The 121,896-nt window shown below is 42.5% G+C and overlaps 2 protein-coding genes across 3 annotated transcripts; one reads left to right on the forward strand and one right to left on the reverse strand.

Moving 5' to 3' along the window:
• Positions 1–15,721: 15,721 nt before the first annotated feature.
• Positions 15,722–29,718, forward strand: SIGLEC15 (sialic acid binding Ig like lectin 15). The gene is made up of 6 exons (XM_087819311.1): positions 15,722–15,773; positions 24,308–24,367; positions 24,795–25,178; positions 26,324–26,701; positions 27,871–27,901; positions 29,607–29,718. The coding sequence occupies exons 1-6, from the start codon at positions 15,722–15,724 to the stop codon at positions 29,716–29,718; spliced, it is 1,017 nt and encodes a 338-aa protein (XP_087675437.1).
• Positions 29,719–37,855: 8,137 nt separating this feature from the next.
• EPG5 (ectopic P-granules 5 autophagy tethering factor) lies at positions 37,856–119,499 on the reverse strand. 2 transcript variants are annotated; one of them, XM_016225042.2, is made up of 44 exons: positions 119,401–119,499; positions 110,661–111,602; positions 109,158–109,401; positions 108,144–108,280; positions 106,953–107,060; positions 105,766–105,839; positions 103,759–103,864; positions 102,799–102,913; positions 102,222–102,372; positions 99,110–99,259; positions 95,583–95,737; positions 94,123–94,277; positions 92,306–92,446; positions 88,256–88,420; positions 85,939–86,058; positions 85,068–85,327; positions 82,415–82,555; positions 81,454–81,598; positions 81,054–81,251; positions 80,590–80,700; positions 79,299–79,421; positions 78,280–78,446; positions 77,208–77,429; positions 75,240–75,363; positions 71,510–71,654; positions 67,940–68,111; positions 66,631–66,793; positions 63,033–63,175; positions 61,670–61,826; positions 58,785–58,979; positions 57,852–58,065; positions 55,740–55,888; positions 54,542–54,743; positions 53,895–53,967; positions 52,739–52,839; positions 50,161–50,336; positions 47,846–48,031; positions 47,148–47,357; positions 46,340–46,484; positions 44,465–44,707; positions 43,071–43,287; positions 42,342–42,557; positions 40,669–40,783; positions 37,856–38,226 (listed from the first exon to the last, which is right to left on the reverse strand). In XM_016225042.2, exons 1-44 carry the CDS (start codon positions 119,461–119,463, stop codon positions 38,044–38,046), a joined length of 7,722 nt encoding a protein of 2,573 aa, XP_016080528.2. In that variant the 5' UTR covers positions 119,464–119,499; the 3' UTR covers positions 37,856–38,043. The 2 variants fall into 2 exon arrangements, with proteins under 2 accessions (XP_016080528.2, XP_016080529.2); XM_016225043.2 differs by lacking the exon at positions 47,148–47,357.
• Positions 119,500–121,896: the final 2,397 nt, after the last annotated feature.

The raw sequence follows: 121,896 nt of genomic DNA on the forward strand, positions 1-121,896 counted from the left end.
ACCTGCAACCCAGGTACCTGCCCTTGACTGGGAATCAAACCTGTGACCCTTCAGTGTGTGGGCCAATGCTCTAACCATGGAGCAACACCAGCCAGGGCTGGGCATACACGTTTGACAGGATGTAATGTGGCCATTTAAAATGATGCTTACAATGATTCAATGACATGGAAGCATGGATCAGACTGAAGAATCTCAGAGGGATGGGGGGAGGGGGGTGAAGGGGAAGAGATTAACCAAAGAAGTTATATGCCTATATGCACAACCCAAGGACACAGACAATGGCGTGGTGAGAGGCTGGGAGGGCCGTGGGGCTGGGTGGAATGGGTCAATGGGGAGAAAAAGGGACATCTGTAATATTACGAACAAAAATAAAAATTAAAAAAAGATTGAAACATAAAAAAAATTTTAAAATAAAAATAATAAAATGATGCTTACAGAGTTTTAATGTCATAGGAAAATCCTCTTGGTACACAGTTAGGTTTTTAAAGCAGTATAGAAAAAAGCATACACTATTTGATCTCAACTATATCAGGAAAATTTGGATGTGAAAAGAAAAGATGAAAAGAAAATGTGCCAAACTTACCAGTGGGTAGTTAGTTTATGGACGACTTCCTTCCATCACTTTATCATTTTATCTATTTTCCAAAATTTCTACAATGGCCATGCAGCACCATAATGACTGGGGAGAAAGAGCAGAAAAAATTGAACACTTTTTTAAAAGCTAGTAAAACATTTCATGGAGCAGCTGCGCATTGTCGTTCGGGGTCCTGTCCTATCTCTGGGCAAACGTGAAGCCCTCTCACCCTCTGATCTGGGAGCACCACCTTCCTGCACTGCCTTTCCTGCCTGGAGGAAGGAGCATCCCTCATGCCAGGACATCCAGGAGTCAGGTGGGGACCTTGATATCCCAGAACAGGGAGCTCGGGGCTGCGGACAGGAGCAGCTTTGAGCTGAGGCCAAACACCTTCAGAGAACCCTCTCCACTTCTCTGGTCAGAGAAAGCCTCTTAGAAAGGGAGAATGTTGGTAGCTTTTTGGAAGGAAGGGTAATTTGTTGGGGGTAGGGTGGAATTAGATAGGTATTTTTTAAAAAGAGAGTGAATCGACTCCAATGCATCCCTCTCCTGTGTTTTAAAGTTTGATGGGAGGTGCTGGTGAGCAAAAACTTGACAGTTAATAAATAGGACACCACAAGCAGACGACCTCCCCAAATGTGGGGGGCTGGTGCTGCTGGGGAAAGGGGTCACTGCTGAGCTGAGCAAATTCTGCAACATGGGACTGGTGACATGTAGTGTACACACACTCCACCATCCCTTTCAGTTTTATTCCCTCCCTGTCTCCCACTGTTTTAATCCACCCCGAGTCCCACCCCTAGAAGAGAAGAGGTGGTGAGAAAGAAACTGTTTCTCCCCCCAAGGCTGCTATTGGCAGCCCAGGCTGGGCTCAGCCCAGTGAAAGGAAACCCAGTTGGTGGTTTTTCGGGTATGGGCACCTGGGAAGGACTTTAACACCCAACCGTTTTCAAGCTCTCCAAGAGGTGAGGGCAGTGCCCTCCGCAGAGAGAGCTGAGCTCTCTCACCCTTACTTTGGGATTCTGGGTCCTGCCCTCTCCCACCCTCAGCTCTGTGGTGGAGCTGGTAGAAGGGTTCACAGGAGAGTGAGGACGCCTTTGGCCTCTGGGACCTCACCCTCCAGTGTTCACTCTCCAGTGCCCCCAGCCTCTCCTGTCCTGACTTTCATTCCCATAATCCTTCCTCTGGTGAATGCCGATAAGGTGGAGATTCATGGAACCAGAAGGGTCCTTCAAGTGCATCTCATCCATGGCCGCAGTTTCATAGAGGAGAAAGGGAAGGTTATTTTATGGAGCCCTCCCAACTGTCCCCAAAGCTCTTAAGTCACAGAGGACCAAAGCTGTTGGCACTGATCTTTGAGATCAGCTACCCCCAAACATCCAACAGCACCCCAGTGCCCATGGGAGGGAGGAGGAAGGGGGTGACTACGCAGGGCCCAGTAGTTCCTGATGCCTCTAACCGTCCCCCACGTGTCCTAGCACCTTCCCTCACCTTCCACCCTAACCCTAGTCTTCGTGACTGAGTGATGTCATACACATTGCATTTATTTGCTCATTTCTAATCACATCCTAGGATCTCATGCCCTCTTGATTATAAATAAAGGGAAACAGAAGATGCCTCCTAATGACCTGGGAAATCAGGTTTTTACCTTTCCCAGATCAGAGCCAATTTGCTCTAAATCTAGTCATGTCAGAACCCAGCATTAGCCGACAGCCTGCCCACTTGGCCATTTCCCCCAGTCTCTTCAGGCACAGTGAGTCACTCTCAGGGGCCGGATTAGCCCATGGTGAGTCAGTATCTTCTGTTTGCATACATAGTCATTACTTTTTATTTCTTTTTTTTGTTAATCTTCACCCAAGGACATTTTTTCCATTGAATTTTAGAGAGAGTGGAAGGGAGGGAGGGAGGCGGAGGAGGAGAGGAGAGAGAGAAACCCTGATGTGAGAGAGACGCATCTATCGATTGGCTGCCTCCCGCACGTGCCCTGACTGGGGCCAGGGATGGAACCTGCAACCCAGGTACATGCCCTTGACCAGGAATCAAACCCATGGCCCTTTGGTGCACCGGTTGATGCTCCAACCACTGAGCCACACCAGCCAAAGCATCATTATTTTTCTTCAGGGGGAAAAAAAGCCCCTATCTATAAAGGGACTTGACATTGCAATTTGAAAAGCATTGACAAAAATTCTCCAAAAGACATCACCAGCCTCGCATAGCATCTGAAAACCCACCATTTTAGATATTTCTCAGAGCAATGACCCTTTATAGAGCATTTGATGAGGGCAGAACAGCATTTTACTAAGTGACAGTACATCTCAGTGGTTAAGCATCCAGCTTCTGGATTGAGTTCTACTTCTGGTAAGATGAGTGAACTCTTATAGTCCTGACCTTCCTAAAGAAAACAACTGAAAAAAAAAGCCTACGTGAAGGCCCTGGAGAGTATACCAAAAGCAGGCAGGTTCTAGAGGGAAGGCAATACTTGGAAAAGGGGAATAGTATGAGGTGAGTCTCTTGGTTTTTATGACTTTTAGCCTGAGGGCAAGCTGCAGTAAATGTGCTGAGGGGTAGCTAAAACTGATAGAAAACCCACTATCTTTATTTTTTTTATTTAATTTTTCAATTACAGTTTACATTCAATATTATTTTGCATTAGTTTCAGGTACACAGCATAGTGGTTAGACAATCATATATATACTTTACAAAATGTTCATCTCCAATATTTTCAGTACCCACCTGGCACCATACATAGTTATTACAATATTATTGACTATGTTCCCTCTGCTGTGCTTTACATCCCCGTGACTATTTCATAAGTACCAGTTCGTACTTCTGAATCCCTTCACTTTCTCATCTAGTCCCCTAACCCCACTCCCTTCTAGCAGCCTCAGTCTGTTCTCCGTATCTGTGAGTCTGTTACAGTTTTGTTTGCTTGTTTATTTTGTTCTTTCTATTCTACATATAAGTGAAATCATATGGTATTTGTCTTTCACCTGCAGCTACAATGTCACCCAGAGCCACAGCCACCTGAAGGCATGAGGGAGCCTGGAGGATCCACTTCCAAGACGCTTTGCTCACGGGGTGATTGGCAGGAGCCTCGGGTTGCCGAGGACTGTCAGCAAGAGGGCTCAGTTCTTTCACGTGGATCTTGCCCTGGTGATGCTTGAGTGTCCTCACACGAGGCAGCTGGTTTCCTCCTCGGCGATCCATAAGGGAGAGAAGGGAGGAGGCAACACACTGTCACCTTTGCCACATTCTGTTCACTAGAACTGGGTCAGCAAAGGCAGCCACAAAGGGACTAGGCTCCACCTTTGGAAGGCAGGAGTACATCTGTGGCGATACATCAAAATCATCACAACTCCCCAGAAGCAAACACCGTTAATAGTTCCTTCTGCATCTTTCCAGAAGTTATATATGTATACACAAGCTGGCAGCCTTTTTGCTTTTAACACAGGTAAGATCCTAGTCTGTGTAGTATTCTACACTTACTTTTCCATTCAATAATGTATCGAGACCTTCCTAAATCAGCACCTATAGGCCTAGCCTACTCCGTTTAATGGATTCAAGCATCCAGTCGTGCAGATGTCTAAAATACCTAACCAGCCCATTAATGGTCATATAGGTTGTTTACTACAACAAAATAGTGCTGCAAGGAAGATTCTACTATGCATATTTTTGCAAACTTATATAAGAACATCTAGAGAATAAAGTCCTTGGACTAGAATTGCTGGATGAGAGAATATACACATTCATAATCTTGACTGATTAATGTCAAATTGTCCTCCAAAAGGATGACTGGTTGGTACATCCCCTGTATTACTGACAGCCCATTGCCCTACCATCAGCAATACAGGTTTTAATCTAGCTTTAAAATGTTAGCCAATCCGATAGGGAAACATGGTAGTATTCCTTGTTGATTTAATTTGCACTTCTTTAACTAACATTAAGTAAGTTTATCAGCCATTTTTATTTATTTTCTATGAATTATCCTACATCTTATTAATGTGTGGAGGAAACAAGTCTTTAATCATATGTGCTACAAATGTTTTTCCTCACTTTGTCATTTGCCTTTTGACTTTAGCTGCAAGTATTTTTTCATAAAAAAATTTAAAATTTTTAAATAGTCAAGTTTAAAGTAAAATTTTTAAGAGATCAAATTTATCAAAATTTTCTTTTATGGCTTCCGGGGATTTTCCCAGACTTACAAAGATCTCCATGGTTCATTGTAAAAGTCACCCATGTTTTCTTCTAGCATTTTTATGATTTCAATTTTTACCTTTAAGTAATTGCACCATCTGAAAAAATGATTCCTATTAAGGATGATATCTAGCTATATTCTTTTATCCAAGCGAATAGCTGGTTTTGCCAGCATCCATTATTAAAGAATCAATTTCTCTCCAGCAATTTGAAATGCCATTTATTCTATGTGCTATGTTCCCTCTGCCTCGTGTCACGGATCGGCCGCTTCTCTCTGAGGAAGCGCAATGTCTGAAGCACAGAGCGCCGAAGAGAGGTCTGGAGCTTCGGAGTTCAAGGCCAGGGGGAAGCACAGCTGTGGGGCTCAGAGGGGCCCGAACAGCTCAGAAGGGAGAGCAGGAGGATGGGTGAGGCCTGGGAAACGCTGGGAGTGGGGAAAAGAGAGAGATGTCGAAATTACACAATGGTGTGTCTAAAGCCATTGTGTTGCTTCCCGAAACAACTAAACTTAATCATGCACGCTTGTCCAGGTCCTCAGAGGGCCTGCTTTGATGAACAGAGGACAGGTTTGTTAATTAGCTTTGCCAAATGTTTCTAAAGTGCTCGAAATCATTTGACCTCTCCAAAATATGTTTTCCACTATGATCTTTCATCTAACTCTTGAACTCAAACTAGTTTTTTTTTAAATCAGAATCAAAATCTGAATGTATCCACACAAGTGGGACCCAAAAAGATGATAGCACATCTTTCTGAAGATCAGTTTTATTCTTATCAGGAGCCAGGCACTGGCCATTGTCTCCTATAAGCCTCGCCCTGTTGTCCTCGAAGCAGCCGCACGAAGAGGCCATTATTATCCACATTTTATGAAGAAAATAAGTAGTCGCCCGAAGTCACGCTATGGTTTGGGACAAAGCTGGGACTGCAGAAGCTGTGCCCTTGCCAGGATACCACACCACCTTTCCCGTGTGGTCTCTGGGTAGAGGGGGGAAATGACACAGAAAGCTGAAAATAACTGGGTTTTCCAGAGAAGAGGAAATGGAAAGAAGACGTGGAAAGGAACGTCTCCCTCACCTTCATTCAAACTAGCAAGAGGACATGACCCATTGACCCTGACAGAATGACTTAGGAAACCCGAGCTTTCTGTCCCTCTTCCCAGCCTAAGTGCGGTGTCAGCTGGTGTCCCCACTGACCCACACCCATGCTCTAGCTTGTCATGTCCTTGGGTCAGGAATGCCCTCCTCCCTGGAAGTCTCTAGGCAGAGACATGAGTTGACCTTCCCTTCTTCCCGGTCACACAAACCATGCAGCTGGCCTTGCTCCTGGGCCCCCTGAATTGGGACATCAGCCAGCTGGGAGTAGGCAGGGAATCAGCAGGGGCTAAGGAGAAAATCATGTCGGCCTGTAATCCTGAAACTGGAGATTCCCCCGGGTCCCGCTGCCGTTTCTCCTGGCTGCTACATTTCCACCCACTGCTGCTCTGAAGGTTTACACCCTGGTTCCACTGGCTTAGGCCAGCTGGAGGGGGGCCACTTTCACCCGATTAAACCAGACTATGAGTGTCAGGTGGCAGAGAGGGACCCTAAAGCTCCCCCAAAACAATCCCGGTTTCATGTTCCAACCTCACCTTACCTTCCCCCAGGCAGTCGCACAAAGTGACTGCATACAATTGTACAGGGGGATAGGGCACAAACTTACAGAGTATAAAAGCACAGTGTCCGATTATTCACGCACGCTCACTTGTCCTCAATCATGAGGATGCCAGAATCAACTTATGCTCACCCTCAGAGACCCATGCACAACACATGCTAATTCTCTTAGGAGCTCCTAAGAAAACAGAGGTAAAGTAACGCCTATGGAAAGGGCAAAATTCTGCCTTCAATAACTGAGAGTACCAGCGCCTTCCCCCTCCCTCCACTGCCCCCAGTAATCACATGTAGATCCATAAAGGCTTTGAGACTTTCTGCCAAGAAGCTGATAGCGCAGGATGTGTCTAGAAGAGTGACCACTTGTCTGCTTTGCCCAGGACAGTCCCAGTTTATGACAATTGTACTGGTGGTCCCAACAGGTTAACATTTATTTGTCCTAGACAAAAGCATCCCCGTTTGGAGAGTAAATTATGCAGTCACTCTTCTTATAAGCCACAAATGGGTCAGCCCAGAGAGACTGGGAAAAGGCAACATCAGCCTATCATCCAATAACACAGACAAACATTAAGAACCATTTAATTGAGCGGCTACTATGTACATATGCATATATTTTTTATATGTGTATGCATATATATAACAAGTGTATATATGTGTATATGTGTATTATAGTTATATATGCATCCATACACATATATAGCTACCATTGATTATTAGACACTCCTCAACCTGCCAATCTCTGGCCTGGAAGCTCTAAAGCCTTACCTCTTTTACTCATTAAATCCACTGGTTCTCATACATAAGCTTATATCAGAATCACCCAGAGTTCTGGTTAAAATACAGATTTCTGGGAGGACTATCTGACTCCCAAACTTGGTTTCTCTAGTGAGCATGGTGGTTCCCAGATTACAGGCTTAAAAAGAGGACCACAGCCCTAGCTGGTTTGGCTCAATGGTTAGAGTGTCAGCCTGAAGACTGAAGGGTCTCAGGTTTGATTCCAGTCAGGGGCAAGTGCCTCGGTTGCAGGCTCGATCCCTGGCCCCGGTCGGGACCCATGCAGGAGGCAACCAATCCATGTGGCTCTCACATCGGTGTTTCTCTCTCTGTCTATCTCCCACTCTCTCTGAAAAGCAATGCAAAAAATATCCTCAGGTGAGGGTTTTTAAAAAAGTAATAATGAATAAATAAATAAAAAGAAGACCACAGTCATGATACCCAACTTCAGCCATGAAGGCATTAACAATGCCCTGGGAGGAGAGGGGCGGCAGAGTCACAATATGAAGGAATCTGGATCCTGAGTGAGGAGACACAAGGCCACCTGCCAACTTAACAGCTCATCTTGGGGCTGATAAAAGAGAGAAATCACGCTCTATTTTTTTAATCCATTGTATTTGGGGGTTTCTCTCTCTCTCACTTTTATGTTTCAATAGATTAGCCTTTATCCTAAAATACCTCCCTCCACCCAAGGATTGACTCATCCTTGCCAGCCCCTTACCTGACTGCTTTTCTGTCCAGCTTTCTGACAATCTCCTTGCAACAGATACCAAGATAGCAGGATATTTGTAGCAGGATATTTTAATTAGGCATTTTTAATGTTCTGAGCATTTTGTTTGCCCACATTGATTTGCTTTATAATTTTACCATTTCTCATTTATGCTCCTTGGAAGTGTAACCATGTTGATGATGACTACATTTTGGAGACAACTGTTCTTTCATCAATAGTCACCATTTCAAAATCTGTATGGCCACAGTAAAATAGCTTCATCAAAATGACCCGACTTAAATAGCTTGCTCCCACTCACTGGAGAAACTGTAAACCACTGTGAATGAAAAAGGGGCCACAGACTAAACCTGGGGAGGCCTGCATGGTGGCCTTACAAATTCAGAGGTCAAAAGTAACCACACAGGATGGTCTGAAATTAAAACTTTCTAACTAAAAGCAAGTTATGGCAGGTAGTCCTGTCCTAAGCTGGTGTCTTTCTTGACAAAAGTCAATCTTTACCTTAACTGAGCCTGTCTATTGTCTTTTTGCATGTACAGTAACATACCTTTGGAATGTCAGGATAATTTCCTTTTTCCAGACCTTTCAGGGCACACTCTCCCACCAGAGCAGAAGATCAGAGAACACCTCACTGTTACTGTTATCGTGTTAATTGTTAATCGTTAACTATCCCGTACCCACCTATGTAAAAGAAGTGTGTGTCTATTTGTTTTGCTTTTTACCCAAACCCAGAGATTCCCCTGCTTTGCTTTCTCCCACCTCCCTAATCTATTATCACTGGCTTTCATGTAGCACCCTTATGCCTCCTCCTTTGATTGTAATGTATAAAATAAGGTGCAAACCGGCCATTTTCTGGAGCATTTTCTCAACTGTTGAGATTTTGCTTCCTGACAGTTGCGGTCAGTTTGACTCAAATAAACTCATAAAAATTCTCTAGAGGTTTGGACATTTCTTACAACATTATTTACTTGGCATAATGTGGCAGGATTCTAAAGAAGCCCACCCAGGACGACCTTATGGATCCAGACCCGTGCTAGGTACCAGCAGGGGCCCACTGTGCCCCACTGGCTCTTTGCTTTGCATCGGGTGAACTTGGGTAAGTTTCACTTGGAATTCCAGACCTCCCTGGGTTTTTTTAATTAATATTATTTTAGAGAGAGAAAGGGAGAGGAATATATACAGAGAAACATCAATGTGAGAGAGAAACATCAATCAGTTGCCTCCCAATCAGTTGCCCTCCTGTACACACCCCAACCAGGGATTGAACCCACAACCTGGGTGTGTGCCCTGACCGAGAATTGAACTGGCAACCTTTCAGTGCATTGGGACAATGCCCAACCAATTGAGCCATACTGGCCAGGGCAGGATCTCCCTGATTTAAGGTAAGAGGCCCTGACTTTATTTGAGCTGTTTAAACAAAAAATCCACAAGGTAGAACTAAATGTTAAGGGTTGAGATAACACAAGCTAAGGATAAACGTTAACTGAGAACCGGAAAAAAAAATGGGTGACTGGTTTTTAATTTGGCTGTACAGTTGGAATTGCTCACTGAGAGTCTGAACAAAACTTTTTGCTGGATAAATGAGAGTCTGATTTACTCCCTCCAGCTTGAATTTTGGGTATTCTTAGGTGACTAAGAATCTATGTGGAGGTGTCAGAGGGTAGCCCTCATGACATGCAGGATCCCCATAGGGAATTCCAACTCAAGCGTAATTAAATAATTGGCCATCGGAGATGCACGCATAGCAGTGGGTTACCTAGTGCTCCAGCTGTATTAGGCAGCCAGGGAGAGAAACCAACATACCTAAGAGGGTTGAGATGGCTCAGGAGGTGACAGACCCTTGAACCTCAACCAATTTGCAAAAAACTTCAACCCACTACACAATATCTTTAGAAATGTTGTTCGGACTCTGTAGATCTCAAAATAAAACTAAAATTAACATGGAAAAATTGTGTCTCTATAGCTGAAAACTCCCAGCCCCCAGCCTCCGGGCCCCATTAATATTTTTGCATGAAAAATTAGAAAAAGCTGGCTCTAAAATTAAACTGACTGAATGGGAAGCACATCTTAATTGGAAATTAGAAGCTTCTGGGAGAGACCCCGATAAATTATTTTCTCTACAAAAAGTTAATAAGAAATTTTATAGACTGTCTCAGAACTAAAGGCGGCTTCTGAAGCTAATAAATGCCCACCCCCAACTCCTCCCTTCCTACAGCTCTTCCAGGAGACCCTTCCCTCCCGAGCTTCCTTGCCTGACTTGCCCTCCCCCTCCCTTCTTCCTTCCCCTTTTATCTTCTCTATATCTCCTCCACTACTCCTCCCTGCTGATCTAGGGCAAATGAGAATAGAAAATCAGACGGAAACGCCAATCTCAGGCAGAGGGGAACACTCTTGTCAGTCAACTGGCTCTTGCTTTCTTGCCTAATATTACTTGAACTTGATGTAAGTCTTCTGTTTGTTTGTTTTAATATATCTTTATTGATTTCAGAGAGAGGAAGAGAGAGAGTTGATACATCAGTGATGAGAGAGTCATTATTGATCGGCTGGTGGTCGAGCCTGCAACCGGGGCATGTGCCCTGACCAGGAATCAAACTTCGATTTCCTGGATCCTAGGTCAACGCTCAGCTGCTGAGCCACAGCTGGCAGGGCGAACTTGTAAGTCTTAACCCAGCAAATTTGCTACCTTCTTTGCAGGATAAAGATATTCACAATTGCATTTTGCTTACTGATCACCTTCTTCCTAAGAATGGTTACAGGAAACTCCTATTGGTAATGCTGACTTAATTTGGCTTACAGATGCACCTTTGAGAGATGATCAGGCATGTTACCAAGCTGGATATGCGATAACTTCCATGGCAAACATAACTGAAAGTTCTTATTTACCCAAATAAGATGTGCCCAATAAGCTGAATTAATTGTTCTAACTTGGGCTTGTCAATTGGCCAAAGATCAAATAATCAATATTTACACCGATAGTAGCTATGTCGTTGGTGTAGCTCATAGCTAGAATGTTATAAAAGCAGCGAGGCTTCTTAACTTTCTCAGGACAGCCCACAAAGAATAGAAAATAAGTTGCAGAATTATTAGATGTCATACAAAATTGAAACAACGGGCAGTTATCAAAATTCCAGGACATTCTAAAGCTGCCACCGTGAAAGCAAAGGGGAATCCTTTAGCTGATGCTGCAGCCAGACAAGCCGCGTCAAAGAGCCAAGTTATCCAGACCTGAGAATGCTCCTTGCTTCCTCTTAAATCAATAAAAGGCTCTCTTTTACAGTCCAATGGATGGCTGCAGAAGAAGACAAGAGGATATGGCAATACAAGCAGGGAATCTTTGACCCAGACAGACAGATATGGTTGGACCCAATCAGAAACCAGTCTTATCTGTAGTGACCCAATTACCCAGACTTAACATGTACGTGAACTAACACATTGGGGTCCTGAAAAGATGATTTCATGAAGTAACAATATCACTGGAAACCTTCTCCAGCTGTAGCTCATAAAGGGAATGGCAGATGTTCTGTCTATCCAAATATAATCCTGGGAAACAATGCCATGCGTCCCAAGGACATTCCCACTTCCTTTAGATCCATTTGAGGTATGGTAATTGGATTTTATCCAAATGCCACCATCTCAAGAATACAAATGTGTGTTAGTTATGATTTGTATGTTTTCTCACTGGGCTGAGGCATTCCATTGCAGGAGAGCAACAGCCTTAACGACAGGTAAATTATTATTGGGAAAAATTAATTCCAGATTGGGGAATTCCCTCTGAGTTACGGTGACTGAGGGACTCATTTCACTGGGCAAATAATACAATCCATGTGTAATAACTGGCATATTCTGCAGTATTTTCATTGTGCCTATCACCCCACTTCTCTGGGTTGGCAGAACATACAAATGGTACAATTAAAACTCAACTAAGAAAATTTTCAAAAGCTTTTAATTTCCCTTGGCCAAAAGCTCTCCTTATAGTGCTCCTCCGCCTGAAATCTACTTCTTTTAGTAAACACATAGCTTTTCTCCTCAGTAAATAGTCACTGGTCACCCTACACTTCTAGATGAAGGGACATATGAATCAACCTTACTAAAAAGTTATTATCAAGAACTTATTAACCAACTTATAGGGACTGATAAATTAGTAACCAATTCATTTCACAGTGTTCTCCCAAAAGACAAAGACTTCAAGGACAACAAATTACAACCAGGAAATTTTGTCCGTTATAAAAGACATCAATTAAAGACTCCAACGTCATTGGAAGGGACCTTATCAGGTACTTAACCATGAGTGGCACTTGGCTCCACCTACAGCAGAGATCAAAGACTTCTCAAGCATCAGAAGCCACAGACACCAGAGATAGACAGCTTTCCCAAGACACTGACAAGGCCCGTATACTTACAAATTGATGTTGAACTTTTTTTGATTGTCTTTACCTGTCTTCTAATGTTAGTCATAATAATAATTATACTTGTTCTTTGGGCTTTTTTCAAACCCTGTATATATATGTGTGTGTGTGTGTGTGTGTGTATACATATGTGTGTGTGTGTGTGTGTGTGTATACGTATATATATGTGTGTGTGTATATATATATATATATATATATATAGTCTGTTAGTAATTGCTGAAGGTATATAAAATAACTTGTATTATCAATAATACTATTTATGGTTTCTCTTTAAATTTAGAAGAAATGTTAGTGCGGAGGGAAGGAAAGGAATGTGTATGTTTTTAAGAGAAGTTAAAAGGAAGTTGTTTGTCCTAATACGCTGCTTTTTTCTGAGTAAAAAGAGACAAACTAAGAAGAACAAAGGCAATTGTTGAAGGTTAGTAGAAAAGAAATACTGAGAAAGGAATTTTATGTATAAATGCTAGAATCTAATTATGGGAAAATGCTCATCCCCTAACCCAACAAGGACTAACTATATTAATTCAAATGGAAGCTGAAGTGGCTATTAAAACACGTCCCTCTATAACTGCTACTGAGCACAGGAAATTTACTTTTGAAACTTTTACTGTACTCTTGGCCTCTGGAATTTTTAGATGGTAATTGTAATTTACACCATTGTGTTCTTACAGCCTTGGCCTTGATAAACCTTAACGTTCAGCTTCCAATTGCACAACGAGTGGGAATCAGATTAATAATTAACAGCACTTGAGTGTTTCCAATGGGAAGTAGATGGGCCATAGTAAATGGGAACCCATCTCATGGTCAGATTGTGAAAACTAAAGAGGTGTATGGTGTTCCCTGAAACTATAAATAAATGTTATACGAGGTGCAAAATACAGAGAAGTGAGACAGACAGCCAAACTTGGTTCATAACAGCTTATAGGTTAGAAATGATCCAGAGTGTTTTTCTTAATGAAGGCCCATAAGATCTGACTGCCTCCCATATACCTGCTTTTCACTTTTGAGAAAAATTTGGCCTTGACTTCCATCCAAGGTTATGTTCTTGCCCCATTGCCAGTGGTCCATTATCCAGCAAGACAAACACTAACATGAAGTCTTTCTAGGAATGAGCTTTCCTAGCACTGTGGGACCACATTATCCAACCAAAAGGTTGGTTACCAATGCATCCTTTGGATTGACTTATGACCAAAAGGGGGAAGTGTGGAGGAAAAAGTGGCCATACTAAACCTGACAAGCTCAGGGGAGGCCTTCCTGGCGGGCCTTCCAAACTCAGGCCAAAAGTAGCCACACTGGATGTCCTGAAATTAAAACTTTCTAACTAAAAGAGAGTCATGAGGGGGTAATCATGTTCCAGGCTGGTGTCTTCCCTGACAAAGGTCAGTCTTTACCTTAACTGAGTCTGTCTATTGCCTTTTTGCATCTACAGTAACATATCTTTGGAATGTCAGGGTAATTTCCTTTTTCCAGACCCCTCAGGGCACACTCTCCCACCAGAGCTGGAGAGCACAGAACTCCTCACTCCTTTTTGTATCCTGTTAATTGTTAACTGTTAACTATCTTGCACCCACCTATGTAAAAGAAGTATGTCTATTCATTTTACTTTTTATCCTATCCAAGAGATCCTTCGTCCCAACCCGTTTGCTTCCTCCCACCTCCCTAATCTATTACCAATAGATTTCATGAAACCCCCTTAAGCCTCCCCCTTTTATTGTAATGTATAAAATAAGATTCAAAACACCACAACAACTGCAAACTCTTAGGAGCATAATCTGAGCGTAATAATTAAAATGCCTAATGTGCATACCCTATGACCCAGAGATCCCACTTTTGGGATTATTGATGAAATATAAGCACTAGCATGTAAAGATGCATGCGAATTCCTCCTGCAGCTTTGCTTGTCATTTCAACACCTATTTTAACAAGGAGTGATTAAATAAATTATGCTACATCAGATATATGCTGTGGGATCCTATGGAGTTATTTGAAAGAATGGGATAGGTCCACATCTCCTGCAAGGATGACCCTGGTTCACTAGTTAGAAGAAATAAGCAAGTTGGAGTTGAATGGAGCTCAGGGAAAAGGAAGGAGTTCCAGGCAGTTGGAGCCAAGCTGGCACCCTGCTCTGCCAGGAGCTGGGAAGTAGTCCAACCAAGAATAGATCCTTCCTCATTCTCTGAGGACTCTGGGACCCCTAGGGCCTGACTCTCCTCTTCTCCAATGTGGCCAGACCACCAGAGAGAACTCACCTTGGGGCAGGAACCTCCTGAGTGGGGCGGGGCTGGCTCTCCCACCTGAGAGAGTGAGAGATTTCAAGGGGGGAGAGCAGGGGATGGGTAGGGCACAAAATGGACTTGGCCGACAGCATTTCACCTGAACAGGAAGAGTGACAGTTAATGTTACCTTTGTGCGGGGCACTCGAGTCCAGTGCATTAGCCGAAAAGAGATCCTACCATCCGACGGCCAAAATCCAATGCAGTCCATTAGATGGAGCAAAGAGCCCTCTAGTTCCCATAGAGTCCCACTGTCAGTCCCACAAAAGTCCATTAGATAAGCTTCCAAGAGCTTCCCTTCTCCCCCAGCGTCCTGACTTCCACCTGATATTCTACCCAGCGGCTCTGGGATTAGGGGTGGGTGGAGGTGGGGGTCTTAGCTCTCCATACTGGAAGTATAGCTCATGGACCAACAGCAGCACCAGGAACTCCTTAGACATCCCAGGTTAGAACCTGCATTTTTAACAAGATCCCCAGGGGATTCTTATGAGCATCAGAGTCTGGGGTGCGGTTCTAGGATCCCAGGCCCTCTGAAGGCTCTCTGGTCATGGAAGGGATCATCTTTGAAGTCTTTTCCTTACAAGTACTGACAGCTTTCTAGCTGCACTTGGATGCTCCTCCCCTCGGTCTCTTTCATCATCTTGTGAAAACCCCTCTCCAAAAGGAGGTGGGGAAGGGAAGAAAAGAAGAGGGTGGAGGGAGAGAAAACCCATCCTGGCACACTAAAAATGTAGGAAGGGAAAGGGGGAAGGAAGGGAAAAAAGAGGGCGGGAAGGAAGGAGAGGGGGAGGCAGAAGCACAGCCCTTTGTTCCAAGGGGCCAGGCTACAGGAAAGGGCCCTGCACCTTCCCCATCCACTTCTCTGTTTCCTGTTCTGAAAAATCATCCGAGTGGTTCCCGTCTTCGTTTTCCACATGACTAAACCCCACGGGTCTCATCTAATCATACCTCGGGCTGCCTGGATGCCTCTCCCCAGTTCCTCCAGCACCCGCAGAGCCCAGCACGGGCGCAGACCTGGGCACACTGCCACCCCTGCCCACCCCTTTCTTCCCCCGCACCCACGCCAAGGAGGGTTCTCACTAGTGGCCCGGCTGAATGCGGGGGCTGGCTTGGGGTCTCCAGGCGCTCGCGACATGGAAGGGTCCGTCCGACTCCTGGCCTGCTTGATGTGCGTCCTCCCGATGGGTGAGTTTCCCAGCTTTCTCTCTGGCCCGTGCTAGGAACAGGACGGTGCTCACAGAATCCTCGGTGCAGTCCTCTCTCCTCCAACGCGATGCAGCTGGGCCTACCCAGGCCTCCAGGCCTGGGGCGGAGGAAGAGCTGCGCTTTGGGACGCTGTGGTGACAGAAGCCAGAAGTCCAAGTCTGGGCTTTGCCTTGGGTTCCAAGTGACTAAGGCAGGCCCCTGACTTCTCTGGGCCCCAGTGTCCCCACCTGTAGAAAGGACACCTGGCCCACCCATTGCTGTGAGGAACCAGGGAGATAATGGGAAGGTATGGGGAGGACAGTCTAGGCTCTGAACAGATTTTGGGTGTTGTCGCCACCCAAGTCTTTTATGTCTTGATGGGCAGACATGGCCCTGAGGAGAGGGGAGGAGGGCACACTGAGGTTTGGGGTAATGATGGGGATGATTTCATGTAGGAAATAGACCAAGTGACAGAGGGCACCCTGACCTCCCAGCAGGAACTCCAACGGGTGAGTGGGAACTCTCTGTGGCAGGCTTAAGTAACAAGGACATCTGGGTCATTGAGCTCAGCGAGTTAGTGTCCCTGGTTACAAGGGGTCTCCAGGGTTGATCACTGACAGTCTGCATCACAATCCCAGAAGAGAGGGGCATTTGCTAAAATGTAGATACTTCAGCTCCACCCCAGACCTGTGGAATCACATTATCAGGTGGCAGGGCCCAGGAACCTGCATTTTCAACCATCATCTTGAGTGATGCTGATGGGCGGTTCCATTGAGGGAGCTGGGATAAATGACAGAGGCCATCCTCTGAGTCCCTCTGTCCAGGCCCCCAGTCTTTCTTCTAGCCCAGCCTGAGATGTCCTTCTGGTGACCCCTGGACTCAGCATCAGTGCCTCCAGGTACACGGCCACTGCTGTCACGAGCTGTGTGGTGACATTGCTGACATCATGATGTTCTAAGCTGTTATCAACATTCTTTGTGTGGGGTCCTGTCTCCAGGACTGGATGATAAACTCCCACTCTTTCGGCTCCTTTCCTTCGTCTCTAGCAGAGTTCAGTCAGGTCTGGACTCTGGCACTTTCATAATCACATGATCCTCAGAACCCTATGAGAAAAGAACTATGCTATTCCCTTCCCACAGATGAGAAAACTGAGGCACAGAGAGCTTTGGTGAGTGACTGAGGGTGACGCTGAGGTTAGAGCCTGAGTGCGTGTGGCCCTAGACTGGACCTCCACCACTGCCCACTGTCCCCTGCACAGAGCCCTGTGGCAGGGGCTCATGGGGAAGGGGCTTTTATCTCCCAAGTTGACAACTCAGCCAACTTTCTGGGGTGCTTTACGGTTGGGCCTCACATAGAGGATAGGGGTTGGATGAGGTGATCCCGTCAGGACCTGGGGAAGATAGGACAGCAGCAGTTCAGGACCTCAGTGTTAACATCAGACATGGCTTTGAATCCTGGCTCTGCTATTTACTGGCTGTGTGGCCCTGGGCAGGTTTTCTAACTTTTCTGAGCCCCCATAAAGTGGGGCCCCTGCCAGCTCATTGGACCCTACGGATAATCAGATCATGGATGAAGGCCCTCAGCATAGTTCCTAGCCCTTGGGGGTTGTGCAGTGAATGGCAGCGAAATGTTACTGAAGTCACACAGCTTCCTGAGGAGCCAGGTATGGGGGTATTTTTGTTTTGGTTTGTTTTTTTTTCCCTCCTGCTGTGGGTCAGCTGCTATGAGTCAGTTAAACACAAGATTTAGAGGAAGCATGTGCAGTCACATGTTCAAGAACAAAACCAAACCGCACAGTGCTCCAGCTAAATGTCAGGATCACCCGGAAAGCTGAGCCACACATGTAGCCACATGGGGAGGAGACCCTTTTGTTTGCATAATGGCAGCTGCCTCCCTGCTAAAACCCAGAGGTCCGCAACTAAGGTGAGTGGGGTCCCACTTTCTGAAACCCCTCTGGTGACAGTCACCTGTGAGCCCCTCCAGGCTGCTGCAACACCGGGCAGGAGGCCCCTGGACCAGGCTGGGCTTGGCTGCAATGTGGAAACCCAAGGGGCTGCAAGATTGGGGTCACAGTCACATCCCTGCCCACATCCCTGAGTGTGGGGGCCAGGGCAAGCTGGAGGCAAAAATGAAGTGGGATGAAGCTGTCCCAGGAAAACTCCCTCCACTTTCCACGCCCTTCCTCCTCCCCATGTCACCCACACTCAGCACCCAGTGCTTTGGGCAGGCCCTCATCTCCCAGGCATCCCCACACACTCGCCCTTGTCTTTCCCCTCTCTCTCCCTACAAATCTGCTCTTAGAGAGTGGGAGATGCCAGGGAATGTAGGGAGGGGGAAACAGTGGTCGGGAGCTCTGACCACTTGGGTGACCTTGTAAAAGTCTTCAATCGGTCCACAATCTCTGATAAGCAAGGTTAGCAATCACAGTAGCTGTCATCCTCCAGGACGTCCGTGCCGGACCTTTGAAGAGCAGCTCCTTTACTCCTCACCACAACCCTGCAAAGTGAGGACCCTGTCCCTGTTTCAGGGAAGTCGGGTGACTTTCTGGGATGTCACAGCCTGGATGTGAACTGGAGTCCTCTGTGTGCAGCCTGCCCTTTACACCACCTGTGTGCAGCGGCGGTGAGCCTGGGGCAAAGCTTGGTGCTCAGAAAAACAAACTGAAAAGGCCAGACCAACCGCGGCACTCACCCAGGCTGTGGGTGCTTACGAGGGGCCTAGGTAAAGGTCAGGGAGCAGGTTACACTGCATCACAGGTCCAGGAGGAAATGGGAAGGTTTAATGAGCCAGGATGCTTCTGCTCCTGGCGGCTACTCTGGCCAGTAGCGTGGATGGAGAACAGGACCCCTGAGGAGGCAGGGGTGGGGGAGCACGGGCAGGGACAGGCTGAATCAGGACTCTGAAGAGCAGTGTCCCGTGGTGAACACTGGCCCCAGGACAGTAGCTCTGCATCTCAGTCGGCTCAGACAAGCGACCAGAGGCAAAGGGGAAGCCAGGATAACCCTGAGGGCCGAAGGAGACCAGAGCCCTGTACATCACTGCACCTCACCCCTTCCTTGGGACCTCCTGGGTCTGGTTCTCACTGAAGGATGGAATTCCTGTTTCTGGGCCCTCCTCTCCCCTCTGACTCCACCCCTTTCTCATCTTTTCTCTACTGATCACCTATCTGGACAACGTGCAGGCTCAGAAAGAACTGAGGGTCAGGAGGGAATTGGAAGAAAGGCAACGTTCCCCAGCTTAACCCACACACCTAACTGGTGAGGTTTGGTGGCCAAGATGAACATCTCTCCCTACCCCCAAAATGCCCTCTCCTGACCCTCCAGGTGTCACCATGCCTGAGAGGCTACCATTGGAGTTATTCCCTAAGAACACCCTTGTTCACATGCCCAGATGTCCCCACGGAGGGCAGCTCCCATACAGATAGCTGGACTCATCAGATTAGCTGCCTGTCAATGTAGCATCAGCCATCCTGGGAGCATCACAGCAGACCGAGGAGGGTCCCCAGCTCTGAGTGCCACCAGGCTATCCCTCTGGAGGCCCACGTTGACTACCCACCTTGCATCATTCTTCCTCCCTCCCAAGTCCATAACTTGTTTCCTCCAAAAATGTCACATAAAACCCAGCCAGCAGACCTAATTCTTGTTAAAGCACCATTCTGTGAGGGCAATCACCCTCACTGGCCATTGTTCCACCACAACCACGTCCGGATCACTTTCCTATGTGTGGTCCAAGGACAACAACTAACCCACATTCTGTGATGAAACCGACAAGCAGTTTTCTCTATAGTTACATGAGCACAATAGCACAGAACCCACTGCAAATGACCTCCAGAGGGGCTCCTGGGCACGTCTCTGCTTCCCTCCTCACCAAAGAACTGATAGAATTCTTGGTCAGTGGCAGCCAAAATTAAGGTTTCTACTTCTGATCCACCCAGATATCCCTTCTGCCCATCCAGGTTCTGAAAATATGCATGGGGCTTTGGGGTAATAAGTCTAGGGTGAGTCAACATGATTATGATGACCCAGGAGCTGGCACCCAGTGTTGCAGCCCAGACCTTCCCTGCTTAGCACTAGTGACCATGTCAGAGTGACATAGAGAATTTGGTAAATGACGGTGTGGGAACATCAAGGCACAGATGCATCTGTCAGTAGCTGAGTGTTTTGGATACCTAATGGCTTATTTTTAAGTACCTAATAGTCTTCTAATTTAAATAGACATATTTCTAAAATACTTAACTTCCTTAACATTTTTATCCAAACGTCATTTTCAGAATAAACTTTTAGACTGAAAAGTTACCTTAGTTAAACGTCGAGGCATTATTTCATGAATGAGCCCACTGAGGCCAGAGAGCTAGGGAGACTTGCCTAAAGTCACAAAGTCAGGGTCGGTCTGGCCAGGGCTAAAGCCCCAATGGACTCCTGACCCCCCTCCCCCCGGGAGCACACCTCTCATGGCAATGAGCCTCCCCAAGGTGACTTGGGTCACAGCAGTGAGCATCTCTTACACAGCCTGCTGCAGCATCACGATGCTGGAAGACCCTCTGCCCTTACCCCTTTAGATGGTCCCTTCTGTGCTGTACTTTTAGCATCTCTGTCCTGAGCCATCTTTTCGCCTTTTTTACTGGCTCCTTCCTCCCTGAATGTCAGCTGTCTTTTCTGGCTGCTTTCAGTGGGCCTACAAACAGAATCCACTTACCAGTTTTTCACTATGTATTTCCCTAGGCTGGGATGCTAACCAAACAAACTTGTTAGACTTGTGTATAAATGAAAACAAAGGGTAGCTGAGCAATGGCCAGACTATAAACATACCACTGAGGAGGGTCACTAATTGTCAATGTAATTGCATTCCTAACACCTTGACAAGGTCTGGCACACAATAAACCCTCAATGAGTAGCTATTGATAGAATAAATACACGAATAAATGACTAGCTATCAGGTGAGTTAAGGGCAAGGACTAAGCCATTGTATTTCCCATGGTCTAAGATGCCAAATTGAGCTGCAAATGGTGCAATGTCAGGGTATCAGTGCCTTAACCCCCTGCTGCATCGCCCTGGGTTATATGCCCGAGGCACTCCTCCACCACTGGTAAGCACTCTCCACCCTACCCCCTTCCAGTCTCATTTCCTTTGCAGGGCTAGTGAACGAAGGGAGCTATAACAGGCACTGAGTCTTTACTGAGTGTCAGGCACTGGGATCTACATATGAGATTTCATTCAATCCTCAATCCTATGAGGAAGGTATTATGTTCCCCTTTCTGCCACAGAGGAGCCTGAGACCTGGGACATTAAGTAAGAAACTTTCCCAAACATTTCCTACTAGGTGAATGAGCCTAGAGAAGGGACAGGCACAGATTGGGGGCTTGATACAAGTCTGATGAAAGAATGACCACAAGCAAGATTGTCCCCCAAGCCTCTGCAAAAGCTGAAATGCTTCCGCTAGGCCCCGTGGCCCCCACTGAGGGGAGGTACTTTGGACAATGGGAAGAATGTGGGCCTCCTGTGGACCCCAAAGGTTGACAGACCTGAGAAAGGAGATTAGAGGCCCTACAAGAAGGGAAGGGTGGTTCCAGTTCAGGTGTCTTCCTTCCCCTGTCCTAAGAGACAAGAGGCTTGCGTGAGCTGCCAGAGGGAATGGTAAATGTCACAGGATGCTGAGAGCTTGGATTCCTGCCAAAGCAAATGCATTTGTTCCTGGGCAATTCCTGCCAGCCTTGGGTCCCCTGGGGGGATTCATTCAAAGGTCTCTGTGTGAAAGGGAGTCCATGCTGCAGGTAAACAGGAAACACAGGTTCCGGCAACCCAACCCTGCAAGGAGCCAAGATGGTAACACTCTGGTGAGAGGGCCTCTGTGTGCCCTCTCTGCTCCTTCAGTGTCACACTTCAGGATGATTCCAACCTGGGCTGTCATCCTCAAGCAGCACAGTGTACGGGACAAGGTAAGAATCCGAACCACTGAGGGTGAAGCCTCAGCTCTGCCTCCGGTTAGTCAGATGACCTGGCCAAGTCACTTGCGCTTTCTGAGCCCCAATTCCCCCTTCTCTAAAAAGGAGCTAATGACAGTCCCTATTGGGTTGTTGTGCGTATGAAATGAGATGAAGTATATTCCCCTAAGGAGCTCCCAAAGCACTGTGAACTCTGGCCCCCTTTTCCCCATGTGCTCTGCAACCTCTCTGCTAATGGCACTGCTTCCCGGTGTTGCCCTGCTGTCCCCTTCACCAAGACTGCCTTCAATCCACCTCAAGGCTTAGTAGCATCCCACTCCATTCTCAAGGCTCTGCTGAAATGGTGTCTCCTCCCATGTGTCCTCCACTCCCTGCTTGCCTAATATCTGCACAACTCCTCTCACCCCACACCCAGCTGCTCCTGCCAGCAGGATCACCCTCCCTTCCACTCTGTCATAGCAATTTCATTACTTACTATGTAGCATGGCATCGTGCTGGGCAGTAACACACAAGTATGACCACATGCACGTGGTCCTTGCCCTCCCAGAGCTTCTGTGTACTTGGGCGAGACAGTGCACAGGCAATGCCCATGCAGAGGAAGTACCTCTGCCAGCCCTGGGACACAGGGTAGGGGTGTCACACCCAGGCTTGGGGCTCAGGAAAGGCCTCCCATTGTAGGCAGACTCAGAGGAAACCTGGGATGGTGAAGAGGGAGCTGGTGAGTGAAAGGGCCCGGAACCACATTCAGACAAAGGGAACACTGTGTCTCTCATTAGAGCACCTGGCAGGCAGTGGTGTAATTATGTGTTCCCAGATCCACCTCCCTTTCTGAGCTGTGAGCTCCAGCAGGCTGGTAAATTATTCTGTTGATCTTTGTAACTCGCTCTCCTATCCCAGTGCCTGGCTTTGAGTGGGGATGTGTCCAATAAATGTTTGCTAATTGATGAGTGCACAACAGCAAACAATACCTAGGGAATCTGGGATGCCTGTGAGATGCAGGGTGTCAGAGGAGGCTGAAGTTACAGAGAGTAGAAAATGCAGGGAAACTGAGGCAGGGGCTGAGTCCCAAGCATGAGGAGATGCTTCCTGCAGCTGGGAATACTGACTGAACCAGCAAAACCTTCAGAAAGGGTTTCTCAAATTTGATTATTAACAACTAAGCAAACAAGCTCTTACTCAGGATAACTGTCAAGTCCTCCATTTGGATTCAAAAGCGTAACTCCACTTGTCCGGAAGAAAAGAGATTTGGCTTAGAAGCAGATTGTGTGAAAAAAAGAACTTGTGGTTTTATTTGATTGCAAGCTCAGTACAAGGGCAAAGTGAGGTTGTATACAAAGCACAGTTCACACAACCGGATTCGGACCCCACTCAGCTGGTGCAACAGGCCTGGGGCACACACCTGGAGCCCTGGGTCAGGACACTACACTGCAGGGAATTACTGAGTGGGGACAGCTGGGGGACTGGGACTTCCACCAGAAAAGAGAAGGCTTAATGGGTCCCAGATAGCCATGATGAGATCCTGGAAAGCCTATCCAGGGGAGGGGATGTGCAATGTTCTATAGAGCTTGTGGCAGTCATGTGGGTGGTGTAGAACATGGATTCTGTGCAGGAGGAATGTTCTAACCTGTAGATTATTCATAGATATGATGAACTCCTTGGAGGATGGTCTGCCAGCTGTGGGCTGAGAGGATTCTTGCCAGGGCATGTGTCAGGCTACCCCAAAGAGCAAAGAGAATTGCACTTGGAGTCAGTAAAGCTGGGTTTCTTCCACCTTTTGCCTGTGTGACTCAGCCTTCATTTTCTCACTGTAACAATATCTGCCCTGCTTTTCTCCCCTGGGCGTTTTGAAGGTCATGTGACACGAAGTACATGAAAGAACTATGTAAGCTGCAAAACCCTTTGGAAATACAAGGGCTGCTATATTATTCCCTCTAAATATTCTTTTTCATGAACTGCACCTGGGCACTAACTGCTAATCCTGCCCTCCCTCCTTGGGGAGGCACAACCCCTGGCCTGATCCTCCAAGGACCAGTACCCACAGCCACCCACCCAGCTCACCCCTCTCTCAAAGCAGCACAGACCCAATGACACAGGCAGTAACTCACCAGTCCTCCGTGAAGTGGGGTTAGAGTGAAGACCCTGGACCTTTGCTTGGCCATACTTTAGAGGCTCACAGTGCAGGAGGTGAGGGAACAGTCCAGACAGAGGTGCTTGCACAGAGCAAGGAGGTGGCATAACTGCCCACCATGCTTGGCCTCTCAGCTCCCTGTCGGGGCACCAGCCTCTTGGGAAGCCCACTTGGGTTGACCGGGTTCCTAGAGGAATCTCATCCACCAACTTAACATGTTAACTTCAAAACATATCCCCTCCCAGACCTCCATTCCCCCTCTGTGAATGGGAGTGTTGGTCTCCTCGGATGAGATCCAAGGTCCCCAGCCTCTAGTGCAATAGTGTGGCTGTGGAGTCAGGCAGTACTGAGTTTGGATGCTGGTTTGCCTCATCCTAGCTGTGTGACCTCAGGCAATTGCTTCACCTTTCTCTGCCTCAGTTTCTTAACATGTATGTAACCGGTGATAACTATGTTTACCTCCAGGATCATTTGTGAGAACTAAAAGAGATACTACAGGGAACTTGCTCAACACAGAGGTGCACAGTAAGTGCTTTTATTATGCTCACCATCTCGGAGGTCTTGGGACTCTCTTGTAACCACAGAATCCCAGCACTTTGCTGCAGCAGGGCAGGTGATGGGGTCACTGGGCCTGTCAGTGAGAGAGAGGCAAACAGTCCCAGGAAAGTGGGGGAGGGCCCAGGAACCTGCCAGTCCTGGGAGTCAAGGTGCCAGGAGATGCCTCTCCAGTCATTCTGTGGGTTTCCAGATCCCCCTTTCCCTGGGGGAGGGGTGTTTCCTGAGTCATGGGGTTTCCAGAGGGGGGTGAGCTTCTAGAGTCCTGGGGTTTTCAGGCCGGGGGGGGGGGTGCTCCTGAATCCTGGGTGTCCACCGGGTCCCTCCGGGGTCCTGGGGATGGAGGCCCGCGGCGGGCCCGGGGCGGGTGACGCTGACGCTCGCGGGCCGCCCGCAGGTGCCCCGGCGCAGCGCTGGTCCATGCAGGTGCCGGCCGAGGTGAGCGCGGCGGCGGGCGAGGCGGCGGTGCTGTCCTGCACCTTCACGCACCCGCACCGCCACTACGACGGGCCGCTGACCGCCATCTGGCGCGCGGGCGAGCCCTTCGCGGGCCCGCAGGTGTTCCGGTGCGCGGCGGCGCGGGGCAGCGAGCTGTGCCAGACGGCGCTCAGCCTGCACGGCCGCTTCCGCCTGCTGGGCAACCCGCGGCGCAACGACCTCTCGCTGCGGGTCGAGCGCCTCGCCCTGGCCGACCAGGGCCGCTACTTCTGCCGAGTCGAGTTCGCCGGCGACATCCACGACCGCTACGAGAGCCGCCACGGCGTCCGGCTCCACGTGACCGGTGAGCGCGCGGGCGCGGCCGCCGGGGCGAGGAGGCCTTTTCCCTCCCCCGGCCCTCCGGCCCCCCGGGGGCCTTACTGGGTGCAGGGCTCGGTGCCCGCCGCGAGTATCGGAGGGGGATCAATACACACTCTTTTCTCTAGAGCCGGGGTCTCACTCGGCCATGGCTACGGGCCACGTGGGGCTTTGTAAAAAATGCAGAATCCTGGCCCCAGGAAGGGCTGGTTGGGGCCCGGGAATGGGCATTGTAAAGAAGCTCTTACAGAGCGACGATGCCCAGTAGCTCGCGGTTCAGGGGAGAGAAGAGTTAGTGAGCAATAACCCTAAACATGGCACGGGCTGCAAGGAGGTGAGTGCTGTGCGCGCTGGGGAGCACCCGCCTCCCCGGGGAAGTGCACAGGGAGCCGCCCTTCGCTAAACGTCGAGGTATAAAGCCGTGGGAACCAGAGTCCCCACCCCTAGACCAGTGGTTCTCAACCCTCCATGTGCGTTGGAATTACCTGTAGAGCTTTAAAAGTCCTGGGCTGCCAGCTATGAGGGGGGAAGGGAGGGCAGGAGTTCTGGGCTAGGGTCTGGCTCTCCCGAGAGCTTTTCCTGTGCCCTTGGGGGGCTGGGCGCGGCTCTGAGTGCGTTTCAGTTTCTTCCAGGGTGGGCACCTACCTAGCACAGGCCCACGGATTCAGGGAATCAGTCTCAACTCTAGTTCTTGGTGAGGTTGTCTGGCTTGGGGGAGGTGCCCCTGAAATCACACTAGCAGCCTGCCCCCAACCTTGTGCTACCACAACAATAACCACCATTTAGTGAGCACTTACTATGGGCCAGGCCCTAGTCCAAGCACCCCACCAGTATTAATTGCCAGATCTTCTCACCAACCCCGTAAGGTAAGCGATCCCCATTTTACACGTGGAGAAACTGACGCACAGAGCGGGAAATAGTTTGTCCAAGGCCACTCACTCCTGTCCTGGGACCCAGGCAAGCTGGTGCCCAAGTTCCCAATCCCTCCTTTACGAGTTGCTCCCACCTCTTCTAACTTTCTGGGCGACTAAAGGGGACGGAGAAAGGTCCCCCTTCTCTTTCCCGGCCCCCCTCTGACCGCGGTTCGCCCCCTCTCTTCCCCCACCCGGCCTCCGTGATTGCCGCCCGCAGCCGCCCCGCGGATCGTCAACATCTCGGTGCTGCCGGGCCCCGCGCACGCCTTCCGCGCGCTCTGCACCGCCGAAGGGGAGCCGCCGCCCGCCCTCGCCTGGTCCGGCCCGGCCCTGGGCAACCGCTCCACCGCCGTGCGGGGCCCGGGTCAGGGTTACGGCCACCAAGTGACCGCCGAGCTCCCCGCTCTGGCCCACGACGGCCGCTACACGTGCACGGCCTCCAACAGCCTGGGCCACGCGGAGGCCAGCGTCTTCTTGTTCCGTTTCCACGGCGCCTCCCGGACCTCGGCGATCGCCCCTCTGCTCGGTGCGCTCGGCCTCAAGGTGCTGCTGCTGCTCGGCCTGCTGGCCGCCTGCGCCACCCGCCGCCGCCTAGGTGGGTGCACCGGGGGGTGTGCAAGGGGAGCGGCGGGCGGGGGCTCTCCTTTTAGGTAAAACCATCTGGCTGACCACCTGGCATGGCGCAACCAAAACATCCTTTTTGCGCCTATGCATCATCTCTGTTTCCTCTACCTACATCAAGCCCAGGAGGTAGGAACCAGCGTGAGCCCATTTTACAGTCAGCAAGGTTAAGGAACTTACCTCTAGGCTAGAGTCACAGAGATACAGACCAGACAATATAGCTCTGGAGGAGGCCCCTTTACCCCCACCTCATAAAGGACTCCTCCCCGAGATCTCTGACCACACATAGGCTTTGCCAGTAGCACCATCCCATTAGTTGCAACAGCATCTTGAGGACCTATTAGTGCTGTGTAGGTGCTAAGAATATAGAAATGAATAAAACATGGCTCCCCGACCTTGAATGGGGTGCTGAGATTAGGCAGACAATGGCAATCTGTGAAGTGTAACCTAGAGTCCGGGTGCTGCGGAAGCCCAGAGTGTATGCATCGCTCTGGTGGGTGTCTGGACAGGGGCCAGGAAGGAAGGCTTTATGCAAGGTGAGAGTGAGAATGAAATAAAAAGCTATAAAGATGCACGAGCTGGGAAAACAAGGAGCTAGTAGTATTCCCAGCAGAGGGAACAGCATGACAAAAGTGTGGAAGGGTAAATTAGCAGAGTGTCTTTGGAGAGCTTCAGTTCTCCCCACATTGCTCTCTCTGGGCTAGAGGGGAAATTTGCTTCTGCGCCCCAAGGGGGGACTTCCCAGAGCCACTCAGATGAGCCAGGTCAATAGCACCAGCCTCAGACTCTCCTAGGATAAAATCCAGAACTTGGCATAGTTGCCTGGCCTCCATCTTTGCTGTGGCCACCCCAGTTCTCTCCCTGGTTCTTCAAAGTCACCAAGCACTCTGTGCTTGGGGTCCTCAGAAAGGCAGGTTTTTCTGTTGGGCAGCTCCTCGCTCCACCCTTCCCCCCAGTAACTCCCACTCATCTTTCCTGTTACTTCTATGCCCTGCTGGCTTACTGTTTGCTACAAGTTCCCTTCAGACCACTGTCCACTGTGGGGTGGGGTGGGATGGGGTGGGGTGGATAGCCTGGCCTATAGTCTGGAGGCTACCATGTAGATTCACGCCCTCTTTCTCTTTCACCCTATCTCTCACACAGAGGATCCAGTCACCCAGGACACCCCACCACGGTAAGTGAGCTACCCCACCCCCAACTCACCGGGCTCTAGTCCCCACTGGCCAAAGGGTGCAGGCTTCTCAAAGCTGGCAGCATGAGGAGAAAGGATAGGCAAAGGGCCGGGGTCTGGGTCCTCCCTGAGACTGTTAAGCCTCCCCCCTCTTCAGTCCACCATGCCTTCTCAAGCCAGACCAGGCCACCTGGCTGACCTGCTCTCCCCACCCCCACCCCACTCCCAGCATTTCCTGTCCGGGCTTCACGCTGGCCTCTCTCCCAGATCTCCCTGGTGACCCGGGGCTAAAGGGCCATTTTTCTGTGTGTCTATATTATCTCCGCACCTAGATGTGATTCCTCAAGGCTGTATTTCTTCCTGTAGTGACCAGCCTTGTGGGACAGGCAGACCCATGTAAAAGCCACCTCAAGGCACACATCCTGCCAGACACCCTGCTGAAGGCTTTGCAAACTAATGTCATTAGAGGCCCTGAGAGCTTAAGGTCAGGGGCCCAGGACACAGCTAGGAAATGATGACCCTCCTATCCATGTTCCTCTATTCTCAGTGTTTGTCCAAGTAAAGGTTCACCTTAACGAAGAAAGAATTCAATTCCGAGACCCTGGCTGGTCTGCCTGGGATGCTGGGTTGGGGTTGGGGTTGGGGTTGGGGAGAAGAGGAACACAGTCTTCCAGGACCCATTAGAAAAGCCCAGGCTCAGCTCCCAAAGCTCCACTCCACCTGTGCCCCAAGGGTTAGAAAAACCACATTGCCAGCCCAAGCCCCTCTTTCCAGCTGCCTGTTCAGCCACTCCCCACATTCTCGAATGCCTATGCAATGTCCCTTTTCATTGCTAATTTACTACTGCAGCGAGGTACCTAAATCAGAAAGCTGACTATTGGTCAAATATTTATTGAGCACCTACTATGTGCGTATGTTTTGGATGCTAAAGATATAGCAAAAATTTCCGACCTCAGAGAACTCAAATTTTGCTGTGGAGAGTTTTAATAAAACATAAAGTCATCTTAGATCTTAAAATAAGAGCTGTGACAGAAATGGACAAGGCAGTGAAGCAGAGCTCCAGGGTAGCGAGATGGCCACTGGGCTGTGGCTGCTTTAGATCAGGACTTCCTCTCTGAGGACTCGACATTGAAGAGACCTGAGCCCAGAGGGTGGCATGGCTGCTCAGATGAAGGTGACAGTAGTGGAGGCGGGGAGATGGGCAGATGGAAGACAGGCTGGCTAGGGGGCTGGGTGGGTAGCATGAGCAAGGGAGGGAGCCAGAATGCCCAGGTTTGGAGCTGGAACCCTGGGTGCCACATACTGAGATAAAGCTGAGGAGAGAAGAGAGGGATGGTGGTGAGGATCACGTGAGCACTGCCGACAGTTAGGTTTGAGATGCCCATTCAGACATCCCAGAAGCCAGGAAAGCAGTTGGAGCTGAGGAAGCCAGGCCTGGAGGTCAGGGGCATGGAGGTGGTTTTTAAAGCCACACAGGAGATCCCTTCGAGACGACAGAGACTCTATGGCAGGGACACTGTCGTCACCCATGTGTCCACAAGTTATGCACCGCCCTGCCTCCAACCTTCAGTTAGTGTCCAGGCCCTGTTGGATCAGGGCCCCAGTGCCCACCTTATCTCTCCTTCCCGCCCCTTGCTAGGCTGTGGTTTGGGAAGTCAGGGACCCCCCTCCTGTACTGGGTGATCAGCTAACTTTCTCTTGTCCACAGGCCTCAGGCTCAGGAGTCCAATTATGAGAATTTGGGCCAGCAGAGCCCACCGGTGGCCATGTGTTCAGCACGAGGAGCCCCTCAGCCACAAGCATCCACTTGTGCACCATGAGTTGCAAAGGCCGATATGTTTGCTGGGGCGACCCTTCTTGCCTCTCAGGTACCTTGGCACCCCAAACACCTGGGGGTCAGGACCCCACTCACAGGGGCTCGGTGATCTCCTACATGGACATCTGTCTCGGAGCCCCAGTAATATTATGTCAGTGGGGCCAGCATTTTGAAAGAGTGTATATGTCTGTGCATGTGTGAGCTCCAGTGTGAAACTTCCAGAAAAGGTCCTCTTGCCTTTTCTTACCTAGAACACCATAGTAGAGCAGGCAGGACACTGGTCATAGGGCCTTGAGACTCCACCCTGACTCTGTCACTGACTCGCTGTGTGGACTGAGGCACTTTTTTCACTGGATGAACTGGGTCTCACAGTTCATTTACTGTTGAACGTGGACAATAATATTTTCCCTCCTGGCTGGTAGGACTATCAAGATCTGAGGATGTGAAGGGACTTGGGGGAAAACAAAGATGTCTACAGATGTGAGGGCTGTTACAGGCTCCCCTTGCAGAGCAACCTTGGGACAGGCAGTGAGTTCTAGGACAAGTGTGGCACCCACACCAGCCTCGCTGAGAATGAGAGTTTCAGAGAGCAAGCCCGAGGCTGGGGCTTTGGGGCTGGGGCTGTGCAAAGCTGTGGTCCCAGGAAGAGCAAATCAGCTGTGAGGAGGCTCTTGCTGCCCCTGTCCCCGGGTGCCTGGTGTCTCCTCTGGATTGCCCCACCCTCTTTGCCCACCTCTTACCCCATCAGCTGCCCTGCACTGCTGTGAGCTACTACTCCTGGGAAAAGGAAACAACACCCATCATCTCAAAGCATCTGGAACCCACTGTCGTCAAGGCTGGGAAACCTCAGGGGACATCTGGGCTACAGGATCCCCGTGGATATAGCAGCTGTAGCTCTGACCTCTCTATGACCTGCATCCTTCCAGGATGTACAAGAGCACCAGCAGCTTCACCCCATTTGCCAGGCTGCCTGCCAGGCTGACTGCAGGGCTCTGCCTCCCACACTCACACTTCAGTGTGAACTTCTTGATCACTGTAACTCCTGCCATGCTTGGAGTCAGGCACAGGGGGAGGAGGCATGCTTGGGACCTGGGTGAGCTGGCAAGAGGAAAGGGCCACAGAGATTCTCCTCACAGGGGACTGAAGAAGCAATGGGAACAAAGTTCCTTTCTTCAGAACTTTCCCAAAAGCTAGAATGGTCACCCAGAGTAAGCACAGGGTCCTCTCTCATGCTTTTCTGGGGAGATGGCCTGAATGTTGAGGGATCTTTACAAGTTAATAAGCAGGGCAGTGGGTATGAGGTTCCCTTCCTCATCAGAGCCTTCACCAGGGTAAATGAGTGATGGCAGCTCATGGTTAACTGGGGATCCATCCAGGAGTTGGCATTTGTACCTCGTTGCATGGGAATCCTTTTGGGCACCTCAAGGGAGAATCGTGTATCACCAGGGAAGTGAAGGACACAGGATGCTGTGTCTTGGAACCTCTGCCTGGTCTTTGAGGCATTTCACAGCCAAGAACAATACAACAGTGATAGGAATTATTTCTTATGTATCTGTTTTGTGCTAGGAGTTAGGGCACATGTTTGGGGGACACAAAAATGAATAAGGCAAGGCCATGGCCAGTATGCTTAGTGGTTAGATCATCAGCCCACGCACCAAAGGATCTCAGGTTTGATTCCTCCTCAAGGGCAGGTATCTGGATTACTGGTTCAATCCCCAGCCCCGGGGGTGCATGTAGGAGGCAACCAATCAATGTGTCTCTCTCGCATCAGTGTCTCTCCCTCCCTTCCACTCTCTCTAAAAAAATCAGTGGGGAAAAAATAACCTTGGGTGGGGATTAACAACAACAAAAAAGAATAAGGCATGTGTATCAGTCAGGCTGCGGTAACAAACCAGCCCCAAAATCACAATGGCTGAAAACAAGTCTGGTTTATTCTCACCAAAGCTACACGCCCATCACAGATTGGCAGGGGAGCTTTGCTTATTGTACTTACTTAGGGATCCTACCCCCGGCCATTTTGGTTCAGTGGTTAGAGCGTTGGCCCATGGACCAAAGTGTCGTGGGTTCGGTTCCCAGTTAAGGGCACATACCTGGGTTGCAAGTTCGACCCTCAATGGAAAAAAAATATCCTCAGGTGAGGATTAACAAAAAAAAGAGAAAGCTCTAGAGGGCCTCCCATTTGTCATCACAGTCCATTGACCACAAATAGCCACATGTTCCATTCACTCTCAAGGGGCTGGGCAGTGCATTGGGAATAGTTCTGAGGACTCCACAGTTAGTGGAAAACCATGTAAGAGCAACAGTATGCTAGGGTTGCTATGTGGGCACATAAAAAAAGAACTGCCCTAATCTTGGGAAGGCTTCCTAGAGGAGGGGACATGAAGAGGTTACACGTTAGCCATGCAAACGGGGGAGAATGGAGGTTGGAAGGTAGGAAAGAAGGGCATTCTATGCAGAAGGAACAGCCTGAGCAAAGGCCAGGAGGTCAGACACAGCATGATGTTTAAGCAGTTGAAAGTTCTGGAACATGGGGGAAGGGGTGTGACTGGAGCTGAGGCTGCAGTGGGAGGCTCTAGCCCCAGTGATGGGAGTAGCGGGAGTCAGGGCACCCAAGTGGCTGAGCACAGGGCTGGTTCCCTATACTGCTTAGTATGGCTGCTCTCACCTGTCTGATCATCGCACCTGCTCCAGCCCCACAATGCTCTGGGGCTGGGTTTCAACATTGAAACCCTGGGCCCTCAGACCAGTGTTTCCCCAGCAGGTTCCAAGGGTGCCCAAATCAGGGGGGAGGGGGCTGAATTTTCACATATATCCCCCGCCCAGACTGGACGAGAGACAAGTGTCTACCTTCAGGCCAGAGGGACCTTAGAAACCAAGAGTTAGGGATCCTGGACTTGTCCCCCCTCCATCCCTGGCCACATAGGCTCAGCTCCACCCACCCCCCCGCCCCACAATAACAGCTCTTATATTTTTGGGGCCCCTGTGATCCTCAAAGACCCTTGCCCTCTGTGATCTCAGGTAGTTCTCACTAAAAACCCAGGAGACAGGTAAGGCTTCAGTTATCCTCACTTTAAAGTGAAGGAAAAGTCCTGGGCAGGAAAGCGATCTGGTCAGCATCACACGTGTTTTGCCCTCCCACCATACTCCGCCCATTCAGGACTTCTGACAAATGTGATTGAAAATGAAAACCAAGGAAGAACTCCCTGGTATTCCAACGCTGAAGTGATTTCCAGAACCATGACCAAGCTCAGCTACACTGGCCTCCCCTGGCAGCTCTGCCCTCCCAGACACATCCCCACCCCCACCCAGTAACTCAGGCAGTGGGAGCCTTTGTGCAGCTTCATGTCCTTCCTACCAAGGTCACAACCATGTGATGGACCCTCAGGGCTCTCCTGAGCTCTCTGGAATCACCAGGTAGCCTCCCATCTATGCCAATTCTTAAACCCTCAAAGTTTAAATTATCTTTGAAACCAGAGGCCTCATCCACTGTAGTGAAATGTTACAGAACATAGATTCTACCCATTTACAAGCTTTCTAATTTCCCAATTTTTCTTAGTGTGATTTCTGGATGAAAAGACCTGCCAACCAACTTGCCAAAAATGAGACATGTCCACCACATTAAGTTAAACTTGAATGTAGTTTATTTGCAGTTTACTTAACCAATTCTCATGTCTTCCTGTTTCTCATTATATAAAAACTTGTCCTTTGTACAAGTATGTTAAATGCTGAACAGTAAAGAAGTGAATGTTGCACATTTAATGACCAAAATAAATTGTGGTTTTTAAAGGCCACACTAAACATGTCGGAAGTAAAAAGAGTTGAACACAGGTGATTTTAACAACATTGCTTAGTGACTTTATTATCCCCAAGTAGGGTCAGCAGTTCATTTTTTTCAAGTTATTGTCATCAGAAATCAGGAGCCCAGTCAGACTGAAGGAAACTTCAACTCTAGCTCCTATAGGACACAGGATGCCTTTATAATGTGTGAGGATCATCAGGGACCAGAAAAAGGTCAGGGCTGGTTGTAAGCCAAGAACATCACCCAGCTTGGCCAGGATGTACATGGAAGATACAGCAGAGGATACTTTTATTTTTAAAAGCAAAACACTAATTCCCAACATTTTACTTAATAAGTCAAAGTTAACTGAGCAGAAAAAAATCAGCCACTACGTCAAAATCAGCTGTCATGCTGGTCCAAAATAAAGAGTCAGGGGTTTTAAGAGAAGCACAAAGTGCCTTATTGTTGGACCCGTGCGGACAGCTGAGGAGGCCAGTCTTTGGCAGCAACTGATGTGAACCTGAGGCCTGGAGTTTGCACTCACCACTGGACTGTACCAACCCCAGGGCACAGACGTCGCCAGAGAGTCCAGGAGAGTGAACTTCGCTGCTTGGCCCACACTAGTCTGACCAACCCGCAGGGCAGGGACCAGGCTAGGGCACAGAATGTAAGCAGGTACACGCTTGGCATCCGCAGGCAAATGACAGATTTGTGCTCTGAGTGCCTCATTTGCCTCATCCGAATCATGGGCCTGCTAATCATGGGTGCAGCCCCTTTAGAGTAACTTGGGCTACTTGGAGCACTTTTCCCGAAGTGCAGCTGTTAGACATTGTGGGGGACCAGGACAACGAAAGGCGCTGGGCATTTAGTATGAAGAGCACTGAGTGGGGGCAGGCAGGTAGGGTCAAGGTGTGATAAGGTAAGACACTGTCTGGAGGTCTGTCAGGAGGGGTAGGAGATCAGCCCCAGCCTGGCCTGCTCCAGCAGAACCCATAACCAATGTTTCCAGGCGGCCAGTTTGGGCTTAATATAAAGCAGAACTACACAGAGTTGGACAATGGCCTCAAGGGCTGCCCACCAGAGGCAGAACAATCTGCCACAAGAAAGGGTGAAGGAGAGGCCGGAGAGGTGGGTCTGGGGACCCCTGCTGAGTGAGAGGTGAGACTAGATGAGCTTTAATGTCCTGCCAACCTGTGCTTCCATGATATCTGCTTCCTGCAGAAGAAATCATTAATTTTAGGAGTAAAAATCCAGTGAAGCCCTAGCTGGTTTGGCTTAGTGGTAGGAACGTAAGCCCATGGACTGAAGGGTCTCGGGTTCAGTTCTGGTTAGGGGCACATACCTCAGTTGTGGGCCCGATCCTTGCCCCAGTCAGGGTGCATGCGGGAGGCAGCCAATCATTGTCTCTCTCACATTGATGTTTCTCTCTCTCCCTCCTCCCCCCCTCCCACTCTTTCTGAAAAGCAATGGGAAAAATGTCCTCTGGTGAGGATTTAAAAAAAAAAAAGAAACCAGTGGCACCCAGCCACTGTGCTCAGTGGTTGAGCACTGACCCATGAACCAAGAGGTCACAGGTTCAATTCCCGGTCAGGGCACATGCCCAGGTTTCAGGCTCAATCCCCAGTAGGGGCTGTGTAGGAGGCAGCCAATCAATGACTCTTTCATCATTGATGTTTCTCTCTCTCTCCCCCTCTCCCTTCCTCTCTCTGAAATCGATAAAGATATATTTAAATATATATATACTCATTTTTAAAAATCCAGTGGAAAGCTGCATCACCTTCATTCAAAAGGAAGAAAGGGCATGAACACTCTACCTTGTACGATGTGGACACACTGATTTTGGTGACTGATTGGGAGGAATGGGGTTGGCACTTGGTTAAAGTGAGGTTAGGTTGCTCTGGGATTTCATTTTCTGGACTAGGTTCCCCCAACCTCAAAGAACAGAGACTCAGGTACAACCCCGGGAAGGCAGACGTGAGAGCAGAGTCATGCCAGGGGCTGAGGTAGAGTGCCCAGGAGCTTTGGGAACATGGACGGGTGGGTCCTGGCCCCATCAGGCAGAGCAGACACATAGGCAAGACCTCCCTCCCTTAGCCTCTGTGCCTCCCAGCTCACCATCCTCTGTGTACTGCCAAGTGAGGAGACGAGTGGAGAAAAGGAGGTGCTTTTAACGAGACCAGAAAGCTGCTAGATACCCTCATCTGCACCCGATGCCACTGATGGCCACGTGCAGGGAGAAGTCTGTGCTAGGTCACCTTCAACACTGCTGGACATGGATGGGCCTTAGTCTTGCCTGGTCCAGGTATCCACATGCAGCACTGCGACTGTCTCCAAGACTGGCCCTAAGACTGTTTCTGCCAGTAATGGCTCGTTATTCCTGAAAGCCGAAGGCCACGCTGAGTCTCTTCGCTCCCAGGAGGCTACAGCAGCACTGCCACCTCCTGAACTATCTCAGAGTCTTTAAAGCACCTTCATAGCCCAGAGCATCTCAGAAGACCCTGTGCACTGAGTAAACTTCTGTTAAGCACGAGGGAGTTAAAGGGGAAGCACTCTGACCAACCATCTCTGATAGTCAAGTTATGCTGTCAAATAAATTAGATGACATCAGGCATAAAACTCTGCATCAGCCTTACAACTGAAAACTTTACAAGAGAGTGCAATAGCCCCAAAAATCAGATTCTTACCAGCTACAATCAAAGAATGATTTTATTTTTTATAATTTTTAGAGATCAAATACATTATAAATATTATAAACCTTCAAAAATTAACAGATAAATCATAATTTTCTTTAAAGCGTACACACTGTCGCACAGAAGTGTCACAGTCCGGGATGTCAGTACTTACATCCCCTTCAAAGGAAGCACAAAAAATACCCAGAGCCCAGAGTCTCCATGCCAAATCTGCCCCGAAACGGTCCCTAGCTTCTGAAAGTTTTTTATCTGCAGCATAGGGATGGATTTTGAAAATGGAGAGAAGCAGAAACCAGGACAGCTCTGAGATGTGCCTGTCTGAGATGGACACGTGTGGCCTGTAAACCTGGAGGCTGCACAGGGATAACTTTATCAGACCATGTCCGTGAGGCAGAATGGTTCTGTCCACCTAAAGAACAGCTAGCTATACACTTTCAAATGTTTGGGGAAGCACTGAGGCGGATGTCTGAACAGAAAGTATCTGTTAACCTATCTCCCCACCCCCTGGTAAAGCTCTCAGTGACTGGTCAGACATTTTTAGGTAAATTTCCTTGGCTACAGAAAACCCATAAAATAAAATAAAAATACACATTGTGCAAGTGGACAAACAAAATCAATTTGGAGCCAACAGAATTATGACTATGATGACAGAAGTCAAACTGCTAATTCCTGGGAGAAACGACAAGAGCAAGAAGACAACAGAATAAGCCAATGTTGTTACAGACAAGCTTCGGTAATGAATGAACTGTTAACAACAGAAGGCACATGGCTATTGGAAAAAAGCCAATTTTCAGTTGTCTCCTGACCTGACCTAGTTTCCACGAAGCAGTGTTTCAACAGGTTTGCTAGCTTCATTTCCATTTCAAAATGAAGAAATAAGCAGGGAGCAGAGAACCAAGTTCTCTCTCCCCTTCGCTCTTTCTCTCCAACAGGGCCCTCAGATATCTAACCTAGCGTCTATAAAGAGTTGCAAACTTAATGTCTACAGAGGCCAAGTAAGTGATGTGAATGAGGGAATAGGCTGGGATAGGATGAAAGGGAATGTATGCCTATTCTGAACTGCAGAGAGCAAGCCCCGTTTATATTCTCCACATGTGTACCAAAACCCATGTGTGCCCAGCAGGCTCACCACAGACTGCCAGCATGCCACCCCCGGTTTACACGGCTGGCTCCTTCTCCATGTGGACACTCGGCTGAACGGAAGTGCCCTGGTCACCATCTCTGCTGTCCACTAGAATCAGCATCAAGTGGTCACATTTTAGACAATGACTTTCTTTAATTCAGCATCTTATCTCCCTTCTGAGAGAAATAACACAATACTTTTAAGCTGATATATTTCCCCACATTTGAGAAATGCAGAAATTTTCAGTCTGTTTTACTTAAAAAACAACAACAAATGGGGGTCAAAAGTAAGGGTTCTACATGATTCCCAAAGTAGTTAGATCTGGCACAGGATCCTTGACACTTAAAAAAAAAAAGAAAAGAAAACAAGAGAGGGTAGAGGTGGAGACATACAAAGAACCCCGTCCTGAGGTCTTCTGAGATGACTAGGATATTGGGCAACTATGAGTAGCTCTGTGCCCAAGTGGAACTTAGTAAGTTTATCTCATTGGATGAACATAAAAACTGAAAAGTCCACGTAAAGTTTTAAGATCTCACACACACACACACACACACACACACACACACACACACGTGCACATGCATAAGAGAATTACCTAGTGCCTCTGACTTGCATCTCAGTCAACTACTTCATTGGCCGAACTGAGCTCCACAGTGAAACTGAGCAAAGTTACTTGTGCAACAGCAAAGTCAAATGTAAACATAAATAGCAGCGGGTATTCCAAGAGCCTCAGTGTTACTATCGTATATTGTCCAAATAATGCACTTCTGGGTAGAGACTGTTAACAAGAAGAGCCAGGAAGCTTTTCCCATCTTGGAGGCAATGGCCAGGATGCTTTATAAACTGTGCAGCTTGCGATATCTGATCCTGGTATTCGACATACTGCTTACTTGATGTCAAGGATTCCAGTGCACTGAGAGCCTAAAAGACAGGGAAGGCAAGAGGATTAACCGCCTGGGTGCATGTAACAGGATTCCAGCAGGTGTGGCACACCTATCGTGACCATCCGGTACAACCATGAGCCTCTGGGGAAGCTATGGAAGTGGAATTAGAAGTGCCAACAACAGGCACTTATTAACCAAACACAAAAGGAGGCCAGCAACCCAAGCTTCTGGGCTTTTGCCACCTTCTACACACAACCTTCCCTCTTCCTGGCCTGTGCTGCTTCCGAGCCCTTCCCCACAGAGAGCCACAGCTGCAGCCACACTGGCCTTACTGCCTGTCCCCTTCCCCCACCCCCCAGTGCCAGCAGCCGAGCCCTCCCCACCAGCTCATCGGCTGCCGCTCTTCCTGGAGCCCCAGCTGGAAATCACAGGCACTAGCTGCCTGTGAGCCCTATTTAATTTGCTGTTGGGTGTGTTCTTACATAATAATGTTGTATTAAACTGTTTAACTGAATGAAATGCGGAAGAAACCAGCGTCCAAGCGCTGCTGAGGGTAAGCAAAGAGATCACTCTATTAGTCAACAAGCATGAAATGGAGACCGAGTTCCTCCAGCTTCTGCCCACAGAAGCGACAAAAATGTATCTATGCCTTTCTTCAGGAATAAAGAAAACACTTTTAATTCCATAATTTTAATTTTTCCTTCCTTCATAGAGGGAGAAGAGAAGAAGAAAAAAGATGCATTTGAAGAAAACAAACAAAAATCAGAAAAATGGTTCTTCGGTGTGAGGAATTTTATTTTTCAACTATACAAACCCACCCCCAGGATCCTGAATGTGAGCTGTGAAGTCCCCCCTCCTCCCCTCTCATTTATGGAGACCACTGCACTAGGGAATATAGACTAGAAGATGACATTTGCTTGGCTCAGTAAACATGGAGGGAGATATTTTTGAGGATAATAAATGACCTGGCAGCTTAGAAGTACATTACCAGGGGGCTGAAGACAGAATCCTAGGGTTGAAAATAAACCACCGAAGGAATTTTGGTACCATGCTAACTGCTGTGTGAATAGTCAATCTAAGAACGGGAATCAATGGGGACAAGCACTCCCAACCATAGTGTCCACGTGTCTTTCTCTCCCACTTTTTTTTTTTTAAATTTAGCCCCCAAAGTGGTCTACTGTGAGAGTTTGCCTAAAAGTAGTCATTTTATAAAAAGATGACTTTTTCCAAGTCTGAAAATCCTGATGACAAGTGTGCAAGGTGCTGAGTGTAAAGAAATGCAGGTGGAGAGGCAGGACCTGGGAGGCGTGGTGGCCACAGTTAAGGCAGAAGCCATGCTCCAGGTCCTGGTGGCCACAGAAGAGCAGACTCCTCAAATACACCCTGAAAGCATCACACTGATTTCACAACCAGCCCTCGGGAGACTCATCTATCGACTTGTGATGGTTCACATGTGACACAGGGGTTCAAACAGCAATTGTCTAGTCAGTTCGTGACAAGTCTCGGTCATTGTACAAACAGATGCTGATGAAAAACCTGCTGCTTGTACCGCTTGATCTTTGCTCTTAATAACCAAGATACCTTCCTGAATGTGGCTGCTGGAGACATCACAAAACTGTAGAAGAAGAGCTAAGGGGCAGTGTGTTTACCATGCAGAGACAGTACTGCAGAGCGGCAAGTGTGGGCCTGGAAGACAGCCTGGCCGGTGAATCCCGAATCCCAGCCCCAGCTCATCAGCTGTGAGATTTGGGACAAATTACTTAGCCTCTTGCTGTCTCCATTTCCTCATCCACAAAAACCAGGATAATAAAAGCTCCTATGTTATAAGGTGGTTATGAGGATTAAATGAATTAAAGCTAACTCATCAGCATTCAGGGAGTTAAAACAGAACAGTGCCTGGCGTGGAGTAAGCACTGAAGATGAGGCCATCCTTTTCTACTGCGTACCTCTGCACCTGGCCAGCCTGACGACAGGGGACAATAGTTACAGGAATGGGACCACTGCCATGTGGCCTTCCACATTTTTAGAACAAACTATAATTTCTCACAGGTGCCATTCTGTCCCTGTTAGGTTTTTCCAACACTGGCCAACAGTGGTCAACCTCAGGACTCACAAAACAGGAACCAACTCCTTGGTTCCAAGTAACAGCTCAGCCCACCTCCATCATTCTCAGCTGCGGCCACTCCTCTGTGCCAGTCCCCAGCCCCCTGCATGTGGCAGGTTAGCACACATCATATTCGTCAAACCAAATTCTATCCCAGACTGGCTTGCCCATGGCCTTGCTTCTTCCACAATGGTAGTAACAGTGCTCCTGGCAAGAACCTTTACAAAATGTGATTTAAGATCTGAGGCAGGCACACGTGGTACCTATTTTCCAATAAGGAGCGTGCATTAAGGGCATGCTGTGTCATTGTAAAGGCCGCAGCGGCCACCCCCACCACCTCACTGGCCTGTTCATTGTAAAACTGTTTTTACTGACCTGCTGAGCTTTCAAGGTGAGATATAATTCAGAGCCAGGCTTCAAACGGATCTGATCCTCGGCAGGAACCTGAACTGAAAGGAAGGCCGCCATGCCTCGGGCAACCACTCGGAACCTTGGGCGTCAGGGAGAGGTCAGAAGTAAACGACTATTAACATAAGCATATTCAAACAAATAACATATTTTCTATTTAAAAATAAGACTAACACATTTCCAGACCTACTGCTGTTTTTAACCTCTTCAGGAAATTCTTAAATATGATCAAGAAGGAGCCTTAATCTTCCCTTCTATTATCACTGCCCAAACAATTTAAGCATAATTCAGACCCATGAATGAAAGTGTTGGCAAGATGTAAATTAACTGGAACTCTCCGACACTGCTGGTGGGAATGTAAAAAATGGTACAGGTGCTATGTAAAAGTTTTTAGTTCCTCAATAACTTAAACATAGAGCAATTCCACTCTTGGGTATATACACCCAAAAGAACTGAGAACAAGTGTTCTAACAAAAACATGTAAACAAATTTCACAGCAGCACTAATCACGATAGCCAAAAGATAGAAAAAAACCCAAATGCCTATCAACTGCTGCATGCATAAACAAAATGTGGTAGAGTAAATCCATATAATGGAATATTATTCTGTCATGAAAAAGAATGAAGCATCGATTCATGCTAAAATATGGATAAGCCTTGAAATTTTATGCTAAAGGAGAGAAGCTAGACATAAGAGGCCAGATACTATATGATTCCGTGGATGAGATGTCCAGAGTAGGCTATACACAGTCAGTGGTTGCCAGAGACTTGCGGGAGAGGAGAATAGGGAGTGACTGCTTAATGGGTATAGGATTTCCATTTGGGGTGATGAAAATATTCTGAAACTAGAATAGTGGTGATGGTTGCAACAACATTGTGAATACACTAAATCATATGTTTTAAAATGGTTACCATGATAAATTTTGTTATGTGTATTTTCCCAGAATTTAAGTGAATCAGAATCACATAGTCCTGATAAATTCTACCATAAACAAAGAAACATGATGTTAACTGGTTTGGATTAAGTGGTTCCCAAAGTTGCAACAACAGGATGAGCTATTCCACAGGAATGCTGACGTCAGAATGGTATTAGAACTCTTTCCAACACTGATAAGGGCTTTACACAAAACCAGCATGAAATACGTATTAGGAGATAAAATGGGAGGCTAACGGCAAATTCTTTCATACTTTGGACTTTTTAGCAACAAAAGTCTAGATCTGTTTCTCACTGCTTATCCTTTTTATCAGTTAATTTTAACTCATCTTGACTTAACAGCTTTAGCAGACTGAGTCCCTGCTGGGACCGGGATTACCCTGAGAGAGTGCCTTCAGTGAGGCAGCTGACAGGAGTATTTTAACCTAATCCTACACACCATCACTGGCTCCAAGGCAGGTGGTCAGGTTACAAGGTCAAAACACAACAAGAGATACTACTAAAAAAAATTTTTTGAACACAAAACCAAAATTGGTTTAAAAATGGGAAAAATATAAACATGATTTTTAGAAGGAGGACATGTAATTAGGCTTTGATCATTTTTTCCTTAGTCCTTAAAGGAAACCTGGCCCCTAAAGTATCACAACCCCTAGGTAGGTGCGGATGCCGAGGCCCACTTAGAAAAGCAGTGGCAGGTGCTTTCTTACCTATTAGACAGGGGTGATTTCCGGCCAAATCCAATTGCCCCCAGAATCCCGGAGCTGAGCCTTTCTTCGGCCAGCAGGCTCTGCCTGCTCTGAAGCAGGAGCAGAATTCGAATGACCGATTCTGTCAAGACCGAGTCATTCTGTTCTGTCTGAATCAGGGACAGCTGTAGGACTTGGTGCCACCACAAAAACAGCTTTGCCTCTTCCTGCATAGACCTGGAGGAAGGCCCAGGAGGAAAATGAAATTAGAAGTGGATTTTCTTCTACTCCTATTTAACCAAAAGTCCACATTTGAGTTTTAACTTTAAGGGGCATTTAGTACTTTTAAAGCTTAGGCTACTGGGTAACAGTGTTAATAAAGTAAGGAGACTGTAACAGCTACCATTTACTGAATATTTATCACATGTCAGACATTGTGTGCGAGCTTTATGTTCTTTCATTTAATCCTATAACAACCCTATTAGGTAAACACTGTTACTACTACTGAACTGGTAAGGAAGCTAAAGGTTGGTGCTTCAAAATGCCTGTTTAGAACATTAAAAAAAAACCTGCTCAGAAAATTAGCCCATGCAAATAAAAGTCTTTCTAAAACAAGTGTCCCTGTACTGCATAGCCTTGTTTGTTTGTTTCACTTGGTTCTGTGAACTTAAATGAGCACTGATGTCAACCCTACATTGCAAGTTATCTAAACCTAGTGAGTCCAACTCAGCAGCCAGAGGGCCAACCCACCTTGGATACACCTGTTCCAACCACTTGCTTAATGTGAGGAGCACCTTCATTTCATTCCTCAGCGTCTGTTCGCTATTTAAACATTGTAGCAAGTAGACATAGAGAGTCAAGTAACTGCCCAGGGATAGGCACTCCTGAAGAAACTCTTCTATGGTGAGCTCAGGAACTTGAAGGGACACCAGAATGGGGCCCCATCCTAAAATCTGATTGAGGGAACCTAGGAAAGAACACCAAGAGGAGACAGTAAGATAAAAGCCAGGTTCAAATTATGGAAGTACTCTAGTGAGTCTCTTCACTTTAAGCTTCACATCAAGAAGACATTGCCCACCATGGCCCTAGAGGCCACAAAAGTGAAACACACCTTGAGCTTAGACTGGAAAGCATCCTGCTAAATGCCCGTGCCCTGGCTAGCCACCAGAGAGGGCTAAGAAATCAGGATTCAGTACTGTATTTTCATAAATCAAATTTCTCATCTTATTATGATCATTAAAATCCCCTGTAGACAGTGCCTGGCCCAGTCATCTAAAAGTCCTAACTTTAACATCATTTATATTATGAAAACGTACGCTTTTCCAAGGGAAATTATTATTACTCTATCCGTCGTATTTTTACTCATGCTTAGTTTGACTCATATCTCAACAGAAATCCCTGAAAATGTTTCACAAATTAAACAATTTTGATTTTAGTAATACAAACAATTTGGAGCAGGAGTGTCATCCTAATGGTTCTCAATTCTTTGGGGGGAATTAGTGTGGGGTGGCCTGGTGACATGAACAGCACCTCCCATGGGGAGTCATGGCTCAAAAAAGGGCAGAATACAGGTGCTTAATGGCATTCTCTCTCCAGTACCCTTCCTTCTTGCCTACTATGCACGCCATGATGTGTACCTGGATGTGAGCTGAGAAGTGCTCTTCTGAGTAACTCTTCTTAACCAGATCAGGTTGTTTCCAGAATGTGAGAGTTTAGAGATGGAGAATGAGAGAGATACAAGGAAAGTGGTGGTGGTAGTGTGTGGGGAGGGAGGAGGTGACCTCTTCATAATAATTTAAAAGACGTGAAAAAAAAACACACAGTAAAAGGAGTCCTAGGAAAATTCATTTTAACAAGTGAAAATTAGTACAGTGGGTCATTATTATATAGATTCTGGTTTATAGCATTTTCTTTGAGGACTATGAATGGGCCTGTGACACACACAATTTGTCTATCAAGAAAAGGTTGACCCGATACTCCAAAACCAGTAAAATGAATTAGAGGTTCCCTCCCCTGAAACGTGACTGCACCAACAGACATGGGTCAGAGGTTCTCATGCTAAGTGCAGATCTTTACGAAAAAGACAAAATATACCTGAAGCATCGACAACATTTACAGAGAGCATGAGATGATGGTCTCCTTACCTTCTTTGAAGTAGGCAGTGATACAGGCTTCCGTGGTCTCGGCCATGTGGCGGACAGAAGCCAGGCTCTGGCAGGCCGCAGTTAAAAGGGGCAGGACCACCAACCCGTGCACTTTTTGCCCAATCCAGGTCCGGATACTGCCCCGGAGGAACTCTGCCGTTGGAATAGTCGCGTTGTTCATCATCATCAGGACTTCCATGAAGAGACTGCTGAGGGCCATGTGGCGGGTCTGGCTGTCTACGTCTAAGGGGACACAGATACACACTCGTGAAAGGTTGGAGGAAAGGTGATGTGACTGTGATCAGGAGAAAATGGTGCTTCCATCTATGTTGCTCTCAGGCACATTTTACAATTCTGTGGCTGATCTCAGAGACCAGAAAAGAGACTCTGGATGGTATTTAGCCTTTAAGGATAGGATATGGCACATAAGAGCAAAGCAGGAACTACTGCCAGACCCTTGGTTATAGCAGCATGGCTGAGCAATACTTTTAATAAACAGATATAGCAAGCTGGTGTGAAAGATCATGCTCATGCTCAGTTAGCCATTATTCCCCAAACTCGGCTCATTGGAAAACCAAATACATAGATCTCAGCAGTCATTTGGTAAACTAATTAGAAATAGTACCTCCACCAACACGGTCAATTCTAGAGGGGTTTACACAGAGCAGCTACTGTTTAAAATGAAATATAAAAGGTGGGAAAACCTTTTTAAAGACTCCTAATAGCAGCTCTTTTATTTATTTGCTTTTTTAAATAAGAAAAACAGACAGACTGGTAATGTAAACAGTTCTTTCAAAAACAAAAATAAGATATGAAAGATAATAATAGACAAGAAAAAGAGCAAATTCATTTTATTTGATAACTGCAAATGAGTCGGTTACTAAGGTGGATTTCTTCTTAACGTTAAAAAATAATCTTCACTGAGAGAGTGTGGAGAAACTATTCAACAGGTATAGTTTTTGCCATTTCTAGCTCTCCTTGAGTTGGGTACACATTTTTTAATGGAATAGGGCTGTGGCTTTCTCACACCAGCGCTTCAGTATTTATGTCAATGGGAGTAGAGAGGTCTTACTCATCACACCCATCAGAACAAATTCACCAGCTTGTCCAAGATTAAATAAACCCTAATTTAAAGTCACTATAAGACCTACTTATTATCAAACAAGGACTTTAAAGGCTTATCTCTGAGTATCAACTGAATAGCAATTTGAATTTTAATTTATCTTTTAGTTATTACTCATGGAAATAAAAATGACTGCAATAAGCCTCCTAACAGATCTCACCTCTTCCCTTCCTATTAATCCACAGAGCCAATACATGTTTTCTTAAAAATCAGATCTGATCCCATCATTCTTCTAAGATCTTTCTAGAACATCCTTCTTTCCTTTGCCTGGTGAGCTGTATTCAAACTTCATGGCTCAATCACATGATCAACTCTAAAAGTTTCTCCAGTACTGTTCTCTAATTTTTCTTTCCTTTTTTCCTTTTAACATTCTCTGAATGTTGTGACTTGCTGAGCTGGTGGTAACCTCTGGGTGATTATCTTTTTCCATACCTACAGTGTGTACTTGAAACAGGTACCTCCCTCTCTACATGCCCAGCACATCCAGCTGAGCCATTCAGACTTCCTACAGTCTTACTGATTCTCTGTCTACTGGATCTATCAATTAAGTGTGAGACGTGTCAAAAGCTCTCACTGTGAGTAAATTTGACATTTCTCTTCCTAGTTCTGTCACTTTTCACTTTATGCATTTGCCACTGCTTCTCTGGAAACAGAAATGACTGTATCTTGACCATCTTCCTGATGTCACAGTGCCAACGGACAACGGGAATTCTTTCACTAAATAAATACATGGCCTCCCAGTGGTGACTTACCAGGTGGGTTAAAGACAATGATATCATCTAAGAGCTTAGACATTTCCTGTTCTAGGATGGCTAAGGTGATTTTTCCATTTTGTTCCAAGGAGCTGAGGAACTGAACCATCTGATGAATGAAAGCTCGGCACTTTGGAACTGCATCCTGACAATAAAAAAAGAATCATTTGAGCAAACCCACACAAATAGTGTTAACGGAGTATTCCCTGGGAGCCTGGCTCTGCACTGACTGCTTTGGCAGGGAGTGCAGAGGAGAGAGCAGGAAGTCACGCAGCAGAGTTGTCTAAGGGCCTTGTGTCTAGGGATATGCAAATCTGTGGCAACACTTAGACTACATTCCCCCAAATTCTGGTAGAACACTCTTCCTTTTTTACTACATTAAAACATTAACTACACACTAATTACTTGCCAGGCACATTTCCAAAAACTTTTATGTTCATTATCTAATTTAATCCTCACAACAACACTTTGAAATAATGCAATTATTTCCAATTCGGAAGTGAAAACCAAGATCAGAATGGCAGTGAGTAGGAGACCAAACTCATCACTTCCCTGCCATGCTGCTGCTAATGACATTCTGATCACTAAACCACAATCTTTTTGGCCTCTTGTTAGCATGTGACACTGCTAGTAAGTAAAGGCTTACCAAAAGAGATAAATAAAACTAAAAGATCCAAGAGGCCAAAATAGGAGCACACATGATAGACACCTCCCACTTTCTCTGATGGGCTGTCACAGCACTCATAGCACTCATGCTATCACCAGCCCTGAAGAACACTCTGCCTTTTAAAGCACCCACTCAACTTACAAGATGTTTCTGGCTGTCAGTAGGAATGGAAAGGCCTGCAGCCACTTTTAGGAGCTTCACAATTAATTCAGCAGAAGATTCCTTAGCCAGGAGGATGGCAGGCTGGTAATGGCTGCTAAAATAACCTAGTACACTCTGATACGACACAATATCCACAAGGTGCCACGAAAGGGAGCTCGTCTGCCCAAGGAGACTAAGTAGAGGCGAATCCTAAAAATGAAATACAGTTCTTTAGTTCCAGAGCTCCCATTTTCCAGAAACATGTATCTCTAATTAGTCTCTGAAGTATCCACTAAGATGGTCTATTTGATTAGCATAGAACAGTTAAGACATCAAACACGTGTCTACTCAAGTTAGGAATACAAGTAACCACCAAAGTCTTAGCAAAAACACATTAAGATTTGTAAGTATTCAGAACCTAATTTTCAAAGGGGCTTTCTGATCTGGTTTTAGAACTAGAAATTAATACGATGTAAAATAAAATTGTTATATTCTGTGTCAGTGTGGTTCCCTTCATAAACTAGAGTTAGATTATATAAACTATCCAAGAAAATCAGGTACCTAGTTAAAGGCACATCCCATGTGCCGACGAGTCACACTGATAGAGACATCAGGAGAACAACTGAAAAATGACAGCTCCATAGAGAGTGTGGATCCAGGGGTCCTTGCCAAGCTTTATCATAGGTCTCCAAACTTACCGGTTGGTCAACCAGTTGATCTTCTTTTGCTAATAAAATCATCATGAAAAGGAGGCAGACAACCATGCTCCGGGTCTCAGGGAGGGGACTGGGACTCCAGGCATCAGAGAGCACACTGATCCAATTGACTTCACAGAGTACAGATCCCAAAAATAAGAAGCAGCTCTTGGGGCTTCCACGTTCCACCTGAAAGAAAACAAATCAAAACCAATGTTTTGCTTTAAGCTATCTTGGAAATGTATATAAATCAATGTTTACTAAATTATGTTTTTAAAAAATAACATTTTTTCCAGATTATAAAAGTCACCCATAATCCTGCCCCCAGGGATTTGGAATTAACCATCTTCCTTTCATGGACAGTATGTGCCCATTTTGCAGCTTGTTTGGAGCTCACTGTTTATTCTTCTACTTCTTAGCAGGAGAGGAATGAGCTTCCCCAGCTCTAACCAAATGGCAACTCCCTGCCAGAGTCACTGGTGCTGAGGGGGGCTATCGCAGTCCTCAGATGTGCTGGGACAGGACAAGGCTGAGATCTACTAGTCAATAGTTCCCACAGCACAGTGTGAATCACCATCTGGAGGACCTGTTAAAACACAGACTGTGGGTTCCCACCCCTGGAATTGTTCATTTCCTACGTCTGGGGCGGGTGCAGAAATCTGCATTTCTAACAACTTCCCAGGTGGTACTGATGCTGCTGGTCCTAGAACCATACTTTGAGACCCACTATACTTGTATATATACATCAATTGCCTTTTTAGTGTAATGTTAAGTTACAAAAATGTCTCCATATCATTAGTCTTTATAATTTTTGATGATGGTATAATATTTAATTAAATCCTATTTTAAATTATTAGGGATTGGGGGTGTGGCAAATATATTATAAAGTATATTGCCAATGTCAAAGTTCTCTTATAAGCCTATTTCAAGTCTGTTTAAAATAAAACATGGCTAGCTATAAACTTTTCCTCTCCAAATGAAGATTAAGAAGCTCCACTCCATTTATAAAATCACAATCGATGGACTTTGGTGATGATTCCTATCCTCCCGTGACCACCATCATTACACCATACTAACTGCTTATTCTTTTCCTTCTAGAGAATGACTCTTAATCCCCCTCTATAACCTGCTCTCTATCCTCACCCTCAATCCCCTCAAAAAATGTACTTATGCCAACAGGGCACGCAGAACTAAAGGATGCCCAGTTTCTGGGCAGGTCAGGGTCATCTATCACTAGACTAAAACTCCTAGAGACAGAGACAGTCTACAGCATCATCCCTTTACAGACCATCCTACTGTTTAGCCTGTCATACGGCTAAGGCTGCTCTCTTCCCTAAATGCCATCTTACAGCACTCCCTTCCACATTCATAATGGTAATGAATATCCACTTAGTGCCTCTCTCCCATACTCAGCTTCGCTATAAAATCATTCTGAACCCTGTATTTCTCTAGGATGGACCCACAGAGGGGGCAGAAGCAGCTCTGGGTGGAGTCTCCATTTAGAGCACTGAAAGACTGTAGTACATTTTATTAACCGTCACAAATAACTGGGCCTGTAGTAATTAAAGCACGTAAACTGTTTCAATATAAATGTGACACTGAGTTAAGAGTTAACACAAATGACGTGATGACCATGAACAAACAGACTGAAACAATCGTATAAAGCGAAGATTATAAACGGTTTTTAAAAATGGAAACTTAATAAGAACAACAGCGCTGCCCGAGTGGTATGTGAGTGACACTGCTGTGCCTGTTTTCTGTAACTATTGCTCCTACCGCAGAGACTTTCCCACACTCAGTGGCACTCTTCCAGGTCACCTGAGGCTTTATATAATTATGATGCATCACTAGTGTTACAATGCACTTCTCTCTCCTACAACTTAATTATTCCCTTGCATAACTGCTTAAAAAAACTAATGGCTTTTACCAATTTCCATTTTGCTTTAATATACCATTTACAAGTAGTAATGATACTATTGTAGAAAACCACACATACCCAGAAAACATCAAGTAGAGCATGACACAGTCATTAAACTATTACTCACAAGACAATATTACTAAAGTCTGCTGACTACCATATTGTAGACAGGCTCTCTTTGGGTTTAAAAATGGTCCCATAAATGTTTTCCAGTCATCTACCAACACCATAAAGGGTTTCCACGGGAGGATGCTTTGCACAAATACCATGCAGGCCCACAGAATGCAGGCACAGCCCACTTTGGCACACACAGCAACTATGCCTAAAATCCATAGTGAAGGGGAGCACAGGCTGCTCCCTATAAGCCAATCTCTCCAGCTGTGGAGAGGGAGGGGCTTACTTTGAAGAAGGCCTCCATGAGCACCTGGTCGGGGTGCAGGTCCCTCCACGGGAGTTTCCCGTAGGCACTATGGAGAGCATACAGGATGAACTCGGGCATTTTGGGCGCTGTACATGCTTCACAATAATGCATCAGGTGTAACCGAAGGGCTCCTGTGTCACCTGGCAACAGCTTATCTAAAACAGAAAAAGAAAATACAGCTCAAGACTTTTTGATTTATCTTTTTAAATAATAGTAATACAAAATATGATTTTGAACTAGAAGTCTAAAACCTAAGGTTCTCGATAACTACACAATTTCAAAGATTTTCGCATGTTGGGGGGGTACTGGTGGCAGGTTAATAATAAAGAATGGTACTTGAATCACTTACTGGGGTAACTGGAATGAACAGCTGGTATGTGGGAGGTAGCTGGGGTGATCAGTTTTCCTTCAGAACTTCTAAATAGATGGCTTTTAAACTCAAATACATGTCCACAACCCTAACTACTTCTAGATATATCCCCTTAGTTGGTGGCCCTCAGCATGTATTTGGTCTCTTGCATTTAGCACTTTGTTCATTTGGCACCTTGAAGGAATCCAATATTCCTTGAAGGGAAATGTTCCAAATAACTAAAGCATAACCCTTGGTGCAGTAAAAGGAGACTGTTAACTGTCATTCAGGTGCATCATTCTAAAAGAAATCTCACACTCTTCTGTGACCTGGGCCACTCGGTATTATCCTCACAAGAATCAATTGCTTTAGTGCCTGAGGAGCTAATGTCAATATAAGGGCCATTTAGCCTAAAACAAATGGTTTCAGCCTTTCTGGTTCTATGCAAAGGAATGCAGCATAGTCAGAGAGAGAGCCACACACAATGAGGAGAAACCTGATGGTGTTTCTCAATACTCACCTTGGGAAAAAGTGAGCATCCACACATGGTACCAGTTGATTTATCATTCCTAACATTCCTGTGTCCTAGATGCCCAGTCCTTACTCAACTCTACAGCATGAAACATTAATGCATGTTTTTAACCTTTTAAGATAGGGTGAAGGGTAGCATTGTTAAATATGGATAAAGACAGTTTTGTTTTAGGTAAGGATGGATACATAGGTACAAGATGTCTTAGGAGGTAATACCTTAGGACAAAAGTAAGCTGGTCCCAGCCCAGACACAAATAGGTTCTGTGACCTCACAACTGAGGGGCAGAGGGAAGGTCCAAGGTTTTAGGGAACAACAGGCAGAGCAGCATGGCTGGAGTAGAGAGAATGTTTTCATTAAGAAGCCATGACACAATGTTGAGATGGCACTGGCCAGACATATTTGAATGCTGAGCTATAACATTACACTTAAAAGTTTCTGAATAAGAATAGGACATAAATAGTATTTTGGGAAAGTTAATCTAGTAAATAGACAGGAACAGAAACTGGATATACGAAAACAGGTGACTATGGCAAGAATCTGAGTTGGGTGGACCTAATATCCTCATAAACCTCCTAATATAAAATATTTCCATACACTAAGTAAAATATTAACATCTTTGAAAATGCATAGTACACTCAGTGGAAGAAAACACCAGGAGCCAAAGCAAAGAGAGACTAGGAAACCAGAGTAGTAAACTGATACTGAAGCCACAACTGCCCTGGGACTGTTTGCTTATGCTGGGTTTTAACAGCACAAGGAGACAGAAGGCAAGATCTTCTGAGGAACAGACTCTCATTTGAAAGGATAGACCGGGGGCAGGGCACCTTCTCTACCTTAGCCTTACTGTGATAACTGAGGACTGCCTGCAAGTTTAGTTTGGACTTAGATTTCATAAGTGTGTGATGTGAGAAACCCCAAACCAAGAAATTACATAATTACAATTGGCAACAAATGCAGACTTTCTCTGGAGGCCTGCACCCTCATCCTAGTCCTTACAGAATCTCCCTAGATAGTCTCTCTAAAGGTGGGCTTAGGATACAAAATTACAAAATACACAGAAAACAAGCCTCTAAGAATAAAGAATCCAAAGGCACATCCAACAGCAGCATAAGCCGCCCCACAAAGGGAATTTCAGATAATGCAATTGTTGCAAGCAGATCATAAAGGAAAGAAGCATGTTTAAACATTTTAAAGAAGTAAAAACTGGAATTTTAAACGAAAGAAATCCGGGTGGATTTGAAAAATAAATAAAATTTCTAGAAATTGAAATGAGAAATTCAATACATATTTTTAAAAGTTGATTAGATATAGCTATAGTTAGAGACACTAAGAAAATTGGAAAAGAAACATTTGCCCAAAATGAAATACAAAAACAAAAAACCATGAAAAAGAAGTCAAAGTCATAGAAGACAGAATGAGGTTAACAAGGGGGACTGACAATATTTGAAAGAGAAAGACTGCGTATTTTCCGTAACTGTTGAAACTGAGATACTCACAAACAAGACAAGAGGTTACAAACTTTACACAAAATACTGTATGAGTGATTTCCTTTGGTTAAAGAAGACTGCCTACTAATTAAAACAAAATTAAATAAAGTAGGAAAGCAGGGGCAAAAAGATTAACTGAATGATTTAGGGACAAAGTGAAAACCAATCAGAGATATAACATCGTCCTACCTTTGAAACCCTCGTGCAATGAGCCGATGCAGTCAGTGAACAGCTGCACGATGCTTGAGGCCACCACAGTATCACTCTCTAGCCAGGGGTAATGTCGTTGGCTGTTTTAGATCAATGAAATGCGCTTAGAAATGAAATACCATGATTACACTACTCCAGGTCCCAGAGCCTAGGGCCTTGCCCAAGTCACAGAAAACAGTTATGTAGCCCTAAAACACATTTAGGTCACTTCCAAGGCTGTAAATTCCTGGAGGTGAATTATAGCTTGTAATTTTCAACCACATAGTTTTATATACTTTCCTTCTTAACCTTTATTCCAACATAATTAAGTTTCAGAAGTGTGTTTTATATCCAATTAAAATTAACAAGGTTTTATATCCAATTTATACCCTTGCTAATCCTTTGCACATCTTGGTTAAATTTCAAATGCCTTAGAAATACACTGTCGGGGGAAAAGGAAGGGAAGGAAAAGAAAGAAGGAGAGGAGAGGGGAAGAGAGGCGGTGGGAAGAAAGGAAGGGGGGAAAAAGGAAGGGAAGGAAAAGAAAGAAGGAGAGGAGAAGGGAAGAGAGGCGGTGGGAAGAAAGTTTCATGTAACAAAAAGATGCCCCAAAATAAATGGATGGGAAATAACCAAACAAAAAACTCTTCATATGAAAATTTTATTTTCTGAACCTGGTCCAGAAAGTTTAATATTAAAATAAATTCCATTAATTCTTCCTGGAAATAAACAGGCAGCCTGCATTATGGTCAGCAAATAGTCACTACAAAATCCTGAAGCAAAGATCCAGGCTCTTTTCTATTTCCTTCAAGGTATTAAATAACATTTAGTCTCATCTTTTTAGTGTTATGTTATCTAAACCTAATTAATGAGAGCATCATCTGTTTTTTTGAAATTAAGTACCAAAATTCACTCAACTTCTTTACCATGGAAAACAGAAACCGAGTGTACAGTTTTGCTTCAAAATTAATATCAAGATAATAGCTCTAATCAACTAGACTAACAACTCCACAAAAGAAAATGTCCTAAGTTTCTTTCATAAAGAAGCATTTTCTAAATTTAAATATGGCCTTAACTTAAAAAAATCTGTGAAACACCATCAGAACCTTAAGTCTATAAATTTCAAGGGAACTTGAATATCTGAAAAACAATGTACCTTTCATTGTCCTGTAAAACCAGGATCCATGGCTTAAAGAGCTGGATGATCACTGAATGCAGGGATCGCAGCACTAAAACAAAGAAAAATTTTTAGACACAAGAAACAAGGGTACCCTGTGTCAATATCATTAACAACATTATATAAAAGAATCTACTTATTATCTGTATACTCATAAACTTATGTTGATATAAACTTATGTTTGTTTGTACATTAAACAAAATGTTTAATGTACCTAAGTATGTTTTCATTTGCTATAGTGGAATTCCCTGAATTGAATTTTTATTACAAAATGTCATAGATAATTTTATAACAATACATTTTTCAAAGATAAATGCTTAAATATTCAGGACCCTTTTCTTAGCAAGATAACTAATAGGAAAAAAGAGTTGGAGATTGAACTCTATCTCTTTGTACCCCGCCCTACAAAGGAGAGGCAGAGACAAGCTGAAGCAAGTGCCTACTGTCTAAGTGAATAAAGGTATGACACACATATGGGTTCACACCTAAGCTATATTTTTCCCATTTCCTCTGCTTGACGCTCAGATAGTTTTATCAAAAGATCCAAATCTCTTAATGTGTCTATTCAAGTCTCTTCTAATGGAAAGTCAAACCACCCACCTCCATATTGCACTCAAACATATTACCTGTTTTGCTGCTAGCAGATGGGCCTTGGGCCAAGCAAGCCATTTCTGAGTCAAGCAGCCTTTTCACAAGATAGCCCAAGAATGTCTTCATATCACCCATGTAAGGACTCCATTTTGAGAACAACCCAAAACTTTTAAAGTCCAATGTGGATAGCCGAAGCTTATAAAAAAAGTTTGAGAGCCACTGTATAGTCTCCATTACCTGGAAGAGAATGGTTACAAGCTGTTCACTGGATGTCTACTTGCAGCAGAGTATTACAGTAGGCTGTGATAGAAGGCTTTGACTTTGCAAAGTTATATATCACAGGAAAAGTAAATCATATTTCAAACTTTTTCTAAAGTAGAGGAACCATTCTTACAAATAAATTTCCAGGTGGAGCCAGATCATAAAAATGTATGAAACTGAGAGCTCTGTGGGACATTGCCTGAAACCCTGGCTGAAGGAGCCAGTGGTACAAGGTTAAGAAGTAGGTGGGGTAAGGTGGGGAGGGGGTAGGCCTGGGCTACTCTTGAACAGATGGGCAAGAATCACACTACAGTGTGAGAGAAAGGTGATCCAGACAAAGAGGGAATGGGGGAAGCAAGTAACTGACAAAGAAAAGGTGAGGGCTCTTAAAGATAATGCACAAACCATCAGTAGATGAGTGGATAGAAAATCTGTGGGACATATACACCATGGAATACTACGCAGCTGTAAAGAAGGATCTCATACCCTTTGGGACAGTATGGATGGACCTGGAGAAAATTATGCTAAGTTAAGCCAGGCAGAGAAAGACAAATATCACATGATCTCGCTTAGATGTAGAATCTAATGAACTTAATAAACTGATGAACAGAATAGATTCAATGACATGGAAGCATAGATCAGACTGACCAATGTCAGAGGGATGGAGGAGGGTGGGTGGGTGGAGGGGGAGAGAGTAACCAAAGAATTTACATGCATATATGCACAACCCAAGGACACAGACAATGGTGGGGGAGAGGCACTGGGGAGGGGGATGGGAGGGGGTAGAATGGGTCATTGGGGAGAAAAATGGACATCTGTAATATTTTAAACAAAAATTAAAAAAATAATAATTAAAAAAAAGATAAACAGCTTTTTAGATACAAATTTTAATTGTGTTCCAATTGTTTAAATAGCAAAGGAAATGGATAAGAAATGCACAGACAAAAACATCACACACTAAAAGCTACACACCTGCTTATCTGACAAGAGAACATCAGGAGAGCTTTGAAGCACGGTGCTTTCGGCAGAAGCTGCCCCCTGCTGGCAGTTTGGGGCAGAGCAGCCCAGGGCTCTCAGAGTGGATTTCCAACACTCGGGACTCAGCAGCTGCTCAGCAGAGCCTTATGGGGCAAGGACAGAGGACAGCAAGTCAGCATCTTTAACAAATTAAATTTTTCAACTTGAATCAAAGAACACATGAATTTTACAAAGGAATGAATATTAAATACAAATCCAACACAATTCATAAAGATCTATGGTGAAGAGACCGAAGCAAAGAGAACCTATTGAAAGATCTACCTGAACACTTGACTTTCTCTGTTACTGATAACCCTGCTGGGAGTAAGTAAGCACAGCTGGAGCCATCTGAGCTGGAATCTGGGAGGAGAATCCTACCAATCGGACCCCAACTGGGTGTAAGGTGCATTTTCTTGGTGGGATAATGTGCGACAAATAATGGTGACAGGACAGGAGAGATTGGGTGCAGATGCAACAGCAGTCTAGGCTTTCTTCAGAATGTGTCATATTTAGCCCTAAAACTCCACTCGTACAATGGGCAAAACCTAAAGCAACACAGAGAGCATGCAAAAGTAGGGGCTACCAACCAGCAGTCTGCTATTTGCAAAGCTCACATCCCAGAGAACAGGAATAATACCCCCTCAGGGCCTTCCCACCCAGAGAGGGCATGAGGATCAAACAGAACAACAGAGGCTCATAGGTGCAGGTCTGAGGGGAAGGATGATGGGTCAGCTGCAGTATACTGAGTAGGAGGAGTCCAGGGGACAGGAAAGGGTTTGTATCCAACTGCTGCCCGTGGTCTGGGTCTTAGGGCAGAGGCCAAGAGTCAAGCTGTAAGTGTGGAAGTCATGCACATCTAGAACGGAGAAGAAAAAACAATAGGCTCACCCAGGGCAAATGAAGAGAGCAGATGAGCAAAGAATGGAATGCCAGGAACCGACATGGTGGCCAGGGAGGGATGGGAAACCAGGAGGCTGGAGGTCATGGAGCCTGACAGGGGTGGTACTTTATTCCTAAACCTTTAATTGAATCACTTTCCCTGGGAAGTAGAAATTTTCTGCTATATGCAAGTCTATGTTTGTCTACATAAACAGTGTACAGTCTCTTAAAAAGGTTTTGGGGGGGAAACATATACTTGATCAAATTTTGAAAATTTAGAATAAAAATTAGCTATGCAAATATGCATCAAAAATTGTACAAATACATTTCCCTATCAGTATTCTCCACCTGCCATGCAACTTCCCTCTGCAGGAAACAATGGAAGCTTGAAGTGATTTGAAAATGAGGCCACACACTTCAGTATTCTTCAGGTAGTCCACTTCATGAGATCATTAACTTACTCCTTAAATAATTTGTTAAGTAACACAAAGATTTGGCATAAAGCAAAATTTAGTTTTCCATTACATCTATAAATAGTATAAAGTCTGAATGAAAAAGTAAATACTACCTCATTTTTGAAATAAAATTCCTGTGTAGTGAAATTCTAAAAATAAAAAAGCCTGCATTCTTTATTTCTCCTCTAATCTCCAATACTCCAATGGGAAACTACTGAAGGGGGACAGAAGCAGTGGGAATGTGGAAATTTTAATACTGCCCTTTCCCTTGGCAAACACAAATACAGTCTATCATTATATAGAGATAAAGTTCATTTGCAAAAATTAGGGGGGAAAATCCCTAAAATGTATTCACTGTTTTGAACTACAGAGAAATCAACTGTCACATAAAGAGCAGCTTCCTTTTCTCACCAAATCTGTATCAGCAGAGTAATCAAGCTCACTTCTACCCCATTCTAGACACCTGGAAAGTCAAGGGAGAGAGACGGGTGCACAACTATGGCCTCCAACACCAAAGGCTAAGTGCTGCCTTGCCCAATCAGGCCCCTTTCTAACATTTCGGACAATAAATGACCATTTTTACAGGTAGCAACCTTTGAGGCACTGCTCATCGAGTACTTGAGGTAAAAATCAGTCCCTCTAAACTCCTGTACACTTGTATCATCCTTATATTTTCGGATGCAACCTATGGAATGGTGTCCTATTATTCCCCACAATCTAATCAGTCACTTACTTTGCATCAGCAGCCTGAGAATGTCACTGTACTGGTCAGGGAACTGGTAGAGAAGGAGGTAAGTCCAGTGCTTACAAAAAAGGTTAAATGGCATCAAAATGTCTTCATCTGGCTCTAGGCCCCAGGCAGTAAGTGCCAAATGAATGGACTCCAGAAGCCTGGTACGATCAGACAGAGGGGGTTTAGTGGCGTTTAACCATTGCTTAAGATCGAACTAAAAAGAAAAAGAACAAGAAGCAATTTTATTGACACTTGAAAATTAACTGAAGTAGAGCAGAGTCTGTGCAATTTAGTTTAAAAGTCAAAGATTGCCCAGTGCTGAGATCACCTTCCAAGATTCCCAAACTATACATGTTCTCCCCATTACAGATTGAGATCAGTCCTAAGCTCTAAAAAAATTACTAAGTTTTATGACTCACAGATGTCAGAGAAATACAACTGAAGACAAAATAGCTAAGGCTCTAAAATTCCCAACTTGTAAAGTAAATTCATCGCCTTGGTCTGAGTTAATTAACATTCTACTTAGAATAAAGATAAAGGCAATATGCTTAGATGTGGTTTTTCTAAATGTGAGACTTGGACATAGTACAACTCATTTATTGAACACAATTTAGGCATCAATTCAGGATCATGCAAAAGGACAAGTCCGCACCAAATGACTATGGTGAGGATCAACCCCAAACTGCTGCTGAGGAGGGTTTGGGAGCTCGGACTTCTTTAGAGTAAAGGTAGGCTGTCCCGCACAACACGACCGACACCCCAAAAGGGCAGCTGTGGCACTGGGCTGCTTAAAGACCATGTACAGTGTGAAAAGGGCCTGTGAGCCTAAGGTCTGCCTACAGTCCGCTCCAGAGGGACTTCCATGTCTACGAGCGGGAAGCCAGCATAGTTTCTACATTTCAACAATAACGTAGGGATTGGATCACATCTCACCTTGGTCAGCAGCATGAAAATCATGTCACTATTGTCCTCACTAAGAAACTTCACCACTTTCTCATACAGATGTATGAACTCCGCAGGTGCAGCATTGGGAGTAAAGAAAGGAGACAAAAGAGAGCAGAGTCTTCTGTTCTTCAGAATGGTCTCAAGTACTTTTTTACATTCTGATTTGGTACCACTGATGAACACCTTGAAAGAATAAAAGAGGAAAATGTCATCAATTCTCCATTCCCCAGCTTTTATTTAAGCAACCAAGTTTTAAGGGGTAATGTGTAAGGTGAATAGAATTTTCTCTAAATGAAAATATAAAACAACCAAATCTAAAAATCAGCATAGGTAAACCTATCACTTCCAAGGTAGGTAATATTAAAAATCTGCAATGTATCTACCATGATTACTAAGTCCCAAAGTGATCCTGCATTTGTCAAGAAAACAAAACTTCTAGGTTATAGATTTTAATACTTTTAAAAAGCTAACTTTATGTAATTAATGTATAATCAGGATAACTTCACATTGTTTTAACTTGGTTCTAATGTTGAAAAGTACTAGAACATATGTGAATATTTAAATAATCTTAGTCTCGAAGGCTCTGATAAACTGATCAAACACAGAAATAATAAAGGACAAGGTTGAGAAATTTGAATTGATAAAAATTTTAACTTCTGTAAGGCAAAAAGTATATAAAATTAAAGAAAAATGACAAAGTAGAAAAATTAATTTATAACAAATTCCAGATAGCAGGTTAATAGTCTGAGTTGCTCTTTGAAAAGCAATCAAAAGACAAGAAACTCTCCAACAGAAAATGTGCAAAGGACAATAATCAGAAAATCACCAAAAAGACATAAATGGCCAAAACATATGAAAAGTCATGCAACTTAACAAATACTTAAAGAAATATGACTTAAAGTAATTAACAAAGTATCACTTTCCTTATTAGATTAACAAGACTTAGAAAGAACAATCATTCCTACTGTAGGCATGATATGGAGAATAAATTCAAGCCCTGCAACGACAGTGTAAGTAGGCACGAGCTTCCATGGCGGGCAGTGTGACGATATACATCAAATGCTAGTCCCTTTGACAGAGTAATCATACTTCTAAGAAATTATCCTAAGAAAAAAGTCCAACGAATTCACAAAGATGTGTAAGATTATTTATCTCAGATCTATGGTAGCAAAGCAAACAAACTACCTAAATATCCATTCAGAGGGAACTGTCTCAATTCATTATATTACGCCACTACATATTAAATACCCTGTTAAAAAAAGACTCATAGGGAACAAACTGAGGGTTTCCAGATGGGAGGGGGTTGGGGTGAAAAAAATGAAGGGATTAAGAAGTATAAATTGGTAGTTACAGAATAGTCATGGAGATGTAAAGTACAGCATAGGGAATATAGTCAATAATATTGTAATAACTATATATGGTGCCAGGTGGGGTACCTAAATCATCAGGGGGATCACTTCATAAATTATGTAATTGTCTAACCCATATGCTGTACACCTGAAACTAATATAAAATAATATTAAATGTCAACTGTAATTGAAAAATAAAATTAAAAAATAAATTAAAAATAAATACCATGTTATAGGTCTGTATTTATTAACATAGAATAACATCTGAAAAGATGTGTCTGAATGAAAAAAAACAGGTTACAAAATAGCACTAGTGTTTTTGAGTGTGTTATATGTACCTATCCATCTATGTATCTGTATGTAGGGATAATACATCATTTTCACATATACACACACATACATAAGACAAACAACAAAATGTTAGCTGTGTAGTTAGGATTCCAAAAAATTAGCTCCATAGAGTTAGGATTCTGAAAAATTTTTCTTCTTTATACTTTCTGCACTGTCTGCATTGCTTATAATAAGCAGACATCAATTTTATAATCAGGGAAAAAAATTTTAATCTATTTTAATATTTTCTCAGCATCACGTCCTTATAAGTATCTAAGTAGTCATCAGTTGAATTTGGGTGAGAGTACTTGGTTCATCAGTGTTTACATATTTTCCAACAAGTGCCTTTTTTATTACAACACATTTCATAAATCTACATGGCTACATTGCCTTTGCTCTTGTTAAATATCCATATTTTAGCCCAGCCAGGCGTGGCTCAGCGGTTGAGCATTGACCTAGGATCCAGGAGACTGAGGTTCGATTCCCAGTCAGGGCACATGGCTGGGTTGTGGGCTCGATCCCCAGTCGGGAGCCTGCAGGAGGCAGCTGATCAATGATGACTCTCTCAGCACTGATGTTTCTCTCTCTCTCCCTCTCCCTTCCTCTCTCTGAAATCAATAAGGATATATTTAAAATTTTTTTAAAATCCATATTTTAACAGTAAGTCAAGTAAATAAATAAATGGCGACCAAGAATAGCAACTGGGAGGCAGCAGAGCTTCAAATGTTGAGACAGACAACCCAGGATCCAGGTCTCAGCTCCAGCATCACCAACTGTATTCTTTAGGCAAGTCACTAATCTTTTAGAGCCCAGTTTTCTCATCTTTAAAATGGGAATGATATCAATCATAGAAAGTCACTGTGAGGATGAAATAAAATAATGAATCAGAAAGCATTTTATAAACAATCAAGAGTTTCAGTGACGTTATTGGTAACAACACCAACAACAGCATAGGATAGAATCTGATGTCTCCCCAGAGGCCTTCAAGTATAAAAAATTAAATATTTCTTGTATGAGAAGCAAAATTCTATACCAACAATTCTAATCACATCTTGAGAAGCCAACAATTGAAAGGGGCTTCTGACTTAGGTAAGACTCTGAACCTACAAAACAAGTCTGAAGTCACATATCTAATGAGAATACTACAGGGACTCATTATACCTGAAAAAGGCTAACAGCACAGATTAACGTTACCTGTCCCAAAATCTCAATGCATGAAGTAAAGAACTGCCTTGTGGGAGGATGACGCTGGGTCTCATCACTGACGTAATCCACAACAGTAAAGAAGAGGCCAATGCCAACCTTCTGAACCCCTGGGGTAGGCTGCAGCTTGTAGGTATTCACTAAGGCACTGTGGGAAAACAGGTAAGAGGTGGTATACAGTATGAGAATCCAAACTCACTAGTGTTTCTCTGATACTCTACATTTCTTAGGCAATATTCTTAAGAGTGCTTAGAGTCCCATACAAATGTCACTTTAGAAATATTTCATGGGTTATCTTCAAACTTGACCCAACACCTTACTTTCAATACATAAAAATGATTTTATGCCCTCCAGGAGGAAAAAAAATCAGCTATAACATTCTTACCCTTATTAAAATTTTTCACATTTCATATGTAATTCATAATTTATTATTTAACTTCAGTATTTTTATACAATGCATATTTTTAAAAACAGGAACCCTGACTTCTCTAAATTTTAAAATCCAAAACAGTGACATAGATTGAGGATAAAGATTTTTATATCAAATAAGGTCCTAGAATAAAGAAATCTCTTCTAATTCTCACTTTTTAAGTTCCTTTACTAGTAAAAGAAACATCAACCTCTTGTTCACCTTCTCTACTCCCTCCTTCCCAGACCCCCAATCCAAACCATAGAAAGACTCAGTGCCCCCCTCCACAGCACCATCCCAATCTACCTGGCGATTCATTGCTGGTACTAGAATGTGGAGTCACCTTAAAGTAAAAGGCAGGGTAAACCTCCCCTCTCCCAAGTTATGTCCAGATAGCGTGGGGAAAAGAGAGGATGGCGAGAGTAAGCCAGGAGCTCCAAAAGACAACTGCAATCGCCAAATGCAAGTTGGCAACTATACTCAAGAGCACTAATTCCCCTGAGCAAATCCACTGCAAACTGTGCTCAATAATCTGAGCTGACAATGATGACTTCCTTGGTAAATGTGACTGATATAAAACGTCAGCACTAACTCTCTCCATGACTGAATTTCAATGTGCTGTATCATCTCACATTTCAGGGGTCTACAAACTTACTTTACAAAGGGCCAGGTAATAATTATTTTAAGCTTTATAGGCCATAAACTGTTACAACAACTCAATTCTGCTCTTACAGCATAAAAACCATAGATATTAATAGATGGGCATGGTTGTATTCTAATAAAACTTTATGTAAAAAAATAGGCGGCAGGACAGATTTCATCCAAAGGCCAGTTTGCCAATCCCTGTGCTAATTTAATTAGTGGGTGTCTGGGGGGGTGTAGGAGCATGATTACTACCGATAATAACAAAAGAGTATTTTAAAGTAGAATGCCCTCAAAACTCACGTAATCAAGTTTTCTGCATGCACAGCAGCCTCCACAATACTAAGTGGTGGTGGTTTAGTGGCTTCTGCTTGCAGCTGCTTCGCATCTTTCCACAAACCGTGGAGCTGTTGGCTCACTGCTTCATTCTTATGCATACCTTCAAACTAACAAAAATTAAAGTGGTCAACAGATTTTTTTTTGCCCCTACATGTTTCTAGAGCAGATATTTTATTACATATATACTGGGCATATGATGAAAAGATTATTATTACAATTAATATAATTCAAAACTCTTCGTTGAACCTGACAGGGATGAGAAAACATTGTCAAACAACTATTTTCAAGAATCTCAGGTTTTTTCATGGACTCAAACTTGAATTAGTTTATTGCTGGTTCAAAGTCTTCTGTAGGATATGTCCTATGTCACTTATGTTTTGACTCCCCAATCTTCATAAAAAATGACTCAATGTCTTCTACCACTGAGTCCCTTCCTGAAGCCCAAGACCCTCCTCTGTTGATCATCTGTCCCCACAGCCTTAACCCCTCTGTTCTCCCAACCCAATAGCACATATAAACTCAGTCTTCAGCCGCCACTACAATGATTATAAGCATCCTTTCTCTGTGAGTAATGTGAACACTGAATTCACAAATTTATTTAATTGGGACTCTATGCCCCTATCAGCGGACATAAATTCCAAATCAAAAGCTCCTGAAGGGCAATGGTCATTTGTTCAGTTTTACACAGCACAGCTCTGACAATGCAACCAACACCTATTTTTTATGATCATAATGATAACTTCCTTCTATAAAATGCACACTGTTGTGGTAAAAATCTTTACAAAACTTCTTGTTTTAAAGAAAAAAAATAGGCTGTTAGTATGAATCAAAAGCCAGGAAAGTGACTATCCAAGAATATATAATGTTAACAATAATTACTTTAGTTTTTACTACTAGAGAAATGAAAGATAAAAAAATTTATTTCCACTAAACCACTTACTGAATCAATACAAATATTAAATTTCAAATCTTTGAAGCTACAGGCCAATGTTTAATAGCTTAAAATGTGATTAGGAATATGTGCAGTCAGCTCTTTTGCCCAATGTCACCAACTACAATGAGACTGGGTCTTTGAGGTCCAGAGCCCTTGGCTGGCCTGGAGAGAAAAAGCCAAACAGAGAGCGAGAGAGAGAACCTGAGAGAAGGAAGGAAGATAGTGAGGATAAAGGAGAGTGGAACGACTAAGGACAAGAGAAAGAACAGAGGTTCACATGACTGGGAAATGTAGAGACAAAACCAAATCCACTTCATAACCCAAACTTTAAAAGCCCCATCCCATGTCATAGAAACTAATGCTGAGGCAAAGAAAATTAACTAGGGTAGGAAAGTTCAGACAGTCTCCCCAAATGTTCATTATTTCCTAGTCTACTTATTTTGTTCATTGTTCCCACCACTGTTGGAAGTTGTCTTTTCTTCCTAGACAGGGCTGAGAGAGATTGAATGACTACCAGCTCATAATTACAAGAAGTCGTAGACAATAGAACAAAGCAGCATGGTGGAAGCCCCTCCTTTTGAGTCATTTTAAGTAGACAAAGAAATTTAAAAGTAGGACATAGCCAGTCCTTTAGCAAGTTTTCACAATAATGTGAGGCCCTCAGTGGGTCTTTTCCATCTTCCATTTCTAGGAATGAACAAATTTTTCACATGACAATAAATCAATTCTGGGTCCCGCAAACAAACCCCACAATACGAAAGTACAACACAAGAAACCCTATTATAAATCACCCCATTTCCTCAGGGAATATCACTGAATTATTAGAGAGGCAACCACAGAAGAAGCACGTCTCAATTCCCATAAAATATATTTGGCTTTTGGGTACCCCAAACAAGCTATACATAGTTCAAACACTTGAAGATGGCTGGAAATTTCCAGGGCGTTTCCTCCCAGAAAAATTCTATCAAGCAATAAAATATTTTCATGATATAATTTGAAATCTTCATAAATGACCCATTAAAATTATTTTAAAACACATTTATATATTTTAATTTTAAAATTTATATTTCAAATATAAAATCATTTCCCATGAAGCTGATTTTAAAAGTGATCCAATCCATGAATTCTCTAATCACTGATAACATTCCGGATTGAATTTCCTAATTTTAGATTCATACAAATGTTACGTTGCCAGAAATAAAGGTAATGAAAAATACAAATATAAAAGTTACTTCTGAGAAGACATTTTAGAGTAAACAGTCACTCAAGGAGATTGATGAAGAATACATTAGAGCCCTGGCCAGTGTGGCTCAGCTGGCTGGGTGTCATCCCGTGCACTAAAAGGTTGCCGACTGATTCCCAGTCAGGGCACATGCCCAGGTTGCAGGATCAATCCTTGGGAGGGGGCATGCAGGAGGCAGTCAACTGATGTTTCCCTCTCACATTGATGTTTCTCTCTCCCTCTCCTTTCCTCTCTCTCTAAAATCAACAAAAATATGTATTTTTTAAAGAATACATTAAAACTGTTAAAATGGAGATGAGCATACACAAAAAACGAAATTTTTGAAAGACAACCAAAAGTCAGTAAAATAAAACTTCCCCAGTTTCTAAAAGCTAACCAACATAGGAGCTATTTTTGTGCAAATGTAGTCAGGCAACAGGTAGGCCTCCGTCTAAGCATTTCTTTCCCAGCTCAGGGAATCTTGAATTCAGGTGTGGACAGAGTGAGGTATGGTGATTAAGGGGCATGTGTTCTAACCAGACTGCCTAGGCCTTCCTGGCTTTGCCACTCACTGGTTGTGTCACCTTAGGTGTGTAACAGGCTCTCTATGCCTCTATTTCTTCACCTGGAAAATGCAGATAATAAAAGTACTCTCTTAGAGGGTTGTGGTAAAGATAAAAATAAGATCTGTAAAGTGTTCAGACAGTGCCTGGCATGAAGCAAGTGCTATGATATGCTGGCTAAAGCTTAACTTCCATTTTGAAGTCCTTCTGAAGTTACAGATCCAAATTAATTTTATTTTTTCAAACTCAAGAAGGTGACTCTAGAGGCAGTTGAATTTGTAATCATATTGTTGCACATCCCTCCATTTGCCTGTTGGCAGGCTCCACCCAGCTGATCTGCTTTCCACAGGTCCTTCCAATGTTTGTCTTCAGTGCCCCCCACCAACTGTCTGCAGCACACAGCCAGAGCTCCCAAGTGATCATCCTTTCCAATGTGAATTCCAACCTTCCCAATGTGGATTCCTACCACCGCTTCTAAAACAACTTGATATAGCCAGCCACTGACCCCTAGATGAAGTCATGTCCACTCCATTTTCACACTCCTTCTTACTAAGTCCAAACTATCATTATCAAAATCTTTTAAGGATCAGTTTAAGGCTTCTCTCTCAAAATCTTCTCAATGATCTGCTTTTCTTTGGATTTCTATCTGTTTTATAGGACTCATCAGCACTTATGGGAACAGGTGATTAGCTGTGTGTGTCTTCTTTCCCCTAAAAACTGTTATATGCTTTGAGACATGGATCACCTGCTATATACTTCTTTCAGTTTTTCTCAATGATATGCCAATTATTAGGGACTCAAATAAAATTCCCTGAATTTTCAAAATAATTTAAGCAATCTTACCTGAACTGTTATAACTGCTGCTCCTTGGCATTTCTTACCACTACTGCCTCTACACTCCAAATGTAGTGTGATCTGTTCTTCTCGATTAACATACTGTTTGGGCATTGTGTCCAACAGCTCACTATCCAGAGCAACCTGCTGAGATTCCCGAAGAGCAGCCGTTCTGAAAAACATCATCCAGAGGTAAAAGAAAGTCTTGGAAAAGGTTTCATGATAAGTGATTAAAGGCTACCAGTTACCCCAGCCTGAATTAGAGCACAGCAAGATAGAAGTATCCCATAGCAAGAAGACCAAAGGTGTGTGCGCCAAGACTTACCCAAATCCTCTCCCTGGCAGTCATGCTCACCAGAAAGTGAAGAAATGAAGAAAAAGTGGGAAAACTTTTTAGCCATAAATAAAGCTCCATTTAGAATTTGTGTTATATCAGTAATGCTTTTTAAGTGGACCCTTAAATATACAAGAACAAATGAGAATTTCATCCTAATTTAACTATCCTAAAGGGGTGACCTTACTTGTAAGTACCACTGATTTCTTAGGTATTAGCAACTCAAATTGAATTGCTAGAAAGTTAATTGGAGAAAGGTAATTGTTTACATGGATGTCAATACTGTTCTAAGCGTAATTATTATTACTTTGTCATGCAGGCCAGTTCATGTATGCATATGTATATGAGCTGAGTGCACACACAATAAATACCTGGACCAAAACAGGTCCAATAAGAGAAAAGAGCCAGTAAGAGATTAGTTCCCAAGGGATTTGCCAAATAGACTCTTTTACTTCATAAAACAAACCTACTATACACACGCTCCTTCTCACAAGATGGCAAACAAGAATCAAAACCCTGAACAGCTGATCATTCTGTATCTCCCATGAACTCAGAACACTAAATGGCTTTCCCGTGCTTCAGTCAATGCCTGTGCCGATTTTTAAAAAACTATGGAGAGTGAAAGAACAAAGCAGTGGCAAACAAAAGTAAACCTCATTTCATACCCTTTAAACACTATCTTTCCATTATCAGAAGGTCTCCTCAGGAGAAGCATAAGAAACACTTAGCTGGCACTGCTGAAGCTCAGAAATGCCACCACAGGAAACAAGTAAAAATTTATAGTCCATGAAAGCACCACATAATTTCAAAGGGATATGAAAAGACTTGTCACAACTTGGTTAACTAAAGTAACTGTCTGGGCCAGTCTCATCCAATTACCCTCATGGCGAGAATGCCAATGAGGATGCTCTTCCAGGTGCTAAATCACACAGGCTGCCAAGGCAGCAGCGCCGAGGCATAATCCGGGAGGTCTCATTGTCTTACCTGGCCTGCTGCTGCAACAGATTCAGGTCTGTGCGCACTAGCTGGGTGGTGTCCTTCTGACTCAGGAGCACAGCAGATGAAATAACTGGCACAGGAGGCCTCACTGGGTGCAGAACAAGGGGAGGTTGGGGAGCATCGTGCTTCCGCAAGTTACTTAAAACCCTCTTTTTAGCTGAAAGAAAATGAAGTCATATTTACTGAGTAATGGTCACTACTAGGTAGTAACGTACTAATTAGGGGCAAAGCCCTGCCTATTACCTTCATAAAAAATACTGGAGATCTACAGAATACATAATAAAGGCCTAAATAAATAAAATCATTTTATTTCTTACAACCTTTGAGGAAGCACCTACAAGCCTACTAATATTCTACCAGGAACTGGGAGATCAGGAGCATGAGGTGTGATGAAATAGAATTCCTACCCTCAAAAAATCTTAATGATAGTTAAAGAGTTAAAGCTCACCATCTTAAATTACCCTAGATAGCCTTGCATGATGCGCTGAGGTGTTGGGACTTATGCTAGTACAAAAGGGATCTAGTGAAAAGCTCTAAGTAAGCTTGAGAAAGATGGTAGCTACCACCAGACAATGGATTAGGGGGATGGGGCAGGTAGTCCAGTTAAACTTTTAATGCAATCACCCGGATAAACTTCATAGGAGTGGGAGAACAAGGATTGAGCATTATGGAATGCAGCTAAGCAAAAAATCTTAAATTAGGACAAGATTTAGACAAAAGGGCTGAAAGTAGTAGAGTTAAAATGAATAAAGACATGGGCACTAACTCCCAAAGAACTTATGTTTATGTCATCATATAGTCATTCATTCATTCATTCATTCATTTACTTATTCATTCACTCAATAAACGATTTATGGAGCCCAAATAAGAAATCAGGTGTCCCATAAGAAAAATAAAGGTAAATCTGTACCATCCAACTTTGCACCAGATTACACATTATCTCATACTGGTGGGTCCAAGTTAAATGTTTATATTTCTACATCTACTACAGAGCTGAACACACAGTAGGTGTCCAATATATCCTGTCTTCCCTCCCTCTCTCTTTACTGCACTATACACATACCACACCACAGGTGGGAACCTAAGAGCATGAAGAAAAGCTGCCACATACCTGACTCTTTTCAATAGTAAAATAACAGGGAAAAGAGAGGTCAAGGGAGTTTCAAGTCAATAAGTCAAGTCAACAAGTACTTAAGGTACTACTTAAGGAATTTCTTATTCCATTCCAAATGTAGCGTTCAATTTTCTATACTTGTTAAGGAAAATTTTAAAAAATTTAATAGCCATCACTTTACTTGGCATAAGAAGACTTCTATTGTTTGTACCCCAAACAGATGGAATTTAACATTCCAAACAGGTCAAGTACAGGATCATCCCTTATAGCTGGGGTTTTTCCACTAGAACTACCACTCTGCACAGAATGTAACAAAGCTGGATATTCATCACTGGATAAGACTCCTGATTATGTTCAGGTTTCTTTCAAGCAACATTTTAGGCCATGATTTTAAAGGAAAACTGGAGGCTCTTTTTCTAAATCAATATTATTTATCATGAGAAAAAAAAAATCAAGGATATTTTAAATGTAAAATAAAAGACAGGAAAAAAATTCAGAACATTTTTAACTATAGTCACCACTCCGGACCAAAAAAAATTATGAAGCCAACAAAACAAATTTAATTCAAGAAAAAGAAGCTGGTGTCACAGTGTGTAATAAGCTGTGAAGTACTGCTAAAATTAATTCTACCATCACAACCACAAGTTCCATCATTTGATGTAATCATCATTTAACCTGCTATTATCTGCAAAAAACTTAAAGCTTATTATTTTAAAATCTAGGACTTAATTTAATTTAGAACTGTAACCTATATTGATCACCAGAAACAAGAGACAGGATAGTAAGTGATGAAGAACAGGGTCCCGGGAGCAAGATGGCTCTACCACTTACCAGCTTTGTGACTCAGGCAAGCTACCTAACCCCTTTGCCTCCCAGGGCCATTATCTGCTCAACGAGGATGAAACTCACAGGGTTGTTGGGAGGGCTAAATCAATTCATATGAAGTACTGGGACAGAGTCTGGAACAAGCTAAAGGCTTAATAAATTACTAGTTTTACTGCAGAGAGACAAATCAGCCTTCTAGGGCAGTGTTAAGGCAATGTGAAAGCACTACAGATGGGAGGACATGAACAGAGAAGTATTCACCAGCTTCCAGATTTACAAACATATTTCTTCTTCTTATTTAACAAACTTTCAGGAATAGAAAATGAGACTCGATACGGCTGGGTTGAGGGCAACTTTTACACCTTCCTCTATAGACTTCTCCATATTGTTTAATTGTTTTTCAATGAACACATATAACTTTTATGATTGGAGGGAAAAAACTATTACTACTTCAGGAGGAAAAAGTGGGGAGAAAGATGTTGGAGGGAAAAATTTTAAAGCCTCAGATGAGACTGTCCAGCACCTTCATTTTACAGATGAGTGGACTAAAGCCAAGAGAGGTTCCTCTTTTTCTCTGATCACACAGCTAATTAGATGGTTAGTGGCAGAGCTGGAACAGGAAGATATTTTTACCTTTCTCTGAATCACTTCAGTGCTCTACGACATTATATATTATTATATTTTGTTCAATTAATTAAATTTACAATTTTGTTGTATGTCCTACATTTTAAACATATATTCAGTAATTAAAATCAGTAAATAACCCCAAATATTGCTTTATGTTATTTTTGTTATAAGATACATCATCAACTTTCCAGACTGAGTTTTTGTGACCTAGCATAGAAAACTAGCAGGTAAGTTATAAAATTGTTTCTCTAGAAAAATGCACTGTGAGAAACAACCAACTTAAACTTAGACACTTTGGGAACATGATCCATGTGTATTGTATGGTAAAAGTTCCAGACACAGAGAAAAAGTTTATAAAAGAAAAGACTTCTGAATTTTAAAACTGCAAATCCAAATTAATAAAATTTAAAGCTGCACTTTACACACTGATGTGAATTAAAATGTCTTTTCAAAGCATCAAAGAGAAAATGAACCACAAACATACTTAATCACTTTCCAGTCTCAGGTAAAACCATATGTCTCAGTTTGGGCCAATGCAATGTAACTGGATAGTCTGTAAGCAGGTTCTTAAAAGATTTTTCTTCCTGCTGAGTGAACTGTGAATGTGACCATAATCTTAAGCGACCTTGGACCATAAGTAGATGTCATATGTGAAAACACTGGGGCAACCGGATAGAAGGAGCAGGGGTCCTTGAAGGCTTGTAGGTAATGAAGCTACTGCTCTGAAATGCCTGCTTCCAGACTCCTTTTACATGAGAAAAATTAAATTAAATCTCTATCTTATTTAAGCCATTACTATTTTGGAATTTTCTTTTACTCATAGCCTAACCTAATACTAAGTGGTAGACAAGTTAACTATGAACTCCTAAAAAAGCAATTCTTACTGAAGGAATACACTGTGTACACCTTAACCTTCAATGGCTCTGAGTCAGTCACTCATTCATTCATTCATTCATTCATTCAGAGGGGCTGATGCTCATATGACTCACCCAGAAAAGGATCAGTGAAGTCTAGCTGAACTGACAAAGTGCAGGATGTGGAATGGGACTCAACTTTGGTCTGAGTCCACAGACCAACAGTTTCCTGAAACTCGTAATGTATGCGTTCCATGTTCAAATATTCCATCCACAGATCCTAGAATGAAACCACAGGACTTTAACTTTCACAGATATATTCACATATAAATCCATACGTTTAACTATAAAGTGAACCAGGAAGTTTGAACACAAAGTGGTCCATTCCAAGTTCTCCGGCATTAGGATGAATCGCATTTAAAATTGATACTCTAACAATCTTAGCAAGAATCTCAAAACTTTTTTGATAAGTACCATGATCAGAAAAAATAATTTTAACAGCCCCACTAAGTGTATAGTTATAAATTATACACATATATTACTGAGCTAAGAAATTAGAAGACACAGGTAAATAACAGAAATTTTACAGAGATAAAAATAAATATAGTGAAAATAATTAAATCTGGATTAGATCAAACTTTACGTCCCATTAACAATTTATAGGAAATTTAGGCAATAGAAAAGCATATTAAAGTTCACCACACAGTAAGCAAAATCTAGACTGTGGGGAAACTATGGACAAACTACCCAGTTTCTTCAACAAAAAATTGCAAGGGGGGAAAAGGACTATGGGGAGAACCTTCAAATGAAATGGGCTTATAAAAGCCATGAACCAATCACAAAATGCAGATCCTGATTCAAACAAGCTGTAAAAATAAATAAACAAAATTTTTATGACATTGATGAGGCAATAAGAAACTGAAACACTCACTAAATGTTTGATTTTAATAGCCTATTACTGTTCTTCAGATGTAGACGCTATTGGGTGATGTTCTTTTTTAATCGTCTTTTTCTCTCTCATCATCAAAAGGGATTCAGGGACAAAGGAAGTGCCTGCAAACAGGGCAGGCGCATGCACGCTCTCAATCCTCACCTTTTAACGTCCCAAATGCTCTCCAGGGTTAGCTCCCAGATAATATGGTGGAGGGTGTGGGAGAACTACGGATGAAACTGGACACACGGTACATGGGAGGGAGGGGAGAAAGGGCATGTCCATTATACTATTCTATTTTCTGCATGACTGAATTTTTTCATGGTAAAAGGTGAAATAAATAAGTAAATAAAATGAGAAGAAACAGGACTTCTGGTATTTTCTTCCCACAATCCTTTGAGCTGTCTTGCATATTTTGACTGCATACTTCACTTGGGTGATCACTATATGTTAGAATGGTGACTCACTTTAATGAGAAAGAGCCAACCACCAATGAACACTAAAAACTACTTCAAATAGTAATAGCAGGTGATCAGTTACAGACTTCAGTTTTGTGCACCATGATTTTCTTTTTTTAAAGTGTTCTAAAGGATTCCTCTGAACCTAAAAATGTCCCTGGCTTCATATTAGCACATTGCCATGAAGTCCCAAATCATTATTTCCAAACTAACCATGGCATAGGGCATACCAGACTCACAGAAGGAACTCCAAAGTCATCCTGATCACAAGACTGGGTCCTAGATGCACCCAACTGTTCAAGGCACTACTTCTCCTTTAAGTGGAGTCACTGTGTCACCTCGTCTGCCTCTGTGCCAAGTAAATGCTGACAGAGGCTAACAATTAGAGAAGAATCCTGAGAATCAGTGATAGGTTAAGCAGAGATGCCTCAGAAAACACAAAAAGACAGAAAAATTCTGAACTTGAATTACAGATCAAAAATAGAAGATATAAAATCAAATGGCAAGTAAAGACAAGAAAGACAAAGCAATTAATTCTGTGGATGCTGGGGAGTCAAGATAAATATCAAAGAATCAAAAGAGCTATGATTAATGTTTTAAAACACCAAGTACCTACACGCACAAAACCTTGGATAAGGCCTTGGTGTATGGAGTATAAAGAAATGGGTATGGAACCTCACTCAGGATTTCAAGACACCAAGGTCACTTAGTTATTTCTCCTATTTCTCTGGTTCTACACTCTCAGTCTTATTTTTCTGTGCCTTAAATGTTCCTAGTCCTCAGGTATTCATCTTAATCTAAATGCTCTATTACCATTAAACCCCCATCTCCTACACTGCCTCATTCCTGAATTCTATACCTGTATATCCCCTCCCCTCTCACGCTTTGATGGAGGGCTCTCTTTGCAGCCCCTCCAGCACTTCCTTTTCCAGTGTTTCCTATCTTTGTAAACAGTATCTCTAGCTGCCCAACCTGGAAATTTGGAAGTACTTGTGTATCTAATCAGTCCTACTACCACATCAATCCTACTGTGTATCTAAAAATCCTACTGATCCTAATTCTTCCTAAATATATTTTTAACTCATTCATTTATTTAATTACTCCCATTATTTCAATAGCTCTCCAAACAGACTTCAGGAGGAAAAATCCAAATTTTTTAGAAAAGCATATATGGCCCTTAGAGAGTTGTCCCTATTCACCTCTCTGGTTTCATCTGTTGTTCCCAACTGCTCTGCCCCAAGCTCTACCTTTCTGAACATGCCATGCTCTCTCACCTGCCATGTCTTTGCATGTACTGGTCTTCCTGCTGGCAACATCCTCTCTGCCTCTCCTCATCACCATGCCTTTCCTTTCAATCTGACCAATTCTCCTTATCCTTCAGGGCTCAACTCGAAGATCACCCCAGCCCCAGTCTGAATCAGGTGCTATTCCTCTGTGTTCCCACAGCACCCTGTACATTCTACTCCCATAGTCTTTATCATTAGATGTAATAATTGTTTAGTCCCCCATTTGACAGTAAGCTCCTTGAAGGCAGGGACTGTGTCAGGTTTCTTTTTGTATCTTTGACATTTGATACCTGACACCTTAAAAGCGCTAAATAAATACTCGTGGAAGGAAGAGAAGGAAAGAAGAAAGAAATGACGGGAGTAAAGAGAGAGAGATAGGGAGGGAGGGAAGAAGGAAAGGAGGGAGGGAGGGAGGGAGGGAGGGACTCGAAGATACCTACTGGAGATGAAATACTACATATAATATAGAAGCAGATAAGTTTAAAGATCCAAATTAAAGTCTTAGAGGTTCCTAAATCCCATCCCAGTGCTGAAGTCAATGCCCAGTAGAGTTCAGCCCCTAGAAAAAAGGAACTGGAATAAGAGAGAGGTGTAAACACACACACACACACCCCTATAGAAGCTTAGAGAAAACTTAGAAGTTGGGCCTAAAAAAGGACCACAAACATCTCTGGGTACTAGGGAAAGAACAGCTTAGAATATGTGAAGACTAGAATTGAGTACTTCCAGAAGGGCAACCAAAACTGTGACACCTACAAGTCAGTCATCTCCAAAGCAACATAAAGGTGAGCTCCTATCTATTCCATGCAATGAATTTCATATATAATGTATGAATCCTAATAAATTCTTACATCATGCTTTTTATAGGAGTGGAGATGACAGCTTAAAAGTGTTCAGCTTCTAACAATTTAAAATAAGAAAGAGGACAAACAGTCCAAGGAAGGCTATGTTTATGAGATTGTACAAAGTTCTAGACTGAGTTTCAAGCCTTCAATTGAGATCACGGTGGGTCCAGAGATTCAAAAGGGAATATCCCTTTAATACAATTACTCATATACTGACAAAATCCACAAAAACAATGACCATTTGAGCAAGCCATTTCCATATTGACAACTGGTTTTACTATTCGATTATGTGACCAATTCAAATTACAGTCAGAGATGCTAAAAGAGACGCTGTCCTAGTTTCACCTGCTGATTCTGCATCACTTTGGCCAGCCTGTGAGTGTCATAATGCTTTGGTAGAGAAGGGATATAGGTATCTCCCTTCTGAAAATTCTCATCTTCTAGCCATAATATATATACGTTGAAGAGCCTAAAAGAAAAAAACATAATTATATAAAATATAAAAAGATGTGCAGACAGATGTGAAGTTTCTTACATCTCTAGAAACAATGGCACTACAACATAAAAGTAAAGAAAGCACGCGATACAGAAAATGTTTGCAACCACCATCCTCCCAAAAAGCTCACGAGCCGGATGGGGAGAAACAGGTTAGGGATAAATAAAATATGACGCAATAGTTGCTACAACAAAATGTGTGAAGAAAGGGCGCTGTGAACTGTATTATTAAAGTAGGGTTAATACTTCCAACAATAAAGAAAAAAAAAAGAAAAAAAGGTAGGGTTAAGTAAACAGAAAAAAATCCTGGAAAGATGATTTTATCACAAACCTAGGGCTTGAATTTGGAGCTGTTCTTTCCTAAGCAATCTAGTCAGTAAGCCTCAGTGTTTTGAAGTTTAAATAGCATTCAAATAAATATACCTCCTGTCTTTCTGAGAAAACAGTAAAAACCATTTTCAACTTATGCGTTGGCAGAATCTGCCAGCTTTAGGCTCAATGACATCTCCTGCCACACAGAGTCACAAAGAGAACTCACAGCATGTGTGCACCCTGTTCCCAATAAGAAGAAATAAAACAAAGCCAGGCTATAAAAAAAAAGAAAAACAATTTCAATTTTCCAGTAAAAACTTTTTCAAAAATTTAATGACATTTCCTTTGTTTTTTTATTTTGTTTTGTTTTTAAGGGAACACGGTGCATCTAGCCAAAATCACTGGTATTTTAAGCAGCTGTTTGCAGTAAATGGTACTAGTGTAGTCTCCAGCACACGAGTGACTGGGTGGGGAACTGGGCAGAGGCAGCGTGACTTGGCTTTGCTCAGTGAAGTGGAAAATTACCTCCTTTACCTGCGGGGTGGTCTGTGAAGGACGAGAGCTGGAGATAGGGGTTTGAGGCTTTTACAGGGAAGAGGATGGTATGCATCTCTCTTCCAGCTTCTGATTTGATTAGATGGACACTTGACCAACACACCAAAGGAAAGGGATTTAAGAAAGGCAGAAGGGAACAGCAAAGACTTTCTTGACTGGTCTAAGTGTTCAAAGATAAAGTCTTCCCATTGGCTTAGCCTGATTAAACATCAGTTTCCTTCAAGCAAGTAAGACAAGGGGAGCAATCATCTGGAGGCTGAGATGCCCCAAGGGCTCTGAGGTCAAGCCTGAAGCCTCATTGCTGGCTCAAACACTCGGGTCCACACCAAGACATTTTGTACCTAAGGTTAACTATGAAGAGCCATTTTTACTGTCTTATTTATAAGACTAATATCTGGTTCATAGCAAACTTATAAATAAAAGATGAAGGAAAATGTGATAGGGACCCAAGCTACTTCAACATTTTTAACCTTCTGGAGATGCCAATATTGTGCCTGATTTTAGAAGCAGTTTGGGGAGATTACTAGATCCCACCCCAGGTGGATCCTGAAATCCCCTAAGGGGTCTATGAACTCCTACTTGAAGAACCCCACCATGCTCATTAACTGCTTTTAGAAAACTGTCCCAGCAGGCTTCACTTGTCCGCCAGCTACAACCAATTGTTTGGGTTTGTTTCTGTTTTTACATAAAAAAGAACATCCGCCCTCAGGTTGAAGATCTTTCACTAAGACTCCAGGTACTCAACAGAGATATACACAAACTGCTGATTCATTTCCCACAAGGAACATAGAAGAGAAATGCTACAAGACGTAAACCTATAGTCAAAACTGCCCTCCATGTCAATCTAACAAGAGTATAACATCTAGTAGTTTACAACACAAATAACTGCCCCAGCAGAGTACTGTGCTACATACAAACAACAATGTAAATGGCTAAATAACCATGTGTTACCTCACGAGCTCCGTGTGCAGTTCCGGTGAAGTCAGGTAAGCAGGGGTGCCAGCCTGGCTCTCTGGTGGCCCTTCACTGCCCTCTGCTGGAACACGGAGAGCCTTGCTTGCTGCGTGATGGAAATCAGCTACCTCAGTCAGGCGCCTCTTCATGTCTTTCAACAAATTGATATGAGCAGGGCTTTGGAAAAACCTTCTTCCCATACAACCATCTATGGGTAACCTTAAAATATACAAGCACAGATTACAACAAAAACAATACAAGATGTTCTTCCTATATGACACAAAATCAATTAACAAGTCAATTTACTACAACTGTATATATACTGCATTAAATTAATACATACTATTTCTACCATAACAGTTATGAGGTTCCAACAGATGGTGTGTGTGTGTGTGTGTGTGTGTGTATAAACATAATTTTTTCAAAAATGAAATGCTAAGCAAATTCAAAATATTATCACCACTTAGAGGCACAGAAGAGACTAAAAACAGTCTCTGCTCTTGAAGAACTTGAAATCTGGTAGAATATAGAAGTTTCAAAGAATTAACATTTACATATATGTTTCAAAGGAGTGAGTTAGGGAAGTGAGAGGGTGAGCTAGGAATTGAACTGGAGCTAGAGATCAATGGTCAGTAACAGTGGACACTTCCAGCTGGCCAGTTCCTTCATATCCAGTAGAAATGCTGGACGCCCCCAGGCACAGCCCAAGGGCTGCCAGACACAGCTTGGCCTTTGTTCATACCTGCTAGACTCATCACAAGTTTCCTCAAAGGAGCCACATGATGGTCACACAAGCAGCCTTTTGGGGCAGTTTCTCTCCCTTTGCGTTTCCAGAGGTTCCAGGGTGTTGTCTTCCCCACATTGGATATGGGGATGGTAACAAGGGAGTTGCTACAAGATACTCTGAACTCAAAAAAGGTCTATTCCAATAAATGTGAAACAGGAAGGGAGGGAGGCTCCTAGCCAGAGGATGGCTAACTCACCCACCCCAGTGTGAGAACACAATACAGCAGAGCAGTGCTAAGGCAGGAAGGAGTCACAGAGACTGACAACTACACTGACTACCTACCCATATTGTGGTCCTGGGCGGTGAAGGTACAGGAGGAAGAACTTCTGCCAGACAAGCGGCAGAAGAGGGTGATCAGATGGTGTGACAAGAGCCTGGTGGGCCCAACGATAAATCAGCAGCCTCTGGAGAGATGGAACAATGGGGAGCTTCAGCTGGGCCTGGGCTTTCTACAAAAGAGGCAGGGCTTTGAGCAACAGCAAAATGAACACAATTGCAAAGTATGCTCTTTCTAAATGATCCAAAACTTACTTCTTCAACCCACTAGCTAACACTTTAACCTCCCTGTTAGCAAGAGATAAGGGGTAGATTTTCTTCTGTCAAAATATGTCACAGACCCCAGAATTGAAAAGGGTCTTGTCACCTTGTCTAATCTCATATCCATGCCTTGACATCCTTTGCATGCAAAACACTACAGTACAAGAAAGTAGGATATGAAAACCAAAAGTAAAGTTTACTGTCAAATTTTATCTCTTGAAAGTTTAGATTTTTAAGAGGACTTTCAAGAATGATAAATTGCTTGACAGGCTCTGAAACCCCAAAGCAAAGTCTGCATCATTAGACGGTAAAAGAGGAGGTCTTTAATTCTAAAGTCTTATTCCAATCTTTCTCAGACTTTAGTGAGCCTAAGGATCAGCTAGGAAGTTTCTAAAAATAAATTCCTGGTCGCACTCCAAACTCAGAATCTCATTAGCTGGGGGTCCAAGAATCTGATTTTTAACAAGCTCTCCAGGGATTCCGGTGCACGTGGAACACACTGGAAATTGCTTTAAAACGATAGCAATCCCCTTCATACATGCAATGAACACGGCCTTCAATGATTGGTGTGACTCTTAATGTTAAATGAATCTTGGGAAGGAAGTATACACTTCAAGTATACCATTTTCAGCATTGGTTTGGTTATGTGCTTTCCAAACATTCACAACAAAGAAAACACAAGAGTTTAAAAGCTACAGGTGAATCCATCAGTATCAAAGTATAAACCACGTTCTCCCACCCAAATGCAGAACTGCTATTTGCACCTTCAAAGCTTGGTCAGGAGTGAAAGAGGGGTTTATAACCAATTCCCCTTCAACAACTCTTCGGAGCTGAGAATCTTCTTCAAAGATGGATTCCATGTTCAGGACAGTCCATGCAAACCAGACCTACAATAACAGCAGGTAAAGGTGAGAGGAATCAGCAGCTCACTGGGACAAACAAAATACAGCCTGATATTCCACAAACTAACATCTTTTCTATCATAGATCTCAATCAACAAATACTTAGGATTTCTAAATTTAACACAGTTTTCATACCTATCTATATTCGTATCACAGATATAAATTCAGATAACATAGTTCACTTAAAAATGTTAAATTCCTTTATAGTAAAAGAGAATGTTTGTTTGCTCAGCAATATTTAGTGGGCAGTTTCTACATGCATGGGTGACAGGAAAGAGAGCCAGACACAAGCTCTGCCCTTAAGAAGCTTTCCATCTATCAGGAGACAAGACTAATATATAAGTAAGCAAAATGTGAAGTGAGCAGTGGTGACTACTGAATCAGGGGTATAGTGCTATGGGAAGCCAGAGGAGGGAGGGCAGGATCAGAGGAGGCTCTACATAGAGACTGGAGGAAAAAGCACGCCTAGTAAAATAATCAGCGAGGCAAAGGCAAAGACGTGTGCAGGTAACGGCAAAGAGTTGGCTTCAACTAGATTGCAAGAAGTATAAGCAGGAGGTAAGACTGATAGGAGATTGGAGGATGCTACTACTGGCTTAAGTGATGATGAAACAGCTGTAATTCAACATAAAGTCTGAGCGGTGGTGATAATTCTGAAAATAATGTGCTGGTGATAATGATGAAAACAATAATAACAGCCAACACCTAGAGAGCACTACAATGCTAAGCACTGTTCTAATACTTTACATGTCCATTCAATCATTCCCTTTGACAGTTGAGAACAGAGAGGTAAGCAAGCTGCCCAAGGCATGGCGCTAGCAAAGGGCAGAACCCTCCGGCTCCAGTGTCCACTCTTAACCACTCTGCCATGGGGCTGGGCAGGCTGGGCAGTTAGACAGACCAGGTCCGGTCTCAAGCTGTCTGAACCTGAGCCAGCCACTAACGCCATCAAACCTCAGTTAACCCCTCTGTAAAACAGAAAAAGCAACAGTGCAACCTCAGCAGAGGGCTACCGTGAGGATGAAATGAAAAAGTGCTCTCCTGGTGAGTGCTAAGTAAATGCTAATTACATTAGGCTAGTAGTAATGTACTAGTAAGGATGATACCAGTAGTAAAGTTCACTGAGATAAATGCTTCTGAGAGGGTTTCCTACCTGAGTAGGCGTGGCCGAGCCCTCCACGAAGGACGGCGTGATGTTGCCTGCCACGATCCAGCTCACCAAGGAAGAGAGCAGACCCCGGTCACAGTGGTAACCCAAAGCATTCTACACAGGGGAGAGTATGTGGAGCAGAGAGAGGAGGCTTATAAAAAACCTTATCAATGACCTTTTCAGGAATATCAGCAATTATCTTACTACAATGGAAGATTCTGGTAAGACATAGGTTTCAATAATTAATTAGTCCACCAGCAGCCACAGACCCAGGCAGTATATTACAGTCAAATGTAATGGGGGGGAGGGGGTAATCCTTTGGATTTATCCGAGCTAATGGACTGTGGTTACTGAGATAAGACACCAGTGGCCACAGAGTAGCGATGAAAATGGCATATTTGGGGGAAGCTTCTGAAAAGGCAGCTATCTAGCCAGGGACTGAAAGATAAATTCTCTAACAAGTTTACCTTATGTTGCTGGTAGAGTAATTTCTGCACACAGTCCTCCTGCATCAGCTGAAAAGCTGTCTTACACAAGTGGTCCATAAGGAAGAGGATGGGTCGTTCTCGGAACCAAAGATGTTGGCTTATTAGAGCCTGAACCCAAAACTCCAATACAGCAATGGGGCCCACCTCATTGGGCTGAGTGCTTACAGATATGTGGGCCTATGGAGAAACAGCTCTGGTGAGGTGAAAGATAATAACCAATCTATCATTTTTAAAACACTAACAACATAATATCTACCTCCACTCCAAAACCCAAATCTGCTGACTTTCTTGGCCAAAGTACTGTGCCAAGTGTTCTGAAATGACCAACACATAGATGTGCTGGCACTAGGGACGTTTGACTGGGAAGGTGGGCCCTGACCTGGATCATGCTGTTGAGAAGCTTCACGTTGTCCCCATGGCTGACTCCAGTTAGATGCTGTGCCACCTTGTGGGTGACCTGCTGCGTGACACCCTGAGGGACGCCACTGTCTAAGTGTAGGAACAGAAGGAGGTGTGCCAAAAACCTGCCAACACATAGGACAACACACTTATCTTCCAATTGAAGTCAATAGAATTTCCAGTGGTTAATTACTTGTGAGGAAACAGAAAAATACTAAAGTGTTCCCATTTTTAGACCAAAGCTCTATTTATGGATTCTGATAAATCTTCAGAAATTTCAAAAGAATGAAGTTTTCCAATTTCATGTGAGTTAAAAGGAATTCTACTTACCAAGTGCAGTGAACAGACCCAAGACACACAAACACTTGTAAATTAAAGAGTACCTGAGGAAAAATACCCAAAAGTGCCCCAGCATTCCCTCTACACTCCCCATTTATACTAACAAAAGCAGAAATGTTAATAAAATCATTCTGTAACCTTTTCTTGGGTGTCAACTTCACACAGGTGCATATGGGGCACTTCAGGGGAGGCCCCCACAATGAAATCATGGCAATGTCCTCAGTTCCCTGAGCGCACTGGGCTCCCTCCTGTCTCAGGGCCTTTGCTGATGCTGGGTTTTCTGCCTGAAACATTCCCCGACACCTAACCTGGCAAACTCCTACTCATCTCTAGCATCTCATCTGCAGTGTCTGTTCCTTAAAGAACACTTCCTGACGCCTCTCGCCATCTAAAATACATCTAACCCATGAACCTCTCTATCCACATCTTGTTGTTTCCTTTCATGGTCCTTAAAACTAGTAACTATATCCTGAGGATGTGATAACTTCCTATGTGTCTGAGGGCAATGCCCGGCCTGCTTTGCGCACCACTGCACAGATGGTGGCAGCACACAGAAACCAGAGACACAGTCATTTGTACCTGCCGAGCTGTTCTTTACTTACTGCTCATTTTTCAGAAGGTAATACTGGCAAGGGTAGAACAAAGGCAGAATCTTATCCAGGACATGGACCACTGTTTTCAAATGCCTCGACTGGACCAGAACTCCCAACAGCGGGATGCCTTCGGCACAGAACTTCTCAATGCTATGGGGGGAAAAAGGCAATAAGCATGAAACGTCGCCAGTTCATAAAATGATGTTCTTCCAATGAGCCTACATGCTACCAGGATTATCTTAGGTCTCCAACACATAATTACATACCTAAACTTCACACAGAAATATTAAAATAAAAACTCTGGAAGTACAAAGGAACTTAAAAGTTCATCTATATTTTCATTTTATAGGTGAGAAAGGTGAAGTATCGTGCCCAAATTCACATAATTTTCTAGTGTAGGGTCAAAATGGCAACCCAGGTTTACAAATTTCTGGTCCAGAGCCTTTGCTGCTACCCTATTTTGTTTCTCAAATGATGCTTCTTCTAAGAGTCAAGGGGCTCTTACTCTGCACAAAAATAACCAAAAAAATAATGTTGTATTAGGGTGAGAAAGATTCTGAGTAATTCTTTTGACTGCTGTCCTCTGAACTGTCTGTGATGCTACATTCATGTACAACTTATGTCCCTGCATACTCTACCCCAAACCTCAAGCCCATTCATAAAATTGCTTTAAGTTAGTTCTAGTATATATATCCCAGATGATCAAGGTGGACTTTTACACTAGAGTTCAGCCCCAAAGAAAAACCTTTATCCTCACTCTCAATCCGTTCAGAATTCAGTAATTAGCACTAAACAAATATTTATCTTTAGAGAGAACCTGCAGCAGTAGCAATGAATAAAGAGCTATAGTCCCAAAATGGATATAAAAAATTAGAGAAATCATGAAACAATTAAGTTCAGAACACTATATTCAAAGAACTCACATGCCAGACACTGTTCTAAGCTGAGTCACTAAAGACTCATAAAGTCCAAAACTATTATTATTTCCACTTTAAAGATGAGGAACCTGAAATACAGGAAACTGAATGACACCAGAGCTACTGGAAACAATGCAGAGTGCCTTCCAAAAGGTTTATATATCTCTCTTCCTAGTAAATCAATTCTACCCTTTACCTGACCTTCAAGTTTGTCCATAACTTGGCCCTACTGACCTATCTGATCACCTCCATTCACCAACGTGAGCTTCAGTCAGGAGTGTTTCTTCATCACTCCCCCCCCCCCTTTCCTCCTAACCCCTCAGACACCTGGTGCTCCTTCCCATATTCATTCAATCAAATATTTACTAAGTATAAGTTCTAGAGATACAAAGATGAATGAGATAATGCCCTGGCCTTGAAGGAGAGGAAAAAAGAAACTTTTACACTACAGCACAGTAAGTGTGCTGCTTACAATGCACAGGTGCTGCAGGGTGGGAGGGGTGGCCCTTGGGCTGAATCTTCAACACTGTGGGCACTGATCACCTGGAGAAGGTGAGAGTTACCACTCTGCTCCTAAGTCCAGGATACCTTCTCTAATTAAGACTCCTCTCCAAAGCTTAGCTCCTCCATGCAAGTAACCTGCTCTAATGAATCTTCTTCATTTATAGTCTTCCTGCTCATAGTGAGTGGTTCTAAATCTACGTTGTACATTAGACTAATCTGGAGACCTGGCCCCTCAGACCAATTAGGTCAGGATTCTCACCTTCTTCCCTGCATTGGCTATTTTTAGAATCACTCCAAAAGTGATTTAAAGTGCAGCACAGTTGAAAACCTCTGCTCTATACATAACATCCAGCCCATGAGTATATCTTTGGTACTGCCAATTGCTTTCTGTCTACCATCTACACTAAACTGCCAACAACCTGAGGGCAGCTGTTTAACAACTCCGTAACTCTCCTACTTTATAGCACAAGGCTGAACACTAACAGCTGATAGGACAACTGGCATTCCACTGAAAATATACTCAAAGTGGAATATGACGATGTTGAAATCAGAATGCTAAAAAGGTGTTACAATGAGTATGAAATGCAAGAACCAGAAAGCATAGGTCAGAGAAGTTTCTAGAAAAAATGAGTAGGCTAGAAATTAAGAACACACCATAGGAAAATGATCTTTAAAAAAAGGATTTTTAACCATCTAAGTTGTTCATTCATTGTTACTGGTAACACAAGACCTAACCTCAATAAGATCTCTGATAAAATTAAGCAGACAACTACAGTATAGTGTGATACATGCTCCACGGGAAGAAACAGAGACAGCTATGAGCTCATCCCAGAAAAACATGTGACCTCATTAAGCATTTCATTCCCTTGGGCAGGTTTAGCTCTTTAGCTGAGGAACTGGAGTTGGACTACTATCACTTTAAAATTCTGCACAGGGGACCAATTATTTTTATTTGATCATTGTTCTGAGGAAGAGAACACATCTGCTGACATAAACATTCCACACTGGGTGACACATACAACAACATTTCATAATGTAACAAGGTAACTTTCTAGAAGAAATGTGTCTTACAAGAATTTGGGCATCTCCCCTTGATAAGTTATTAATCAAGGCTTATGATTTCCTGATTACTCCTAACTAGGTTTGATGGAGGCCTCAGACCTTGGGATGTGAAAGGTGAGATTCTAGAATCAATGACTATAAGATTCAGCAAGCCTAGAGTTTCAGCCCAAACACTGTACCTGTGGCCCAGAGCCGTCATAGCTAAGGCCAGATAACAGCCAATGGGGACGCCCGCTTTAACCGCTCTCAAGAGAGGATGAAACGTGGGGGACTCTGTCATGTCAGGCACGGCGCTGGACAGGGGAATAGGCGGGCAATTCTGCTGTATTCCGTAATCATTTTTGTGCAGTTTTAACCTCAAGATCAAGTTCCAGGCCCATTGGTTAAATGACGTCTCAGGTGTCTCTCCATATCGAACAATACTGGCCAAATATGAAACCTAAAACAATTATTTATTTTAAACCACATTAGTCACATACATATTAGATCAGTAAGCTCACCCAGCCATCTCCTTAGTGATTAACAACACCCTCAGCAGAGAGGACATGCTACTTACTGGTATTCGGGTTTGTGACACTAAATTAAAGCAATTTCTCAAAGGGACCACTTCTGCTTACTTGCTAGTCATTTTGTGAACTTGATCTGAGTCAGCTCAGGCAAAAGAGTAACAATATAAAAGTTATTATGCAACATACGGTGTACTAGTATATAAGTTTAACAGCCAGTTGGAGCTGGAGAAGCACATTCATGGCATTGCCAATTTTGGTAGTTTAAAAAAACTCCCACTCTGGTCAATCTCAAGCTACTAATAGGTTAACCTAGCTTGAAGAGTTCCTGAAAATGTCACCAGCAGTTCTCTGGAGCTAGTACAAGCCAGCTCCAGCACACCACTGTAGCTCAACTCAAATTCCACAATATTAAAATGGTCATATGTAGGCTATTTCTTAAAGAAAAATCTTTATCCAACCATAGAGTAAATACTGTAACTTTACCCACCCAGGCTACTTATAATAAAGATGTACGTTCTCAATATGTAAGAGAAGGAAATACCTGCTTCATACTTTCAGAAAGAAGCCCAGCATATGGCTTCTGTGCGAGGTATTTCTGGTACGCTTCAAGAATCATTAAAGCCACTTCAGCATGGACTGCTTGATCCAGATGAAGGGTACCCTGTTAAAGAGAAAATTATCACAAATATGTAATATCTCTCTCTCTCTCTCTCTCTCTCTCTCTCTCTGTGTGTGTGTGTATTTTATTATATCTTTGAACCAAAAGACTAGGCAGAATAGTAAAAAAGAGTCTTGGATGCGGAAGCTAAATTTTCCAGAAATCACCTTCCCTAATGACTAAATTAGAAAATGACAACAGGAAAAGATATTAAAATCTTATTTTAAAGAACCATTAGACTGTCCTTTGATAGGTTCGGGCCTGAGTTATCCCAGATGCCAGCCATAAGAGGCATCTTTGGACTTAATCCTCTCCTCTTCCCTAGACTCTCTGGAAAGTTTGAAGTTGAAGGGCATTGCCACAAACCAGGAATATGTTTATTATTAAATAGGAATATATTTAATAAATTAAGTCTATATCCCATTTTTTTATTCTGTCACCATTGAAAATATAAAAAATACTCAACAACACAGGTAAAATATTCAGGAGCTCAAAGTTGTCTATCAGGTTTCCCACCCAGTCTTGGCAGGCGTGGCTCAGTTAGCTGAGTGTTGTCTCCTGCACTGAAAGGTCACCAATTCGATTCCCAGTAGGGCACATACCCATGTTGCAGGTTGATCCCTGGTCAGGGCACATGCAGGAGGCAAAGGATCGATGCTTTTCTCTCACATCAATGTTTCTCTCTCTCTCTCCCTCTCCTTTCCTCCCTCTAAAATCAATAAAAACATTTTTTGTTTTTTAAAAAAAAGCCATCAAAAGGCCTTTAAAAAAATTTCCCACCCAGACTTCCTCTGCAGCCTAAAGAAATACATTCTTTAACCCTCTCATAGAAGATGACTTTTCTAACTCTAACAAAGGAGCAAGGAGATTGACAGGGGAATCTTTACACAGCTGAGAGAAGGGAGGCCTGAGGGGGTTCTGGTCACAAGTCAGAGAATGTGAAGGTGGAGAACAGCCCCCTGCAGTGCTCACCCACCAGCACCCAAGAGAGAAGACACAGATGAACCCATGGGCAGTCCCACGTGGTCAAGGTCACCCTGGGGGATAAGCTCCCTGGCTTCAGTGTCCTCATCTGTACAACAGGAGTCATGTTCATGCAAACCACCGATGATGACTGTGAGGACTAAATGACTTGCTTGGAACAAAAGCTGGCAGAGTTGAGAGTGCTGAGTTCTCTCCCATTTTCCCTTTAAAATGTTTAAATATTTTTATCAAGGAGCCAACTACTAAGGTCTAGGGTAAAGAGACATGAAGGATTTAACAGTCAAAAATCACTTGACCTGGTATCTCTGGAGACATATGATAGGTAGCAAGGCCTTAAAAATAATAATAATCATTATTAATGAAGATTACCACCACTGAGTACTTAATGTGTGCCAAGAATTATCATGTTATACCATGTCCTAAGCTACTGAATCCTTACAACAACCCTATGAAGAAAGCTTATTAATACTGATGCTTAGAGATAAGCAACTGAGGCCCAGAAAGTACAAGAAGCTTGCTCAGGGTCACAGAGCCAAGAGGTGGAAGAGCACATATCAGAACCTGGGTAGGCTGGCTCAGGCTCTTAACCAATGCACAGTGTTTCAGAAGACAAAACTGACAATGACATGCAAGGCAAAATGCAGGAGGAAGAAGGACAAGAGGCAGGAGATGCAATTAGCAGGAAGTGCAGTAAATAACCAGAGATAAAACAACAGATACAAATGGTCTAAAGAAAAAGGAAAGAACTTTCAATGTGGAATAATTTATCTTCATTCAGAGGATGCTCACTCTGCAAAACAGAATTAAAGAGAAGATCCTAAACTCTGACACAGCTAAAAGAATCTGCAGACCTTGCAAATGAGACTCAGAAATGTTAATGCTCTGAGAAAATATTTCTCTGAAATGGATGCGTGGAGAACCTCCTGTTCCAGAGCAGCAATTTTCAACCATTGTGCTGTAAGAATTTTTAAAACATGCAATACCTGACTATTTAGTCAGGGGCACTGGCCTCTTTTCCCTTAGACTGTCAAATGAAAAAATGACAACTGCCAGCACAATAGCCATCCAGTGTGAATGAATCAAAAATTATACCTATTTTTTGTCAGATCGGCAAAAGATGTATTTTTTGGTGTGCTACAGAATTTTATTAATTAATGTGTGCATGAGATGAAACGGGTTGAAAATTGCTGCTCTAGGGAATGGGTTTAACACATACCTGTTCACCAAATCCCCAATTCAGTCCTTCTAGAATAACACAGGCCAACTTGTTCTTCACCATCGTCAGGTCACAATTCAATAACCAATCCCGAATCACAGCTATCTCGGAGGCAGAAGGTCGCCAAAGATACAAAGGCAGCTCTTTAAACAAGTATAAAGACACCTGATTAAAAAGAAAATGATAATAATTAAAATCAAAACTTGAGACAATCCTATATTACTACAATACTACATCATTAAATTGTTTGCAAAAATTTTTCTCCAAAAGGAAGAGAGGTTTTGTTTGATTTTTAGAGAAGTGAAATGGACAACCAAATCAAATGAATATTAAAGCTAACACTACACCTGATATAATACTGAATGTCAACTCTCATTGAAAAATAAAATAAAAATAATGATACACCAAAAGCACATTTTGCAATACTTTATAAAGGTCAGTTTTTTTCAATATGTAAATTGGAATAATTCCATTTAGGAAAACCACCATATTAAGACCCAAATTTAAAGTCATGATAAATCAGAGGAAGGTCATTCATTTTACAAAAAGATTTAGCATTTAAAAAAATTATTTCTTCCATGGCATTTAAAAAGATATTTCTATTAGCTTCAAAACAAGCTACAGAGGAGGAGTAAGACATGGATAAAGTTAAAGATGAAGTAACATCAACCAAGAGTTGGTAATTATTGAAACTGGATGATGGGTACCAAAGCAATTCAAAAAATAGAAGAAGAGGGAATGCTTCCCAACTCATGTTGTCAACATAACCTTAAAACCAATACCTAACAAAAACATAAGAAAACAAAATTACAGATTAATATCCCTCATGAATATATATATGTAAAAATCCTCAACAAAAAAATATCACGTTGAATCTAGCAATGCATAAAAAGAATAACACACCATGATCAAGTGGTGTTTATTCCAGGAAACGATGATTCAACATTTGAAAATCAGTCCATGAAATTTACCACATTAACAGAAAGTAGGAAAAAAATCATAAGATCATCTCAATGGATGCATAAAACGCAACTAAATAACCATTCAAGAAAAAACTCAGCAAACTGGAAACAGAAACTTTCTCAGCCTAATATACAGCATTAATGAAAAACCTACAACTAATATTGTATTAATGGTCTACTTTTGAACACTTTCCACTATGAGAGGGAACAAGGGAAGAATGCCTATTCTCACTACTTCTGCTCAATACTGTAAAATAAAGGACATAGTCAAGGCAATAAGGCAAGAAAAAGAAATTAAAGGTCTAGCAATTAGAGAAAAAAAATCCTAATAAGACTCTCAACAAAACAGAATTTAAATAGTACATTTAAAATATATCCATGCTTTCTCCAAAAGCATCAGCAAGTTCACAGAACACAGGAAAACCACATATATAAACAAAAAGTGGAGACATCTTACAGATGTGCTCTGAAAAACATTATGGTCCCAATATTAAAGTTAAGCATCTCTCTGGGCACAGTTTACTACTAGAAGTATCATGACCAAATTAAAAATGCAAATATGGCCAAACCCAGAAAAACACTTGAAGGTCATGAGCTCAATCAAACTGAAAGAATCACATGACCCACTATAGATTCCTTTGGAATTCGTTCCATTAGACGATCACTCAAAAAGGAACAACCAAAAACATGTTCCTGTAGTGCAGATAATGGGCCTTTCATCTCAATATAATCATATCACAGTGGGACACAATGGATACAAAGTACCATGTATACTGCCACTTTGGAAAACAATAAAAAATATAAAAATTAAAAATAGAAATCTACCATATGATCCCACAATTCTACTTATGGGTACATACCCAAAAGAAATGAAAATAGAATCTCAGAGATATTTATACATTCATGTTCATTGAAGAATTACTCTTAAGAACCAAAAGGTAAAAGCAACCTGTGTCCATCAACAGATGAATAGATAAACAAAATGTGATATATACATACAACAGAATTTATTCAGGCTTGCAAAGAAAGGAAATTCTGACACATGCTATAATATGCATGAACCTTGAAAATATTATGTTAAGTGAAATAAGCCAGTCATAAAAAGACATATACTGCATGATTTCACCTGTGAGGTACCCAGAGTACACAAACTCATAGAGACAGGGAGTAGAATGTTGGTTGCCAGGGCTGGATGGTGGCAGGAGAAGGGAATGGGGAGTTGCTGTTTAAAAGGTATAGAGTTTCAGTTTTGCAAGATGAAAGAGTTCTGTGGATGGTGGTGATGGTAGGCAGCAAAACAAAGCGAAAGGAATCAATGCACTGAACTATACACTTAAAAATGGCTAAGATGGTATATTTTATGTTGTATATAATTGACCAAGTTAAAAAATTTTAATGTAGAAAAAAGTACCATGTACTTTTCCAAGGAAAGCATAACAGCCCGGCCGGGCGTGGCTCAGCGGTTGAGCGTCGACCTAGGATCCAGGAGATCGGGGTTCGATTCCTTGTCAGGGCATATGCCCGGGTTGCGGGCTCGATCAATGACTCTCTCATCATTGATGTTTCTATCTCTCTCCCTCCCTCTCCTTTCCTCTCTCTGAAATCAATAAAGATATATTTAAAAAAAAAAAAAAAAAAGGAAAGCATAACATATTATTTATTCTTCATTTAGGAAAAAAAAAGTCTCAGAACCAATCTTTCATTGGAATCTGCCCACTTACGAATGTGATAAAGTGATGATAGTTATCAGTCCTAAGGCCTACAGTGACTATAATGTGGGAGGCCCTTTGTAAATAGAGGCCTACAGGAAAACACTGTCACTTTAAACATTCCTCTTGAAGTTATGACACATGACTATCCGCCATCAGAAAAACTCACACATTATAGCCTTATTAGAGATGATGAAGAAAATCTTAAGTGTATGTTTTTTAAAAATGGTACATCCATACAATAGAATACTACTTAACCATAAAAAGGAAAGAAGTACCTGCTGCAACATGGATGAACCTAAAAAACATGCTAATGAACGATGCCAGTCACAAAAGACCACATATTACATAATTTCATTTATATGAAATGTGCAGACTAGTCAAATCTATATAGAGAGATTAGTGAGTGGTTGCTTAGGTCTGAAAGGAATGGAAGGATAGAGTATGGCAGCTAATGGGTATGTGGTTGCTTTTGGAGATGATAAAATTGTCCTAAAGTTGACGGTGGTGATGGTTGTACATTTCTGCAAAAATACTAAAAAATATTGACTTGTACATTCTAAATAGATGAATTGTATGGTATAAGAATTACATTTCAATAAAGCCGTTACTAAAAACTACATAAAGATTACAAAAGTGATTGTGACAAACACAGAAATAAATTATATGTGTCTTGTTCAACTTAAACTACTGCTTTTATTTTTGCTTTTGACAGGTTTAAATAGTACCTTGTTTCTTGCCCTAGCCAGTTTAGCTCAGTAGTTAGAGCATCGGCCCTTAGACTAAAGGGTCCAGGTTCGATTCCAGTCAAGGGCATGTACCTTGGTTGCAGACTCGATCCCCAGCCCCAGTCAGGGTACATGTGGGAGGCAACCAATCAATGTGTCTGTTTCACATCAATGTTTCTCTCCCCTCTCCTCCCTCCCTCCCTCCCCCTCTCTCTGAAAAGCAGTGGAAAAAATAGCCTCGGTGAGGATTTAAATAAATAAATAAATAAATAAAGCCTTGTTTCTTAATGAGTGGTTTCTTCTAAGGATAAAATATAAACTATGAAAGCCAAACAAAATTATGAAATAAAAACTGTTAAACTATAGGCTTTATAGTTAATTATTTAAATAAAAACCTGATATGGAAGGAGGTAGAAAGATCACTTTGAGGAGATTAAAAAAGAACAATCAGTTTTTTATAAGCAGCAGCTAATCCTAAGCAAGCATGTGAATGGCCCAGAGCTTGGGGCACAATAAAAGTCCTCTTCATCTGGTTGTGCCCATGACTCACTCATCCTCAACTGCCTTACTATTTTTTCCATTGCTCCATTACTCCAGGATTTAAAAGGAAACAAGTCAAAACAAACAAACAAATAAAAGACGGGCTCTTACCATTCCAACCTGATCAATGGTGTCTTGAACTCTATCCAAAAGGACAGAAATTATCTCAGGGTGAACCGCTGTGATGGCCCCTAAAAGCTCTCGACCGACCTTGGAAAAAGTCTCTCTGGTGGACAGGGTAACATAAGATACCTAAAAGTAGGAGGGAGTGGAGATGGCACTTTTAATACCAATTATCAGTCAAAATACATTTCCATAATTTACTTGGAGATGTTTTCCAGTAAAGTAGACAGACAGAGCCTCAGCTCATACAATGTCCAAAAAGATGTCAGAACTTCAGAGAGCAAAGTGTCTTCTCTGAAGCTGGAAGGTGGGAGGAAAGGGAATGGAGGGGAAAAGTAACTGTAACAATGACTTTAAGTACTGGATTCAGAAAGTAGACCCTGAAATAGCAATAAAATAGTCTCTTTACTGTTAAAACTTTTCTAAACTTGAGGAAATCACTAAAATGACAAAAATCAGAATAAATTTCATGAAAATATATATTCTCTCCTACAAAATAAGATCCCCAACTACAAGAACTCCTAAAACATCAATGTTTACCAATTCCTCTTAAATAATGTCTTCCAAACTACAGGTGACAATCCATTGGTGCCCATGGCCAGCATTATTTTTTAAATACAGTAAAGTAAAATAGAATAGAAAAATGTGAGTGCATCCACTTAAAATTAAGCATTGCTTTAATTTCACGCCAGAACTTACACATGTGCAGACACAGCATCAGAATGTAGTATAGAATGTAATTTTTACTGTGAGTACTGGTCAAAACACTTGAAACATTAACCAAGAGCACAAATATTACTTCAGGATCTGGAGAATGCCAAGTTCCACTGCTAAAGCATTTTTAATGTATGTGAAAATATCTCTTTCCCCAGTCTTTTCATAACATGGAAAGAGTCTGGAATTGCAGATGGGTCCAGGACTCAACCTCAGGCATGGTTACGACATACAAGCATAAGAACAGCTTTACAGAGTATTTGATCCTGGAAAAGAATTCATCCAGTCTGCCATTCTCAAACTGGAGTACTGGGTGGAGGATAATAAACTCCGAGAATCTTCTTAGAATATAATTTTACTTGAGTTTACTTGAATAGTGTGGAGGAAATACTATTTATGAAGATAAAAAGATAAATGATAGCCTAAATTGAAAATGTACTTTTTTAATATATATATACACAAAGCTCCAATGAAAGTTTTAGTAACCATTTTGGGTTATGTCCCTAGTAATTCTGAACTTATGTCCAAAGTTCACACTCCTCCACTGTTAGGGGATGGCTCAGTGAAAATGTGAAGAAAACGAGAATCTCATCCTAGCCTGTCATTTTATATATGAGGAAAATTAAAGCCAAGAGTGATAAGGTATCTTTTCTGATGTGAAATGGGCAATCAATCACAGAGTTAAACTAAATCCAGGTCTTCTAACTCCAGGTTCAGTATTCTTTCCATCGTCTTATTTAAACTGACTTAAAAGCCAGCTTCCCATATTACTGGCAGGGTTGAAGGGAGAGGGCGGAGACAACAGCAGGCAGTATAAAAACTACAAGTGTCAGGCTGTGTCAGATTGTCTATTTCTTACCAAGACTCATGTATCAAATGTCAAGAAACAGTAGGGGGAAATGGAATGGGTATGATTCATATTTTCAATATCCCTTATAGCAAAATGATGTTCCTTTGATTATCTGCTCCCATAAAAGCAGACAGTACACAATAATCACTTTATTTTTTTAAAACAATTCCAAAAGAATCAATGAGTAGACAATCCAAAAGAAAAACATTTTTAGCTGACTTCTAAAACTTAATACTCTAACCTCATATATCTCCAAAACAATAATTTTTACGAAGTCTTCATCCACATCAGTTCTTCTGGCCTGAGCCATCTGAGCAAATGTAGTTAGAAGGCAGATCTCTTCCGAGCTATTCATGGATGAAAGACACTTCTCGAAGTTCACAAAATGTTCTGAGTCTGCAAGTTCACATCAAGAAAATTAAAATGGGAAAAGAATAAATATATATCACTTTGATTACTCTTCCAGGGAGAAAGGCGATGTAAATTTTAAAAGACATTCAGAAATATTTAAAGATACAAGAGTTCTTTCTTGAAGTTACTCAGTGTGCCTGGGTCTCTTCTATGTATACTGGAGGTATACATGTTGCTAAACTTTAATTTCTTTCCTGCTAAAAAACAAACAAAATGAAAAAAAAACTCTTTCTTTGTTCCAGAATGGATTTCTATAGGCACCAAGAAGAAGGCTGACCAGATAAAATTCCAACTCTAAATATAATGTAGCCTCAGAGATGACAATTAACATCCCCAAGCTTCAGTTTCCTCATCTGCCTCCAAAAGTTATTTAAGATTAAATGACATGTCATTTTGTCAACTGCAAAGCACTAGTACTGTCACTAGTTGAGACATCCTCAAAGGAAAACTTGAAGCTACTTGGTAATTGCCAGGCAAATGAATGACAACCCTGCTAATGAAAACCACTAAGACTGGCACACTACTCAGCACAAGCATGGTTTTCCAAACAAAGGAGATCTGATTATAAATGAAAATTTAGGGCAAGAAATTAATTATAACAATGACTGAAATGCTGATGAATGTGACACACAGTATACAGGGTGGGGTAAAAGTAGGTTTACAGTTGTTCTTATGGAAAATACAATAATTAATAAGAATATAAGAATAAACTTTGCTTCGCGTACTCACAACTATAAACCTACTTTTGCCACACCTTGTATGTCTGGCCTATTTCTCAGCGGATGCCATGTAAGCAACATTACATTTTGTCACTAGGGGGCAGTATTGACCAATGCTGACAGTGCATGACAACACTAAATGCTGTGAAGGCAAGTTGTAGAGGGAAGGAAAAAAAAAAGTCTGTTTACAAAATATATTCCCCTGATGGAACTTTTCACAGTAAAAAGGCAACAAGCCAACAATGCTTTTCAAATGTTTACACATTTGAGAAATCAAAAGTAGTACATCAAATTTCCTGTATCTTCAAAATAACTCCATGGGGCTTTTACCAACCCAACTTTCACTTCCCATCCCCAAATTGGATTTACCACAGAAATTACTATCCAGAGCATTTCTAATTGGAATTATATTCTAATAAGTCAAAAACCACAAGTCAGTCTCTCGAAGTTTAAAATTATCATCCGAATACACGAAGTAAAACATTCCTTAGCCCTTCTAAGAGAAGAGAAGCAATGAGGACAAGCGCACGGGCAGGAAAAGACGACGCTGCCAGTTTCAGCAGGGCTATACCTTGCAGCTGCTTCTTGCACTCAGCGGGTGGGAGGGCGCAGAGATTCTCCAGATTCCCGCTCTCCACCTGGTGCATGAGGTAGAAGAGTTTCCAGAGCATCTGGACCGACAGTGTTCCAAAAGGCATTTCAGACATAAACAGCCAAATGCCAAGTCTGTGTATTTCAAAAAGAGCAGGAAGCATTTTATATTATCAGTCAACCTCACCACACTGAGAAAGTATACAAACCTTCAGCTCTGACAGGAAAAAAAAGTCTTAAATCATACTACAGCAATCTTTCTAACATGTCTCTGTCATAAACACCTTGAGGAAAGATAACAGTAACAGGAAATACTCCCAAAGCACTTAGTCTGTGCCAGGCACTATGGTAATCGCTGCTTCATGTTTATATCACCTCATTCCATCCTCACTAAATCCAAGGCAAGTACTATTATTGATATTATCCCCAATTCACATGAGGCTACTCAGGCACAAGGAGGGTGGTAGTAAGGGGCTGAGTTGGGTTTTTAACCAAGTTCTTTTAAGACCTGAGTGACAGAGAAGCTGCATAGATGTGGATGTATGTGCCTGAACAAGTGTACAGGTACATGTGTAGTGGGTGGAAGGGGAATCAGAAACCCTCCAGTGACCCCTCACTTGTCACCAACTGAAGTTCAAACTCCTCCGCCCTGCATATAAAGGTTACCACAGCATAGCTCAGACCCATATTTAAAACCAGAGCCCTCTCTGCATTCAGAATGAGACCACTCCTGGACCAGCTTGGAGAAAACTTCCTACCTCCAAGCCACTGTCCCTCCTTTGTGAAGCCCTCCTCTGATTTCTTCCTCAGCACTATTACAGAATTCCACCCACATCTGACTTTGGAATTTTCATTCCCTTTACCAGTGGTTCTCATACAGTAATGGGCAGCAGAATATCCACCTGCAGACTTTGTGGAGAATGCCGATTACAAAAGCCTGCCTACAGAGATCCTGATTTTGTAGGTTAAATTGGGGCCCAAGAATTTGTGCTTTTTAGTCACCCCAGGTGACTCAGACTCAAAGGGTCCTTAAACACAGTGAGAAATACCTCGTTACTGTAATATACGTACACACACTAGCCACCACACTTTGAGAGCAGAAATCAGGTTTTGTTCCTTTGCATAAACTAGTATGTAACCTAGTGTTATATTTTTAAATTATCTGGTACCTAAACCAGTATCTCAAAAACAATCAACACTCAATAAATGCTTATAAAAATTTTATGCTAGGGAATTTTATCTCAAAAAAATCTAAATAAAACAGGGAGACTCTCAAAACTATTGCTATATTTTGGGCAAAACTACAAATTGACCAATTAAAAATAAGCAAAGCTTATTCAGAAAAAAAGACAAAGAAGTTACATAGTATATGTCTAACTCATGTCTATGGGCCACCACCAGGCTGCTAGTGGCCCAAACCACTGCTGCCCTAGACCCTGAAAAGCAATAGCTAGGCTCCTGAACAAGAGTTAAAGACACTTCTCTAAGTTCAGGTGCGCTGGGCTTCTGTCTCATTAAACAATTATTATAACACCTCACATGGGACCTGATGTTCTTGTATAATGGATCCAAAAAAAATAAGGGGAAATTACAGAGGCTTTAAAAGTAATGTCACAAGAGAGTATATATTTCAGGCTATGAAATTCCCTTTTTGGCAGACATGCAGTGAGTCTGGCTTATGTTTTACTATATGTATTTTGGTTTTGATTTGTTTTGTTTTAGGTGGGGGATAGCTACTGTCAGAAATTTCCATTGGAATGCCAAATAAATTTAAATTTCATGGCCTTCACTATCTGATTCTCATATAATTTCTTCCCTAAAATGAATTACACTCAAGAACAATAGTTTTCAATATTTCAAAGTTTAAAACAATTATTGTATTTGTGAATTACAAAGGCAATGTCACAGCTCAGAATATGAGAGCTAGTAAATTGTTGTACACCTGAAACTAATACAAAATAATATTGAGTGTAGATAAACTGTAATTGAAAAATAAAATTTAAAGTTCTTTTCAAAAAAAAAAAAAAAAAAAGCTAGTAATTAACTATGATAAGAACTTTCCTTCTCAGCTAAGTGAGCACAAGAACCAGTGACAGGCCTGGCAGCATGGCTCAGTGGCTGAGCGTCAACCTGTGAACCAGGAGGTCACCATTCAATTCAGGGTAGGGCATATGCCCGAGTTTCGGGCTCAACCCCCATTAGGGGGCATGCAGGAGGCAGCCAATCAATGACTCTCTCATCATTGATGTTCCTATCTCTCCCTTCCTCTCTCTGAAATCAATAAAAACATATTTAATTTTAAAAAAAAGTACAGTGACAGGAGATCAGAGAGGACTTCCCCAGCAGCAGGCCAGCTTCAGTGCACAGGTGCTCCTACACTGACCCCCTGACAGAGTGCTGCACAGGTTTTGTGGCATGTCATGAGACCACCAAATTTGTGGACAATGAAGGATACATAACAACAGTAATCTAAAGATCAATTTCTAAGCCGAAGTTCTCTTTATCTTAGACCCATACCTCCTGCGTGCCTGAAAGTGAGTAAAACTTAGTCAAGGAGTCCTGATCTTTCTCTAAGGGAGCAGTTATTCTATTCTTCATCTGAAACCATAAAAGAACCACCAATAACATTTAAAAAATCCTTTCTGGTTTAAAAAGCATTTCCACATATTACTGTAGTTCATCCCTGTAACATATTCATGAGGTCAATGGAAGAGGTGGTATATTACCAACATCCCCACTTTATAAATGAAGAAAATGAGACCATGACTATTAAATGGCTTGACCAAGGTAACAGTAAATAGGAGACCAAGACTCAAACCCACTACACAACACACAATATATAAGAGGCTGAGGCTAAGGGGCCTGTGGTAGGAGTATAGACAGCTCAAAAGACAAAGGTGGGGGAGAGCTGGCAGTTTACAAGTGGAGCTGGGGGGCTGGAGGCTGGCCCTCATCTCCTAGCAGAGGGCACAATGCTATGGTAGAACAAGCTCCTACACTTGGCCGAAGCTCAGGGTACAGAAGCACTGCTGTGCCCCTGCCTCTGCCTCAAATGTCACCTAGGCTATAAGTAGCAGCAAAGACAACGTGACCAACAGACAGCATTTATACAGCCAAGACGGGACAAGAACCCATGACTACCTGTACCTTAAAACCCTAGCAGTAAGACAACTTGAACAATAAAGTCAGAAAGTCATGTGTACCATACACTGAGCACCAGGGATGGGTGTGAAATAGAAGTCATCCCTGCTCAAGGCTGCCCACAAGTCCAGGGGTGCGAAAACCAGCTGTCAGAATTGGTTATTTCAAGACTCACAGAAACTTGAAAGAGATCCTTTCAGTTAGCACTACAGATAAGGGAACTAAAGCCCATGAATTTGCCCAAGATAAGAAATAGATGAAACACACTAAGACATTACAAGAAATCTACTTCAGTCAATACTTTCATGTCCAACTTTCGCACTAGCCAAGGAGCCATTTCTCAACACTTATTATCATGCTTCTTACCTTTTGGCTTTCAGCACATGGAGGACAGCTCTCAAAAACAGCTCATCAAATTCAACCTGTAGCTTCTCCATGGAGTAGGGCTCCAGGGCCAAGCCCCGGTTGTGGCTCACATACTGTGCCCAGTGGTCACTCACATAGCCAAGGGTCATCCTGAGTATAAAGAAAGACAATACAGCATCTTCATTCATGTGCTCAGTATCAGCAGCTTTAATTATATTTGAAGCAGTAATTTATTCAACACATAGTTATTGAACACTTACTACTTTCTATGTTCTGAAGGGAATTCAATTGGGGGTTGGGGGACCCTTCCCTCATGGAGCTTACATTTAGTGTAGGGCAAAGAGACAATAAACAAAATAAAGAAAAATATGTAGTCTGTCACGTGGCTGTAAGTGACATTGAGAAAAATAAGTAGAGAATCAAGTTTCTCTGGAGTTGGTGGGAGGCGAGTTGGACGGGAGCAGGAAAGGCCTCACGAAAGAGGGACACGAGCATAAAGACAAGAAGAAGTCATAGGGACATCTAAGGGAGAGCTTCCGGGTAGAAGAAACAACCAGTGCGAAGGCTGCAAGTATGTTGGAGAAACAGCAAGGCAGCCGGTGTGCTACAGCAAAGTGAGTGAGAGGAGGACTGGCTGGAGAGAAAATCAGGAAAGTGACAGAACACCAGAGCATGAAGGGTCCTGTGGGTCCCTGTGAAGACTTGGGCTTTTACTCTAAATGAGACTGGGAGCAGTAAAGTCCTGAGCAGAGGAGTGACATGAGCAGAGAACACTGTTGCTGTGAGAGTAAGCTGGAGGCGGGGGAAGGGCAAGCAAGGGCAAAAGCAGGAAGATAAATAAGGAGGCCACTGTGACAATGGGGAGAAGTAACTCAGAATGAACTAGGGTGGCAGTAGTGAAGGTGGTGAGAAGCTGGACTCTGGAAATAGCTTGTTTTATTGATTCAAAAGTATGCACATCTTTCACACTTTAATCTCTGCTACTGGGATGTATGTTAAAACGGATGGCATGCCAGAATTTGGCAGCGTTTTTTCTTTCTCAGTGGCACACAAAATACATCTTCAGAATTGGTGGCATCTTAGATTTGATTTTTTAAAAATGTTTTGAAGGTAGAGATTGGTTGTTAAGATGGGTTGTGGGATGTAAGAGAAAAGTCAAAAATGACACCAGGTGTTTTGGCCCAAGCAACCAGAAAAATAAAGTTGCCACTGAGTGAAGCTGAGAAGGCTGTGGGGGGCGTGGTTTGAGAGGTGGGAGGAGTGTGCTTTGGGAATATTAAATTACAATGTTTGTGAGTCATCCAAGTGGAGGTGCTGAGCTGGCAGCTAGATATACAACTTATGACAGAGGTACGGGCTAGAAATATAATTCTGAGAATGGTAACAGTATTTAGATGATATTTAAAGACATGAGAATGGATGTGATCCCAAGCAGCAAGTTTAGATAAGGAGAAGAGGTCCAGGGACTGAGCCTGAAGCCTGCCAACAAGAAGCTTGGGAGGTGAGAATAACACCACCGAGGACACAGGAAATGAACAGCCTTGACTTGGAGGAGAAAGCGGCAGAAAGCGGCATCCTGGAACCAAGCAAAGAAAACATTTTAAGGAGAAAGCGACCAACTATGAGAAAGGTTGCTAGTGAACTATGTGAGAGATGTACAGCGGGTTGAAGACTTAGAACTGGCCATTGGATTAGCAGCACAAAATTCATCAATGACCTTCATTCTTCAGAGCTGCTTGGGTGTGTTGCGGGGGGCCTGACTGGAGAGTTCCAGCGAAAGTGGTGGGGAAAAATTGGAGCCAACAGATGACCTGAAGAGAGGGACCTTGGGGAAAATTATTCTACAACTGGAAGGTATGAGAAGCATCTGTGATAAAGGAAAGTAAGCAGGTGTAAAACAAAAAATGAATAAACATAATATACTACAATAATCAGCTATAAATATTTACATAGACATAATATAAGGAGTGAATACTATTCCTACAACAACAATAACAGTATCTTTTCTATAGAGTCATTACAAGAATAAAATAAGAAGGCATAGTCCTGGCACATGGTAAGCACTCAATCCTATAGCACATACGTAAGCCCAAGGACGAACTTTACCTGATTTACCAAGCAGAATCAGAAAATGAATACTAGGACTTATGATAATACGTAAATAAGCTTTTAGCTTTTAAGAAATTACAACCCTCTCTCCTCTCACCATCTCATTTTCAAAACCTGATACTGAAGGTTTTCTCTAGACCTTAAAAGTGACCCCTGGCCTTTTCAGGATATCTATAATCATTTACCTGACTTGATAAAATTGATTGATGGATACATACACATCTAAAATAAATTAATTAAAATCAATGCTGTTTTAGAAACAAATGTGGGAAGGCAAAGTTTTGTAGTTTGTTGAAGGGCTCTTTTTTTGGGGGGGGAGAAATAAAACAATATTTATACGCTGTAGGAAATGACCCAGATAGAAAAATTGATGATGCAGGAAAGATATAAAATTAATTCCATGAAAAGCAGTACCTATTCTCAAAATTTATTCATACTTGATAATAAAAACATAAACCCACTTTTTACTCAAATAAATCATATGCTTTTCCAGATCAAAAGAGTAGCCACTGATTAAGTCTTTATAATTTTCTTTAAATGATATTTAACAGGAATTAGGACAAGAATAAATAAAAGAGAAAATGAAAACAATGACACAAAGGAGCTATTGCTGATTTCCCATAGCTCAGTGGCAATCCACAGGCAAAAGCTAGGAGACAGAAGAAAACAGCCAGGGAAGAAGAAAGAGCCTGCATTTTCCTTGACCAAGTTCAGTTTCTCTGGCCAAGTTCAACCCAGCAGCTGCTTTGAGGATCTTGACTCCAAGAATAATTATCAAGCAAACCAGTCAAACTTGAGACAATTAACCAAATATTCTAACAGGAAGCATTTATATAATTTCCATCTAGTAGATGGTAAAAAAACACACAAAAAACCAATTCTTTACTTTTACGATAAACAAGACCTGAAGTAAATGCAACAATGTCCATAATCCCAATTATGCAGTATCTGTGTCTAACCAGGGTGAAAACAAATAGAAACAATGTACCAACAACACATTTACCTGATCATATAACCAATCCGCTTCACAAACTGTCTATAGCGTGCTCTATTAAAGGTTTCTAAGCCCACAGCCAGAAGTTCCACTAATGAGTTAGCAAAAGCAAAAATTTTCATCATCTCTTGAGGTCTTGTTGTTTCAGGTAAATAATCACCTAGAAGTTACAATCAGAGAAAAGAAAAAAATTATAATTATTATGGAAAAACACTGAATGATACAGGTATAGATACCTCAGTAAGGAAACAAAACCAAAACGGAAAAGAATTAGCAATCCCCATTGCTCTGGCTCCTGTTAGTATGAAATGGGAAACTTAAAGTACAAAGTTAAAACAATGTATTTAAGCAGGGCAATGTACTCCTAGTCACCCTTTTTGTATTTAAACACTAAGTAGGAAATTACAAGCACAAGAGAAAGGAAGGAAGCCTCATCAACGTGTGAGGTAATCACCTCTAGAGAGTATGGCCGGGCACAGGGGAACCTGAATCAGGAGCCTGCATAAGGTGTCAGACTTGATGCTGGGTTACTGTGTTTGAACTTGCCACTACCACATTTTACATGTGACTAAAGAAATTAGTCTACCTTTTGCCTTAAGCCCAAGAAGGTGTTGAAAGAGTTCATGAAATGGAAACTGTGATAAAAGGATAACCAAGTCATCTTCGTTAAGGAGAATCCAACCCGTCTCAGGGTCTTCATCCTAAAGGAAAAGATGCAAAAATCATGCCAACTGATTTGATTGGACCACACTGCAGTCTAGAGTTACAGCAGCTAAATTATCACAGGCCTCAATGGTACGTGTGTAGACTTCTCATGAGTCTTCATGGACTTCTCTTCCAGGACAGAGATTTATAGCATAAGTTCCACAGATGGGCTATAAATTCCCTGAAATTGCAAGTACAATTTTATATGTATCTGGGTCATGTCCATTCTTTAGTAATAGCTAATTGGACAAAAAATGTCCTTACAGATACACTAACCATGTGTATAGTAGAAAGAAAAATCAATGAGGGTTATCTTGAGAAACTGGATCATTAAATTCTCACCAAAAATACAGAACCATCTTCTACCTTTCAAATTAGAGCATCTGGGTAAGAAGTTTGTAAGAGGTAAGGCAGAACCCTGGTAAGCTCCAGCTCTTTATGACAGATTCAGATTATCTGTAGGTGAGATCTCAAGCCCAGAAAATTGTTACTACAAAAAATACAATCTTAATATAAAATCTACATAATCTGTATATATTCCCAGGTTCCAAATTCTCCCAGCCCAACAAGGAGATATTCTAGAAAAGGGTGGCAGTACAGCACACTGGATCAGAGCACAGGCTCTAGAGGCTCTGCCATTTAATAACTGTATGGTTTGGAACAAATTCCTTCATCCCTCCTATACCTCAGTTTCCTCATCTGTAAAATGGGATCACAATACTTGCCTCATGGGGTTGCTGGGAAAATTAAATGAGGTATGTGGAAAGTGCTTAGAACAATGCCTGGCACATAAGAGGAGCTCAAAACTGATTAACCAAAATACTGCAGACATGACAAGTACCTCTTCTCCTCCTTCATCTACTAGTGTCCACGACCCAGATGCAGGCCCCGAAGCGGATGGCTTCTCCTCACTGGGCTTCATGTGGCACAGGAACTCTGCTCGATTTCTAAAGGACAAGTGAAATCACTCCAATCACAAACACAGAAAGCCCACATGCATATGTTCTGGATCATCTACTCACCCTGAAGAAGAATCAGACATTGACTCAGCTTCAAATGGTTTAAATTAGTAAACAAAAAATAAGAACTGACTAAAACTCAAGGAGACCAAAATCTCACTAATTTCGGTGCAGAGACCACAACCATTCTGATTTAGCAATGATGAGAGCGGTTAACCTAGCACCACTTCTGCACACAGTGGGACCTCAATACACACGGACTGCTACAGTACCTTAACTCTAACCAGGTTTACAGAGTTTTGCCAGGGAGATGACTTTAAAAATCATGCTTTTTGGAAAAAAAAGAGATAATCTGCAGGCAATGCAGAAGCTTGTTTAGGGCAAAAAAAACCCCAAAAACATCTAAATGCAAAAACATTTTTAAGGCAAATCACATCTGTCCTTGTATCCAAGAAATGAAAGAGGAGTCAGGAAGAGTTCCTGCCAGCCATATTTTCACATGGTGTTGGCTGGATTGGTGAGTAGGTGTAGCCAGAGAAGTTTCTTCTTTGAGACCACAACCGGTTCTCAGCCCTCTGTTCCTTCCTCTCTGGCCTGACGCTGAAAATTCATCTACTCCTTCCTTTAACCAGGAACTTTCTTCCATGACCTCTAGCTCGGTAGCTCTAGAGCTGCCTCTTCAACTCAAGGAGCTCCATTCCTGAAGTTCCAAATGTCACTGGTATCTGTCATCTGTGTATCCACTTGCATATATGCCTCAATGACCTCAAATTTTCCTCCTTACAAAAGAGCTCCCCCTTCTGTCTTTACTGCCTGTCAGGGTTGCCAATACTCTCTGTCACTCAGAAGTCTATGGAGTTATATCTGAAACAATTCTTTTCCACATTTTCTTTTAGTCAACTACCTAATCCTTTCCTAGGGAGATGACCTTTAGGTTCCCCCCTTTCTCTTTCCCACTACTATTACACCAACTCAGGCTGGGAGGCAGACAAGCTTTCCAAGACTGAAAGCCAGTGGTAGTAACACTGCTCAGGGACACCTAGACATAGACTCCACCTTCTCCCGCAGTTAAGGATGTGCCCTCTTGATGCTGGGTTGGGTTCCAGAGCCAGGAGAGCCAGACGTCCATAATTGTAACCCAATTAAGCAGAAACATGCCTTCTGCCTCCAGTTGAGCCTTAACTTCCTTAAATACAACTATTATCTTTGTTCAAAAAACCCTCAATTGCCACAAAGGCCAGACCACATCAAATTTAGAGCCCTCTGTCTTAGTCTCAAGGCCTTTTCTAACCCAGCTTACCCTATTCACCTCTGTTGCCATCTCCCACACCCGGGGCCAAGCTGTCCTCTCCTGCCTGTCCCCTGCACAGCTCTCCTTACCTGTACTTCGGGCCACTGCTCACTGTTCTCTGTATTCCCCACGCAGTGCCCTCTGCTGCTCCTCTTCTACGGAAATCCACCCTGCTCTTCGAGCCCAGCACCTCTCCTTGGAGCCGCTCTGACTACTCCACTCTACTCTCTATTCTCATTACGTCAATCCTACTTCACGATTCAGCACTTAAATCTCAGAGGAATTCTTCCCTCTTTCACTAAATCTGTCCTTCTCAAAAAATAGGTCATCTTTTTTGTCTCTCTCCACAGTACCTTTCACAATAACATACAGACAGAAAAGGTAAACCCACTAAAAAGGGGACCCAAAAAGGTTAATAATTTATACATAAGCAGTTAATAGGTCACTTCGGGAAAAAGGGCATCAAACCCAAAGAAAATCTGCAAAGTTAAATTCTGGAATGCTTGACAGTTCTTTGGATATAGACAATTTAGGAAATCAATCCTTTGACAGCAAGAAGCATTTCAATTTCTACTTCAAGAAGATCTTCCACACTTACTTGACAGGAGACATTAGCAGGGCAAGGGACTGCATAAAATGAAAGACCCCTGATGGGTTATTCAAAACTTTGATCTGAAATCAGAAAAGGAAAAGGCATACTGTAGAAAACCAACCACCCAAATATCCATAATCCAACAACCCAAATATCCATATCCACAAGAATTCTGACAAAAGGAGCTGTTAAGAAAACAAAGATGGAACTGGCACCTAACCCATAAGGGCGAGAACACAGCTAATGGGTTACATGGCAGCACTGATTCAGCGGTGCTCAAAGAGCAGAGGTAGCTGAGCAGTTTACATTAATTACCTGTAACAGTATGGGTCAAAGGACAATACTGCTATTTTAATCTAAAGATAAACAAAACAAAGGAAAAAAAATCCTCCTTCTACCTAAAAAATTGTCAAACTTCACCCTGGCTGGATAGCTCAGTTGGTTAGGGCACCATCCCATTATGCCAAGGTTATGGGTTCGATCCCTGGTCAGGGCACACACAAGAAGCAACCAATGAATGCGTAAATAAGTGGAACAACAAATCAATGTTTCCTCTCTCTCTCCCCCCCTTCCTTTCTTTCTAAAATCAGTAAATAAAATTTAATTTTTTTTAAAAATTCAAACTTCTTGATACCAGAAATTCTAAAGGAAAGGCAGTGTGAGGAAGTTGAACTTGACATACATTTGGCTTCTATTCACCTGAGTGGTTGCTGTTAGTAACAAAACCACCAAAAGGCAAGCAGCAGAGAGGAAAATCTATAAGCCATATAATCCACACCTAAGTTGATTATATGAGAGTTGATCACACAGAACTGGATATATGCCAGTATTAATAAACTATGAGATGCTGGTAGTTTCTGTTTTACCTGCACCAACTGTGGTGTGAAATGGATTAATTTAGAAAGCTGTGCTGAGTATTACAGAAAAAAGTCGTAGAGAGCATTCCCACACAGAAATTCTATAGAATTAAATATTACTGAACCTACCAAACCAGACTTTTGTAATTATGGGTGGCCTAAGAACTTTCAGCATAAAAAAACTCCTACAAATATATTCTGGATGTATTTTAAGAATTTTATTTTAAATATCAATATTTTTTAACTAGCCTTTTCTTTAAAGCAATTTCTTCAGGAAAAATGTTTACCAGAATCTCCCCTCCCATATCCCTCAAAACCAGAGGATAGTCATCATACCTGAATGAAAGGAACAGCCCATTTACTGACACCAGCCGGGCATCGAAGAATATGGTTTAGAAGGAAGAGGTGATCTCCAAGACAGCCAACTCGTTGTAACACTGATACCTGAACAACAAATGACATATAGTTTCACTATCTGAAAAAGAAGAATGTATCTAAGGATCTAGTGAAATCACTTATCCAATGTTTAAAGACACGTGCTCTTTCAAAAGATTAACCTGACAGAAGATATATTACTATTGTGTTTCTACCACAGAGGCACACAGGGGCCTATGAATCTATGAGTACTATGATAAAAATATCTTCAATAGTTTCTCTGCAAACATTTTACATGTGGCAGATTACAAATCACTAACAATCCTGGCCATTTGTGAACAGATAGAAGTCAAGTCGTTTAATCTATTCTCTGTCTGTAAGTTTCTCAAAGCCAAATAAGGTTGTTTGGAACCTAACCCCATATTTAAGAACTCTGGTATGAACCTAAAAAAAGGCACCCAAGGCAGCTCCATTAAGAAACATAACCAAGCCCAGCCGGGCATGGCTCAGTGGTTGAGCATTGATCTAGGATCCAGGAGATCAAGGTTTGATTCCCAGTCAGGGCACATGCCCAGGCTGCGGGCAGCCGATCAATGATGACTCTCTCATCATTGATGTTTCTATCTCTCTCTCCCTCTTCCTTTCTCTCTCTGAAATCAATAAAGATATATTAAAAAACAACAACAAAGAGAAACATAACCAAAAGACAAATAACCATCCCTGTAACACACCTAACATCTTTCCTACGTTTTTCTAATCTTTCTTTTTTCTTTAAAATTTTTTAAAGTATGACTAAGTGCAACATCAAATATAAAATGATAAAAAGAAATATGGAAAATTTTTAGATCAGATACTGATATTCTAAACACGAATCTAGTCTTAAATTTAGCAGGTTTCAACATATTTCCGTTTCTTTCTAAGTTGACACCAAAAATCACTTAACATAGTTTATCAGAGAGAAAAGCACTTTGTGTTTAATAATGCACTAGGTAAGTATGATTTAACCCTGTGTCATGATCAAAGACAATGTCACTAACAAATGAAATGAATTAGCTAAAGAAACTGTCGGAGAAAAACTATAACGAAAGAAGATATAATTAAGTGATCAGGGAAATGAAAGAAAAACTACTGTGTCTATTTCTAGTTCCTTACCAGCTTTCTCAGCCAGAGAAGAATGTCGTCATGGAACTGAGTATCTTCATTAACTCTCCTGGTGAACATGAATAAGACACTAATGCACTCCTTCAATTGACACAGATCAGAAGGAATGCTTTCTGCCTGTTTAGAAGCTATAAATTAAAGAGAATTAAGTGAATCCCACATAAATGGTGTTTGGAGGGGGGAAATATTTATTATCTGCACTTTAAAAAAGAAATCTTTGAAATATTTACTTTAGATAAAAATCCAAGAAAGGTGCATCAAAAATATTTTAATTTATACTAAATATGTAAACCAAAAAAGTATTTAACTTTGTGAAGTATTTCAAAGCAAGGGAAAATTAACTTCATTAAAATTTATTTTTTATTTAAAATCAGCAGATCTCTGGCCCAGCCCCAGCTCTTAGATTAGTTATGAAAATAATGGGGGGAGGAGGGGATTTTTTACTCTAAACAATTCTAATATCCCTCCCAGATATAAAAAGTGCATGATTCAAGTAACATAATTAATACCTTACACACAATACAGCAAAGCTTAATTCTTAAAACCCAAAATAAGATGAAAATTTCACAACATTAGATCCTCTGATGAAAATTAAATACAATAAAAACAGACCAACAAACTGGACAAGCAAAAATAAAGTGCAAGAGACAGAGGATGAAAAAGTATTCTGATTATTAGTTCTACAATCAAAAAACCTATTTGGACCTGACTTGGTAACAAGCACATAAATTAGGATGATAAGGGATGTTAAGGATAAAGAGCGAGCTTTCTGGCTTCCTAGAGAAGCAGGGGACGACAGCCATGGGGAAGGTAGACCTCACACTGCTCCCTAAAAATGTTAGGAAGGCAGATAGCAATCCTGTGTTGGAGGCAAGGTAAAACCACAAGCACAAATGGTACCTTGTAATACACAGGTGCATAATCAATTCAACCAGATCGTACCCCTCAATTCTTTTTTTGCATTTCAGACTACCAGAAAGACTGACACTTTCATTACTTACACACCTTGGCCTTGCTGATGAATTGTTAAAGATCTCAACACAGCTGAGCTATTAAGTAATGCATAGATGTAAGATTCCACTTGCAACCTTGAGAGCACAGAAGTGTAAGAGTGCAGGGCCAGGGTCTGGTGGAGGTGCTCAGATTTGGCATCAAATAGCTTCTTTAGCTCCCCCAGTGCATTTTCATTCATCTCTACTCTTTGGTAGCGATGATAGCCTGAAACTTTCACTTGATCTGCGCAGATACCCTAGCAGTGGACAAAATGGTAAAATATAAAGCCAGTTACTCTTTAGACTTCAAATAATCAGGCAGCAGGTATATGATGCATAGGCTTCAGTACCATCTTCAACATGCTTATAAATCACAGCAAGGAGGCAATAATACCACATAGAGAATAATAAAGTGTAAAATCAGGTGCCAAGGAGTATAGTGCTGAGTATGATGCCAATCACTAATGCATCACAAGTTCAGAGAAGAGAAACCTAACAAGTAGGTAGGGAAAGGTACAAGTAAATAATAGAGCTTGTTCCTAAGACTTCATTGATTGATGATCTCACCTTCTACTTTACAAACTCACTGAGGTCAATGTGATATCCCCCTCAACTGCAAGGGAGCTCAAAATATCTCTGTACTTATCCTCATCATTCTTTGTGATTCTGCTCAAAAGAAACTTCTCTCCTTTCCAATACCAGCACTGCCAGTTGTGTTCTTGATTCTAACCCAGTATCCCCAAATATTTCCCTCTCCACAGACTCCCTCCTATCTACAGAGATACATGGGTATCCCAATGAGTGAGGATTAGGGGTGAGGGGAAATCACTTGTTTCCCCCTGATATCTCCTCCAGCTTCCCTTCAATGTCAAGCTTATCAAGAGTGGCCTTCTCTTCCCTGCCATCCCTTCCAAGCCACTATGAAATGGCTTTCCTGGTGGTCACCTTGGTCTCCATAGGGACACACTTAACTGCCTTCCCTGTGTCTTCATCTCTTAACTTTGTTCCATGAATCATCCTCTCCTCGATACTCTCTGCCCATTGAATGTTCTTGCCATTATGCCCAAGGTCACAAACTAAAATGTCCATGGGCTGAATCTGGCTTGGAGACATGACTTGCTTGGCCTCTACTGTGTGTGTGTGCATGTGTGTGTGTGTGTGATCAGTTGCCAACATTTACAATTCAAGATCCCTCACATCTGGAAAATTGTAAGATGTGGCAATGCTGGATCAACACAACCTCACAGCAATAACCAGCTAGGACTCAAGAGCAGCGGCCCCTGTTGGACCAGACATGAGTTTACTCAGTGACCACAGTCCCACTCAGCCTGCTTCATGTCTTCAGTCACCTGCATGGGCCCTGCAGGCGCCTGACTTTACGATTCCTGCACTGTACTACTCTGAGCTAAGGCAGGGTCAGTGTGGCTATAAGGAGCAGACTCCACACCTAGACGGCATCACAGCAACAGCAGTTCCCCAGGCTCCTGAAAAGCTCTACGAACACTAGTCAAAATACCTGTACAGACAACTGTTCCTCCTTAAAGTGCCACAGTCGATTTCTAGCATTTTGGCAATCGGACATCAGAGCAAGCAGCTCGGCCTCAGCCAGCAGCAGCTGCTTCCTGCACCGTGAATAGTTCAAAAGCAGCTCATAAAACTCATGCCTGTCCTGACACGCCGTGCTGCCAAATTCTTCCAAACAGGATTCGACGTTCTCCAGCCACGAAGCAGGCTCAAAGATCCTTAGCTGTTCTTTAGTAAATGGTACTGCTTCTGGTTGCAGCGGGAGCTCCGGGTAGAGTCGCTCACTGCGAAGCCCGGGTTTCACTGCCACCAAAGCTGGTACTTCAGCAATTTCAGCTGGCAACTGGGGATACAGCTTTTTCACTCTAAGTGGCTGAAAAATGTCCCTGGCCCCACAAGAACTCTGCAAGCTAACATTTTGTAGCCCCTCTGATGAAAGCCCCAAAGCTTGCTCCTCTTCTTTACTACGCTGAGTTTCTCTGACATGTACATTTTCCATTTCCTGGGGAGTATAAGAAAAACTAGAGTGCAGTGTGCTTTCAGAAGGTCCATGTTGTACCAATTTACATTCCTCTACTTCTGTAAAGTTCTTGGGAGTTTCTACTTTGGTTCCAACACTGTCTCCAGGGTCAACCTTCAGCTTGGCTGCATCACCCCCGACACAGGCTCCGACCTCCTCTCCTTCTTTTAGGGTCTCTGAGTTACATGTCAGGGACCCTTCAGTATTTATAGTTAAGGAGGTGAGTTGTATATCAAACATCTCACTCTCATTTTGTCCACAGGCATCATTCTGGAGCTTGGAATCAGTTAACACCTTCGGTTGGTCTCCTCTAAATTCACAAGCTGGAATAGGGATTTCCAGCTCTCCAGAGGTTTTTGGAAGGGAGACTTCATCAGACTCTTCCCTCTGAAGAATTTCATATTTCTTCTTTTCCTAAAAACAAGATTTACACTATGAAATGACTTACAATAGTAACCAATGCTTTCAACATGAGGAATTTTAAAAATGTATATAAAATCTAAATTTTCTCATTCTAACCTGCCTTTTTTTTTTTTTGGCAGAAATTAACATGCTGATAAGAAAACACAATGGACCCAGAACAGACAGAACAACCTTGAAAAAGAAGAACAAAGTTAGAAAACTCACAATTTTCTATTATTTTTTTGCAGTTTTAAAACCTACTACAATCATATTACTACAGTGTTGTTCTAACACATGAGTAGGCAAATAGATCAACAGAACAAAATTGAGAATCCAGAAATAAGCCCTTTCTTTTAAGGTCAATTGATTTTCAACAAGAGTGGCAAGACAATTTAATGGGGAAAAATGGTACTGAACAACATATATCCAAAGAATGAAACTGAACCCCTACCTGCTGGCATATACAAAATTGACTCAAAAAAGATCATACACTTAATGTAAGAGATAAAACTCTTAAAACAAAGGAGTAAGTTCTTCATGACCTTGGGCTATGCAAAGCCTTCTTAAGACATGATATAAAAAGTACAAGTGACAAAAACAATAAAGGTAGATAAACTGAACTTTATAAAAATTTTAAAATTTTGTGCTGAAAATGAAACTATGAGGAAAGTGAAAAAAAACAACCCCACAAAATGGGGGGAACAATTTTACAAACCAGTGATCTTATAAGGGGCATATATTCAGAATGAAAAAATAATTTTTTTAAAAAAAGAAATAGTCAAAATGCTAAGCCATATCACCAAACCAAGACTAAAAAACCTAAGTGCAGTTTCAATCTCCCCCAGGAGTAGAATTTCAAACAAATCAGTCTGGAATTTCCTCATCAATACAGTGAGACAATCTGCCTAAGATCCCCGTCTTGCCCTGGCCAGTGTGGCTCACTTGATTGGATATCGTCCAATACCGCAAAAAGGTTGCCCGTCAATTCCTGGTCAGGGCACATGCCCAGGTTGCAGGCTCGATCCCAGGTAGGGGGTGTGCAGGAAGCAGCCAATCGGTGTTTCACTCTCACATTGATGTTTCTCTCTCTCTCCCTTCCTCTCTAAAAATCAATTAAAATAAAACAACAACCCAGTCTTCCCCTAAGCGACAGTGTCCTTGCCTAAAATAATCCACTCTTTTTAAAGTTGATTTTAGAGAGAAGAAGGGAAGGGGTGGGGGGAAAGAGAGAGAAACATCAATCAGTTGCCTCACACATGCACCCCAACCTGGGATTGAACCTGAAGCCTAGTCATATGCCCTGATTGGGAATCAAACCCGCCACCTTTTGGTGTACGGGATAAAGTTCCAACCAACTGAGCCATACCAGCCAGGACTGAAATAATCCACTCTTAATTTAGTCCCACCCTCCTTCTGCCTATAAAACCTTCCATTTTGTTCAACGCCTCAGAGGGCCTTTCTAAATTGCTAGATGGGATGCTGCCCAATTCAGGAATCACTTAATAAAGCCTATTAGATCTTCAAGTTTACCTGTTAAATTTCTTTAACAGAACTCTTTGAATTCAATAATAAAGAGATAACTAAATCAATTTAAAAACAGGCAAAGGAACTGAATACTTTTCTTTAAAGAAGATATACAAACAAATGACACATATAACAAGATGCTCAACATCATTAGCCATTAGAGAAATGCAAACCAAAACCACAAAGAGATACCACTAGGATGACCATTTAAAGTCAGATAATAAGTAGTGGCAAGGATGCAGAGCAATTAGGACCCTCATACACTGCTATAGGGAATGTAACAAGATGAAGCCACTATGCAAAACAGCTTGACAGTTCCTAACTGTGGTGAAAGTTGCACACCCCTGTGATCACACTAAAAACCACTGAATTATACACTTTAAATAGGTGAATTGTATAGTGTATGAATTACAGCTCAATAAAGCTGTTAAAAAAAATGAGAGATTTTAAGAACTTAATGAGAAAGAAAAGCAAGTAGAGACTGGAATGGAGAATAGAGGAGAACAAATTTTAGTTTCCTTTTCTGAAACTCTAAGAGACCTCTGGGATGCTAACTGCTAACTAGAAGACAGGCAGCTGGAAGCAAGCACATGATGGGCCACATGACCAAGGGCACAACAAACAACCATACCTCCTCCAAGCCACAGGCCACCCCATTTCCTCTCCAGCCTGTCCCTCATGCAGTTTTTAACCTCCTTGTGTCCCCTCTTGCCCCACTCTGACTCCAGCCTACCCTTCCTCTCTCCCCACTGCAGGACTGACCTTGCCATTTCAAATTCTCCCCCTCTCTAAATGATATGAAGTCTCCAGCTGCTACTCCCAAACTTGCTGCCCACTTCCATTAGATCTACCTTGCAGGGAATAACCGTGACCATAACAGCAAGGGATAATGTGGTTAGATAATCTATTAAAGAATTTTTTAAAGCTTCTAGTCCCTCTAGGGAAGAAAACAGAAGCCTTTAAATTTTATTTCCCCTGTGGGAAGAACTCAATGCTTCTCATGGTTTCAAAAGTGGAACCAAAAGAAAACTCTCTACCTGTGCAGATAGGAAAGTTAGGTCCAAAAAGGAATTAACATAGAGTTGCCCCAGGAAAGAAGGTGGGAGAAAACAAGACAGAAGCTGGAGGTATGATCGGAAGAATGGACTAGGAGATCTGGGAAGAACAGAGGGAGGGAAGGATGGACAATGGTTACCTTCATATAAAGTAATAGTGTTGCCTTCATAACTAGCCAGCTAGTATTAAAATAGAAAGAGAGCAAAGGGAAGGCCAGACATTACAAGCACAGTCATCTGGGCAGCTTCACCAGGAAGCTGTAGTTTCACACTTCCCAGGGAACCACAAGTCCATTCCCTACAAATCACTGGGGAAGGGGATAATGGATGCATGTGCAGTGAAATCAGGTAAGGTAGAGAAGGTGCCTGTCAGTCTAGCCTGGGAAACAAAGCTAATTGGCTAGGAGGTGGAGACACTGCAAGCTCTCGAAATCTTGGAAGGGTAAAATCCCCCAGACAAAGGAATTCTCTCATGTTCTGCTTGAGCTCCTATTTCTCTCCTGTTCCATGACCCACGCTGCTAGCCTGCCATGTGGCCCTAGAAGCCACATGGCCAATAGCCAAGCTAACCCCACACAATGGACTGCAGCTGAAAACATAAGCTAAGCTAGCCAGATGCTGGATGGAACTGTGCTTCAATGTGGAAAGGAGGCTCTGGGCAGTGGCTTTGATCTTAGCCTTGCTGAAGACAAAATGGAACTTTTGGGGGCAGGACACAGGGAGATGAGACCTTGGAAACCCAGGGTTTTAATTCCACAGAAATAATGCTTTCCACGATACTTCATCCTCCCATGGGGACCTCAGGAAATTCTTGTTTCCAGAGTACCCCAAATATCCCACTTCTACCAGCAACAGGTGGGGGACATGGAGGATACCCCACCAATAACAGCAGGACACACAACTGTTTGAGCAGGTGGCAAAGGCCTCCTCACAAATCCCTGGGTAGGGACAGGACTTCTGGTGTATACAAAGAGGGGGTTTTATGCAATCATCTATTACCAATGCCATAGTATCATAAGCTGTGGCAACCTCCCTGTGGCTCACTTTACTTCTCTAAAGCACAGAATAGGGGAGCGGGTCCTGAGTGTCTTCAAGCCTCCAGCCTCTGCCCCACCACCAATTCATCCCAAACATCATTATAAGATTGGTCTTCCTAAAACACTGCTCTGAACAACACAAAACAGTATTGGCTCTCCACTTAATGAAAGACTAATTCTTAATTCTGGCATTCAGTGCCTTTGTTAACTTAGTTATGATCCAGTACCAAGGCAAAATCTTCAACCACACCAACCCTTGCTTTACTCTGAACTCCAGCAATAAGCACTTGTCATGCAGTCCTGGTCACATGCTACCACATACTGTTACTTATCTTTATGTTCTGTACCCACAACCCCCCAAAAATAAACCACAAGTATCTCTGAGGTAGGAAAATTAAAATAGCGAACAAAGTACTAAAGCTCTACCCTTCCCCTTTCTACGTCTTGGCTGAAACATCAAAGATGCACCTTCACTGACCACCTGTGCTGCTGCTTCCATCTCCCCAATTTCCTATAATTGGGAGAACCAAAAAGAAATTCCTATCTGGAGAGGAGAAACAAGGACGAGCCCACCAACTTCAGAAGCATAGGATGAGCCTATCCTTCCCACTTTGCCGGTTTAATAAAAACCTCCCACCCAGACCCCATCAGGTACATCTTGTTCTCCGAGGTCGCTGGCTCTCACTTCTTGTGTGTACTGTGCTTTGCTAAATCTTTTTGTCACACTCTTGAATTCCTTCTTGCTGTGTGACAAGGACCTAGATCAGCTTGAGGCCTCCCTTAGCCTCCCCAGGAACTGCCGGACATCCTATTGAGGCCAGGTAGACATCTTATGCCCGTTTGGATCTGATCTGCCTTTGATTTTGACACTGTGTTCAATAAATGTTTCTTGAGACAATAGTGATGATGACCTATAACTCTCAAAAATTGAGTATTAACTACATGCTGAACTCTGTCATAGGTACAGGAATCACAATATTAAGAAATTATTGAATTATTCAACAACTATTTATACTTACTATGTGCTCTGGCACTTCTAGAAATTTGTTTTACCCCAGCTGTTCCCTCTGCCTAGAACATTCTCCCCCAATATTTACAGAACTAACTCCTTCATCTCTTTCATGTCTTCATGTAAATGTCACCTTCACTAAGGATCACCTTGACAACCTATTTAAAATTTCAACCCTTCCTAGTATCTCACCAGTACTCCCTAACTCCTTTTCTTGTTCTTTTCCTTTTTTCTGTAACACCATCTTCTAACATGATATTATTTATTTATTTTTATAGGGTTTTTTGTTTGTTTTCTCCCTCTAGAAGGTAAGCTCCATTAAGGCCAGGTTCTTTGCTTTTTTCCTCTATCATTCCCAAATGTCTAGAACAGTTTCTGGGACATAGTAGGAGGAGGTGATCAATGAGTGTTTCTTCAACAAATGAATGAATCTTAGGAGGCACGAAAGGAGCTACATAATAATATACAGCATCCCCCAACTTCACTCCTATAACCACTGACAAGAGGGAGGGACTAAGAGGTACAAATCACCTAAGCTGAAGAGCAACAAGGGAAAGGGGTTAAAAGTCTTTCTGTTATCAGCTTTCTGGGCCACATCTCACTCTGTCCTTAGCAATTACCATATACTCTCACTATTAATGAATTGTTGGCATTCAGAATTTAAAATTAACTATAAAATACTTTCCATAATTATAAAATACACTGCTTCTACAAAGTAAATTCAATCTAAAAATCTACTGTTCTTACCCCATAATCTACCAAGATTAATAAAGTCAGGGTCTTCTGAGGTGCGGGATACATTTAGCAGAAAATGATTTTTTTTAAATGAAAATATCAGGACTAACTCTTAGGTATCAGGTGATAACCACAACCTAACAATATGAGGTCATCTACCAGATGATTAACAATGAAGAATGTAGGTCAGCTGCTGGGTAAAATCCAGAAGCCGCTCAAACTATTCAAAGACAATAACACATGACACTACTCACTTCCTGAACTGAGCCTTGGAACTACTTTATGACTCTGTAAATAGTTGCCAAATTATACTACAGATGGCAAAGGTTTCATTACTGTAGGACTTTATGATCAATATCAAACCATAACCAGCACTAAGAAATGAATCTATTTACTCTAAAAGAATTCATTTTCTAGACTGACAAGTATGAGGGCCTTACAGGTATTGTGGACTTTTTCCATTTGTTTTCTCATACTACTCAGGAAATCTACCAGAGTAAATTCTTCTGAGTGACAAACCTTGGAAATATTATTCAATACTGATATTTATTACTTCATCCAACAAATATTACCAAGGGCCTACAAGGGCTGTGGTACTGATGGATTGGGGGGGGGGGGGGTGCACGTGACACTGATCTGAGGCTGAGGAGAAAAAAAGAAGCCAGATCATTGAGGGCCCTGAGTCCATGCTAAGGACTTTACAGACTCTAGCCTCTGGGCTATGGGAAACTTTTGAAAGGTTTTGAGGAGGAGTGTAATCAGTTTTTTAAAATATCAATCCAGCCTTAGATTAGAGAATGGGCAGCAAGAATGAACTTGGAGAGGCCAGCTTAGCAAAAAAAACAACAACACAACTTCCTTGGAGGTTGGTAGTGGTAATTAGGATGGAGAGAAATGGGCAGAATCAAGAGAATATTTTAAAAATACAATTGGTAAGACTTAGTGACTGATTATATTTGGAATGTGAGATAAAGTATATGTCAAGGATTTCTGGTTTGACCAAATTCCTCTAGAATGAAGGATTCTTCATAAATTTTAACAGATAAAAAATAAATTAACATATCCTTTTGTAGGAAAGTTGCCTGAAATGTATCAAGAAAATGAACAATTGGTTTTTCATGATGGATTTAAAAGTTTAAGATTTTAAATTTATTTTAGAAACTGTTCTAAATTGAGAATCCTCTTAACTGACTATTTTAGAATATTTATTTGAAAAAAAAATAGATTAAGAATTAATTAAGATTCTGTTCTCTACAGACTGATGTTTACACGTTAAGCACTACTATATTCTAGGTTCAGGGACCTTATGCAAGGCTGACCAGTGGCTTTTTTCTTCCTCCTCTGTTTTGATAGTTCTTGCCTAATTAAATGCAAAAGTATTTCTCTTTAAAATGTTCCTGAAATTAGGTAGCAAAATGGCTTTCTTCCCAAACAGTTAACTCCTCACAGACCTGGGTACACGAATGCGCATTAACTCCACTAGAGCCTTTTTAACGGGCATCGTAATGAAAGAGATTCACTTAAGTCACTTACAACTTATTAAATATAGTACCTTGAAACACTAGTATCCTGTTCAAGCCTTGTTCTCATGAGAAAATCAGATTCTGGTCTCATTTTTAAGTTACGCCTGCTCTGGAACATCATTCATTTGTAGACATGGAGATTTCCTGTACTTGTAATACCATCCTCATAATTTCCTTAACGTAAATTCAGTTTTTCAGGTAAGCCAAAATTATCTAGGTTCAGCCATCCAGAGGTAGCATTTAATCTGTTCACTGTAAAATAAATGTCATTTCAGAAAATATATAGTAACAAAATGCAAACTCAGACTACACCTAAAAACAAATCAACCTAAAAACACACCAATACCACACGTCAGTCTAATCCGTCCCTACGGTGTGAGTCTCGCCGTGGCTTAACTTCTGGACATCCGTGCCTTCGTCTTAAACAACCAGGATAGTGAGAAATAACTAGCACCACCACCACTACCACCATCACCTTGAGTTTTAAGAGTGAAGAGGCCGATCACTACAGTCTACTTTCTGTTTGTCGCCATCCATAAAGCTCTCCGCGTGGAGGAGAGGTTCCTTCCCTCTTTAGGCTCCAGGGAGACTGAAAATGTTCCCAAGTTATAAAGAAAAGAGAAAGAGTCAAAGATGAGGCTGGGACGAGTAAAGCTGCTTCGTGGCAGGAATCCAGACCCAGGTGAGGAAAGCCAAGAAGGGAAGAGCCCGGCGAGGTCTGGCAGCGGAATGTGGAGGAGGAACAGAGGACCAGGATGGAGTCAATAGGTGGTGGAATCCAACATGGGGAAATGTGGGCAGAAGAAGCGGAGGGCGCAGGGGATGGGTGCAGTTGGCCGAAGAGGCCCAAGAGAGGAAAAGGCAGCCAGAGAGCACCCGCCAAGGCCTCGAAGGGTCGGGGAGGGCGGGGACAAGGGGTATCCTCACCTTGGTTTTAGTCCGGCTGGCCTTGGCCTTGGCCCGGCGTGTGGGTCTCAAGGCCTCAGCCATAGACCCCAAGGCATCGGCGTCGCCGTTTGTTTTTGTCAACCCCCAGCGCTTCCCACAACCTGCGCAGTCCCGCCCCCAGGATGTCACATGATCAAGTCACCACCACTCCTGGAGAAGGGGCGGCAACTCGGAGCCTCTACGGGCTGCAGCATAGGACAAACTACTCCGGGACTCCCTTTCGCTGGAGGAGGATGGCCCCGCCCCCTGTGGTCAGGCCCCGCCCCCTTGCCGGGGTGCTCGCGGCCCCCAGGCTCCGCCAGGCTCGCCAATTCCCCTGGGTTGTATTGGGCAGAGCGGAGGGGCGGGGCACGAATGGCTCCGCTGGCTGGTCGCGTAGGGTTCCCGACTCTGCTGAGCCGCACTCAGTTCGGACCCCGGGTGGCTCGCACATCTCAACCACTTCGGCTGAAAGAAGTCGGGCGAGAGGTGCTTGTCAATCTTGTTTTGATAACCAGATCCAGGTAGCCTTGCGCTCCAAGAAACAGCCTTGATGTCCATCGAGATGTACACTTCAGTTTCCTCTTTTGTAGAGCATGATGGTGCTTGCCTTTTCGGGTGTAATGGGGGTTCAGTGGGCTAATCGTGAAAGGTGCTTGGTAGTGGCAAGCATGTCAATAAATAGTAGTTATTATCATTACTGTACAAATTCCCAGGCGGGAAAGAGACATCTGTCCCAAAGAAGGCAGAGGAAGAAAGCAATGAGACAAGACCCATAAACATATTCTTAGCAGATTTTACACACTTTCTTCATTGAAAAATTTCAAATGTGGAAAACTTGGCCACATCTCCCTTTTCCAGCTCTACAATTTCTTTTTTCCAAAGCCCTTAGTTACTCTTAAAATACTAAATAATTTGCTTAAATGTTTGTGTCTGTCAATACGGGTGGAATATAAAATCTTCAAGGGCAGTGTTCTGTGTTTTGTTCCTTGAGGCCTCCCAAGGGCCGCTAGAAAACTGGTGAGCACATAGTAGATGCTCAGTTAATATTTGATGGCTCAAATGAATGAATGTGAGTTGTTTTGTCTGGTGTGGGATAAGATAGTGTGTATAGGAGGAAAAAGAAAAAAACAAAACTATGAACCCCCACTGACAGCATACCCTAGAATGAAAAATCTAGGAATATAGCATGAGAAATGGAAAGGACTTCAGAGATGCAACCTGCACAGTGTCTTGTTGAAGAGCTAATTAAACATGTAAAATACAGTTTTATGTATTTTGATCCCAAATCTTTAACAACAAAAAAGTTATCAAGCTACTAAGAATATACATGCACATTTTATACACCCGGGGGGGGGGGACATATAAGTGTATATAAAATTATCACAGGCAAGACCTGCCCAATATTTACAAAATCTTTATTCCACCATATGATCTACAAATTTTGCTGGTATTTCTTCCAGTCTAGAAAACTCTCTCTGGCCTCTGCCAATTCAAATCCTTTTGGCCTTCAAAGTTCTCTAAGTGCCAGTCACTACTTGACAAAACAGAACTGGCCCTACCATCACTCCCAATGCTTTACAGCTTAGTTGGGAAGCTGACACAGTGTATAGATAAATTGCAATAACTATATCACAACCTATGGGGGAAAGCAAACATATTTTGTATTTATAAACTGAATTTGTTAGACCTTAGTAGAATAGTATAAGAAGTGATGTTTATTGGTCAGTTCAGGCAATAGAAGAAATCAAAATATATTTTATACTGAAGTTTAAATGTTTGAAGGAACTTAAGTCATAAATGGGACTGATCGTTTAACAAAGTTTGGTCTGTTGAATTTGAGTTGGCCAAATGTTAAAGTTCCCCCTTAAACGAAGATATTTAAATGTATTAAATTTATAAATAGAATGTTAAGATTTATAAAGATAACTTGAAGACTTAAGAAAAACTAAATTTTAAAATGTGTATGACTTGAATACATTGAAGATTAATTTTTAAATAATTAATTTAAAAGGTTAGTCTAAAAAAAAACAAATAATGATAAATGTATTTTCTATATGTAAATGCTTTCTGCAGTCACTCTAAAAAAATCACTTTGACAGCAAGCAGGGTTAATCACTGGCCTAATTAGCAGTGAGGGCTTTGCTACTACTGAGTTCTGGATGGCAATAAACACCATTTCCTGAGCTCTATTAGCCAGAAACTGTTCTGAGTACTTTTCACATAATAACTCATTTGATTCTCATAACAACACTACAAAGTCAATCATTTTATTGTTCTCATTTTATAGGCAGGGACTAAGGCTCAGAGAGGTTGAATTATTTGCCTAAGGTCATGCAGCTAGTAAATGGTGGAGCTGGGATTTGAACCAATGTAATTGTACAGTATAAATGGACTTTTGAGAGAGGAAGCCAGGCTTGGTCAACCCATGTTTACAATACCATATACATATACACTGAGGCCAAGATGACTATCAGAAATATTTTATTTAAAAGA

This window comes from Miniopterus natalensis, chromosome 7, assembly GCF_054644295.1.
Source record: "Miniopterus natalensis isolate mMinNat1 chromosome 7, mMinNat1.hap1, whole genome shotgun sequence".
Taxonomy (NCBI): domain Eukaryota; kingdom Metazoa; phylum Chordata; class Mammalia; order Chiroptera; family Miniopteridae; genus Miniopterus; species Miniopterus natalensis.

What these genes read in the sequence shown, in the direction of transcription:
- SIGLEC15 (XM_087819311.1), top strand. Translation starts at nt 15,722, where the DNA reads ATGGAAGGGTCCGTCCGACTCCTGGCCTGCTTGATGTGCGTCCTCCCG. An exon ending in GCTCAACACAGAGGTGCACA is followed by an intron (nt 24,368 to 24,794) that starts GTAAGTGCTTTT and finishes GGCCGCCCGCAG; the next exon opens with GTGCCCCGGCGCAGCGCTGG. An exon ending in CGTCCGGCTCCACGTGACCG is followed by an intron (nt 25,179 to 26,323) that starts GTGAGCGCGCGG and finishes TGCCGCCCGCAG; the next exon opens with CCGCCCCGCGGATCGTCAAC.
- EPG5 (XM_016225042.2), bottom strand. Translation starts at nt 119,463, where the DNA reads ATGGCTGAGGCCTTGAGACCCACACGCCGGGCCAAGGCCAAGGCCAGC. An exon ending in AGGAACAGTTGTCTGTACAG is followed by an intron (nt 109,402 to 110,660) that starts GTATTTTGACTA and finishes GTCCACTGCTAG; the next exon opens with GGTATCTGCGCAGATCAAGT. An exon ending in CGCCCAGGACCACAATATGG is followed by an intron (nt 77,430 to 78,279) that starts GTAGGTAGTCAG and finishes GTATATTTTAAG; the next exon opens with GTTACCCATAGATGGTTGTA.